Source organism: Hypanus sabinus, chromosome 16, assembly GCF_030144855.1.
Source record: "Hypanus sabinus isolate sHypSab1 chromosome 16, sHypSab1.hap1, whole genome shotgun sequence".
In the NCBI taxonomy this organism is placed as follows: domain Eukaryota; kingdom Metazoa; phylum Chordata; class Chondrichthyes; order Myliobatiformes; family Dasyatidae; genus Hypanus; species Hypanus sabinus.
The window spans coordinates 77,973,622-78,117,800 of record NC_082721.1 but is presented as its reverse complement, the minus strand read 5'-3'; positions in this window follow the sequence as shown (position 1 = coordinate 78,117,800).

Here is a 144,179-nt window from a genome sequence, read left to right as displayed (position 1 = left end):
GTCACCAGTAGAAATTCTCTGATGACTCAGCAATAGTTGGGTGTATAAAGGGAGAACGGGAGGATGAACACAGGGCTCTGGTGGAGGACTTTGTAAAGTGGTGCATGCTTGAGTATCTGCAGCTCAGCATCAGTAAGACAAAGGAGATGTTAATGGACTTGAGAAAGACTAAGCCTGCACTGTTCCCTGTTACTATTGATGGTGAGGACATGGATGTGGTAAGGATCTGCAAGTGCCTGAGGGTGCATCTGGATAACAGACTCAAGTGGAGCACCAACGAAGAGGCTGTGGTAGAACAAAGGACCCTATGGAAAATATTGGCAATTCTGAACAATGTTTCTCACCCTCTGCATACCAACTTGGCTGAACAGAGGAGCACTTTCAGTAATAGACTAAGACAACTATACTGCTCCAAAGAGCACTATATGTGGTAAGTCTTACCCTCTGCCATTAGTCTCTATAATGAGTCAACCTGTAACCAGGGAAGTGATGACCCCCTCCTGTTAGACATGTTGAGGTAACTTATTTTTATTCTTTCTTTCTTCTCTTCTAATATTTGTATATTTGTATATCAGTGCACTTGTAATGCTACTGTGACACTATAATTTCCTTTGGGATCAATAAAATGTTTATCTATCTATCATAATTTCTTTCTTTTTATATTTGCAATGTTTGTTGTGTTTTGCACACTGGTTGAATCTCCAAGTTGGTGCGGTCTTTCATTGATTCTATCATGATTATTAGTTTATTCTGTATCTATTGAGTATTCCCCAATCTCAGAGCTATATGTACAAACACATACATACATACTTTGATAGTAAATTTACTTCGAACTTTGAACTTCAACTCTACAACTTGCCTCCCACTCCTACCAGGTCTTAAGCGCCTTGCTGCTTGGCTCATGGCCAAAACTGGTCACTCAAACCACTTTAAAAACTACCTGGTCAACTATCTGATTGCTACACATAATTTGCTTTCCTGCCTGATGACAATTCAAACTGCATTTTATTGATTAGAAAGTGCTTTGCGATATCAGATACAAAGGGAAAATTGTGTTAAGAGATGGTAGACCTCCTCTACTCTAACAGTCAGTTTTCCCTTTGATTATAACCTCTGTCTCATGACTGAGACCAAAACTCTCAGCATTCGGTGCTCTACTGTGTCAACTTTCAAAGGCATCCCATGAATTGTGAGAGCTGTTCCTACTGAGGCCTGAAAGCCTCACCTTCTACTGACTCCCTCCCAAATAACGGAGTGAAAAAAAGGTACCAGGCTGGATTCGTGACAGCACCAGATGCATATGGTGAGCTGTTCCACTTAATGTGGGACAGAAAATGTTGGAAAGGCTCTGAATCTGGTGGAAAGGGAAACAGAGGAGCTAGTGAATGGGGCAATTCATAGAACATAGAAGTTTACAGCACATTACAGACCATGTACCTGCTCTAGAAACTGCCTAGAATTTCCCTTGTGCATAGCCCTCCATTTTTCTAAGCCCCATGTACTTATCTAAGAGGCTCTTAAAAAACCCTCTTGTTTCTGCTTCCATTGCTGCCACCAGCTGTGCATTCCACGCACCCACCACTCTCTGTGTGAAAAACTTACCCCTGACATCCCGTCGGTTCCTATTTCCAAGTACCTTAAAACTACGCCCCCTCATGTTAGCCACTTCAGCCCTGGGAAAAAGCCTCTGACTATCCACACAACCAATGCCTCTCATCATCTTATACACCTCTATCAGGTTACCTCTCATCCTCCTTCACTCCAAGGAGAAAACGTCAAGAACACTCAACCTATTCTCATCACTTACACCTTCCAATCCAGGCAACATCCTTGTAAATCTCCTCTGCACTCTCTCTTTAGTATCCGCATCCTTCCTGCAGTGAGGCGACCAGAACTGAATTTTGATGTGCAAGATCTAACATTCTTCATCTGAACTCAAAAGTAGATTATCTATCAACAGTAAAATATTAGTTTACTTTTCAGGATCTCAAAATTAGTTTCCAATATTGGAGAGTTGATATCCAAAAGAAACGGATTTAAATTAATTAACAACGGAGCTAGAAAGTAAGAGAGGAGAAGTTTTAAGTTGTGAGAGGTTCTGATCCAGAAACCATTGGTTGTAAAGGTTGGTGGAAATGTACTTGATAGCAATCTTAAAAAGGTAAGTGGGCAAATGTTAGAAGAGGAAAGACTTTCAGGTTAAAGGGAAAGGAAGGTGGAGGGAACTTTGCATTAGCCAGCCTGAGCTGAATGCCTTTTGTGTGCTGTAACTTTCTATGAATCTGAGGTAGCTGACTGGGAGATAAACCCCAGTACAGTTCACCATGAGGAAGCAAAGTGGCTGAGTAGCAGGGATAGCAATCCGGAGACCTGGTCATGTGACCTAGAATGCTAAATCAAAGCCCACAAAAGCAGATAAGTGATTCAAGTACAGTTATTGGAATAAGGCTTCAAAAAGCAAACACAATTAATAATGGTGTACAGAAAGTGAACATGAAACAACTTGAATTAAGCTTCATTTTGTATAAATTAATCTTTCTTTGTTTATTCTTGCAATAGAAGGTCACTCAACACGTCAGACCCTGACGTGTCTCAGAATGATCCCACCAGAAATATTCTTGCTACTTTCCCTCTCAACAAATCCTTTTCAAACGTCCATCAGCTCCTGCCATGCATCTGTACTTAAGGGGAATTTACAGTGGCCAATCCACCTGTCAGTAAGTCTTTGGGATGTAGGAGGAAAGCAGGAGGCTCAGAGCGACAGGGAGAACATGCAAATATCAGACATACATTAAGCAAGCTTAGGATCGAACCTGGGTCTCTGGGGCTGTAAGGTAGCAACTGTCTGCTGTACTGCTATGCCAGTCTTTCATTACTAACCAAATCTATACCACACACAAGTCTTTTCACATATCCTCGCAAAGCAGAATGAGGCTATTCAACTCATCAGCTCTGTGATGCCTTTCCGAACAATCCTAGCAGAACCATTGCTACAAGGGCCTGGTCAGGAAAGACAATAAATGCAGTTCCTACTGATGATGCAGAGAGCCCGGGAATAAATAATAAACTATTTCCATGGCAACAGCAGCGATGTCTACCTTTCCACAATCCTACATCAGCGACAATTAATGAAATGATTAAACCTCATATGGTACTGACAACATTCAAGGGCTGAACATGATGGAAATTTCTTTCATAGAGGACATAATTCCTTTAATCAGAGTTATAAACCATACTCAGTACCATGGGGAAAATCCCATCATCTCCAGTGCCTTACTCCAGGGCTCAATTTAATTTAGTAGGTAAAACCATGCAGGTACACTGTGAAGGAACCAGCTTATCACCAGGATGGCTCTGAGCAGATCTAATCACACAATTACTGATCATCCAAAACAGGCCCAAGCATAAAAAATTACCCACCAGGATTAGTCGCACGGGATTAGTCATGGGATTCAGTCAATAGGTCCAGTTGAATTACAGGCGGTGAAAGAGCAAATTCCGGCTCAGTCAAAGACCTTAGGGCTTGTTTATATTACCCAGGAGAATACATTTGGTCTCCCTACCACACTGTTGGTTAGTGGACATTCTGAAATGGAAAGCTCTCCCTTTTGGATGCAGAAGGATGGTTGTAACTACCCTTTTAGATATACAGACAGACATACTTTATTGATCCAGAGGGAAATTGGGTTTTGTTACAGTCGCACCAACCAAGAGTAGTGAAGAAATATAACAATATAAAACCATAAATAATAGTAAGTTAATCGTGCCAAGTGGAAATAAGTCCAGGACCAGCCTATTGGCTCAGGGTGTCTGACACTCCGAGGGAGGAGTTGTGAAGTTTGATGGCCACAGGTAAGAATGACTTCCTATGACGCTCAGTGTTGCATCTCAGTGGAATGAGTCTCTGGCTGAATGTACTCCTGTGCCTAACCAGTACATTATGGAGTGGATGGGAGACATTGTCCAAGATGGCATGCAACTTGGACAGCATCCTCTTTTCAGACACCACTGTCAGAGAGTCCAGTTCCACCCCAACAACATCACTGGCCTTACGAATGAGTTTGTTGATTCTGTTGGTGTCCGCCACCCTCAGCCTGCTGCCCCAGCACACAACAGCAAACATGATAGCACTGGTCACCACAGCCTCATAGAACATCCTCAGCGTCGTCCGGCAGATGTTAACAGATGTAACTGAGCCCTTAGCACAGTGAGACGAGTCAACTTGCTGTTCTGGTCTACATATATCCAGCAGACCATCCTCTTCAGATCTAACACGCACACGCACACACACACACTTTCATATTTTAAACTCCGCTTTAAATTTACCCAATGACATGGTCTGCACAGCCATCTGTGAATGAATTTCACAGATTCACTACCCTTTGGCTAAAGAAATTCCTCACCATCTCTGTTCTAAATGGATGTTCCTCTATTCTAAGGCTGTGCCCTCTGGTCTTAGACTCACCTACAATATGTAATGCTCTCCCCACATCCACTCTATCCAGGCCTTTCAATAATTGATAGGTTTCAATAAGATCCCCCCTCATTCATCTAAATTTCAGTGAGTACAGGCCCGGAGCCTTCAAATGCTCCTCACATGTTAACCCTTTCTTTCCCAGAATCATTCAATGAAACTCCATTGGCTCTTCTCCAATGCTAGAACATCTGTATTTACAACATGAGGCCCAAAATTCCTCACAATGCTCAAAGTGCATTCTTGTTCCTATATTCTAGTCTTCCCAAAATGAATGCTAATATTGCATCTGCTTTCCTTATGAACATCTCATGCTGCAAGTTAACCTTCAGGGTATTCTGTACAAGGGCTCCCAATTCCCTTTGCTCTTATGATTCTGAATTTTCTTCCTGTTTAGAAAATAGTCTATACCTTTATTCCCACTACAATGTGTATGACCACACACTTCCCAACACTGTAATCCAGTGAGGTGAACAACAGTAAAACAACAGAGTATTCAGTCTCAGAGAGATAATTCCTTGGTAGGTATGAGATAATCACTTCTTTGTCCATTCTCCCAATCTGTCTAGGCCCTTCTGCAGACCCCCTGCTCCCTCAACACTACCTGCCCGTCCACCTATCTTCGTATTGTTCACAAACTTTGGCATAAAGCCATCAATTCCTTCATCCAAATCATTGCCATATAACGTGAAAAGAAGCGGTCCCAACATTGACCCCTATGGCACACCGCCAGTCGCCAGCAGCCAATCAGAAAAGGCTCTGAAAAAAACCAGAAAAACAACATCTTTTAACTCTCCTTTATCTATCCTGCCTATTGTTTCCTCAAATAATTCCAACAGATTTGTTAGACAAGATTTCTCCTTCCTTGCAACCTGCATCTACAAATCTCTGGTGTATCCGCACTTAGAGTATTGTGTTCAATTCTGGTCACCTCATTATAGGAAGGATGTGGAAGCTATGGAAAGGGTGCAGAGGGGATTTACCAGGATGTTGCATGGATTGGAGAACAAGTCATATGAAGCAAGGTTAGCAGAGCTCCACTTGCTTGTGTGATTGCAGTCCTAACGACACTCAAGTACCCCAGCATTTATGGAGGCGAGTCAGCAGCACCCCATAATTAGAGGTGGGCTCTGATAGACTTTTGGACATTTGAGACTGAATGGAAATGAGGGTGAAGGGAGGGCCGCATTGCTGAGTAAGGTATCTGCCATGAGTTTATTAAATGGGAAGGATGGAAAGGGTTTCCCTTGGCTTTATTTTTTGTATGTTGCTATGACCCATTAAGGATGGGGCTGTAAATGTTGGCCTTGTTAACAACTCTTCCATCTCATCATTGTTAAATAATTAGTTATAATTTGGTTTAACTGCTAAGCAATGGTTTTGAGATAAGAAGGGGCATTCTCTGCATGAGAAGGTTTTATTGGAAATCCTAATATCAAACATAGTAGTGGCATGGATAGTGAAGTTGTTGTCTCACACTACAGAGAACCATGGTGAATCCTGATCTCCGGTGCTGTCCGTGTGAAGTTTGCACGTTCTCTCAGTTTCCTCCCATATCCCCAGAACCCCAGTGTGCAATGAGATTGGTAGGTTAACCTGCTGTTGTAAATTGACCCTAGTGTGCCTGGGAGTGGTAGAATCCAGTGGAGATTTCTCAGAATCTGGGGACAATACAATGGGTTTAATGTAGGATTAGTGTAAGTGTAGTTGGAGTCAGTGGAGACTCAATGGGGAAAAAGCACTTCTTACCCCTCACCTGCACTGCAATGTTTACTCCTGTTGCGAAGAGCGGGTGAACCCAAACGCAGGACACTGGCACAGAGACAGAGTTAGGATGCAGATGAGGGCAGGAGCTTGGCTGGAGCTGAATGGCAAACTAGGGAATGAACAGAAAGGCAGGCAGCAGGCAAAACTTATCTTGACACGGAGAGACAGAGTGACACAGGCAAACCTCAGTACTGAAGAAGAACGTAGACCACACAGTCCTAAGTGGCTGGGAATGTGAACTACCACACTGGTTGAAACAATGATCTGGTGACGGGTGGATGCAGAGCTGGGGGTTTTGTGCTGCAGGTTTAGATGAGAATCAGGTCCTGCAATCAAGGAGCCCAGAAGAATACGGGGAAAAGGGAATTAGGAGAATGTGAGGAATTAATGGTCGGGACCGTGACAACTCCACTCTCATCAGCACCAGGGCTCAGACTGTCTCCCTCTGCGGCTGTTCCGGGCTCCGGGTCTATGTCTCACTTTTGTTCTGAATGTTGTTACTCGCTTTCATTGTTTCCATGATTTTTTTCTCTCTCTCTGCACATTGGGTGCTGATCTTTTTAATTAGGTTCTTTCGGGTTTCTTATTTTGTGGCTGCCTATAAGCAGATGAATCTCAAGGTTGTATAATTTATACGTACTTTGATAATAAGTGTACTTTGAACTTTCCATGCTGTCTGTCTCCATGACTTCATAAATTATAATATAAGTCTGTTATGTGATATGGAAAAGAGCAAACGGACAATGTTTTGGGCTGAGACCCCGACTGTTTACTTTTTCCCATAGATGCTGCCTGCCTTTCTGAGTTCTTCCAGCATTTTGTGTGTGCTGCTTTGGCTTTCTGGCATTTAAGTTTTTCTTGCATTTGTGTCATATAATGTGATATTTTTAAAAATTTATTTATTGACATACAGCACGAAATAAGCCCTTCCATCGCTTCAAGTTGCATCCCTTGATTTAACGCTAGCCTAATGACAGGACAATTTAAATGATCAATTAACCTACCAACCAGTACATCTTTGGTCTGTGGGAGGAAACCAGAGCATTGGAGGAAATCCGCATGGTCAAGGGGAGAACGTAGAAACTCCTTACAGGCAGTGGCGGGAATTGAACCAGGGTTGCTGGTTCTGCAAAGCATTGTGCCAAACATTGCACTATCATGCCGCACTAATACGAGGCATGTATCCCTTTAAGGACTGTAGCATGTGGCCAACTGTTCTCCATGGATTGACACAAATGCTTCAGTTTAGAACTAAGATAAGCTGTGCAGGGACAGAGTGTTAGATTCAATCATCCTTGAATTCAACCTTGGTTTCAGAAGAAGTCAATTCCGTGGAAAGAACTACCACTAGATGCACTCACCTCAAGATCTTGATGTAGAAACACAGCATGTTGTGTCCTGCTAAAGCAAACTATTGACCCTGGGGCAGCACAGCTCACACCATTGACACCTACTTTCCCATGTATCAGCCTACACAAGAGGCTGACTGTGAAGACTCCCTAAATGCAGATTTTAAACATCATATCTTGTAACAGATGAGGCCATTTGGCCCATTAAATCCATTCTAATTTCCAAGTGAGACCACCTTAGTCCATTCCACTGTCACCTCACTTCCCTTTTCCCTTGTAACCCTCACACGTACCCAGAACTACCCTGTGCTTATTTTACCATTGATCTAGTAAGGTGGGCAGAGAGATGGAAGCTGGAGTTTAATTCTGGAAAGTGGATTGTTGTTGAGGTCTTAGTAAGATTAGGATACCTACAGCCCCTATGAAGCACTGAGTAATGGTGGACCATGGCGTACATGTCCAACGATCTCAGAAAGCATCAGCTTCATTTTATGAAGAATGCATACTAGATATTTGCTGGGGACATAAAATATAAGGTTAGCAAGGCTATGAACAAACCTACAGAAAACCACAGCTGGACTACCGTGTGCAGCTCTGAAAGATAGGCAGGTAGGCCTCTGTTAGTCTCGATAGACCATGGATTTGCACCTCGGAAAATTTCCAGGGCAAGGTTTTTTTTTTTATGCAAGACCGGCAGTTGCCCAAGCTGCAAGTCTCCCCTCTCCACGTCACCAATGTTGTCCAGGGGAAGGACATTAGGACCCATACAGCTTGGCACCGGTGTCGTCGCAAAGCAATTTGTGGTTAAGTGCCTTGCTCAAGGACACACTCGCAAGCCTCAGCCAGCGCTCGAGCTAGTGACCTTCAGATAACTAGACGAATGCCTTAACCACTTGGCCACGCGCCAACACAAGCTCTGAAAGCTACACTATATGAAGGATGTGACCGGACTGGACAAGATGCACAGGAACTTGTGCAGGACGGAGTGTTGAAGGAGGAGAGACTCGATAGGTTGGGCCTGTTCTCCTTGGAGTAGGGGAGGCTGACACAGGATCTGATTGAGATGCACAAAATGTTGACGATCCTGGAAGAGGGAGATACAGAAACAAGAATTCCCCTTTGCAGAGTAGTCAGCAACTAGACGCCATGGGCTTAGGGAAACGGGTAAAAAAAAAGAATCTGAGGATTTTATTTTCACCCGGAGGATGATGGGGTGGCACGGTGGCCCAATGGTTAGCACAACATTTTACAGTGCCAGCAACCTGGATTCAATTCCCACCACGGCCTGTAAGGATTTTGTACGTTCTCCCTGTGACTGTGAGAGTCTCCTCCAGGTGCTCCAGTTCCCCCCCACAGTCCAAAGGCGTACCAGTTGGGTGGTTAATTAGTCATAGTAAATTGTCTCCTGATTAGACTAGGGTTAAATCAGGGGGATTGTTGAGTGGCATGGGGCCAGAAGGGCCTGTTCCGTGTCGTATCTCAATAAATAAACAGAATCTGGAGCACACTGCCTGAGACAGTGACGGAGACAGACACTCACAACATATAAAAAATATCCAGACAGGTCTTTGAACCACAGGATGTGGAAAGGTGTGGACCAAGTGTTGGTAAAACAGGATTAGTGTAGAGGGGTAGTTAGTGGTTAGCATGGAGATGATAGGCCAAATGGCCTGTTTCAGTGCAGTACGACTCTAAGACCTACTGGTAAAGGTAGCATGGTGTGAATATCAATGACTGAGTATCTGATTAATGTATCAGTGAGTGAGCGTGTAGGTCAGCAAATGTGTCAGCGATTGCAGAAGTGAGAATGTACTGTCTATGTGTGATTATGTCAATAGATGACTATATCAGCGGTATTCCTGGTAGCGAGGATATCTGTGATTGAGCGTGGCAGTGTATGTAAGTGTGTCAGTGAGACTGGCCACACACCGTAACCGACGAGGAATGCTACAATCAGTTTGCCCTGGGGATGGCACTAACAGTGTCTCTTTTAGCTGCTTCCCTTGGGTTCGGTAGGGACATCAATCATATCCATGCCAGACACTTCACACTCATTCGAGATATGAAGCCTATAAGTACAAAAATACAGTGACTGCTCAGAACGTATTTAAAAACACTGATTGCTGTAAATGGAAGGAGCTCTGCCTGTCCGTGACATAATTTCTTGTCGTGAGCTGATGATAACTCACGTCTGACGCGTTCTCTCAGCAACGCTGAGGGAAAAGAAACAAGGAACTGCCAGCCTCCTGGAATCCCAGCCAGGGAGCAGCTGCTGAGTCCATCTTTGGCTGGGATTTCACTGGGGCACTCCTGTACCCCAGGCAGGCAGTCAAGCCTCAGCCAAGTTCATTTGGAGGACTGGTCTCCCCAGCCTGAAGACCGCGAAGACCTGAGTGAAACATAGACAGAAGAAACCAAGGCAGCCATTCAGCCCTTTGAAGGTATTCAATTAGACGATCGATATTTTAAAAAATATCAGCGTATGGGCCTCACATCGCTCGATTCATCTTAATACACAAAACCTGAAGTTCTGGACAGTGGGTATGGCGGACGTGATGTTGAGGGGCATTCCAGCTAAACCAACCTTACAATGTCATGAGTCCGTGACCACTCCCCAGCCAAACCCAAAAGCCAAATCTGATATTTCTTGATGCCTCTGCGAAGAGATGATTAAGCAACACTCAACAAATGTTGGAGGAACTCAGCAAGCCAGGATGCATGTATGGAAAAGAGTAAACAGTCGACGTCCCCGGCCGAGACCCTTTATCGGGACTGAGAGGGAAAGGGAGAGTTGCCTGAATTAAATGGTAGGGGAAGGAGAAAGAGGCTAGCCAGGAGGTGATAGGTGAAGCCAGATGAGTGGGACAGGCCAAGGGCTGGAGAGGAAAGAATCTGATCAGAGGGGAGAGGAAACAATAGGTGAAAGGGAAGGAGGAGGAGGGGAACCAGGGGAAATAATAAATGGTGAGAATATGTAAAAGATCAGAGTGCAGAATAGAGGAAGAGGGAGGGGGTGAAAGTTTGTTCACGGAAGGAGAATTTGATATTCATGCCGTCAGGTTGGAGGCTATCCAGATGGAATACAAGGTGTTGCTCCTCCACCCTGAGGGTGGCCTCATCTTGGCACAAGAGGAGGCCATGGATCAACATATCAGAACAGAAACAGGCCACCAGGAAGACCCACTTGTGGTAGATGGTGAGGAGGTGCTCGATGAAGGGATTACCAGCTTTGACAGAGTTGAACAAGCCACAAGTAACTGTTGGGGTGAAGTATGGTCTCTGGATCATGCCTTCAAATCAACCCATGCCCTTCTTGAAGATGGAGGTGGCATGGTAGCGAAGCGGTTAGCGCGATGCTACTACAGCGCAGGGTGTTGGAATTTGGATCTCATTTCTGGCGTCCTCTGTGAGCAAGGTTGCACGTTCCTCTCTCTCTGTGCATGGGTTTCCTCCCAGTGCTCCGGTTTCCTCCCACTGTTCGAAGATGTACCAGTTAGTAAGTTAATGGGTCATTGTAAATTGACTCATGATTAGGCTAGAGTTAAATCGGTGGGGTTCTGGTGACACTGCCTGAAAAGCCATAAGGGGCTGTTCAGTTCTGTATCTCTAAATAAAACTAAACGGGGAGCTTGTGGAGGCTGCAGATGTATAAGAAGTGGAAAGAGAAAGTAATCCAGACATGAGAGGTCAGGGTTTAAACTCCCTGGTGACAGCCATAAGAAAGATAGGAAGCGTAAGGAATTGGGTACAGAAGTCAGCCATCTCGTCTGTCGAGCCATTCATGCTGATCTGGCCATGGACTCAGCTCCAGGCATCCCATAACCCTCAATTCCCCTGCAATGCAAAAATCTATCTAACTGTCTTTTAAATATGTTTAATAAGGTAGCCTCTACTGCTTCACTGGAAGAAGCAGTTTCTCCTCATCTCCATCCCTAAATCTATTCCCTTGAACCTTGAGGATCTATCCCCTAGTTCTAGTCTCACTTCCTAGTGAAATCAACTTTCCTGCCTCAATCTTACCTTTCCCTTTCATAATTTTATAAATTTCTATGATACCTCATCTCATGCTTCTGAGTTCCAATGATTATAGTCACTAATGACTCGATCTCTCCTCATAGGCTAACCACTCGTCTCCAGAACCAATCTGGTGAACCTCCTCTGCACTGCCTCCAAAGCTACTATATCTTTCTTCAAGTAAGGAGATTAGAACTGCATGCAGTACTCCAGGTGTGGCCTCACTAGTGACCACAGCCCCCCCCCCCCCACCACATAAAGTTGTAGCATAATCTCCCTGCTCTTAAATTCAAACTCTTTAATAATGAAGATTAACTTGCCTACTTGATAACTTTTTGCACCTGCAAACCAAACTTTTATGATTCATGCACAAACACTCCCAAGTCACTTGGCACAACAGTATGCTGCAATCTTTCACCATTTAAGTAATAATCTGTTTTTCTATTTTTCTCTCCAAAGTGGATGAGCTTGCATATACTAATGTTGTACTCCATCTGCTAGACCCTTGCCCAGACATTTAATCTATCTATATTTCTCTATAGAACCTCCTCATACTCTGTACAATTTATTTTTCCACTCAATTTAGTGTCACCAGCAAACTGAGATACACTATACTTGATCCCCACTTCCAAATCGTTAATGTATATGGTGAACATTTGCAGGCTCAGCACTGATGCTCTGCGGTACTCTGCTCAGCACTAACTGCCAACCAAAGAAACGCCTAATTTTCATAACACTTTGCCTTCTATCGATTAGCCAGTCATTGACAATACTGTCACGGTGCGCGCTGGCAATGACTGAACCTAGGTGCAGAGGAATACAGACTCACATGTACAGACAGTGTTGCAATGAGCGGCTGGAGCGGAACCAAGTGCAGGACACAGGCACGGAAATCCGGTTAGGATTCTTATGCAGATTTGAACGTTGCACAGCAAACAGGAGGGATCTTGACACGGAGTCTGAACATGGAGAGGGACTTGGACTCGAACTTTGGACTTGGAACCGGGACTCAGAACTTGGACACAGAGCCAGGGAGGCTAAAGACAGGTATAGGAGGAAGCTTGAGTGGAAACTCCAGCAGAACAACATGAGAGAGGTCTGGAGTGGGATGAGGACCATCACTGGGTTCTGGCAAACTAGCAACAGAGGAGCTGAAGGCAGTGTGGACAGGGCCAATGAACTTAACCTGTTCTTCAACAGATTTGACACTGTGACCCCTGCCCATCCCCCACGTGATTCATCTGTTGTTGTCCCCCAACCAACACATACCCCACTCTCCCCTCCTACCCCTCCTCACAGCCCCCCACCCTGCCCTCATGACTACACCCCTCCCCCACCTGAAACCACCACGGTGGGATTCACAGCTGAACAGGTGAGATGACAGCTGAAACGTCTCCACCCAAGCAAGGTTGCAGGCCCGGATGGTGTCAGTCCCAGGGTGCTCAAAGACTGTGCCTCCCAGCTATGTGGAGTACTTCACCATGTCTTCAATCTGAGCCTGAGTCTCCAGAGGGTTCCTGTGCTGTGGAAGACATCCTGCCTCATCCCTGTACCGAAGACGCCGTGCCCCAGTGGCTCCAATGACTACAGACCAGTGGCATTGACCTCCCACATCATGAAGATCCTGCAGAGACTTGTTCTAGAGCAGCTCCGGCCTATGGTTAGGCCACACTTAGACCCCCTCCAGTTTGCCTACCAGTCCCGACTAGGAGTTGAGGATGCCATCGTCTACCTGCTGAACCATGTCTATGCCCACCTGGACAAGCCGGCGAGCACTGTGAGGGTCATGTTTTTTGACTTCTCCATTGTGTTCAACACAATCCGCCCTGCTCTGCTGGGTGAGAAGCTGACAGTGATGCAGGTGGATGCTTCCCTGGTGTCATGGATTATTGATTACCTGACTGGCAGACCACAGTACGTGCGCTTGCAACACTGTGTGTCAGACAGAGTGGTCAGCAGCACTGGGCTCCACAGGGGACTGTCCTGTCTCCCTTCCTCTTCACCATCTACACCTCGGACTTCAACTACTGCACAGAGTCTTGCCATCTTCAGAAGTTTTCTGATGACTCTGCCATAGTTGGATGCATCAGCAAGGGAGATGAGGCGGAGTACAGGGCTACGGTGGGAAACTTTGTCACATGGTGTGAGCAGAATCATCTGCAGCTTAATGTGAAAAAGACTAAGGAGCTGGTGGTGGACTTGAGGAGGGCTACGACCCCTATTTCCATCCACGGGGTCAGTGTGGACATGGTGGAGGATTACAAATACCTGGGGGTACGAATTGACAATAAACTGGACTGGTCAAAGAACACTGGGGCTGTCTACAAGAAGGGTCAGAGCTGTCTCTACTTCCTGAGGAGACTGAGGTCCTTTATCATCTGCCGGACGATGCTGAGGATGTTCTACAAGTCTGTGGTGGCCAGTGCTATCATGTTTGCTGTTGTGTGCTGGAGCAGCAGGCTAAGGGTAGCAGACACCAACAGAATCAACAAACTCATTCGTAAGGCCAGTGATGTTGTGGGGGTGGAACTGGACTCTCTGACGGTGGTGTCTGAAAAGAGGATGCTGTCCAAGTTGCATGCCATCTTGGACAATGTCTCCCATCCACTCCATAATGTACTGGTTTGGCACAGGAGTACATTCAGCCAGAGACTCATTCCACCGAGATGTAACACTGAGCGTCACAGGAAGTCATTCCTGCCTGTGGCCATCAAACTTTACAACTCCTCCCTTGGAGTGTCAGACACCCTGAGCCAATAGGCTGGTCCTGGACTTATTTCCGCTTGGAATAATTTACTTATTATTATTTAATTATTTATGGTTTTATATTGCTATATTTCTACACTATTCTTGGTTGGTGCGACTGTAATGAAACCCAGTTTCCCTCAGGATCAATAGAGTGTGTCTGTCTGTCTGTCTGACTTGGAACTTGGACACGGAGCCGGGACTTGGACATAATGACAAAACCCAACAAGGACAGACAATTCGTATCTTGACTCGGAGGAGTGGCAAACGGCCTGCTATCCTCAGCTGCCCTCAAAAACAACAGAATTCGTACCTTGACCCACAGTAGCGGCAAACAGCCAGCAAAACTCAGCAGGACACAAAAACGACAGAATTCCCATGGCAACTTAGAGTCCACTCTTCTTGGCGGCCCAGAACATGCTTTGGCGCTCTGGCTGAGGAGACGATCCATCACTGAGTGGATGTAAGCTGGAGTGGTTATGCTGCCGGTTCAGGTGAGAATCAAGTGCTCTAATTACAGAGCCTCATAGAACACGGGGAAAAGGGAATTAACTGAAATAAGGAATCGACAGACCGGACCATGAAAGACATCAAACAAAGTTTATACGTAGGAATTCTAACAGAACTGAGTGATAATGCAAGATAAATCATTCTGAAAACAAGGATCCCAGCATTAAGCGCTAATCATGAGTCTGCTTTAAATAAACACGGAATACAGAAAACTCATGCCAATCAAAATAACATTATCAATTAGACAGTAAACACAGAGCTTAATAAGTCTAGTAAAGGCCACAATTAATAAATACAGGTGCCCTAGAAACCTCAGAGCCAACACACCGCACAGGCCCACATGGCTCATGACAAATACATCACTCTCAACTTCATGCATCCTTATTTTATGCATATGTCTTCATTCCCCAAGTCAGAAGTCACTCTTCTGGCTTGGAGTTGACTTTGCTGAGAGAGAGTTCACATTCCCTGGGTCAGGGTTCATACTCTACTAGGTCACAGGTCACAAGTCACACTTCTCGGGTCTCAGTACACACTCCCCCACACCAAGGTTTACTCTTGTTGGGTCGCACAACACCTTCTGCTCTCCTGAGTCATAAGACAGTCGAGGGTGGTTCAGAAATCATGGTGTGACTGTAACCAACAGAGGATTTGCTCCATGTGCGACCTCAGGCAGTAAATACACAGTCCTGTCACACAGCTGCCTACTCTCAGTATATCCAGGTGTCAACATGACCAGTCTGCACTCTTCCCTTGAGCGAGGAGATCTAACCTAGGGCAAGGTCCGTATGGCTAGTACACCAAGATAGGGGGCAGCTGGCTGAAAAGATGCAGAAGGTTGGACTTTGCACCTGAAGACAATATAGCCATTACCCCACGCTATGAATCTGACAGACATCCTATGCATAGCAAGGTCTTGCTAACAGCAATATTTTCACAGCCGGATTGTCTGTTTCTATTGGCCAGGACACCGACACATCTCTTTTGCTTCCACCTGCTTGTCGCACTCCCAGTCATAATGTAGCTAAACGGAGACAGATAGAGGGATCATCACTGACATCTGTCGCGTTTCCAGGACATACAGCTCCACAGAGACAAGCCTTCCTCTGACTGAGGGCACGGCCAGAGGCTCAGAAAGCTGATCTCTTTCTTAGTGACAGGAGATGCAGTATAAGAGAAAGGGAAATGAATTGAGGTGAAGACCTCACCCCCTCCTAACCCCCCCCCCCACTAGTTTCCTTCAACCTCCTCTTAATCTGACCATCTTTCTGTTTATCTAATGCCCCATCCTTTCACAGTCCTTTGTTGAATGTAACCTTCACCACTCAGCACTCTGCAATTCCCCATTTAAATCTTTTCCTTTTTTCTGTTCTCTGGGTTGCTGCGTCAATTCTGCATCTCATGTACATTGGTTGTCCACCCTGACCATTCTTTCATCAGTGCCATCCTTTTTCTGAAAGCTCAACAGCTGGAGATCGTCCCACGTTTGTTCTTCTGCATAGGCACAAAACTCACCCGCTTTGCCTTGAGGATTCCAACAAGGAAACCTCTGGAACAAAGGACAGAACATCCCTGGAAAAGTTTTCAGGTCAAGGCACTGCAGCAGGACAGAGACAGAACAGGAAAGATCACTAGTGGGGATTGTCATAATGGAAGGTACTTCAAGAAAGTTGGCAAGACCAGGATTTAACGATGTTGGCCCCACAGACAGATCCTAGCTCACTCAATCTTTCCTCATAAGACTTGTTCTCGAATCCAGGTGATATCCTGGTAAATCTCCTCTGCAGCTTCTTGAAAGCTTCCACGTTCTTCCCGTAATGAGATGACCAGAACTGGACAATACTCCGAGTGTGGTTTAACCAGAGTTTTATAGACCTGTACCATTACTTCATGGTTCTTGAACTCAATGAAGGGGAATAAAGTAGGATTAATACAAAGGCTACAAAAAAAAAAAGACCTTTATAAGACCATGAGACTATAAGATATAGGAGCAGAAGTAGGCCATTCAGTCCATCGAGTCTGCTCCACCATTCAATCATGGGCTGATCCAATTCTTCCAGTTATCTTCACTCCCCTACTTTCACCCCATACCCTTTGATTCCTTGGCTAGACAAGAACCTATCTACCTCTGCCTTAAATGCACCCAATGGCTTGGCCTCCACAACCGCTCATGGTAACAAATTACACAGATTTACCACCCTCTGACTAAAGTAATTTCTCTGCATCTCAATTCTAAATGGACGTCCTTCAATTCTGAAATCATGCCCTCTTGTCCTAGACTCCCCTACCATGGGAAATAACTTTACCATATCTAATCTGTTCAGGCCTTTTAACATTCGGAATGTTTCTATGAGATCCCCCTCATTCTCCTGAACTCCAGGGAATACAGCCCAAGAGCTGCCAGATGTTCCTCATACAGTAACCCTTTCATTCCTGGAATCATTCTCATGAATTTTCTCTGAACCCTCTCCAATGTCAGTATATCCTTCCTATAATAAGGAGCCCAAAACTGCACACAATACTCCAAACATGGTGTCTACTGCATCTCCTTTGTCTATCTTGCTTGTAATTTCCTCAAAGAATTGCAGTCGGTTTGTCAGGCAGGACTTTTCTTTCAGGAAACCATGCTGGCTTTGACCTATCTTGTCATGTGCCCCCAGGTACTCTGTAATCTCATCCCTAACAATCGATTCCAACAGCTTCCCAACCACTGATGTCAGGCTAACAGGTCTATAGTTTCCTTTCTGCTGCCTCCCACCGTTTTTAAATAGCAGAGCAATAGAAAATAGAACATAGAATAGTACAGCACATTACAGGCTCTTCGGCCCAAAATGTTGTGCTGACCCTCGAACGCTGCCTCCCATATAACCCACCCCCCACCTTAAATTCCTCCATATACCTGTCTAGTAGTCTCTTAAACTTCACTAGTGTATCTGCCTCCACCACTGACTCAGGCAGTGCATTCCATGCAGCAACTACTCTCTGAGTGAAAAACCTTCCTTTAATATCCCCCTTGAACTTCCCTCCCCTTACCTTAAAGCCATGTCCTCTTGTACTGAGCAGCGGTGTCCCGGGGATGAGGCACTGGCTGTCCACTCTGTCTATTCCTCTTAATATCTTGTACACCTCTATCATGTCTCCTCTCATCCTCCTCTCCAAAGAGAAAAGCCCTAGCTCCCTTAATCTCTGATCATAATGCATACTCTCTAAACCAGGCAGCATCCTGGTAAATCTCCTCTGTACCCTTTCCATTGCTTCCATATCCTTCCTATACTGAGGCGACCAGAACTGGACACAGTACTCCAAGTGTGGCCTAACTAGAGTTTTATAGAACTGCATCATTACATCGTGTCTCTTAAACTCTATCCCTCGACTTCTGAAAGCTAACACCCCATAAGCTTTCTTAACTACCCTATCTACCTGTGAGGCAACTTTCAGGGATCTGTGGAATTGTACCCCAAGATCCCTCTGCTCCTCCACACTACCAAGTATCCTGCCATTTACTTTGTACTCTGCCTATGAGTAACATTTGCAATTTTCCAGTCATCTGGTACAATGCCAGAATCTGTCAAAAGATCACCGGTAATGCCTCTACAATCTCTCCAGCTACTTCCTTCAGAACCTGAGGGTGCATTCCATCAGGTCCAGGAGGTTTATCCACCCTCAGCCCATTTATGTAGCCAAGAAAAGCACATGCAGTGGTTGGTACCACTCCCTACATTTGTCTTCCATGTGGCCCAGAGAAGATGGCATTTACTGTGTGCTGGGTGGGTGGAATTGAACCTGTGGTCATAAGAGATAGTCCCAGCTATCAGGACGATGAATCCTTGTGACACTGTCAGCCTGGGGTCCTGTGATCACAGAGAGGCAAAAAAAACAAGAGCAGAAAGTGGCAGGAATTCCTCAGAGAGCGGCTGTGCAGCGAAGAACAAGGTAAATGTTTCAGGGTGAAGAAGGTCAGAAGTGGGAAACATTAGAAATGAGGGTGATTAAAGTTGTAGTGAAGAGGGAAATGTGGGAACAGAGGGCAAGTCTGTGATAGGGTGAAGGCTGAGTGGCTGAGAGAGGGCAGGCCTGTAACAGACCTGTAACTGGTCGTCCTGGGGAAGGAAGAACTAGAAAGGTATGAGCCAGAGTGTGGTGAATCTGTGGAGACCAAGTCACTGGCGTAGTTAAAGTAGAGGCTGATTAGTAAGGGTGTCAAAGGTTATGGGGAGAAGGCAGGAGGGATAATAAATCAGCAATGGTCGATTAGCAGAGCAGGCTCAGTGGGCTTAATTCTGCCCTTGTGTCTTATGGTCGAATGAAGGAGAGTAGAGGAAAGAAAGAAAGATAGATTAAGCCCCTGGAACGGGGGCTTGAACGTGACCTTTGAACCAAGGGAAAAAGGGTTTTACCCACAAAAGCAGCAATGCCACCCAGACAAACCCCTGCCAGCCATTATCCAGTCAGTGCCTTACCATCTGTTCCCAGTGATCTTTGACCTATAAGTAGGCAGCAGACGGCCCTCGACTGTTAAATTGAGATACGTTCCTCCTTTATACAGAAACATGTCAGAATCAGAATCAGGTTTATTATCTCTGATATGCGCTATGAAATCCGTTAAATGGGCAGCAGTACAATGCAAGAGATAAAATTGCTATAAGTTGCAAAGCAGTGTGAAAGAGGAAAAGCCAGGCGGTGTTCATGGGTTCATGGACTATTTGGAAATCTGATGGTGGAGGGGAGCAGCTGAAAGGTGAACCCTCAGAGAGTGGAGCTGAGTGCATCCTCCATATGCTGTATATTCACCACAGTGCTGGTCACGTGACAGATACGTGTTGCATTGTGGGTTGTTAGCATGTTTCTCAGAGCTGAAATCAAATCCAACTGGTTGCTCTCTCGCTCTGTTCATCCTCCCTGGAACAGAATCTGAACGGGTGCTACATAAATACTGTCACTCCTCGATAACTCGGCAGTCCCCAGCTGCTGAGCCAACTTGCTTCTGGGTCAGGCTGCTCTCTCCACCAAGGTCAGTCGCAGCACCCCAAAATGAGCAGGATACAGCCACCCCAAGGCCAGGCCTCGATCGTTCGTCCAGTGACCATCCTGTGTTGATAAGGTCGGGCTTACTGATTACCAGAGGAACAGGGGACCCGAAGATACCTCATGCCTGGAGCATCTTGATGGAGATAAAGGAAGACTTCATCCCCATTAAAGGAGCTTTTCATTAGTTTAGGACATAAAAAGCCAATGGCCCAGGTAAACTCAAGGCTAGCCATGTGAAGCACTCAGAATGCTGGAGGTACTCAGCAAGTCAGGCAGCATCTGTGGTTGGGGAAGGAGATTGGGATCCAGGGTGAAGGTGAAGGGCAGGTCATAAGGGCAAGTGAGGGGAATAAGAGGGGGTAAAGAAGCCTCAGGAATAAGAGAAGACAAGAGGCAGGGTGTGGAAGTGGCTACTCAAAGACAGAGGTATTGATGCTACTGATTCGCATTGAAGAACACCAAGACGGAATACAATGTGTTCCTCACGCAGTCCTGTGCAATAGTTACCACATGCATGAACAAGTGAGGGGAAAGAAACTAATCTGCGTGTACCTCAGCAATGCACCCAGGGGTGGTTCCGAGGTCCTATCTGCTGGGAGTCAGTGGCGTGTCTCCTAAGATAGCAGAATCTGGGTTCAAATCCCACTCCGGGAACTAAAAACAACATTTACACAGACGTCCCAGAGCTGCGCTGTGGGAGTTTAGAACTGCTTGAAGTGTTGGCTTTGGTCTAAGAGGTTAAATTAGAGGCTCCATCTGCCATCTCGAGCTGATGTAGAAGATCCTCAGAGAAGAGAAATTCTCCCTGTGTCTTGGCCAGTATCCACCCTTCAAGCAACACCAGTCTGCTGCCTGTGGGAGGTGGCTCTATGCAAACCTGCTGGTGCTCAGATACTCCCTGCCAATCAGGGTCAACCGGACTGAACTTTAGAGATTCAGGTGAAAGAATTCAGAAGGGAAAAGGGAACCATTTCACCTGGGTAGGTGAGTCTCTGCTTTGGGATTGATCCAAAGGTTAAACCAAACCTTTCAGGAGTTGATACTAGGTTAATCGTTACTTTAAAATCTGAGACCAGTGGGGAACATTTTATTTTCTGAATTGGTCCTTAACACTGAGCATCACTGTTACTCCCATTACACATTAGCACATAAACCGAACGCACACTGCACCTTCAACCTTCCTGAACCACAAGCACAGAACAGGCCATAAGACCATAAAACATACAGTCCTGTGCTGAAGCCCTGGGTACATATCTAAAGCCAGGAGGACAAAGACTACTGCACAGTACTGTATTTGCTAATATGGAGCGGAGAGCAATTTTGTAAACCCGGCAGGAGCAAAGGATATTGGGAATGGTGAGAGTGGGGTGCTGTGGGAGGGTTGAGGGACAGGTGGCGGAGGAGGAATGCCAGGGACGAGGGGTGGCGCAGGTGTAGATCCACCCAGCCCTGAGACACCAGGCAAGGTCATCTGATTCCAAACAATCGGTTCATTGCTCATTACTGAATGCCTCTCTGGTGCTTCCTGCTCCCTCCCTTCTCCCTCTCCTTTTCCCAACCATGATTCCCTCCTCCCTGACCTTTACCCACTCTCAGTCCACAATGGAGGCTCATATCAGAATCACGTTTCTCATCACTCACATGTCATGAAGCTTGTTTTTATTTGCAGTAGCAGTACAGTGCAGTACATAAAGTGACCTCAGTACTCTGCAGACGTCTTAGCTCTCTAGTTATGTATACAATATGCCGGAGATTTGTGCACAGTACAATAGGAGTAGAGTTCCATCAAGTCTTCTCCATCTTTTGATCATGGCTAATTTACTATCCCTCTCAACCCCTTTCTCCAGCCTTCTCCCTGTAACCTGTGTTGCCCTTATTAATCAAGAACCTATCAACTCCACTTTTAATTTATCCAATACCTTGACCTCTCTACTATAAGAATTACCCTCTCCACACCCACTCAATCAGGGCCTTTCTACTGTATATTCAATAGGTTTCAATGAGATTCCGCCCCCTCCCCCCCATTCTTTAAAACTCCAGCAAGTACAAGGCAGAGCCGTCAAATGCTCCTTATAAGATACCTTTTTATTCCTGGGATTATTCTCATAAATCCCTTCGGGGCATTCTCTAATATCAGCACGTCCTTTCTTAGATATGGGGTCCAAAACTGCTCCCAATACTCCAAATGTAGTCTAACCAATGCCTTATAAAAACCTTTGCTTTTATATTCTAGTCCTCTGGAAATGGATGCTAACACTGCATTTGCCTTCCTTTCACCAACTTAACCTGTAAATTAATATTTTGGAAATTCTACGCTATGACTCCTGTCCCTTTGCACTTCCAATTTCTGTATTCTTTCTCCATTCATAAAATGGGTTATGACCTTATTCCTTTTAGCAACGTGTATGACTTCTGTACACAATATTCGATCTGCCATCTCTTTGCCCATTCTTCTGATCTATCAAAGTCCTTCTGTAGATTCCTTACTTCCTTAACAATGTGTGGCCCACTACATATCTTGGCTGACAAAGCCATCAACTCTGTCATCTAGATTATTGATATGTAATGTGAAAAATAGCAGACCAAATACCAAACCCTGCAGAACACCACTAGTTACCACATCCAACCAGAAAAGAACCCCTCTATTCCCACTCTTTGCCCCCTGCCAGTCAGTCAATCTTTTACCCTTGATGGTATATTTACTGTAATACCATGGGTTCTTATTTTGTTTAGCAGTCGCATGAGTGGCACCTTGTCAAAGCCATGAAGATCCAAGTATACTACATCCACTAACTTTCCTTTGTTATTTCCTCAAAGAATGCCAACGGATTTGTCAGGCCCTTAAGGAAACTATGTTGATTTCAGCCTATTTTATCGTGTGCTTCCAAGTACCCCAAAACCTCACTCTTAATAATGGGCTCCAACATTTTAACCATCACTGGAGTGAGGCTAATTTGCTGTCTTGTTGCACCTCTCCCTTCTCTTCTTAAAGACAGCAACATTACAAGAGCATAAAACAGAGAGAAAGAAAGGGAAACACTGCTCGGAGGCCCATCATAGACATCATTCCTGAATCTCAAATGAGCCAAGGGTCCCTGCCCTGTTTGGCATATTACTCAACATTTGCCAAACCTTAACTTCTACAAGACATTGGTGAGGCAACACTGGGGGTGTTGTGTACAGTTCTGGTCACACTGGCTTTAGAGGAGATGCCATTAAGTCGTAAAGTGTACTAAGAAACTTTACAAGACTGTTTCCCAGGGGTCAAGGGTCCGAGTTATAGGGGGAGGTTAGGCAGGTGAGGATTTTATCCATTTGTGAGTCGGGGACTGAGGAGTAACTTCACAAGTTGATAAATTGTGAAGGGCGTAGACAGAGCGAAGGCACCGAGCGTTGTTTTCAGGGGAAGGGAATCAGAGCCAGAATCTGGTTTAATATCACTGCCATATATCATAAAATTTGTTGTCTTTGTGGCAGCAGTACATTACAGTGCATAATTATGGAGAAAACCTGAATTACATTAAATAAATATATAGTATAATAGCTCAATTAAGTAAGTAGTGCAAAAATAGAAATAAAAAAGTAGTTAGGTAGTGCTCAATGTCCATTCAGGAATTGGATGACAGAGGGGAAGAAGCTGTTCCTGAATCATGGAGTGTGTGCCTTCAGACTTCTGTACCTCCTTCCTGATGGTAGCAATGAGAAGAGAGCGTGGCCTGGGTAATGGGGGTCCTTAATGATGAATGCCACCTTTTTGAGGCATTGTTCCTGGATACTAGGAGGCTAGAGCCCATGATGGAGCTGACTAAGTTTGCAACTCTCTGCAGCTTACTTTGATCCTGTGCAATAATCACCCCTCCACCTCCCCCCCGCTCCCCCCCCCGTACCAGACGGCGATGCAGCCAACTAGAATGCTCTCCATGGTACATCTGTAGGAACTTGTGAGTGTCTTTGGGGACATACCAAATCTCTTGGAACTCCCAATGAATGTAGCTCCTGTCCTACCTTCTTTGGAGCCACGACAAAATGGAAGCTGAGGAGCCCGTGAGGCAGCTTCTCCGCACAGAGGGTGGTCCGTATATAGCATAAGCTGTCAGAGGCAGTGGGAGAGATGGGTACAATATTAAAATGTAGAAGATACTTGGTCAAAGGTAGCAAAGGCTCAGAGGGATTTGGGCCAAACACGGGTAAATGGGATTAGCTTCAACGGGCATCTCGGTCAGCATGGACAAGTTAGTCTGAAGAACCATGCAGTATGACTCTGTGGGTCTGTGACACACTCGATCTCCAATCGTCATCTGAACCAACAATCACGGTACATCAACACTGCAGGATCTCTTAAAGCAGCAGCAGCTAAGCAGCTACAGGGCAGCACTTCCTTTGGTGGGTAACAGGCACTCACCACAGTTAAACAAAGATGGTAAGATCAAGCGAAAAAAGATGGGCAAACATTAAATCACTGATCAGTCAGAATGTCATAAAATCATGGAACAGCAGAGAACCTTTAAGGATTAAGTCATAGCTTGATAGTCAGTAAGACAAAAGAACTGATTGTGGACTTCAGGAAGGGTAAGGGTAAGGAATTCATGCCAATCCTCACAGAAGGATCAGAAGTGGAGAGAGTGAGCAGTTTCAAGTTCCTGGGTGTCAAGATTTCTGAGGATCTAACTTGGTCCCGACATATCGATGCAGTTAAGGCAAGACAGCGGCTATACTTCATTAGGAGTTTGAAGAGATTTGGCATGTCAACAAATGCACTCAAAAACTTCTATAGATGTACCGTGGAGAGCATTCTCACAGGCTGCATCACTGTCTGGTATGGAGGGGGCCGGGCTACTGCACCCTGCGAGACCTGACGCAGATCGGGGGACCGCTTTGTCGAGCACCTACGCTCCGTCCGCCACAACAGACAGGATCTCCTGGTTGCCACCCACTTCAACTCTGCTTCACATTCACATTCAGATATGTCCATACACAGCCTCCCCTACCGCCATGATGAGGCCAAACTCAGGTTGGAGGAGCAACACCTCATATACCGTCTGGGTAGTCTCCAGCCCCTTGGTATGAATATCGAATTCTCCAACTTCCAGTAATTCCCTCCCTCTCCCTTCCCCCATCCCACTTTCACTCTGCCTCCTCTTCCAGCTGCCTATCACCTCTCTCATGATTCTGCCGTCTTCTACTACCCATAGTGCTTTCCCCTTACATTCCTTCTTCACCTTTCTTGCCTATCTCCTCCGTGCTTCCCCTCTCCCATCCCTTGATCTTTCCTGTGATTGGTTTTCCACCCTCCCCCCACCTTTTTTATTGGCCCCCTGTCCCCTCTTTCTTCAGTCCTGCCGAAGGGTCTCAGCCCGAAACATTGACTGCTCATTTCAACGGATGCTGCCCGACCTGCTGAGTTCATCCAGCTTGTTTGCACAGGACTGAAAGAAGCTGCAGAAGGTTGTAAATCTAGTCATCTCCATCTTGGGTACTAGCCTACTAAGTACCTAGGACATCTTCAAGGAGTGGTGTCTCAGAAAGGCAGTGTCCATTATTAAGGACCTCCAGTACCCGGTGCATGCCCTTTTCTCACTGTTACCATCAGGTAGGAGGTACAGAAGCCTAAAGGTAGACACTCAGTGATTCAGGAACAGCTTCTTCCCCTCTGCCATCCAATTCCTAAATGGACATTGAACCCATGAACACTACCTCACTTTTTAAATATATTATTATTTTTGTTTTTGCACAATTTGTAATCTATTCAATATATGAGGTACCTATTTGTTTTCTTCGATATTATGAATTGCATTGAACTTCTGCTGCTAAGTTAACAAATTTCACGACACACGTCGGTGATAATAAACCTGATTCTGATAAGAACTGGGGTGAAAGGTCATCGGGTAGGTTTGAGAAAACCGTTGTGATATTATTGAATAGTGGAGCAGGTCTGAGGGCCTTTGTGATCTCATGTTATTCCTAATTCACTCATTTATATACATGTATGTTTATATGCACAAATGTTTACAAGGACACATTACTTCAAGAGCCTCTCACTGACTGTGAACTATTTTGGGTTCAGCTAAGGTTGTGTTATATACTGTAGGCGTTATATAAATGCAACATCTTTCCGTGTTTATATAGAGCATTTAACTTCATAGAGCTTGGAGCCGATTTTTGGCAATGTGTTTTGAACTCATTATTAATAAAGGCACAAGGCTTTGTTTATGTACTGAAGTAAAAATCCATTCTTGCTCCCAACAGGCTTCCAAAGAAGACTTGGAGAGAAGCAGGGCTATAACCCCAGGCAGAGACAGCACCTCCCCGACTGAGGGCAAGGCAGGAGGGCAAGGATTTTGCATAGGAAGGTTTAACCTTGGCTTTGATGGTTGTCTTATTTGAAACTTTACAATGGTGTGTCTTGTCAGCACTTTCTGTCATGACTTCACTTTTTTTGCTCCTTCTTAAAAGGGGAATATTTATGATTATCCTCATTGATGTCCCTTCTCAGATTAGAAGGGGAGCACTGACAGAACTCTCCTCATATTTTGCCAGGATAGTCTACAACTGAAAGTCTGAGCACTGAATTCTCCGAATAAGACCATAAGATTCTGGAGCAGAATTAGGCCATTTGGCCCATCAAGTCTGCTCTGCCATTTCATCATGGCTGATCCATCTCCCTTTCAGCCCCAATCCCCTGCCTTCTCCCCATATCGCTTCATACCCTGGCTAATCAAAATTAGTCAACATATGCCTTTAATATACCCAACGACTTGGCCCTCACAGCCACTTGTGGCAACTAATTCCACAGATTCAACGCTATGTAACCTGTTCCCCACCATTCGTTTTCATTCTTCTCTTGACCTACCCAGTATTCCTGCTCACCCCAAGCTCCTATCCCCCTGTTTATTTCCCCTTTTCCACCCTCTCACTAAGCCCGTCACCCACACATTCCTCCCATTGTTCCTATCTGCCCTCTTCACCTCCCTCAATTGTTTCCATTCTCCACCATCCTCTCCTTCTAGTCCTTTGGAAGCTCCACCTGTCACTAATCACCCAACGTCAAGACCTGGGAGTCAACAACCGGGTCCTCAACTTCCTGACCAACAGAGCACAATCAGTAAGAATAGGCAGCAACACCTCCACCACTATTATTCTCAATATTAGTGCTCTATTCTTCTCACTGACCCACTGAGGATTGCATGGCATGGTTCTGCTCCAACTCTTTCTACAAGTTTGCAGATAACATCAGCAAGGTGGACCATATCTTCAAAACTGATGTACCTGAGAACAGGAAGGAGTCAGAGAGCTTTGTAACATGGTGCCATGACAACAACCTTTCCCTCAATGTCAACAAAAGAGATGGTCGTTGACTTCAGGAAGGGGATGGTGCACATTCTTCTCTCTATATCAGAGGTGCTGAGGTTGAAATGGTTAGCAGCTTCAAGTTCCAAGAAGCGAACTTCACCAATAGCCTGCCCTGTTCCAGCCACATAGACACCTTTGCCAAGAAAGCTCACCAATACCTCTACATCTAGAAAAGATTAAAGAAACTCGACACGTGCTTATTGATTCTTACCAACTTTTAATCAATGCACCATAGAAAGTATCCTTTCTGGATGGATCATGCTTAGTATGGGGATTACTCTGCCCATAACAGCAAAAAACTGTGTATGGTTGTGGATGCAGCTATCAAAGACCATGTTGGCGTGTGTCCTAGTGGACAAGGCATTGGACTAGTGATCTGAAGGACACTGGTTCGAGCCTCAGCTGAGGCAGTGTGTTGTGTCCTTGAGCAAGGCACTTAACAACACATTGCTCTGCGACGACACCGGTGCCAAGCTGCTTGGGTCCTAGTGCCCTTCCCTTGAACAACATCGGTAGCGTGGAGAGGGGAAGGCTTGCAGCTTGGGAAACTGCCAGTCTCCCATACAACCCTGCCCTGCACCTGGAAATCTTCCAAGGTGCAAATCCATGGTTTCATGAGACTAACGGACGCCTACTATCAAAGACCCTACCATCTCTTTTCTTTTGGGCGGAAGACACAAAGGCCTGAAAGTGCTTACTACCAGGCTCAAGGGCAGCTTCTATTATGACTATTGAATGGTTCCCTTGTACAATAAGGCATCAGAATCTTCCCCATTATGTTTTTGCACCTTATTGTCTATCTGCACTGCACTTTACTCTGTGTTCTGTTTTAATTTTATCTCGTTCCCCCACCACACAATGAGGAATGATTTGATCAAGACTTTTCACTATACCTTGGTACATATGACAATAATACACCAACTCCAATTCCAGCTGCCAGCTTCTGCCACTACTTTCACTCCCTCCCCCGCATCTTCTTATCACCCTCCATCCCTTCCCTCCACCTATCTTTACTGGCCATCTTCCCACTATCTTTTAGTCCATATTTAGCATCTCAGCCTGAAATATAAACTGTTGATTTCCCTCCATAGATGCTGCCTGACCTGCTGAGTTCATCCAGTGATGGTTGCTCCAGAAGGGGAATAAGTTTGCCTGAGGGATGTCCTCAAATTCTTGACTGAAGAAGTTTGCAGGCATTCTTTCCTCTGCTCCTTGTTCCACTAACAATGGGGAGCCTAATGGCCAAGCATGATGGGACTCTACACTTCAGGAGGGCACCAAAATTCATATGGCATGCCTCTAAAGTAGCACTAGGGTGGGGTGGGCATTGCGTGAAGATTTGGAGAGTCATAAACTCAGTGAATCATAGAGTACTACAGCAAGGAAATAGGCCTTTTGGCCCATCTAACCCAAGACAACCTCATCTTCTGCCTACCCTGTTTACCCGCAAATCCCTCCAAACCCCTCCCATTCAGGTACCTATCCAACCTCCTCTTAAATGTTACATTTAAACCTCCATCCACCACTTCCTCTGACAGCTTGTTCCACACTCACACTACATTCTGAGTGAAGATGTTTCCCCTGAGATTCCCTTAAATACTTCACCTTTCACCCTAAACCGCTAGTCCTATTCTCACCCGACCTGAGGAGAAAAAGCTCGCATGCATTCACCCCACCTATATCACTGATATTTTTTTATACACAAGATCTCTCATTCTCCTGTGCTTCAGTGAAGTAAGTCCTAACCTATTCAACCTTCTTCTATAACTCAGATGCTCAAGTCCTGGCAACCAGAAAAAATAACTTTTTAAGAAAGGCAGAAGGAAGGAGAGTGAGAGAAAAAGGTGAGGAAATTTAGGAAGGCAATTCCACAGCTTAAATCCCAGGTAACTGGAGGTGCATCCACCATTGGTGAGGCAAGGGACAGCCAAGTGCAGGCTGTTGAGATCTTGGAAAGCTGTAAGGCGAGAGTTGAATGCAGCTCTGTCGAATCCCAGGCATAGAACATAGAGCAGTACAGCACAATAACAGGCCCCTTTGCTGATACTGTTGTGCTAAACTAATTAAGCTAATGGCATCTAATTAAACTAATCCCTTCTGCCTGCACATGGTCCATATCCCTCCATTCTCTCCACTCTCGTGAGATGGAAGAATTGGAACAAGGGCGAAGGGAATTTTATCGAACCAACGTATATCCGCAAGTCTGCGCTCGGTAAAGGAGTTCGACTTGGAGTAAGCCGGCTTATGTGAAGAGTTTTCCTTTTGCTTGTCTGAAAATGAAAGCTGAATGAGCGACCAAGTGATCTAATCTTAAAACATGAGGTTGATTTAATTATACATTGTCCCTAACCCATCTTAAAAGGTCTTTATCAAGCTGAACTGATCAAATTGGAGAATTTGTCTGAAGTCCTCCGTTTGGTTAATCAAGCATAAGGTAATGAAAATAGAGAGGGCGTGTGATGTCAGAATTACATTTTCAATGTTGGGAAGCAACTGCTGCCAGAAAGCCTTTGAACATCAGAACATAAGATTGAGAAGTAAGAGTAGGCCATTCGGCCCCTCATACCTGTTCTAATACTCACTAAGCTCATAGCAGATTTTTTATCTCAATGCCGCTTAGACCATACAACATATGAGCAGTATTAGGCTATTCAGCCCATCAAGACTGCTCCTATAACCTTTGAAGCCCTTACTATTCTATCAACCTCCACTTTAAATATACCCAATGATTTGACCTCCACAGCCCTCTTTCCTCTGTGTGTGTGTGTGTGTGTGTGTGTGTGTGTGTGTGTGTATGCCCTTAACTCCTGGTGGAGTCATTGGGGCACCGATCTTTTTGGTGATTGCTCATCGTAGGGCATGTCTTGGGCATCTGAAACCTGGCGGAGCCCACCTCTCCCCAGGTTTTTTTTTTACGAGGTCGAGTTGCTCGCTCGACACTCAACCCTGGCACGGATGGAGAGCGTGCAAGGGAGCCGGCAGGGTTCGAACTCGGGTCCTTTCGAGACCTCTTGCCCTGAAGTCCAGCGCTGATGGCACTATGCCACCAGCCGGTGTGCACTAATCTAATATTCCTTACTATCTAAAAGCCTTTCTATTTCTATCCTGAATGTGCTCTGTAACTGTGCATCTATTGTCCTCTGAAATCCAAAGCTCTTCTACCACTAGCTCAAAAAAAATCTCTTCTCCATCCTGAACATCCTCTGTGAACCCCTTGAGTTCTAGACACCCCAGAGCATCCTCGCCAGTCACCTGTCGAACCCCAGAAATGTGTTGTATTTTTGTACATATAGTACTTTCTGACAGAAACGTATAACCATGTACATTACAGCAATGTTGTCTCTAATTCTATTTTACTGCTCTGCGGACCAACTATTGCCCTCAGCAGGAATTTTTTAAAACAGTCGGAAAACTCCACGGCACATTATATAAAAGAACGTTCCAGATGTGTGGCAATAAATGCCATGTGCACAGGAGCATTTTGGTTACTGAGCTACCATGCACCCATATAGTTTAAAGGGAACAGTGCGCTACAGCCTCACTTCATCGATATCCAGAAAATTCTATTTTCTTTAAATGCCCTGGTAATACACAGCAGGTCAAGCAGCAACTCTAGAGTGAAAAGCAGAAAGAAATGCTTTACTTCAGGTGAACGATCATTAACCTTGAAATGTCAGCTCCATTTGTGAAGTACCTGTGAAATCTTTTTGGACATCACAAGTCCATGGAAGTCACGATGCCCTGTCTTTCTTCCTGTGGGAATAAGCAAGGCCGCCCTTCTCTCGGGGAAAAGTTCCCCGAAAAGCAAGCAGCACTGCATCACTTATTCATCCTGTTGGCAAGAAAATGAGGGTTGGCTTGGATACAAAGAGAATTCTGTGTGTCACGGTTTTACTGCCCTCGAGCGACTGATTTACATGCTTTGTCCTGTACATAGTCCTCACGAAACAGAGCTTCATTTTCAAACCAAGAGTCTTACAGTATGTTCAACATGCAGACAGTACCCACTTTACTAGGTACTCCCATACACCAGCCTGCTATTGCAAATATCTCATCAGCCAACCTTCCAGCGCCACTCAGTGCATAAAACTATGCAAACATGGTCAATTGGTTCATTTGTTATTCAGACCAAACTTCAGAGTGAGAAAAGAAAGTAACTTTGAGCATGAATGAATAGAATGATTGTTGGTGCCAGACAGGGTGGTTTGAGTATCTCAGCAACTGCTGACCTCCTGGGATTTTCACGCCCAATATTCTCTAGAGTTTGCAGGGAATGGCACGGAAATGAAACATCCAGGGAGTGGACGTTCTGTGGGTGAAAAATGCCTTGTTCATGAGAGAGATCAGAGAAGAATGGCCAGGCTGCTTCAAACTGTCAGGAAGGTGATAGTAACTCAAATAACAGCGGTGTACAGAAGAACATCTTTGAGTGCACAACACATTGAACCTTGAAGTGCTTGGGCTGCAACAGCAGAAGACCATAAACATACAGTTTATTAGGTAGAGAAGGCACCTAATAGGGTGGCTACTGAGTGTAAGTTCCTCTATTCGCTTGAATGGATACTTATCAAAGTTAGTGCTGTTTAAGTGTGGTTGGCACAGGCACGATGGGCTGAAGGGCCAGTTCCTGCACTGTCTGCTCCAGGTTTCACGCTCCACAGCCATCTACATCAACACTCTGGGACACAGGCCATCTCATCCCAGGCATTTATCAGCTTTTGTTCCAGTCAGTTTATCCAATGCCACTGTTCTTATTAAGGTTATCAAACATGTCCAAAATGACCAGTGTGTGAAAATGCAGCAACACTTTGGGACGGTAAATTTTTGAGCCATTCTAAAATATAAAGTGGTGAGCTGGGAGGAATTGATTGGAGGAAATGAGTAAGGAAGCTTTGGTGCATTTTGATTGTGCATTGGTAGGTCTGCATCTGGAATGTTCTGCCTGGTTTTGGTCTCCAGACCTCAGAAAGGACACACAGCTCTTAGCTGGATTGGCTCCTGGGAAGAGCAGGATTTATACATTGAGGGGATGAGTAGAATTTTTGCAAATTTGAAGAATAAAATGTGAACTCAAACACGTGAAAATCTGCAGATGCTGGAAATCCAAAGCAAAACACACAAAATGCCAGAGGAACTCAGCGGGTCAGGCAGCATCTATGGAAAAGGGTAAACATTCAATGTTTCAGGCTGAGGCCCTTCTTCAGGACTCATGATTGAGACAGAACAGATTGGAGGGGCAGGTGCAACAACCAAAATGTTGGAAGAAATCTACAGTTAGGCAGCACCTGTGGAAGAAATGGACAATCAAGATTTTAAGTCTAAGACCCTTCATCTGGACTGACATGTTGACTGTCCATTTCCTTCCATAAATGATATGGAGTTTCTCCAGCAGTTTGTCTGTCAGAACTCATTTAATAATCCAAACTGCAGAGAACATTGAACTTCAAAAAAAAACTCCAGATGCTGGAAATCTAAAATAAACCAGAAAACACTGGAACTATTCAGTAGGTCATGCTACATCTGCAGAAAGGCAGAGTTAATGTCTCCAGTTGAAGACCTTTCAACAGAACAATGAAGATCTGATTGAGTACTTTGACCTGAAATGTTAACTCTGTTTCCCTTCTTATTGTTGCGGCCCAATCTGCAGGTGTTTCCAGCATTTTCTATTTTTTATACTCAGCATTTCTGACAGGCTCAAAGATGAGAGGATGTTTTATTCAGAGGAGACTGTTGAGGACTGAGATGAGGAAAAGAATCTAGTCTCAAAGGCAATTCAGAGGTCTAAAATGGGTGGGGAAAATGTTCTTGATCTTATTGACATGACAACCAGTGTGAGGCCTAGTTGAGTTATTTTACTTAATTTACTGACATTCACATGCAATAGGCCTTTTGGGCCCTTTGAGCCATGCCACCCAGCAGTGCCCCGATTTAACCCTAGCCTTATCACAGAACAATTTATAATGACCAATTAACCGAACCCCTGGTACATCTTTTGGTCTGTGGGAGGAAATCAGAGCAAGTGGAAGTAACACACAAGGTCAAGGGGAGAATGTACAAACTCCTCACAGTAGGTGGCGCACTTGGTGGCACAGTAACACGTTATGCTGACCAGTACGCTACCGTAGCGCCTCATAGTGCAATCATGAGGCCCCGATGACCTCTTTCTTCTCTCGTTAAGGCTTACCCTCTGAATACAGTCTCAAATATCTCTCGGAAAAGCTGCATGCCTCAGATGTCAAGTGACTATTTCTGCATAGCCTGCATTATCAACGCCCAGCATCAGGAAAATAAACACTGTGCTGAAATATGAGACAAACCAGAAAACGCTGGAAACACTCAGCAGGTTAGGCAGCACCTACAGAGTGCATTTCTTATTTGACTGAGCAAACGCGTATCTTTACGGCATGAGTTCAAAGCTGGTTTGTAAATGTAATTGAACAGGAACCTCAACTGACTGCATTGTGGGGGTAACACAGTGGTGGATCTGGGAAAGGCCCTGTCTCACAGCTCTGGAGGTCTGAGTTTGATGTGATCTCTGGTGTCGTTCATGGAGAATTTGTATTGTCTCTCCCTGTTGGAAATGGAATTGGAATATTATTGCCAAATTACCAAGGTATAACAAAAAGCTTTGTTTTGCCTGCCATCCACGCAGATAATTCAAAACAATGCAACAGAATGCAGAATGTACACTCAGTAGCCACTTTATTCGGTACCTTCTTTACTAATAAAGTAGCCACTGACTGTGTATTTGTGATCTCCTGCTGCTAAAGCCCATCCACTTCAAGGTTCAATGTGTTGTGCTTTCAGGAACACTCTTCACAACACCACAGTTGTAACACGTGGTTATCTGAGTTACTGTCACTTTCCTGTCAGCTTGAACCAGTCTGGCCATTCTCCTCTGACCCCTCTCATTAACAGTGCGTCTTCCCCTCAGAACTGCCGCTCACTAAATGTTTTACTTTTCTGGTTTTTTTGCACCATTCCCTGTAAATTCTAGTGACTGCTGTGCATGGAAATCCCAGGAGATCAGCATACTCTGAGATACTCAAACCACCCAATCTGGCACCAACAATCATTCCACAGTCAAAGTCACTAAGATCGCATTTCTTCCCCATTCTGATCTTTGGTCTGAACAACGACTGAATCTCTTAACCACATCAGTATGTTTTATGTATTGACTTGCAGACACGTGATTGGCTGATTAGATGTTTGTATTAACGAGCAGATGTATAGGTGTACCTAACGAACTGGTCACTGAGTTACAGAGAAAGTACAGTGATGGTGGACAATAAGATGTAAGGACAGGACGGGGCAGGACAGACAGTGAGATCCATTCAAGAGAATTATAATAGCATTTTAGAAGCTGTACATTATTTCAAACTTCTGTATCTTCTGCCCAATGAAGGGGGGGGGGGAGAAGGAAAAATGACCAGGGTGGGAGTCATTTTTGATTATATTGCCTCCTTTCTAAAGGCAGTGAGAAGTGTAGACATACAGTCATCCAAGGAGGGCAGGCTGTTATACCACGAAGTATTGAGCTGCGGTAACTTCTCTCTGCAGTTTTGTTTTTGGTCTAGTGTAGAGCAGCTGCAATAGCAAGCTGTTCGAGCTGCAACATCAAGACAGGATGCTTTCTATCACAGCATCTTTTATCAAAGTTAGTGCTGTTTAAGCGTGGTTGGCACAGGCACGATGGGCTGAAGGGCCAGTTCGTGCACTGTCTGCTCCACGTTTCACGCTCCACAGCCATCTACGTCAACACACTGGGACACAGGCCATCTAATCCCAGGCATTTATCAGCTTTAGTTCCAGTCAGTTTATCCAATGCCACTATTCTTACTATGGTAAGAGCTGGTGATGGTCAACAGGGACAAGTCAAATATCCTTCTGAGGAAGGAGAGACACTGCTAAGATTTTTTAGCCGTGTGGATTTTCTCTTTGTTCTGGTTTTGTCCCTCATCCTAAATATGCGTGGGCTGACGTATTAATTAAGGTGCAGGCGAGTGGTAGAACCTGCGGAGGAGCAGATAGGAAAGTGGCGAGGGTCAAACGGGATTGGCATAAATGGGTGGCTGAAGATCAAGGTGAACGCCATGTGTTCAAGGGCTCCTTTCAAAGCTTGTATGATTCTATGAGTTTTGATAAATGCCCAGATGTTCTAGCTGTCTGCTTGTGTTGTGTAAGATAGGACAAGGTTTGTTTATTTATTTGTTTATTAGATTCGGCACGGAGTAGGTCTTTCCAGTCATTTAAGCCATGCCACAGAGGAACCCCACCCCTAATTTTTAATGCTAGCCTAATCATGGGACAATTTTACAATGACCAACTGGTATGCTTTTGGACTGTGGGAGGAAACCGGAGCACCCAGAGGGAACCCACGTGGTCACAAGGAGAACATGCAAACTCCTTATAGGCAGTAGCAGGAATTGAACCCAGGTCACCTGTACTGTAAACCACTACGCTACTGAGCTGTTGACGTTCAAGCTCACTGAGGTTGCACTCTGCAGATAACTTATTACTGAGATAAAACACTGAAACCAAAGAGCTTATTATTGACCAGAGGAGGAGGAAATTGGAGATCCATGAGCCAGAGTTCATCATGGGATCAAAGTGGAAAGGGTCAATGACTTTAAATTGGTTGGTGTTATCATAACACTTGGCACATGGCCTAGTGGATAAGGTATCTGTCTAGTGATCTGAAGGTCACTGGTTCGAGCCTCAGCTGAGGCAACGTGTTTGTGTCCTTGAGCAAGGCACTTAACAACACATTGCTCTGCGACATCACCAGTGCCAAGCTGCTTGGGTCCTAGTGCCCTTCCCTTGGACAATATCGGTGGCGTGGAGAGGGGAGACTTGCAGCATGGGCAACTGCCGGTCTCCCATGCAACCCTGCACCCTGGAAACCTTCCAAGGCGCAAATCCATGGTCTCATAACGGATGCCTATCATAACCACAAGAGATTCGGCAAATGCCAGAAATCCAGATAACACACACAGACACAAAATGCTGGACAGACAGAGAGGAACAGTTAATATTATCTGCTGATACCCTTTATTAGGACTGGCAAGGAAGAGGGAAGGTGACAGAATAAAAATGTGGGGGGAGAGGAAGGAGGGCAGGCCAGTGGGTAATAGGTGAAGCCAAGACAGTGCAGGGTGGGGTGATAATATGTGGAAAAGGAAAAGGGCTGGAGAAGAAGGAATCTGCTAAGAGAGGAGAATGGACCAAGGGAGAAAGGGAAGGAGGAGAGGCACAATTTCATCTGCACTTAAATCAACTCCTAATATTACTACCCTTGTCACCCTCTCCCCATCAACCACCACTCCACTGTTCCTGTGGAGATCCACAGGACATCCTGCTAGAGTTTGCACTGTCTGTGGGTATGGGTTCAGGCTGAGATCGGTGCCTTCCATTCAGTGTTGTAATGAGACCTCAGGATAATACAGGGGCATGGACATTAAAGAGCCTTTCACTCTGGTTCATTCATCACCAGCATCCGACCCACTGTGACTGTTTGAGGAGTTGTCAGAAACAGCAGCGACAGATTGCTCAGCTCTTCATGCCTGCTCGAACACCTGCCAGGATTATAGCACATCCTTTGCTTCAAATCCTAAGCCTTGACTCCCATAGTATCTCTCCCTTAATATACCACGAATATCTTCACTGTTTATGTGTCCAAGGTCCCCTTGCATAGAGAACTCCAACAGTTCCCCAGCCTCCGGCAGCATAAGTTTCTCCTCATCTCAGCCCCAAGCTATTGATGCCTCATTCAGGGACCCATGGTTATGGACATCCCAGCAAAGGCTGAAGCCATCCTCACCTCGGCCCTTTCAAGCTCTGTGGTAGTTCTGCTGATCACCTCTCACACTTTTAAACTCATGAGTGTGTAAACCCAGTATGCTTAACCTCTTTTTACAGGACAAACAGCAGCCCCACCCCCACATCAGGAAACTTTCTGGTAAACCTTTGCATGCACCCCCTCTTCAGCAGCTATTTCCTGTTTTGTGTCGGGAGAGAGATCATGCATATTCAGCTGCTATCTTAGCTACCTATTCTGGGTAAGTCACCTCCACTCTTGCACCCAAGCCCTCTTACAATAAAGGCTGACATATCATTTGTCTTTCCAATGTTTGTCTCACCTACATGTTTTAGTATTTTGTGTACCAGGACACACAGGTTCCTCTGAACACCAACAGCTTTGGGTCACTCGCTATTTGAAAAATGCTCCACCCTTACCTCTATTTGTCAGCCTTCTCATTTCCCCCCATTCTGTGGCACTTGGCATACCCTTGCCCACCAATACCGCACTGGCATTCTGTATCCTTCTCACAATCCACACCAAGATCCCGCTTTGTATCACTATAAAACTTGGATATATTACACTTGGTTCCCTCGTTCAAATCGTTGATATTGACTGTGATCCAGCAACCATCTCCACGGCAGCCACTAGTCAAAACCTCCTGGTTACTCCCACCTGGTTTTCTCTCCTTATTTATGTCACTATATCATCTCCACTCAGTGCATCATAATTCTCTTTAATAACCTCTTGTGGAGCCCCTTATTAAAGGCTTTCTGACGTCCACATCTACTGCTTCCTTTTTATTTATTTGCCAGGTTATAACCTCAAAAAACTCTACCAGACGTGTCAAACATGATTTCTTTCCCTTTCTCCCTTCATGTTGACAATGCTCACTTCTATAATTATTTTCAAATGCACTGTAACAAGGGTTCCCAACCTGGGGTCCACGGACCCCTCAGTTAATGGTAAGGGTCCATGGCATATAAAAGGAAGGAAACCCTGTTCCGTAATTATTCCCTCAATAATGCATTCAAATAATTTCCCACTGGTGGTGTAATGATAACTCACTAAATGGCTGTAATTTCACATTTTCTCACCCTCTTTGCTTAAGTGACATCGTTGTATGTACTTACTATTTTCTAGTCTGTGATTACCATTCACAATCTGCAGAATTTTGGAAGACAGCCGTCAAAGCCTCTTCAATTAAAACTCTGGTTCGGGCGCATTTGGTGTATTGTTTTCAGTTCTGCTCTTCACACTTTAGAAGGGACATGAAGAATTTGAAAAGTGTGCAGAAGAGTTCCTCAGGATATTCTGATATACAGGAGATTTGAGGTCAGATGAAGGGTGCTGGCCAAAAACATTGACTATGCCATTTCCGCCATAGATGTTCCCTGTGCTGTTGAGCTCTTCCAGAATTCTGTGTGTGCCAGCGAGATACTGTTGGGGTTGAAGTGTACGTGCTATAAGGAACGGTTAGTTCTGGATTAGAGTATATGAGATATTAGGAGATTATTGTTGGATTGGAATATTTGAGCTATAATGAGGTGGTAGAACATAGAACATTGAAATTTACAGCACATTACAGGCCCTTCGGCCCACAATGTTATGCTGGCCATGTGACTGCCTCAAATTTCCCTAGTGCAAGGCCCTCTATTTTTCTAAGCTCCATGTGCCTATCTAAGAGGCTCTTAAAAGATCCTATTGTACCTGCTTCCACCACCACCATTGGCAGAGCATTCCACACACCCACCACTCTTTGAGTAAAAAACTTAACCCCAATATCTCCTGGGTACCTGTTTCCAAGCACCTTAAAACTATGCCCCCTCGTGTTAGCCATGAAGCTCCATGGTACATGGAGCTTAGAAAAATAGCGGGCTATGGGTAACCCTAGGTAATTTCTAAGGTAAGGACATGTTTGGCAGAGCATTGTTGACCACAGGACCTGTATTGTGCTGTGGGATTTCTACGTTTCTATTTCAGCCCTGGGAAAAAGCCTCTAGCTATCCACTTGATCAAGGCCCCTCATCATCTTATACACCTCTATCAGGTCACCTCTCTGATGCACCATCAATAACTCTCGGAGACGTGAGGCGAGATATAGGCTTTATTGGCTGGAAGAAGGAACAAGCAGCAATTGACCACCACACTGCATCCTGGAGACTGAGGCCAGGGCGGTGTCTCCAATCACCTTTATACAGGGGTCAGTGGGAGGAGCCACAGGAGCAGTCAGCAGGGGGGGGCGTGTCCAGACAGGTATATGTAGTTCACCACACTCTCATTCTCTGTTGCTCCAAGGAGAAAAGGCCAAGTACACTCGACCTGTTCTCATAAGGTATACCCTCCAATCCAGGCATCGTCCCTTTAAATCTCTTCTGCAAACTCTCTGTTGAACAACTTGGACTATTTTCTCTGGAGCATTGGAGATTGAGGGCAAGCTGAGTGAAATTAAAAACATTATCACAGGCATAAATGGGATGGATAGTCTGAGACACTTTCCCAGGCTGGAAATGCCAGATGTTAGAAGTTCTAACTGCAAAGTGAGAAGGTGAAAGTTAAGAAGATTGACAATGAAAGTTTTTACACAGAGAGAAGTAAGTGCCCGAAAATGTGCTGCCAGGGGAGGGAGGTGACGGAAGCAGAGAGAAAACAACATTTAAGAGGCATTGAGACAGACACATGAACAGGAAGGGAATGTAGGGATTTGGTCAAGGACAGGCAGATGGGATTATTTAACTCAGCATCATGATTGACGTGGACATGATGGGCTGAAAATTCTGTTTTTGTACTGTACTGTTCTACGTTTCTATCTTTACAGTTATCTCTGTCAAAGCCTCAGGACACAGTTCAATAAATCTTGGGGATTTATCAGCTCTCAGTCTTGTTAATTAGATCAATAACAATACTTTAACTAAGGTCATTCTCCCTCTGCTCCCTGTTCAGTCTTGACATGCTCACTTTCATAGATTCACTTTGGCTATCCACTGTCTTTATCCATGATCACAGCACAGGCCAAAACCTCTGTGGTAAATTTCAGCAAGTAGCGGGTGTGTGGTTGTCCAATTCCTGCAGGAAAAGTCTCTCCCAGCGATCAACAGCACAGCGTTGTCCAATCAGTGGAAGGAATGGGAGGCTCAATAATGAAGTGGCTGAGACAGCTGATTAACTCAGCATGAAACACAACGAAATCCACCCTCAATGGAGAGACTGTCGCATGCAGTTTTCTCAGAGCTGACCCCTTTTTCATGTGGCATGGTGATGGATGAGGTCCCCACCTACTTGGCCAGCAGGAGAATGAATGTTGTTTCCTAGCGGAGCTACTGAGAAGAACCACTCACTGACGTTCAGCGTGGTCTTCAAAGGTTAAGGGGAGAAGGCCAGGAAAATGGGGTTCAGCTGGAAAATAAACCAGCCATGATTGAATGGCAGAGCAGAATCAATGACTGAGTGACCTAATTCTGCTCCTCTGTCTTATGGCTGATCAACACAAGCCTCTACTTCTCTCGGTGTCATTTCCCCACAACTCTCAGTCATTCAATACCTGCCTTCAGTGTGAGTATTTCTCATTGTCTGTTCTCTCTCTAGGACAGAGTCCTAGAGAATCCAGAGATTCACCCACCTCTGGGAAGCAATTTCCTTTTTGAAATTATTGGCCCTTTATTTTATAAGCTCTCGCTTGAGACTCAACATCTACCCTGATGAGCCCCCTTGAGATCTTATATTGTACATTTCTGTAAGGTCACCCCGCACCCCTTTAAACTCCAAAGAATACAGACTCAAAAGACAGGCACATTTGATAAGATAACCTTCTCATACCAGGGAGGAGCCTGGTGAATTTCCTCTGGACTGCTTTCAATGCTGCTATCTCTCTTTTGAGGACCACAATCCAGGGCAGTATTCCAGACGTTGTCTCCCCTCTTGGGGAATGGAGACCACAATCCAGGGCAGTATTCAAGATGTTGTCTCGCTTCTTGGGGAATAGGGACCTCAATCCAGGGTAGTATTCCAGATGTTGACTCACCTTTTGGGATATGGGTCCCACAGTCCTGGGTGGTATTCCAGATGATATTATACCTTTGGGGTATGGGGACCACAATCTAGGACAGTATTCTATAATGTGGTCCCACCTTCTCCCTACAATAGCTCATGTTCTAGATCAGTTTTCTGAAGCAATGAAGGAACAGGTTATTTTAGATCTAGAACAACACACACAAAATGCTGGAGGAACTCATCGGGTCAGGCAGCATCTATGGAAAGGACTAAACAGTCGACGTTTTGGAAGACCCTTCTTCAGGACTCAGGCCCGAAATATTGACTGCTTATTCTTTTCCATTGATGCCGTCTGACCTGCTGAGTCCCTCCGGCATTTTGTGTGCATTGCTTTGGATTTCCAGCAATGACTTTAGATCTAGTATTGTGCAATAAGAATTGATTAATTAACAATCTTGTGGTTTATGGGACAATGCAACACAGGTATAAAGAAACTGCAGAGGGAAAAAAATACTTTGTTTGTCTATTCTGGACACAGAAAGTTACCAGGCACTTGCATTTCAGATCATGATTGATTGACAGTTGATAATCAGTGGTTCCCTGTCTTTTCTAGGTATGTAACTATAGCAATCTTGCTGTGCGACTATGGTTTACATGTCATTCTGATGGTGGTGGTTCTCATTAATAAATTGGATACTGGGCAATGTTCTTAACAGGATTATGACCACCTGCACGGTTACCATAGTTTCCATCCCAATGGTGGTCCTGATACCATGCTTGGTGAGAGAGGAAGAAGGCAACACAAGCATAGTAATTGGGGGCTTTGCTACTCAGGACTGGACCTAATGAAAGTGTACCGCATCCAGGAGCCCACTCCAAATGGACATCCCATCTAGGTGTTAAACTAGTAGCTGAATAATAAACGAATGGCAACTGGATGAACCACAAGCACTCACCTCAGTGCCGAATCTCTTGGACCTTTATATCGCTTCATGTATGTCCATCCACGAGGATGGAAGAGAAGGTGGGGCAACGGGAACAGTTTGAGAAAACTGGTGTCAAGTCAACATTGCAAGCTGATTGACTTCACAATCGGCTTGCTCCGTGAACTTCCAGTGACGATACGTGTGTGTGTGTGTGTGTGTGTGTGTGTGTGTGTGTGTGTGTGTGTGTGTGTGTGTGTGTGTGTGTGTGTGTGTGTGTGTGTATGTGTGTGTGTGTGTGTGTGTGTGTGTGTGTGTGTGTGTGTGGGTGTGTGTGTGTGTGTGTGTGTGTGTGCGTGTGCATGTGTGTGTGTGTGTGTATGTGCACATGTGTGTGCGTGCATGTGTGTGGGTGTGTGTGTGTGCGCGCACGCACAGACATCTTTTCCACTGACCAAGCTGTGGTCTACCTTGCAGAATTTGTCAGCGATTTCTCACCGTATTTGTTTGGGAACAGGGGTGGTTTCAGCACCAGCCTAAAAGTGAGTGCTACTGAGCCCAGTGTCTAGTCCTGTGTGATTTATACCTTGACATGAATCCACATCACTGGTTTTACATTGACTCCTTTTGCCAGAAGGTAGAACTCTTTAACCACCCAGACAGGAAGGCATTACCAGACCAGGCAGTGGGATTAGATACAGTCATGAATATTAAGAATCACTTGGACAGACAATTGAATAGAAGGCATTTATTTATTGAGATACAGTGCAGAATAGGCCTTCCTGTCTTTCAAGCTTCACCGACCAACAACTCCGGACTTAACCCTAGCCTAATCAGGGGAAAATTAACAATGGCTAATGAACTTACCAACCAGTAAATCTTTGGACCGTGGGAGGAAGCTGGAGCACCTGGAAGAAATCCATTCGGTCACAGGGAGAACGTATAGGCAGTGGTGGGATTTGAACTCTAGTCTCTTGAACTGTAAAGCATTGTGCTAAGCACTACGCTACTGTGCCTCCTAATGCCACGTAAGGTCCTAATGTGGGCAGCTGTCAAGGGACAGAAAGGTCAGTGTGGACACGATATGTACAGTATGACTACATAACTCTTTTAAACAGCCTTGATATTAACCCTTTACAATAGTAATACATAGCTCTAATATTAACCTTTATTATTAGTGTTAGACAGGACCAACATTAATCCTTTGGACTACCATGATCAACAGCCCTATCCTTAGCACTTAGCACTACCATTTTCCACAGACCTAATATTAATCTTTATCTTGCAATGATGTACAGTGCTGGTGTTAACACTTTATCGTACAATGACATATGTGACACTTACATTAACCTTTTATCCTGCTGTGACCAACTACTTGGCTATTAATCCTTTATACTTGAGTAATCAAGAGTTTTACGTACACCCTTTATAGTATAGAAATACAGGGTCCAGATGTTAACGCAGTATACCACCATGACAGTAATAATCAATCCTTTGTGATACAGAAGCATTTTGCTTTGATATTAACCTCTTTGTACCAAACATTCAATAGTCCTGACATTAATCCTTTATGCTCCATTGACCAACAACCCTAACATTAGCTAGTTGTCCTACAATGATAGACAAACAATAAATCACAGTCTTGGCATTAGACCTCCATTCTATTGATACTAACAGCCTTAGTGTTAACCCTTTAGAAAGATAGAAGCTGTTACATTTTGTAACTTCAAGACATTAAACTAATTCAAAGGAATCACGGTGTCTGAAAATTCGGTTGTCAATCCGAGCTTACTCTAAGCAAGGCTTGCACACATTACGTGGTAGTGTGATGCCATATGCAAACAGCATATTTATACATATAACCCATAATTAATTATTAAAACGAACAAGAATGTTTAATCAACAACATATTTTCAAGATTACTGAAATATTATTGAAATATAAAGTACACAACAGAAGCCTCAACAGTAACAATTTTGGTCAACACTTATAATGCAGTGAGTCCTGAATCCAGCTCGTTAGACAATGAAATCCAAAGCCCTTATGTTAACTCTTTGTGCTATTGTGTACAACAGTCCTGTTAAATGCTTATTGTTCAGTGATGCAGGGGGCTGCAATTCCCCCTTTACACTAAGATGAAGTGTACCCTTGCCACTAACCCTTTGCGTTAATGTATAACCCAGCCATTAACAGTTGTGATGAAGTGGTGTCCAATCCTATTGTTAACACTATACCCAACTGATGGAGATGTCTGCCATTGACTTTTTTTTATAATCAATGCATCTACACCCCTAGCATTAATCTTCTGTGGGATCGTGGTGTAAAGAAGAGATGTTAACACTTTAAGCCCCAGAGATACACGTCTCTGATATTAATGCTTTAAACCATGTTGATTTATAGTCGTAACTTAATCAGTTCAGTGCATAACAAAGGCGCTGGCATTAATCTTCTACAGAACTCTGATTGTTCACTCATTTGCCCTTAACAATCAGTAAATCTGAAGTTAACCCATAATGCTTTCGATGGTTAAGCTTCTACCATTAAAAAGCTTTACATCACATTGATTCACAATTCTGATGTTAACCCTTTAGTGATCCAATGGTGCCATTATTAACTGTTACAACTCATTGTTATGCAATCATCAGCTATTCCCTGTTTCGATCTTCAGCCATGACATATCTACATAACATTGACTCATTATTCTGCTTTAATCCCTCCTTCCTATTCAGCTGTCATTTACTATCTTCAGAGTCGACATACAGCCCTGTTTCTAATTGCTTAAAGCAGAGATTTATTTATTGGGATACAGCATGGAACAGTACAAACTCTTTACAGGACCAGGGCGGGAATTGAACCCATGTCGCTGGTACTGTAAAGCTCTATGCAAATAACTAGTCTACCGTGCCACAGTTTTGTCAATCTTGACATGAAATGTTTATTCAACAGTGCTACACAGTATTACGTGTAGACTTGTATATTGCTGGAGACATGAACACTTTATGTTGCAGAAATACATAAGCACATCATTAACTTTATATACTACCATGACACACATCTCCACACATCTCCAGTATTAGCTCTCACTACCTTACTAATGTACAGCCTAATCAATCTGAAGCATTGTAATTAACCTCTCTGACATCTGACATTAGCACTTTATTCCACACTGATCTATAGTGCTACCGTTAACTCTTTATATTACAGTGATAAACAACTCTATAACAACCATTATACAACAGTGACTGACAAACACCGCCATTAACTCTTTATGATGCAGTGTTTTGCAGCTCTGACATTACCTCTTTATCTTGTTGTGGTCCACAGTCCTGTCATTCACCCTTTAGAATACAATAATCAACAAAGCCATAATTACCCTGATGCTACAACGGTGGACCGCTATGTCATTAACCCTTTAAACAACAGAAATTTACAATCCTCATAAAAAGAGTGATGAAGTGACTCATGACAGTGTAATTACTGTCACCTTGGGCAAGGCTTAATCAACAGTTTGTCGATTGGACTCTAGTTCACGTTATGAAGTGTTTCTGCTTTCTGATTGTGCTTTTTTTGTTTCTATTTTGGGAGATTTTGAAGACAGTGAACACTGAACTGAACTGAATGCACCTGGACTCTTTTGATTTTGTGTTTTACATTCTGTGCTTTCCACTTGCCTTTTTTTTTGCCGTTTGTGTGATTTATTGGAATGGGGTTTTTATTGGAGCCTGATGTTTTTCCTTGACTGGGTTCCATGGCTTTTTCTTTGTTTCGTGGCTGACTGCGAGGAAGACAAATCTCAGGGTTGTGTTCTGCATGGATACCTTGATAATAAATGCACTTTGAATCTTTGAACTCGTCTCACAGTTCTCAAGATCCTGATTCAGTCCACAAGTGCACACACGCGCACGCACAAGCACTAGCACACGCGCACACACACAAACACACACACACACGCACACGCACGCACACACTCACACACACACACACACACACACACACACAATCACACGCACACACTCACACACACACACACACACACACAGACACACACACACACACACACACACTCACACACACACACACACTCACACACACACACACACACACACACACACACACACACACACTCACACACACACACACACACACACACACACTCACACACACACACACACACACACACACACTCACACACACACACACACACACACACACACACACACACACACACACTCACACACACACACACACACACACACACACACACTCACACACACACACTCACACACCCCTTTTGAATGGAGCTTTGATCCTCTGATGGTCATTCACATTACAATACCGGTTACTGCCCAAACAGCCACTCTCCTCAACTAACATAGGAACATTTAACATCTCCTCCTGCACATAACACTACAAACAATATGGAGAGAATGTAATTTCTCGTTATTTTGGTCTTTCCACTGAAACAGCTGTTTGTACATTTTCCGTTTCACCTTGGAAAGGATTTGTTTCAAATAACCTTGGAGCGGACATGATGTGATCCAGAATTTTGTTTAATCAGAATATCATTGAAATGGTCAAACACAGTACAGTGCAACCTTGAAATCCATAAAGTCATTGTGACTTTGGAATAAAACACTCAGCGCAAGTTTGTAGTGGAAATAATTATCACGACTTCCAAATAGATCCTCTCCATATCTGCAGAAAATAGATATTTTTGGCCTAAATTTTACATGAAAATACCAAGTACTATATTGAAATGTATAACCTTGGATATAAATCTGGGATAGGCATAATCGATTTGGTATGGACAAACAAGAAAAAATCTGCAGATGCTGGAAATGCAAGAGACACACACAAAATGATGAAGGAACTCAGCAGGCCTGGGGACTGATCTAGGGAGTCGAGGTATGCAGATATGAGTTCAGTGGGGCAAGAACAAGCTGAAACAATGAGTCTACCCGGACAAGCAGGTTTGTGGATCTTGGGTAGGAGGTAGAAACGGGAAGTGCGGGGTGCAGGAACCATGAGGTGGATGGGGGATCCCCAGAGTCAATAAGGTTGGTGATGGTGTGGGAGACAATGGCCTGGTGTTCCTTAGTGGGGTCCTGTTCAAGGGATTTGAAGGACCTGCTGAGTTCTGCCGGCATTTTGTGTGTGTCGCTTGGTATGGACACAGTTGGTACAATCTTGCAAGGGTCTGTGGCTGTTAAGATTAACATATCCTTTACATGGGATGAACACAGTCTGACATTGCAAAGGAAAACTCAGTACAAATATTCAGCCCTGGCAAAGATAAAGTTAATATTACTTTGGGATAGGTATAGTCATTTTGACATGCTCAGTGAAAACTCGGAAATGGGATTTTGGTATAACTTTGAACAGAGATACTCAATACTTTACTCTGTAAAAGCTTTAAATAAACATATAGCCTTACATTGGACAAACTGGACACAATGGAGCCTTGGAATGAACATCCTTAAGATAATCTTGTACTGGAAATAATCAGTATTAGCTTGGTTTGGATATCCATGGTATCTTCTTGAACCTTGGGTGGACACTATAACCCAGTGGATATTCTCATTATAATATTGCATTGGGACCTTTCAGAAAAACAAGGGAATGGAGACACAAAACGGTGCAAATGCTGGAATCCAGAGTCAAAAGACAAAATGCTGGAGGGCCTCAGCACATCGGGAGGCATCAGTGGAGGGAAATGAACAATCAACACTTCTGGTCAACAATCTTAACAATAGACAATAGGTGCAGAAGTAGACCATTCAGCCCTTCAAGCCTGCACTGCCATTCTGAGATCATGGCTGATCATCTACTATCAATACCTGGTTCCTGCCTTGTCCCCATATCCCTTGATTCCCCTATCCATAAGATACCTATCTAGCTCCTTCTTGAAAGCATCCAGAGAATTGGCCTCCACTGCCTTCCGAGGCAGTGCATTCCACACCCCTACAACTCTCTGGGAGAAGAAGTTTTTCCTTAACTCTGTCCTAAATGACCTACCCCTTATTCTCAAACCAAGCCCTCTGGTACTGGACTCTCCCAGCATCTGGAAAATTTTTACTGCCTCTATCTTGTCCAATCCCTTAATAATCTTATAAGTTACAATCAGATCCCCTCTCAATCTCCTTAATTCCAGCGTGTACAAGCCCAGTCTCTCTAACCTCTCTGGTCTAATGGCTTCGACTTCAATTGGTGACTGTTCATTTCCCACTACAAATGCTGCCTGGTCCTTTGAGTTGCTTCAGTATTTTGATTTTTGCAAGGCAATGGATCTGTTTGGTGAAACCTGAGGATCTGCACACTCAGTACAACCTGGAAATGACATCTTCAGGACAATGTTGATAGAAATTACTGTGTCATTGGAATGATGATCCTCAATGAATCCTTTGGGTAAACAAATTTTATTGGACATTGTCACTGCGACCTTCATTTGGGTATTCGCAGTGTATCTTTGAAATGGATTTAGTCAGTATCACTTTAAATACAATCCAAATAACCTTGTAGCAGGCAAACCTGGTATGAACTTAGAGTGGGCTTACTCAGCAAGCGGATGCATAAAATTAGTACAAAACATGCACGATATCTTCTCCTTCTTCCCCTCTGGACGTCTTCGGGGGTTAAGGATGACTTCCAGTCCAGTTCTGTCAGCTCTGAAGTGACTAATTCAAAAGTCAGGAGGTTATGTTGCAACCTTAGTTAGGCCACACCTGGAGTACTGCAAACAGTTCTGGTCACTCCACTATAGGAAGGATGCTGAGGCTTTGGAGAGGGAGCAGAAGAGGTTTACCAGGATGCTGCCTGGTTTAGAGGACATGTGCTGTCATGAGAAACTGAATAAACTTGAGTTGTTTTCTCTGGAGCACCGGAGGGCAAGGGGAGATCTGATAGAGCTCTACAAGTTTATGAGAGTCGTAGATAGAAAGGACAGAGAGTATCTGTTTCCCAGTGTACAAATATCTAATATCTGAGGGCATGCATTGAAGGTGAGGGGAGTAGGTTCAATGGGGATGTGAGGGGTTAAGTTTTTTTACTCAGAGAGTGGTGGATGTCTGGAATGTACTGTCTGGCATGATGGTAGAGTCAAGTATGTTAGAGGCATCTAAGAGACATTTGAATAGGCACATGGATAGAAGGAAGATGGAGGGATATGGATATGGTGTGGATAGGAGGGATTAATATTTGGGTGTTTTAGCTTTGCTTTTTAGCTGGTTTGGCACAATATTGTGGGCTGAATGGCCTGTTACTGGGCTGTACTCTTCTATGTGCTATGTTCTAATTAGGCTACCGTGGGACCCAGTGACTTTTCTAGATATACCAGTGGTCACTAATGGAATGGGTGGTTTGGGATGCCTAGGCTTCTTCTATTGCTTACAGAGGCCTCTGCATAGCCCCAGTGCATAGACTCAAGATTCCTGATAACATTTTAAATGCTCCTCCTCTACTTTGAGCAGTCACTGTCAAAGTTTCCCACACTTTCGATGCAGATATTACATCTTTTCCAAGGAAGCTCGTATCTCTTCCTCTGTCCATCTGGTCATCTCTTCCCAAAAGAGATCAGAGTAGAGAGTCTCAGTCTGGGGTCTGGCATCAGGCATGCGGTCAAAGTGACTAGCGGAGCCAAGTATGGGCCTCGATACTGGGGATCTTTACCTGGAAGAGCTCATTCGTGTTGGCCCACTTACCTTCAGAATGGATTTGGAAAATTTTGTGCAGAGAAATTTCAAAGTATCTTTCCAGTGTTTGGTAGTGCTGGTTGCAAGTGGCTCATGACTCAGAAGCACTCAGGAGGGTGGCACGCATTGTGCTCAGTCAGCCATGACTTTGATTGAGGTCTTGATCTTCCTCGACTTTGTTCTTCAAGTGGTGATGGTGAATTTTATCTCTGATAGCCACCTTCATCCAGAAACAGATCCAGAACTTGAAGAGCTCTAGTTATCCAGAGTCCTGCTCTCATCCGTTTTTATTAGTGAGCGATTTTGCACACCAGGCTGGCGGTTTGGATCTTCATGAACAAACCAACGATGACTCGGAGCTCGACCACCACTTACGTAAGCTTGATGAATAAGTTGGGCGATCTTGGCTCTGGGATGGAGATTCAATAGTTTCCTAGAAAAATTGTTGGAGTGTTCAGAGGAGTAATGTGCAATAGTTTGGAAAATTGACCTCATTGGTATCAGCAAAGTGTCCAAATATCAGAATTTCGTTGAGCACTTTAATCAGCAAAACAGAGAAGGCTAAAGACCAAGTGTTGGAAAATGGGATTAGTGTAGATGGGTAGTTGACAGGTAGCATTGTGGGCTGAAAGGTCTGTTTCCGTATGACTCTAGACTTGAAGATGATACCAGATATAGCTAGGAAGCCAGTAAGCATTGGTGAAGAATGAAAGAGTATTGATGGTTTAGCTGACAGGTCATCGAACGAAAGCATTAACTCTGCTCCTCTCTCCACAGACCTGCTAGAATCTCCAGCATTCCTTTGCTTTTATTCTGAACAGTTTATTGTCATATACAGGAGGGTGCAAAGAAATGCCTTGCTCACATGATGTTCCTGCTAATCATCAATTATAACAATGAATACAGCGACAAACGCAAAACAACGCAACAGTGCAAAGCACAGCATGCAACCTGAGGTTGTGCTAACCGAACAGCTGACGTCGCAATAATGGAAGGGTAGAACTGAGGGTTCGAGAGTGTGGCAGCACCACCAGGGAGGGGGTGTGAAAGAGGTGTGTGTTTCAGAAGTCCGATAGCAGTGGGGAGGAATCTGTTCTCAAGTCTGATCGCCTGGGATTTCAAGCTCCTGTGACATCCTAGAAGGTAGCTTTTTAGTATCTGCAGTCTTTTTGCTTTCCTGACAGAAATGCACATCTTTCTTTATGTTTGAGAGATAACAAGTTGGCATCATTTAGACTTAATCTGCCTTTTTGAAAATAAACCTGTGAGATGGCATCAAAGTGAAATCTTTTGGCAGACAAAAATAGCTGCTTCATTGAACTGTAAATCCCAACCCTTCCCCGAACCTTCAGCACTCCAAATATTAGCAAGAGCACTCTCCTGGTGCCAGCTGAGCCTTTTATCCTGAGGTGGCAGGAAGCAGGGATATCGCCACGTCAGCCTCACACTCGATTGGCCATTCAAACTTGTCTGTTAGATTTACTGTGCCAGTCTGTGACAATGACAGGAATTAAGAGATGCGCGGAGCAAACTTATTAAAACATACTATTTCTGGAACATTATCTGTGACTGCTATGAGGCCTTGGTGAAACAGGAAATAAGTCCCAGTCCCTACACTTGAATAAATTATTCAAATGAGGCATATTTGGAATGACAATAATTTTGCACTGCAGTGAGTCCCCTATCTGCGGTGCACAGATACATCACCCGGTTATGCTGCAAGGGGGCTTGTAACAGTCTGAGAAACCAATGCTCCGAGCTCTGCGATGAGGCTGAGAAGCAGAGGAGGCCATTTTGCTCCTCTTCCCCATTCCACCATTCATTCAGATCCTCAGCATCAATTATCTCATATTCCCTGATCTCCCTGGCACCTAGAACTTCATCGAGCACTGTCTTGAATATGCTGTGCCTCCACAGGGCAGAGAATTCCTGAAAACTCACTGCCCTCCAGACAGACCTCGCCTGCCCCTGCACCTCCTCCCTTCTGTTCAGGGCCCCAGACAGTCTCTCCAGGTGAGGCGACACCTCACCTGCGAGGCTGTTGGGGTCATCTACCGTATATGGTGCTCCTAGTGTGGCCTCCTGTGTATCGGTGAGGCCCAACGCAGATTGGGAGGCCGCTTTGCTGATGCTCCATCCACCAAGAAAAGCAGCATTTCCCAGTGGCCACCCATTTTAATTCTACTCTCCATTCCTATTCTGTCATGTCAGTGCCTAGCCTCCTCCTCTGCCGCAGAGCTCACACTCAGGTTGCAGGAGCAACACCTTATACTCCATCTCGGTCACCTCCAACCCGAAGGTATGAGCATTGATTCCTTGAACTTCCGGTAATTTGCCCATCCCTTCTCCTTCAGCATCCCCCATTTCTATTTCCCTTTCTCACCTCATCTCCTTACCTGCCCATCATCTCCCTCTAGTGCCCCTCCCCATTCTCTTTCTTTCTTGGCCTTCTGTCCTTTCCTATCAGATTCCCCCTTCTCCAGCCCTTTATCTCTTTCACCAATCGACTTCCCAACTCTTTACTTCACCTCTCACCTGCTACCTTTTACCTCTTTCTCTCCTCCCCTCACCTTCTTACTCTGACTTCTCATCTCTTTTTTTCTAGTCCTGATGAAGGGTCTCAGCTGGAAATGTTAACTGTTTATTCTTTTCCATTGATGCTGCCTGGCTTGCTGAGTTAATCCAGAATTGTGATTTCCAGCATCTGAAGATCTTCTCGTGTTGGAGATCTCTCATCTCTTCTCGGTCCTGAGTGGCCGATGTATCATTGCATAGCTTAATCAAAGCCTTGGTCTAGTCAGGGAAAGCTTCAATTCTCTGTCCAGCTTCTTTAGCCTGAAATGAACAGAGGTGCGTATCACATATCGCCTGCCAAACTGCAAGGTATTGAGGAGGAAACTTGCATTGTCATAGACAGCACCAGCAAACTCCACATGGACAGTGCCAGAAGTCAGGCTGAACCCATGCTGCTGGATCTATGAGGGATTAACTTTCATTGCATCGTGCATAAAAAACCTTGCACTCTTTGGGTAAATTCCAAGGCTTCTTAACTTAATGACAAAGAAAGCCATAAGCTCTTCATATCAGGTATAATGGGGGCAAGGTGAGAGAAGAAGGTGGAACAGGAGAGAGGAGGCTTCACTGTCTTTGAGAAGCAAGATTACCTGGCAGTAATAGACAGTGGAAGAGTAATATTATGTTCAGGAGACGGAATCAAACTTTTCAGAAAGACTGAGCTAGTTACCTGCCATATCTCGTCAACCCGCAGCTCAGAATCAGAATCAGGTTTAATATCATCGGCATATGTAGCGAAACTTGTTGTCTTTGTGGCAGTAGTACAATGTAATATATATGGAGGGGAGATAGTGTTGAGGAAACAGGTAGGATGCAGAAGGATTTCGACAGACTAGGAGAATGGGCAAGAAATTGGCAAATGAAATACAATGTTTTCTAAATGAGGAGGAATTCCAAAAATCTGAGACTTGGGGGTCCTTGTGCAGAACATCCTGAAGGTTAACTTGCAGGTTGAGTCGGTGGTGAGGAAGGCAAATGCCATGTTAGCATTCATTTCAAGAGGTCTAGAGTACAAGAGCAGGGATGTGATGCTGAGGCTTTATAAGGCCCTGGTGAGGCCTCACCTTCAGTATTGTGAACAGTTTTGGGTCCCTCATCTTGGAAAAGATGTGCTGGCATTGGAGATGTTCCAGAGGAGGTTCACAAGGATTATTCCAGGAATGAAAAGGTTATCATACGAGGAACATTTGATAGCTCTGGGTCTGTACTCACTGGAATTCAGAAGGATGAAGGGGGATCTCATTGAAATATTTTGAATGTCGAAAGACCTAGACAGAGTAGATGTGGAAAGAATGTTTCCCACGGTGGGAGAGTCTAGGACAAGAGGGCACAGCCTCAGGATAGAGGGGTGCACTTTCAAAACAGAGATGCAGAGAAATTTCTTTAGCCAAAGGGTAGTGAATTTGTGGAATTTGTTGCCACATGCAGCTGTGGAGGTCAGGTTGTTGGGTGTATTTAAGGCAGAGATTATTAGGTTCTTGATTAGATATGGCATCAAAGGTTATGGGGGGAAGGCTGGAAACTGGGGTGGAGAAGAAGGAAAAAAAGTATCAGCCACGATTGAATGGCAGAGCAGAATGGATGAGCCAGATGGCCTAATTCTGCTCTGAGGTCTTCTCGTCTTATAATAGAGGAAAAAAATGTAAATTACAGTAATTACATATATACATATATTTAACAGTTAAATTAGTGCAAAAATAAAAATAAAAAAATAGTGAGGTAATGTTCATGAACTTAATGTCCATTCAGAAATCAGATGACAGAAGGGAAGAAGCTGTTCCTGAATCATCGGGTATGTGCCTTCAGGCTTCTGCACCTCCTTCCTGGTGGGAGCAATGAGAAGAGGGCATGTCCTGGGTGATGAGGGTCCTTAATGATAGACACTGCCTTTTTGAGGCATCGCTCCTTGAACATGTCCTGGATACTATGGAGGTTAGTGTCCATGATGGAGCTGACTGAGTTTACAACTCTCTGCAGCTTATTTTGATTCTGTGCAATAGACCCCCCACCCCGCCCCACCAGATGGTGATACTTTTGGGTGAATAGCCTGATTTGTGCGGAGCTAATGGGTGATGGACTCCCCAAGTACCTGCTAGAGACAAGATGTTAGAAGTCAGTCCTCATTCCCTTTGAATGCACGATGTTGCATCAACCCAGCTACTGATTACAACAGAACCAGAGCATGCCACCCAAACGTCAGAAATCAAGACTGCCACAGATGCTGGGTATCCGAAATAAAATCGAAATCAGCTGGAAACACTCAGTGGGTCAGGCAGCATCTCCCAGAGTCACACAGTAAGGAAACAGGCCCTCCATCACGACCGGTCCATGGCAATCAAGATGTCTATCTAAACTAGTCTCTTGTTTGTGTTTGACCCATATCCCTCTATACCCCCCCCCCACCTACTGAATGTACTCATCCAAATATCTTTTAAATGTCATTATTGTCATTGTATTGTTAGGTGACCCAGACAATGGTCAGAGTCTCTACAGTTCCTAACAAAATGTCTTTGACCATCATCGTTGATTGTCTCGCTTTCCACAGAGGCTGTCCGACCTGCTGAGTACTTTTTCTCCAGCATTTTCTGTGTTTATTTGGAGAATATGAGGTTGGGTTTTAGCCATCAAGGAGGAAGAACTGCCTGGTGTGAATGCTGAGAGGAAGAAATGGGGAGTCGGCTTGTTGAGGCAAAGCAGACAAGGGAGAACGTGAAGGGAATGGGAGATAGATGGAGCAGCCCTGTGCAGGGTAATCAGCTCAGATACCACGAGCCTTGATGGTTTAGGCCTCTGATTTATTTTAGCCGTAGCTGATGAGGGAGGCTTCTGTAGAATCGATCAGACCAAACAGCACTTTGCAGAATCCGAAGGGCTCAGGTGCTTTCAGCAACATTTGTCTCGATCCTTCGGGGATTTTCGGTTCGTCCCTCTGGAACAGGCTCACAGGAACAGCAGCTCTTGTCTGACAGACAGTCTATAACAAGAAATACTCTTCCGTTTCCATTTCTACTGCCTGCCCTGTGCAGAGGTAATATCATGTCAGAGGCCTAGAGGTCAGTGCATCCACGTCTGAAGTCGCCTGGAGTTCAAAAGCATTTCAAACTTTGAGGGAGATGACAGCCGGTGTAGGCTCTTAATGTATTGGACGAGGATGAGCACATGTTGGATGATAATCAATTACAAGGCACGTGAGACAACAAGCTTGCAGTCAGCACCTTAGCAACACTGCAGAGAGAAAGCATTCCCTCCCTACACCAATCAGACTGTCTTTATCAGCACACTCTGAACTTTGACGCATCCATCATGGGCTTGCTTCACGCAGTAGGACATCCCAAGGCATTTTTTACAGGAGCATAATCAGCCAAAAATTAAAACCAAACCAAAAATGGAGGTAATCATCTGAGTAAAGTTTGGTCCAAGTGGGATTTCAAGATGAATTTTTATTTTTTATTTTAGAAGGCACCTAGCTGCAGCTTCTGTTGATGTTCTGGCTCAAACTTGGCTGGTTTTTAGGTTCGAAGGAATGGTTTTCGGAGACAGAGAGGGGCGTTGGGGATCAGGTTTGGGTTAAGAACAGGGACAGGAATGTAGGGGAGGTAGAGGTGAGGCCAGCATCAAGGGCTCTGCTCTGCACTTTGAGTTCAAAGGCCTGTGACATGGACTTGAGATGAAGGACATCTAAAGACGGATGTGGGCTAGAGAGGCAAGAGGGCCAGTGACCCCTAGGTATGCGACTCGGTGAGTCCAGAGTTTGCCTAGAGTTCGAGGCCCTGTCAGTTCTGAGTCCAGAGCTTGAGGCTTGGAGTTCAGGTTTCCATCATTGGCAAGCCCGATTGCTGCAGCTTTAGTCTACGAGGCTCTGAGTCCACTGAGGAAGTGGAAGGCCTGGCGTGTGAGAATCCAGAAGCCCACTAAAGGCTGAAGGCCTGGAGGTGGGCTGCTCTGGAGCTGGAGGATGATCTGTGCATGTGAGTGGGTGGATGTGTGGATGAGAGGGAGGAAGAAGGCTTGTTTTGCTGCAGCTGTTCTGTTGTTGGTGCTGCACACTTCTGTTGACCTGCTAAGCATTGTGGGCATGCTATATTGGTGCCAGAGCGTGTGGCGACACTCGTGGGCCGACCCTAGAATATCCTTACGTTGTGTTGTCTGCCAAAGCAAATAAAGCAATGTACTGTGTGTTTCGATGTCCATAGGATAAATGAATAAACCTGAATCTGATTTAAAGGAGTGAAAAGTAAGAAAAGGAAGAAATATTTGGGGGTGGAGGGGATTTGGGAGCACGGGTAGATGGAGCCATGATCTTGGAGTAAAACAGTCACTTGCTGGGGGTGGAGGTAAGGATACAGAACTCTGTAGAAGTGTTTGAACACCACACTGAGAATGAATGAATTCAAGGTATTAACTGAGCTGTGGAGATGGGTAAACTAAACTTCATATGCTTTAGACTTTCAGGAGAGTAGAGTTTTGGCAGGGGTTTATTAGGCTGAGGGGCAGACCGACTGGGATTGTGTTGGAAGATGAAAGCTAAATAGACTGCAGCTGTCACAGATCTTAAATAAATATGGGAAATGCTGCAAGCACTTGACAGATCAGGCAGCATCTGTGGAAAGAAAAACCCAGTGAAAGTTTCATGTCGTAGGTCCTCGGTCAGATTTTTGAGCTGAATCGTTAACTGTTATTCTCTCCACAGACACTGCCTGACCTGTTGTATGTTTCCAATATTTACTGTTTCAAATTTCTGATTTCCAATGTCCTCTCTATTAGTTTTTTGTGCATTTGAATGTCATTATGCTGAACAAGATGCGCGTTGGAATATAACCCATGTGTTGCCCAAGGACAGGGTCCTTCCAGTCCAGCGGAAAACAAGGTTGGTCTGTTGCTGGAGTAACCTGTACCGTCAGAGGTGGCCTTTCTTTAGTTGCTCAGAACAAAATAATTCCTGTGGATGAGCCTCGATTAAATTGAGTTACTTTCTTCTAGTTATACTCACCACTTAACTTCCTTTTCTCTCGTTGGTGCTTACCACTTAACTTCCGTTTATCTAGTTGGCACACACAACTTAACTCCCTTTTATCTAGTTAATGCTCACCAGTTAACTTCCTTTGCCTCTTTCCAGTTATGTTGGAACATTCTGTATGTTCTTCTTTTACAAGATAGATGGATGCCTGTTGCTAGGCCTTACTGTTCTGTCCAGCTCTGGAGCCTAACTCCCAGTGCACCAGAGAGGCAAGTGCAATTAAGGGTTTCGACTCCAGGGCTAGATAGCATAGAAACGGACTCTTCGTCCCATCTGGGTCATTTATATTAATCCGATAATAACTCCATCCTTTACTCTCCCCATATTCCCATCAATCTCCTCCAGGCTCCACCATGCAAGGGGCAATTTACAGTGGCCAATTAATCTACCAACCCACACATCTTTGGGCCATGGGAGGGAACTAGAGCACCCAAGGGAAGGCTACGGGGAGAATGTGGAAACTCTACAAAGATAGCACTGGAAGTCAGGATCGAACGCAAGCCTCTGGAACTATGACAGGGACTTTGCAGTGTCCATGGCCTCGTGTCCTTCATTCTGAGTGAGTGTATCATGGAAATCAATCTCACCTAATGGCATTGGTGGCATGGTAGCGTAGCGGTTAGCACAATGCCTTACAGTACAGGGTATCCGGGTTCAATTCCCACCAATGCCTGGAAGGAGTTTGCATGTTCTCCCTGTGACTGTGTGGGTTTCCTCCAAGTGCCCCAGTTTCCTCCCATAGTCAAAAGATGTACCGGTCAGTAGGTTAATTTGACCAGTAATTAGACTAAATCAGGGGATTGCTGGGAGTAAGGGTCAAAGGACCAAAGGCACCTACTCTGCACTGTATCACAATAATAAAATATAAATAAATGATTTGAACATGCGACACTATTGTGGCCCCAAATCTACTGCAACCTATCCACTCTAATAAATAGCCAACCCACTGTGAGATCTGACTGTAGCTACGTTAATCTTTTACCCATTTCCCGTATCCCTTTCTCATCACATCTTTCTGTCGCATGTCGGACTGGAAGAGCAGTGGACGTGAATGGAAAAGTTGGGGGAATATGAATGGAAGACAGGGGAGTTGGCTGAAGTTTCAACCAATAATCAGCACCTTTAACCATGCAACCCTCCAGCAGAGGCACAGGAGGTTCAGCCAAGACTGCAGTCCCCGAAGGTTCTGCTATTGGATGAATTTTCAATAAATTTCTCTGTCTTTCTTTCTTTCTTTGTTTCTTTCTTTCTTTCATTCTTTCATACTTTCCCAAACTCTTAAATTCACATTCAAACTTGAGCTGTTTTCTCTGGAGCATCGGGGGCTGAGAGAACACCTGGTAGAAGTTTATAGAATTATGACCAGCAGAGGTAGAGCTGACAGAAACTTTTTCCTAGGGTAGGAATGTCAAATACTGGAGGACATGTATTTAATGTGAGACGGGGTAAGTTTAAAAGAGATGTGTGGGGCAAGTTTTTTTTATATAGAGGATTGTGGGTGCCTGGAAGGTGCTGGCGGGTGGGGCGAATGGTTGAAGTAGGTATGATAGTCTCATTTAAAGACGCATGAATAGGTAAGGAACAGAGGGATATGTTATATACATAAGAAAGTCTGAATATGTTGGAATTCCAAAACAACACACACAAAATACTGGAGGAGCTCAGCAGGTCAGACAGTAACTATGGAAATGAATAAACAGTCGACGTTTCAGGATGAGACCCTTCTTGAAGACTGATTCATTTCTACAGATGTTGTCTGACCTGCTGAGTTCCTACAGCATTTTGTATGTGATGATATGTATTATATACAGACAGAGGGGAATTAGTTTAATTCAGCGCCCTGCTTGGTGCTAACACTGTGATCCAAATGGCCTGTTGCTGTACTCACCTCTGTTCTCCACTTGCTGCCATTCTGCCGAGATGCTGGAATGCTGCTAACGGACATGGTCAAAAAGAGCAGAGGAGCAGAGAGGTTTGAAGATAAGAGCAAGAGGAAGGCTATTCATTATTTTCAATGTGATTATGGCTGAAACTTCAGCTCAATATTACATTCCCATTCCCTTACCAGTCCCTTCGATCGAGTGACTTCCTTAATTACACTGAATGACTCTGCCTCCACGACCCTCTATTGTGGAGAAATTTCTCTTCATCTCAGTCCCATCAGCTGCGAGAGTGACCCACCCCCCCTCCCCCACCAAGCTGGGAAGAACGTCTTCCCCACTACCAGCCTCTCTCACCTTGTCAGCGTCTTGAACCTCAATGCCATCCCCCCCTCTCGCTTCGTTAAACTCCACTGAATACAGAGTCAGCCCGAGAGAAATAAAGGCAGAAAGGAACTGAGCTTGCAACCAGAGAGAAGCAGCAAGACAAACAAAAAGGCAAAGAACAGCTGTGTTAGATAACAGAGAAACAAAGCACTGATTTAATCATGTAATTAATTTTTTTATGTGTTTATCTTCACGGAAAGCTTATTTTTGACTTTTCTTTCAGTTCAAAGAGGACAAATTGAATTTTGTAAACCTTACTGGGAAACTGAGTTAATTATTTCACCTGTATTTGAACCTCTCTGTTTGAAGAGATACATACGATACCAAATTTTAATTATTTCCAGCTGGGTTCAATATGGATGAAATGTATAATCAGCAAATTACAATAATTAACAGTACAAAAGCATGCAACTGAGATGGTAAAACTTGTAAATGTGGGAAATATTTGACGAGTCAGGCAAACATCAGTGGAGGCAATGACCCTATATCAGAACTAGGTTAGGTTTGAGATGTTACAGGCTGTTGTAGGTGAAAAACTGAAACCCATAGAATGAAAGGGTATTTCCCTGAATATGAAATCGGCTTTGGAGCATTTGCCTTTGATAAATGTCGCAGAGCTGGCGGAAGATGCATTGACTTTCTACAAAGGTCATTCTTAGTTTGATACAGTTTTCTAACTTGGATTTGGGAGTACAGGGCACCATTTCAAAGTTAGCATATGTTATAAAACTTGAAAGGTTATGAGTAAGGAGGATAGTCATGAACGGGAGGACTGGTCTGGTCAAAGGGACAGACTTATGACAAGTGAAACTTAAAGCAATGGAAAACGAACTGATGCATTTGATGGGAATGCTGAGAAAGACATTGCAATATCAAGAATACTGACCCCGAGGAGATGCAGGAACATAGAAACCTGGCAAGAAAGCAAACAGGATCTTAGACTTTATAAATTGTAACAAGGAGCCCTAAGACAAATGACTATATTGAGCCTCAATTTAAAAAAAATGGTTCTCTGCAGTCCTAGAGCATTGCATTCAACCCTGCCAGAAAAAAATGCCACTAGAGAGGGTGCGGATAAAAATCAGCAGAATGGTCCCAGGGAAAAGTGGCATGTTCTGTGGGTGGACTGGAAAAGCTGGAACTCTGCTCTTTTAAGCAGAGAAAGTTGTGAGATGTGGGAAACAGTCTTTGAGAACTTCAGCTGTCTTGGAGTAAGGAGAAACTAGCTGCCATTGGCAAAGTGTCAAAAGCAGAAGAAAGAGCTTAATGTGATTGGCCCAGTGAAAAAAAGAACTATTCACATGGTCAGGAGCTCAGAGAGTGGTGGAAGCTGCCACCTCAGTTTCTTTGCAAAAGGAATTGGATAGACCCGGTAAGGAGAGATATTGCTTGGGTGTGTGTTCTTGGAGAGAGCAGGACAGACTCAGTAGGGCGAATGGCTTTCTTTCATGCTGAAGCTATAACTCAACAAATTTGTGATTCGAGGTCTTAGCACACGGGAAAGGAAACAGGTGACACGTAGCAAGAAGCCCGTGGTGAAGATTCTCAGTGGTCAGGGCTGGTTAGTCTGAAGGAGCCAGATTATCCAGCTCTGACTACTGAGCATCTTCACCAGAGGGTCTTCAACTTGCACAGAGTCTGACTGTTATTGACTGGTGGTACACTCACTCCACTCCACAATTCTCATGTCCTCACCAAAATCAGAACACATCCAAGTCTCAACATTGCAGAGCCATCCACCTGTCCAACACTGATGGATCAGGACCTCTTATTCTAGTGCTGCAAATCACATCCCTTTAGGTTGTGAGAGCGAACTGTAAGGCCTCTCTTTGCTTGCGAATGCTGCCTCCCCATTTCAGATACAATGACTGTCTATAACTGGAATTATCGCCATATCCTCTGAGATAAGCGAAAAACTTAACTTGCGTAGTATTCATACGGACAAAGTCATTCCATGATTCCTCTGCTACCACGATGAGGCCACACTCATTGGAGGAGCAACACTTATATTCCTTCTGGGTCACCTCCAACCTGAGGGCATGAACATTGATATCTCTAACTTCCGGTAGTTACTCCTCTATTTCCTGTTCTTGTTTCCCTCTCATGTCTTCGCACCTTACCTGCCCATCACCTCCCTCTGGTGCTCCTCCTCCTTCCCTTTCTTCAATGGCCTTCTGTCCTCTCCTATCAGATTACCCCTTCTCCAGCCCTTTATCTCATCCACCGATCAACTTCCCAGCTCTTTACTTCATCCACTCCTCCTCTCCCAGTTTCATCAATCACTTGCCACTTCATAATTCTTCCTCCCCTTCCCCAACCTTCCTATTCTGTCTCCTTCTCCCTTCCTTTCCAGTCCTGATGAAGAGTCTCACCCTGAAACATTGACTGTTCATTTTCATCCATACAAGCTGTCTGACCTGCTGAGCTCTTCCACACATTGCTCTAGATTTCCAGCATCTGAGTTCCTCGTGCCTGTCGTTGCACAGCACACTTTGGTAGAATAAGATAAAACTATTGCAGATGTGGAATAAAGTGGAACAACTATGGAGAAAGTGCAGAGCAGTCAACGATAATAAACCAGCCATGATGAAATGGTGGGGCAGACTCATTGTGCTAGATGGACTAATTCTGCTCCTTTGTCTTATAGACAATAAATAGACAGTAGGTGCAGGAGTAGGCCATTCAGCCCTTCAAGCCAGCACTGCCATTCACTGTGATCATGGCTGATCATCCACAATCAGTACCCTGTTCCTGCCATCTCCCCATATCCCTTGACTCCGCTATCTTTAAGAGCTCTATCTAACTCTTTCTTGAAAGCATCCAGAGAACTGGCCTCCACTGCCTTCTGAGGCAGAGCTACAATTCTTTGCATGAAAAAGTTTTTCCTCAACTCCGTTCTAAATGGCCTACCTCTCATTCTTAAGCTGTGGCCTCTGGTTCTGGACTCCCCCAACATCGGGAACATGTTTTCTGCTTCTAGCATGTCCAATCCCTTAATAATCTTATATGTTTCAATCAGATCCCCTCTCATCCTTCTAAATTCCAGTGTATACAAGCCCAGTCGCTCCAATCGTTCAACACATGACAGTCCCGCCATCCCGGGAATTAACCTCATGAACCTCCATTGCACGCCCTCATGATCTCCTTATGGTCCTTATGGTCTCTCATCCATCTTAAATTTTGCCAAAGTGTCCTGTCCATTAAGTACTACTTTTTCTACATAGTCATTGACCAAAAAAACACCACCCTTGCTGATGCCCCTACTGCTGATGGTGCATGCATCTTGCTATGACTCCCAATCTCAGAAAGCTTCGCAAATGACATAAAGTCCTGCTCCATATTCGGGTGACATCAGAACTTGAAATGACCTGACTTAAGTGTCATCAAAGAGACTGAGCTGAATTGGAGATTTTGCAACCGGCTGACTTGTTCATAGTAATGTAAAGACAGACTGATAATCCTATATATATGCCCTCCAGCTCTAACCCTTTTGATCACCATCAAACTGATCTGCGTTTTTATCCCAAGGAGAAACCTTGACAAGATGATAGCCTCCTACCACTACCAGTGTTTCAATTCCTTGTCAAGACCAGAATCAGATTTATTATCACTGACATATGAAGTGGATTTTTTTTTGTTTTGTAGAAGCAGTACAATGCAAAGATTTTTAAAAACCTATAAATTACAAAAATAAATAAATAAGGCAACAAAAAAAAAAGAGGAGAATAAAGAGGTAGCGTACACGGGCTTGTGGACTGTTCAGAAATCTGATAGTGGATGGAGACGTTGTTCCCAAATTATTGTCTGTGGATCTTCTGCCTCCAGCGCCTCTGCCCCCACTCAAGGATATTAACGAAAACCGGAATGTTCCAGCTGGTGATGGATGCCACCCTTTTGAGGCACTGCATCTTGAAGACCTCCTCAGTGGTGGGTATTTTAGCACATTATGGAAAACATGAAGACACGAAGACAACATGGCGTGTTGCTTCCCAGGCGCCAGGGTACGGGACGTCTCGGATCAAGTACAGAGTATTCTGAAGGGGGAGGGCAAACAGCTAGAATGCTTGGTACACTTTGGTACCAGTGACACAGGTGGAAAAAGGGAGGAGGTCCTGAGGAGAGAATTCAGGGAGTTAGGTAGGAAGCTGAAAAGCAGGACCTTGGCTGTAGTAATCTCAGGATCGCTGCCTGTGCCATGTACTAGCAAGTGCGAGAGTAGCATGGCCAGGCATATCAAGGTGTGGCTGAGAGACTGGTGTAGAACTTAGAACACAGAAAACCCACAGCATAAATCAGGCCCTTCAGCCCACAAAGTTGTGCCGAACATGTCCTTACCTGAGAAATTACCTGGGTTACCCATGGCCCTCTATTTTTCTGAGCTTATATACCTGTCCAGGAATCTCTTAAAAGACCCTATCATATCCACCTCCACCATCGTTGCCAGCAGCCCATTCAACGCACTCACCACTCTCTGTGTAAAGAACGTACCCCTGATATCTCCCCTGCACCTACTTCCAAGCACCTTAAAACTGTCTCCTCCCATGCTAGCCATTTCTGCCCTGGGAAAAAGTCTCTGATTATCCAGATGGTCAATGCTTCTCATCATCTTGTACACCTCTATCAGGTCACCTCTCATCCTCTGTCGCTCCAAGGAAAAATGGCTGAGTTTACTCAACCTACTCTCATAAGGCATGCTCCCCAATCCAGGCAACATCCTCGTAAATCTCCTCTGCACCCTTTCTATGGCTTCCACATTCTTCCTGTAGTGAGGCGACCAAAACTGAGCACAGTACTCCAAGTGGGGTCTGACCAGGGTCCTATATAGCTGTAACATTACCTCTCGGTTCCTAAACTCAATCCCATGATTGATGTAGGCCAATACACTGTATGCTTTCTTAGTCACAGGGTCAACCTGCGCAGCAGCCGTGAGTGCCCTATGGACTCAGATCCCAATGTCCCTCTGATCCTCCACACTTCCAAGAGTCTTACAATTAATGCTATATTCTACCATCACACTTGATCTACCAAAATGAACCACCTCACACTTATTTGGGTTGAACTCCATCTGCCTCTTCTCAGCCCATTTTTGCATCCTATCAAAGTCACACTGTAACCTCTGACAGCCCTCCACACTATCCCCAACACCTCCAACCTTTGTGTCATCAGCAAATATACAAAACCGTCCCTTCACTTCTTCATCCAGGTCTTTTATAAAGATCACAGAGAGTAAGGGTCTCAGAACAGATCCCTGAGGCACTCCACTGGTAACTGACCTCCATGCAGAATATGACCTGTGTACAACAACTCTTTGCCTTCTGTGGGCAAGCCAGTTCTGGATCCACAAACCAATTTCCCCTTGGATCCCATGCCTCCTTACTTTCTCAATAAGCTTTGCATGGGGTACCTTGTCAAATTCCTTGCTGAAATCCATATACACTACATCTAATGTTCTACCTTCGTCAATGTGTTTAGTCACATCCTCAAAAAATTCTATCAGGCTCATAAGGCATGACCTGCCTTTCACAAAGCCATGCTGACTATTCCTAATAAAATTATGCCTCTCCAAATGTTCATAAATCCTGCCTTTCAGGGTCTTTTCCATCATCTTACCAACCATTGAAGTAAGACTCACTGGTCTATAATTTCCTGGGCTATCTTGACTCCCTTTCTTGAATAATGGAACAACATCCAATTCTCCGGAATCTCTCCCCTCCCCATTGATGATGCAAAGATCATCGCCAGAGGCTCAGCAATCTCCTCCCTTGCCTCCCACAGTAGCCTGGGGCACATTTCATCCAGTCCTGGTGACTTATCCAACTGGATGCTTTCCAAAAGCTCCTGCACATCCTCTCTCTTAATATCTACATGCACAAGGTTTTTAGTCCGCTGCAAACTATCCCTACAATCGCCAAGATCCTTTTCTGAAGTGTATGCTGAAGCAAAGTACTCATCAAGTACCTCTGCTATCTGCTCCAGTTCCATACACACTTCTCCACTGTCACACTTGATTGGTCCTATATTCTCACGTCTTATCCTCTTGCTCTTCACATACTTGTAGAATGCCTTGGGGCTTTCCTTAATCCTGTCCACCAAGGCCTTCTCATGGCCCCTTCTGGCTCTCCTAATTTCTTTCTTGAGCTCCTTCCTGATAGCCTTAGAATCTTCTCTCTATCATCACCTAGCTTTCTAAACCTTTCGTAAGCTCTTCTTTTCTTCTTGACTAGATTTACAACAGCCTTTGTACACCACAGTTCCTGTACCCTACCATCCTTTCCCTGTTTCATTGGAACGTACCTATGCAGAACTCCATGCAAATATCCCCTGAACATTTTCCACATTTCTTCTGTACATTTCCCTGAGAACATCTGTTTCCAATTTATGCTTCCAAGTTCCTGCCTGACAGTTTCATATTTCCCTTCACTCCAACTAAGTGTTTTCCTAACTTGCCTGTTCCTATCTCTCTCCAATGCTATGGTAAAGGAGATAGAGTTGTGATCACTATCTCCAAAATGCTCTCTCACTGAGAGATCTGACACCTGACCAGATAAATTTCCAAATACCAGATCAAGCACAGCCTCTCCTCTTGTAAGCTTATCTACATATTGTGTCAAGAAACCTTCTTGAACACACCTAACAAACTCCACCCCATCTAAGTCCCTCGCTTTAGGGACCTGCCAATCGATATTTGGGAAATTAAAATCTCCCACCACGACAACTTCGTTTTTATGACACCTTTCCAGAATCTGTCTCCCTATCTGCTCCTCGATGTCCCTGTTACTATTGGGTGGTCTATAAAAACACCCCGTAGAGTTATTGGCCCCTTCCTGTTCCTAGCTTCCACCCACAGAGACACCATAGACAATCCCTCCATGTCTTCCTTCTTTTCTACTGCCATGACACTATCTCTGATCAACAGTGCCACTCCCCCACCTATTTTGCCTCCCTCCCTGTCCTTTCTGAAATATCTAAAGCCTGGCACTCTGAGTAGCTATTCCCGCCCCTGAGCCATCCAAGTCTGTAATGACCACAACATCATAGCTTCAAGTACTGATCCACACTTTATGTTCATCTGCTTTGTTCATAATACTCCTTGCATTAAAATAGACACATCTCAAACCATCAGTCTGAGCGCGTCCCTTCTCAATCACCTACCTATCCTCCCTCTCGCACTGTCTCCAAGCTTAGGGGGCAGGGCTTCAGATTCCTGGATCACTGGGGCCTCTTCTGGGGGAGGTATGACCTGTACAAAAAGGTTATGCCTGAACCCAAAGTGGTCCAATATCCATGTGGGCACACTTAATAGAGCTGTTATGGAGGGTTTAAGCTAATTTGGCAGAGGGATGAGAACCGGACTGCGAGTGTTGAGGAAGGGGAAAGCAGAAATAAATCAAAGATAGCGTGCATGAGGTTATAGAAAGAACAGGCAAGAGATGAGGCTAAATCACAGCCAGTAGCATGAGTTACAGGGCAATGGAGACATGTTGCAGTTAAAACAGGAAGCAACAAATTCTGGACAAGTGTGATATTTGAATGAACACAGCATAAGGGATAAAATGGACGATCTTGAAATTCAGCTACAGATTGGCAAATATGAAGTTGTGGCCACCTCTGAAACTTGGCTAAAGGATGGTGCCATTGGGAGCTGAATGTCCAAGAATGTACGGTTTATTGGAAAGATAGGTTAGTAGGCAGAGGAAGTGACGTAGCTCTGTGTATAAGAAATAATATTAAATCATTAGAAAGAGATGACATAGGAATGGAAGGTGTAGAGTCTCTATGGGTTGAGTTAAGAAATGGCAAGGTAAAAGGACTATTATGGCAGTTGTATACAGGTCTCTAAACAGCAGCCGGGATGTGGATTACAAATCACAGCAGGAGATAGAAAAGGTGTGTCAGAAAGGCAATGTCATGATAATCGTTGGGGATTTTAACATGAAAGTGGATTGGGAAAACCAGGTCAGTACTGGACATCAAGAGAGAGAATTTGTAGAATGCCTAAGCGAGACAGTAAACAGAGAGTGAGACTACTAGGGGATTGGTTGTGCTGAATTGAGTGCCGTGCAATGATCCGGAGGTGATAAGAGAGCTTAACGTTAGGGAACCCTTAGGGAACAGTGATCACAATATGATCGAATTCACATTGAAATTTGAGAGGGGAAAAATAAGATCCAATGTGTTGGTATTTCAGTGGAATAAAGAAAATAACAATGACATGAGAGGGGAACTGGCTGAAGTTGACTGGAAAGGGACATTTGCAGGAAGGACAGCAGAGCAACAACGGCTGGAGTTTCTGCGAGAAACAAGGGAAATGCAAGACAGATATTTTCCAAATAAAAAGAAATTTTCAAAGGAAAGAAGGACACTACCATGGCTGATAAGTGAAGTCAGAGCCAAAGTAAAAGCAAAAGAGAGGGCATACGAGGAAGCTAGAGCTTGCGGGAAAACAGACGATTTTGGAGCTTTTAAAAACTTGCAGAAGGAAACTAAGAAGGTCATTAGGAAAGAAAACATGAATGATGAAAGGAAGCTGGCGACTAACATCAAAGAAGATACTAAGAGCTTTTTTAAGTATATAAAAGGTAAAAGAGAGTTGAGGATAGATATAAGACCAATACAAAATGATGTTGGAGATATTATAATGAGAGATGCAGAGATGGCAGAGGAACTGAATGCGTATTTTGCATCAGTCTTCACAGTGGAAGACGTCTGCAATATACTGGACATTCAAGAGTGTCAGGGAAGTGAAGTTTGTGCAGTGAAAATTACGAGTGAGAAGGTGTTCAGGAAGATTAGTGGTCTGAGGGTGGATAAATCTCCTGGACCTGATGGAATGTACCATCGGGTTCTGAAGGAAATAGCTGGAGAGATTGCGGAGGCATTAAAAATGTTCTTTCATGAATCGATAGATTCTGACATTGTACCAGATGACGGGAAAATTGCAAATGTTACTCTGCTATTTAAGAAGGGTGGGAGGCAGCAGAAAGGAAACTATAGACATGTTAGCCTGACATCAGTTGTTGGAATCGATTGTTAGGGATGAGATTACAGAGTATCTGGAGGCACATGACAAGATAGGCCAACGCCAGCATGGTTTCCTGAAAGGAAAATCCTGCCTGACAAACCGACTGCAATTCTTTGAGAAAATTACAAGCAGGGTAGACAAAGGAGATGCAGTAGACATGGTGTACTTGGATTTTCAGAAGGCCTTTGACAAGATGCCACACATGAGGCTGCTTATCAAGATAAGAGCCCATGGAATTACAGGCAAGTTATTATCATGGGTGAAGCATTGGCTAGTCGGCAGAAAACAGAGAGTGGGAATAAAGGGATCCTATTCTGGCTGGCTGCTGGTTACCAGTGGAGTTCCACTGGGGTCGGTGTTTGGACCGCTGCTTTTTACGATGTACATCAATGGTTTGGACTACAGTATTAATGGATTTGTGGCTAAATTTGACGATGATACAAAGATAGGTAGAGGAGCGGATAGTGTTGAGGAAACAGAGCCTGCAGAGAGACTTAGATAGTTTAGGGGAATGGGCAAAGAAGTGGCAAATGAAATACAACATTGGAAAGTGTATGGTCATGCACTTTAATGGAAGAAATAAATGGGCAGACTATTATTTAGGCAGGCAGAGAATTCAGAGAATGCAGAGATTTCAAGCTTCAGAAATGCAAAGGTACTTGGGAGTCCTTGTGCAAGATACCCTAAAGGTTAATCTGCAGGTTGAGTCAGTTGTCAAAAAGGCAAATGCAATGTTGGCATTCATTTCCAGAGGTATAGAATATAAGAGCAGGGATATAATGTTGAGGCTCTGTAAGGCACTCGTGAGACCACACTTGGAATATTATGTGCAGTTTTGGGCACCTTATTTTAGAAAGGATATACTGACGTTGGAGAGGGTTCAGAGAAGATTCACGAGAATGATTCCAGGAATGAAAGGGTTACTGTATGAGGAACGTCTGGCAGCTCTTGGGCTGTATTCCCTGGAGTTCAGGAGAATGAGGGGGCATCTCAGAGAAACATTCTGAATGTTAAAAGGCCTGAACAGATTAGATATGGCAAAGTTATTTCCCATAGTAGGGGATTCTAGGACAAGAGGGCACGACTTCAGGATTGAAGGACATCCTTTTAGATCTGAGATGCGTAGAAATTACTTTAGTCAGAGAGTGGTACATCTGTGGAATTTGTTTCCACGAGCAGCTGTGGAGGCCAAGTCATTGGGTGTATTTAAGGCAGAGATAGTTAGGTTCTTGACTAGCCAGGGTATCAAAGGGTATAGGAAGAAGGCAGGGGAGTGGGGATGACTGGAAGAATTGGATCAGCCCATGTTTGAATGGCAGAACAGACTTGATAGGCTGAATGGCCTACTTCTGCTCCTAATCTTAAGGTCTTAAAGCTATTGAGCCCATTAAGTCCATACTGACGAGAGCAATCTGCAGCCCTGCCCTTCCCCTGCAGCCCTGCATTTTTTTTCTCTTTCATGCTTTGATCCAATTCCCTTTCAAACTCATGATAAAGTTTCCCTCTGCCACTCCCTCTGCCAATGAAGGTCCACATTCTGCCCAGCTGATGCAGAGAGGATTTTTTTTTCATTTGACAGGGCATATAAATAGGCCATTCAGCTCATCTAAACACATAATTATAGAGGTATTTATAATATACAAACAGAAAATGGACAAAATACTCAACAGGTCAGGCTGCATCTTTTGGAAGAGAAACAGATAATGCATCAGTTCATTGAAGTATCTAATACTTAAAAACTGGTCCACCTATAAGAATAGCCTCTATTTTCCCTCTGCAGAACCTTACCAGTTTTGAACAACAGCTCTCAATGCAGAACACTGCTAGCTTTTCGAGACTGACACTATGGCCTTATTCCCTCATTATGGCATTTGCATCAAATCTATATCTGCTCCTTCATAACTAGTACGTTGCCCAGAGGTAAGCACAGTACTCCGGCTGTGGATAAATCAGTGTTTAATAATGTGTCATTGTATCTCTTCTATCCTTTTATCATGAGAATCTGGGTAACAGCAAATAATTGTCAACTCTCCATTGAAAAGGGTTCTCTCTGTGGTGGGCAAAGGTCGACTGAATGTATTAAGAGGCTCAGAACTTAAGCCACAAATTTACCTCACTCACTGACTGAACTGAGATAAACAAATGACTAGGAAGAAGAAGCAATGACATGGTTGTTGAAGGAAGTTTGTTGTACTTGAATTTAATGACACGAGTGAAAGTTACCAACAAACTGAGTATCTGTAATGCAGAGAGAGCATTGGCTATTCAGCTGAACAATTTCGGCGTTGGAGGGTTGTACTGTGAGGAGAAATAAAGCAGACGGCTTCTACACTTGTGAGCTTAGAAAGAGCAAGAGGTGATCTTATTAAACCAAGCAATATTCTGCCTGGGCCCCAGGGCCAGTTCCAGAACAAGGGGTTGGCCATTTAGGATTGAATTGAAAAATCTTCATTCAGTCTGGAGTGAAGCATTGAGTACATTCAAGATGGAGACTGACGGATAGATCAGTTATTAAGGGAATCGGGGATACAGGATTAGTGGTGCCAAGGTAAAACATCAGCTCTTGTCTTGATAAATGATGGAGCAGTCACAAAGAGATGGATGGCCTGCTCCTGGTTCTGTTTCCCATGTTCTTGTGTTGTTACTGCTGCCTGCTGGCATCATAACAACTCAGTTTCTCCCTTATCTGTTGGAAGTCATAGAGTCACAGAAAACACACAGCACAGAAATAGGCCCATCTAGTCCATACCAAACCATTTGACCTGCCTACTCCCATCAAACTGCACTGGGACCTTAGCCCTCCATACACCTATTACCCATGTATCTATTCAAACTTCTCTTAAATATTGAAGTCCAGCTGGCATGCACCACCTGAGTTGGCAGTTCATTCCACACTTTAAAATGATCTTCAGAATGAGGACATTTCCCCTCATGCTCCCCTTAAACTTAACACCTTTCATCCTTATCCCATGACCTCTGGTTGTAGACCCACCCAACCTCAGTGGAAAAAGCCTGCTTGCATTTATCCTATCTATACCCCTCATAATTTTGTATAACTCTATCAAATCTCCCCTCAGTCTCCCATGTTCCAAGGAATAAAGTCCTAAACTATTCAGTATTTCCTTATTAGCGATACCTTTGTTATTTTTGATATCTGCTACCTATAAACTCATCCTAAACACTTCCACCCATATTGAGACTCAATTTGTTGCATTGTCCTTTTGTTTGCTGTTTTTAAAGTCCTGCCTTTGTCTCCAATTCACTCAGCAGTCTCACTTCCCCCATCCTAGAGTCCAGTCCAGGGAATAAGTCTCTGGAATATCAGAAATCTACTGACCCTGGCCTCTTGAGCATCCTGAAATGAATTGCTCTAGCTTTAGTCAAGGTTCTAAGCTCTGGAACTACTACCTTGAACCTCTGTTTCACTGCCCTGTCCTCCTTAAAGAAGCCCATTAATGGACCAAGCCTTTAGTCAGCAGTCCCAGTATTTCAATTTGTAGAATCACATCAATGTTTCATCATATCACCTCTTGGAAATCCCCTCCAGGTCACTCTCCTGGAAACATATCACCATTCCTTCATTGTCCCAGGGTCAAACTCATGGAATTCCCTCCCTAACAGCATTGTGGGTGCACCTACACCTCAAGGACTGCAGCGGTTCAAGAAGACAGCTCATCACCACCTTCTCAAGGGCGACTAGGGATGGGCAAAAAATGCTGGCTTAGTTGGTGATGCCCACATTCCGTAAATGATAAAATAGAAAAAAATATCAAAGTTATAGCAGGAATAGAATGGTTGTCATACTCAGTTGTAATTTATAATTTAATTGGAGAGGAGCATCATGCTCCACTTCACCAATCCAACAACCTGTGTTCAATTCTGACCTCTGGTGCTGTCTGTGTGGAGTTTGCAAGTTCTCCCTTTTGCTAAGTGGCTTCTGGTGTCCTCCCACATCCCAAAGTCACGTGGCTGGGTGATAACAATTGGCCACTGTAACTTACCCCTTGGTGTAGATGTGTGGCAAAAGTACATGAGGAAAAATGGGAGGTGGAGGCTACAGGGGAATAACGAGGGTGCAATGTGATGGATGGCATTGCTCCCTTGGGGGCCCTCATAGTACAGATAAGCTGCGACTTCTCATGGGTGTTTCTGAACGAACCATTGAAACATGGAGGGAGGATATTCAGCCAATCGTCTATCCCAGTTTTCAGACTATTTCTGTTGGTTTCATTCCTCCTGTCACATATTCCAAACACACACACACACTTACAGTGGCCAACTCAGCCACCAACCCGCACGCCTTTGAGATGTGGGAGGAAACCAGAGCACCCAGGGGTGGGGGGGGGAAGCCACACAGTCACAGGGAGAAAGTGCACCTTCCACACAGATAGCATCAGTGGTCAGGATAGAACCCGTGTCAACGGAGATGCCACTACCTGCTGAGCCCCCAAGAGCCATGGGTCTCTGTCTCACTTCAGTAACGTAGTAAGAAACAAAGTAATGAAAGTAAGGAAACAAAGAGTAGGGATTAATGTTTTTTCAGAATGGCAGGCAATGACTAGTGAGGTACCGCAAGGCTCAGTGCTGGGACTGCAGCTATTTACAATGTACATTAATGACTTAGATGAAAGGATTAAAAGTAACATTTGCAAATTTGCAGATGACACAAAGCTGGGCGGCAGTGTGAAATATGAGGAGGATGTTAAGAGAATGCAGGGTGACTTGGACAGGTTGGGTGAGTGGGCAGATGCATGGCAGATGCAGTTTAATGTGGATAAATGTGAGGTTATCCACTTTGGTGGCAAGAACAGGAAGGCAGATTACTATTTGAATGGTGTCAAGTTAGAAAAAGGCGAAGTACAACAAAATCTAGGTGTTCTTGTACATCAGTCACTGAAAGTAAGCATGCAGGTACAGCAGGCAGTGAAGAAAGCTAATGACATGTTGGCCTTCATAACAAGTGGAGTTGAGTATAGGAGTAAAGAGGTCCTTCTGCAGTTGTACAGGGCCCTGGTGAGACCACACCTGGAGTATTGTGTTCACTTTTGGTCTCCAAGTTTGAGGAAGGACATTCTTGCTATTGAGGGAGTATGGCATAAGTTCACAAGGTTAATTCCCGGGATGGCAGGACTGTCATATGTTGAAAGATTGGAGTGACTGGGCTTGTATACACTGGAATTTAGAAGGATGAGAGGGGATCTGATTGAAACATATAAGCTTATTAAGGGATTGGACACGCTGGAGGCAGGAAACATGTTCCCAATGTTGGGGGAGTCCAGAACCAGATGCCACAGTTTAAGCATAAGGGGTAGGCCATTTAGAACTGAGTTGAAGAAAAACTTTTTCACCCAGAGAGTTGTGAATCTGTGGAATACTCTGCCTCAGAAGGCAGGGCAGGCCAATTCTCTGGATGCTTTCAAGAAAGAGTTAGATAGAGCTCTTAAAGTTAGCGGAGTCAAGGGATATGGGGAGAAGGCAGGAACAGGGTACTGATTGTGGGTTATCTGCTATGATAACAGTGAATGGTGGTGCTGGCTCAAAGGGCTGAATGGCCTACACCTGCCCCTATTGTCTATTGTCTGTTGAAACAGTGGGAACAATAGGGGCTATAGACACGGGAATCTGGGGCAACTAACTAAATGCTGGAGGAACTCAGCAGGTCAGGCAGTACCTATGGAGAGATATAAACGGGTGATGTTTTGGGTCGAGACAATTGATTTCAGGGGTTCCCAACAGTTTATGTGCCATGGCTCCCTGCCATTAACTGAACCATCTCTGGACCAGGGATGGGGACCCTTGCTTTATCTGAACTCCAGTGACACTTCACTGTAGCATAGTGGTTAGCACAATGCTTTACAGTATCAGTGACCTGGGTTCAATTCCCGCTGCTGCCTGTATGTTCTCCCCGTGACCATGTGTGTTTCCTCCGGATGCTCCAGTTTCCTCCCACAGTCCGAAGATGTACAGGCTGGTAGTTTAACTTGTCATTGTAAGTATTTTATGATTAAATCTGGGGATTGGTGGCTCGAAGTTCCGGAAGGGCCGACTCCGTGCTATATCTCAATAGTAAATAAATAATGAAATGTCACCCGCTCCATTTCTCTCCACAGATACTATCTGACTTACTTATTTCTTTAAGTAAGAATGTGATCCGAGTGCTTCACATTTACAACCCCAAATTCTCCTCAGTTAAGATTAACTAACGCAGGTTTGAGAAGGAGCTGTCGATGTACAGTTGTTGACGATGGGAAATGCAGACTCTATTGCTTGGCAGTCTGAAGCAGAAAGCCTCAGTCCCCGGTACTAACATTACTCACAACAGGAACAGGGTTGTGGGGGGGGGGGGGGGGGGGGTGAAGATATTAAAGGTAGCACGGGGATCAGTTGATCAAATCATAGGACAGAGAGCTCAGGGCTGCGGTGCTTACTAAGCAATAATGTGTCATCTCACGTCAATTCTCTCGGGTGAGAATGCAGATGCCTTTAAAATGAGCCTGGAAAAAGCCGAGACCCTTTTCACAGCCAAACAAATTGAACTGTGTGTTCGCAACAACAGCAGTCACCATAGCTTTGAGCAAACATAATACTTAATGTCTCACAAGCCTTGAACATGACAAGGGGAAGCCATAATTAACAGACAGAGCAATTAGAGAGAGCGCCGCTGATGCGACGCGTGATAACCAACCCGTTCCAGCTGCGTCAGGTGCGAACGACAAGCGGCCGCACAACACCGCCAGGGGTTTTAACGAGGGTGGGGAGGGGTGGTATCAGCAGGGATGGAGCATCGCAAGCCTAATCAGGAAGGTTGCATCTATCACTGCGGACTTTCACCATCCGGAACATGCCCTCTTCTCATTACTACCATCGGGAAGGAGGTACAGGAGCCTGAAGACACACACACACACACACAGAGTCTTTCAAAACGGCTTCCTTCCCTGCGTCATCAGATTTCTGAATGGTCCATGAATATTGCCTGGTTACTTCTTTTGTTTTGCTCTATTTACTGATCTTGCAATTCATAGAATTTTTTTTTTCACTTTTTCACTACACCGCTACCACAAAACAACAAATCTAATGTCATGTAAGGCAGTAATAATAAGCCCGAGAAACACACACACACAAAGTGCTGGAGGAACTCAGCAGGCCGTGGAAAAGGGTAAGCAGTCGGCATTTCAGGCCGAGACGCTTCATCAGGACTGGAAAGGGAGGGGAGAGATCAGAGTTAGAAGGTGTGGGGCAGGGGAGGAGGAAGTACAAGGTGGTCGGCCATAGGTGAAACCTGGGGAGGGGGAGTGGGTGAAGTAAAGAGTTGGGAAGTCGACTGGTGAAAGAGATAAAGGGCTGGAGAAGGGGGAATCTGATAGGAGAGGACAGAAGACCATGGAAGAAAGGAAAGGGGGAGGAAAACGGGTGATGGGCAGGTGGGGAGATAAGATGAGGGAGGGAATGGTGAAGGAGAGGAGGGAGACATTAGGTTATCTCCCCCTCTCCTTCACCATTCCACATTCCTGTTTCCCTCTCTCAAGTGGATGCTGCCTGACTTGTTGACTTCCTCCTGCATCACATGTGTGTTGCCCTGGATTTCCAGCATCCACAGACTCTTCCCGTGTTTGTGATAATAATTCTGATTGTGATCCCAACCTCAGTATAGCAACAATGTGACCACTCCGATCCCTCTGCACCACAAGAAGCTTTCTTAAGCACAAAGTACACTGCAGATGCCGTGGTCAAATCAACATGTACAAACAAGCTGGATGAACTCAGCAGGTCAGGCAGCATCCGTGGAAACGAGCAGTCAACATTTCGGGCCGAGACCGACAAAGACCTTCAGTCCTGACGAAGAGCCTCGGCCCGAAATGTTGACTGCTTATTTCAACGGATGCTGCCCGACCTGCTGAATTCATCCAGCTTGTTGGTAAGAAGCTTTCTTACCTGGTTCTAATTATGTTCTTTCTTGTACAAAAAGTTTCTAATTTATGTCTGACTGATATACTTTTTCTGAATGCTGTTTATCTGATGCTGCTGCAACTGAGATTGCATGCAGGTATGGTGCATATGACAATAAACAGCCCAGTCCCTCAGAGAAAAAGCCCTCCCACCACGGAGTATAACTCCATTCATTGCCACAGGAGGCCAGGTCATTGGGTGTATTTAAGGTGGAAATTGATAGGTCTTGACTAGTCAGGGTGTGAAACGTTATGAGGAAGAGGCAGGAAATGGAGCTGTAGAAAAACGGATTGGCCATGATGAAGTGGCAGAGCAGATATGATGGGCCAAATGGCACCATCCTCTGCTGAGCGTATTAAGACGGCCCCACCAACGGCCATCGGCAACGCGATCACGAGGGCTGAGGGCCTGTTCTTCCCAGCAGAGACCTGGACCTCACCGCAGCAGCAGCAACGAAGAAGGTCTTCCTGGAGATTTTCCCAATGTTCCCCTATGCTCCCACGTCTGTTTTCAATCGATTATGATTGCGCACGGCACCCCACTTCACAAATAACAGATAATCAGCTCCAGAGTGGCTGCTGCAAGCTGCGTCGCGCTGCCATCTTGGAAATATAGCTGCAACATTACCTCTCGGCTCCTAAATTCAATTCCACGATCGATGAAGGCCAATACACCATATGCCTTCTTAACCACAGAGTCAACCTGCGCAGCTGCTTTGAGCGTCCTATGGACTTGGACCCCAAGATCCCTCTGATCCTCCACACTGCCAAGAGCCTTACCATTAATACTATATTCTGCTAAGATGACCACCTTGTGTCTTGTTGCTATGCTCACTCTTGCCATGGTGTAAGAATTAATGATTTGAAGGTTAAGCTGTCACATTTGCCACGCCCTCACCTTTTAGTTTGGCTGTCCTTCACCCAGTTTGACTCCTTGTACACCTGTTTCTGTTTCAGTTAATCAGTTCAGTTCATTCAGCTCATTATGTTTGCTATTTTTGTTTAATCATGCACTGGGCTAGATAACTAGAGCAACCAAGTTGTTATTTGACAGCTGGTCTACTAATATTGTGGCACTCTGGGAAGGTGCGGCCGACAGACCACCCCAGCATTCCTAATGACCAGCGCTATTTATTGTTTTTGTGTTAAAATGCTTTTGTGGGATTATGGTGGGATGCTCAAGTCCATTTATTCTTACATTTTAGCTCCTGTTATACAGTTATTCACACATGTGTTTGCGGGTCATCCTGACTGGGATAATAAGTCACAGTACAGTACAGGGGAGTTGAGTATAGGAGCAGAGAGGTCCTTCTGCAGTTGTACAGGGCCCTGGTGAGACCACACCTGGAGTATTGTGTGCAGTTTTGGTCTCCAAATTTGAGGAAGAACATTCTTGCTATTGAGGGAGTGCAGCGTAGGTTCACGAGGTTGATTCCTGGGATGACGGGACTGTCGTATGTTGAAAGATTGGAGCGACTGGGCTTGTATACACTGGAATCTAGAAGGATAAGAGGGGATCTGATTGAAACATATAAGCTTATTAAGGGATTGGACATGCTAGAGGCAGGAAACATGTTCCCGATATTGGGAGAGTCCAGAACCAGAAGCCACAGTTTAAGAATAAGAGGTAGGCCATTTAGATCAGAGTTGAGGAAAAACTTTTTCACCCAGAGAGTTGTGGATCTATTGAATGCTCTGCCTCAGAAGGCAGTAGAGGCCAATTCTCTGGATGGTTTCAAGAAAGAGTTAGATAGAGCTCTTAAAGATAGTGGGGTCAACGGATATGGGGAGAAGACAGGAACGGGGTACTGATTGTGGATGATCAGCCATGATCACATTGAACAGCGGTGCTGGCTCAAAGGGCTGAATGGCCTACTCCTGCACCTATTGTCTGTTGTCTATAATCTCCTCCCCCGTCTGTATGTGAATGAGTGGGTTCTCTCCCTGGGTCATAGCGCCAGGTCTGCTTTTGTGCTTGTCACAATGACAACAGTTGTTGAGTTAAATAAGCTTTCTCATCTGTCATCATGGACCAAATTATGTTACTTTCTTTAACAAAATGCCAACATTTCTCTGTGACATTTAATTTTTCTGGAAAAGTCAGAATAATTGACTGGACGGATAGCCTAGCAGAAAAGACAGTGGAACGGCAATAGCAGGTATTCTTGGGAATAATGCACAAGGTGCAAAATCAGTTCATCCCCCAGAGAAGGAAGGATTCAAAGGGGGGAAAGGGGCCACAATGGTTGACAATGCATAGCATTAAAAAAAAGGAAATATGACAGAGCTAAGGTGAGTGGGAGGACAGATGATTGGGAAGTTTTTGAGGAACAACAGAACTGAACTAAAAAGGCAATACGGGGAGAAAAAATGAGGTACGAACGCAAGCTAGCCAGGAATATAAAGGAAGATAGCAAAAGCTTTTTTAGGTATGTGAAGAGAAAGAAGATATTTAAGAACAATGTTGGGCCCTTGAAGAATGAATTGGGTGAAATTGTGATGGAAGGGGATCTGATTGAAACATATAAGATTATTAAGGGATTGGACAAGATAGAGGCAGGAAATATGTTCCAGATGCTGGGAGATGCCAGTACCAGAGGGCATGGTTTGAGAATAAGGGGTAGGTCATTTAGGACAGAGTTAAGGAAAAACTTCTTCTCCCAGAGAGTTGTGGGGGTCTGGAATGCACTGCCTCAGAAGGTAGTGGAGGCCAATTCTCTGGATGCTTTCAAGAAGGAGCTAGATAGGTATCTTATGGATAGGGGAATCAAGGGATATGGGGACAAGGCAGGAACCAGGTATTGATAGTAGATGATCAGCCATGATCTCAAAATGGCAGTGCAGGCTAGAGGGGCCGAATGGTCTACTTCTGCACCTATTGTCTATTGTCTAATAAACACCTAAACAAACTTATATAAAAAAATCTAGGGTGCTCTGTACTATAAATAAATACTAAGAAAATGAGATGTAGAGTGCTCGAAAGTGACTGTGAAATCAGTTCAGAGTTGAGGTGAGTGAAGCTATCCACATTGGTTCAGGAACCTGATGGCAATAACTGTTCCTGAACCGAGAATAAGATATGACCTGATAAATGTGGGAAGGGAGCATTTTCTTGCAGGTAGGTCCACTTCTGCATGGTGAGAAGAATTCGAAGGAGAAATAACAAGAGTTCAGGGCCAACATGTTCTTGTAAGGGCAAAAATCAGGGGTAACAAGCTAAGGAAACTCTGGATGTTGACGATGATTTGAGAGAAGGAAATATAAGGTAAATATAAGAGAAACGAGGCCTGTCAGGAGAACAAGGAGATCAAAAGTGGGGTGAGGAGATACTTGGAAGAGGAAATTAGACAAGTGAAAAGGGGTCGCGAAATATGACTGTCAGACAGGATTAAGTGTAATCTGAAGGCCTTCTATTGGTACATTCAGGGCAAAAGAATAACCAGGGGAAGACTGGAGCCCATTAGGACAACAATCTGTCTATGGAGCCAGAAGGTATGAACAGTTTCCTCAAAAATACATATAAATCATGCTATAAATACTACAGCATTTATAAAATAATGCAATAAATATCCTATAATGTTCATTAAGGAAATTAACTTCACAGCTGGAGAATTTATTGAAGGGAGAAGTTGAAAATCCACTGCAAATCTCAATAAAGAGGAGTATTCAATGCCTTAGCCTTAAATGTGGATAAATCCCCAGGGCCAGGTGAGATTTATCCCTGGCTTCTGTGGAGGCAAGAGGACAGCCAATCTATCCACCCTTTTTAAGGACTGCAGGGAAAACCCTGGCAACAATAGGCCTGTGAGCCTGTCATCAGTGGTAGGTTCATTACTAGAGGAAATGCTGAGGAAGAAGATTATACAATACAAATACTTCATTGTCACCGAACAATTGATACTAGAGCATACAATCATCACAGTGATATTTATTTCTGCGCTTCGTGCTCCCTGAAGTACAAAAGAAAATGGTGGGCAGAGGGATTCTAAAGCCCCTCTGCTTCAATCTGACCAGCAGCCCAGCTCTTTTCCCACGTTTCCTCGGTAATTTGTGCATCTTTCCAGGTTTCCATCGATGCAGTGTGTGGTTGGCAGCTCTTTGAGGTTGGTGGACGCGTCCCGCGGGGATCGATTGGCAGGTCGCGTCGTCGGGCGCTCCAGGTCGGGCCGAGTGACGGGGGAGGCTCCTCTGCCACTTCCAACTGCCGGGGGCCCGGGCTGTCGATCGGGTCGGGCCCCGAAGCCGACACTTAATCCCGGAGGGCCGGGCTGCCGGCTGAAACAAGTCCGTGAACGGTGATCATTTGGAATAACAAGATCTAATCAGAGACACCAATGTGACTTTGTCAAAGCCAGATCCTGCCTGACCAACCTGACTGCATTTTTCAAGAGGTAACTGATGAGGGTAGAACATTAGGTGAAGTTTAGACGGACTTCAGTAAGGCCTTTGGCAAGCTCCCTCAATGGTCCAAAAGGTTCAACCCCATGAGATCCTCCACAGTTTGGCAAACTGGATACAAAACTGGAGATGCAAAAGACTGCAGGTGTTGGGATCTGGAGCAAACAATCAGACTCAGAATTAGCTTTAATATCACCAGTATTTGTCGTCAAGCTTGCTCTCTTTGCAGCAGCAGTATAATGTAATACATAACAATATATTAAAATAAACTGTGAATAACAGTAAGAATTATATGTGTATAAAATATATTAACTATTTTATATATATACAGAAAGCAAAAAAAAAATGTAGTTGAGGTAGTGTTTAAGGGTTCAATATCCATTCAGAAATCAGATGACAGGAGGGAAAAAGCTTTTCTTAAATTATTGAGTGTGTGCCTTCAGGCTTCTGTACCTGCTTCCTGGTGGTAGCAATGAGAAGAGGGCATGTCCTGGGTGATAGTGGTCCTTTATGATGGATGATGCCTTTTTGAGGCATTGCTCCTGGATACTATGGAGGCTGGTACCTATGACGCAGCTGACTAAGTTTACAACTCTCTGCAGCTCACTTCGATTCTGCACAGCAGCCCCAACACATTCCCGTACCAGAAGAGGATGCAGCCACTTCTGCTCTCCCGGCTACAACTGTAGAAATTTGAAAGCGCCCTTGGTGATGTACCAACTCTTTGCAAACTCCTAATGAACCATCGCCAACATTATGCCTCCTTTGTAGTTGCATCAATATGTTGGGCCCAGGTCAGATCCTCAGAGATATTGACACCCAGGAACTAGGAATTCTTCACGCTTTCCACTTCTGACCCCTCTACGAGGACTGGTGTGTTGGAGGAACCCAGAAGTTAAGTATTACCTGTCAGGGAAAAAATTAGTAAATTTTTCAGGTAGAAACCTGGCATCAGGTGTTTATCAGGAATTAGTGTAGGGTCCTTTGCTGCTTGTAATACACCCGAATAATATCAGAATCAGAATCAGGTTTATTATCACCAGCATCTGTCGTGAAATTTGTTAACTTAGCAGCAGCAGTTCAATATAATACATTTACACATAATATAGAAGAAAAAATAAAATAATAATAATAATAAATAAGTAAATCAATTACAGTATGCATATATTGAATAGATTAAAATCATGCAAAAATAGAAATAATATATAGTAAAAAAGTGAAGTATATATATATATTAAAAAAGTGAACGTGGATGTAGGAGGCATGATCAGCAAGTCACTCAAAGATCAGTGGCGTCATCAGTATTTTGTATGTAGGTAAGGTAGTCTTCTATCCTGTTAGTGAAATGGACTGATAAATGGGGTGGCACAATAGGGTAGTGGTTAGCACAACGCTTTACAATACAAGCAATTGGGTTCAATTCCCACCACTGCCTTTAAAGAGTCTGTACATAAACACAAGGTACACTGCAGATGCTGGGGTCAAAGCAACATATACAACAAGCTGGAGGAACTCAGTAGGTCGGGCAGCATCCGTGGGAACGAACAGTCAACCTTTCAGGCCGAGACCCTTCGTCAGGACTGGTGAAGGCTCTTGGCCCGAAACGTTGACTGTTCGTTTCCACGGATGCTGCCAGACCTGCTGAGTTCCTCCAGCTTGTTGTACGAGTCTGTACATTCTCCCCATGACCAAGTGGGTTTCCCCCAGGTGTTCCAGTTGACTCCCACAATCCAAAGACGTACCAGTTGGTCATTGTAATTTGTCCTATGATTAGGCTAGGATTAAATCGGGGGATTGCTGGACAGCATGGCTCGAAGGGCCAGAAGGGCCTATTGCGCCTTGTATTTTAGGAGTAGTCACAAGGCTTGGACAAATACCATGCTGGCTGGTTTTTGGGAAGCATTGATGAACAGAGGGAGTTTTGAGTACAAGTCCAGAAATCCTTGAAGGTAACATCATAAGTAGAAAACGTAGTTAGGGAGGCACATGAGATACCAGCACTCATTAGTCATGGTACTGAATACAAAACCATGGAAGTTGTAAGACTCTATGACCAAAAGACATACCATAGAAGTGTAATTAGGCCATGCAGCCCATCAATTCTTCCCTTTTATTCAATCATGGTTGATTCTGATTTTCAACCTGAGTCTCCTGCTCTCTCCCCATAATTCTTAACCCCCCTCCCCCTTATTAATGAAGAACCCATCAATCTCTGCCTCAAATACAGACGATGACTTGGTCTCCACGGCCTCCTGTGGCAATGTACCGCACAGATTCACTGAAGAAATCCCTCCTTATCTCAGTTCTAAAGGGATGCCTCTTTATTCGGAGGCTGCGCCACAGATCCTTGGCCCTCCTACTAATGGAAACAGCTTCTTTAACGCCAGTCAGTACAGGCATTTCGGTATTTGGTAGGTTTCAATGAATTTACTTCTCAACTTTTTGAGTGCTCCAACAAGTAAAAGTTTGGTTAGGCCTCTACCAGAGTATTATGTGCATTTATGGGTGCCTCTCTATAGGATGATGGTTGCACTACTAGAGAGGGTGTTAAGGAGATTCGCAGGGTAACTCCAGGAATAGAATATCTTGATTATAAGGGCAGACAGGAGAAGGTGGGCCGGTTCCCACTGAAGCAGAGAAGGTGAAGAGGGTACTTGATTGAGGTGTATAAAATTAGGATTGACTACAGGAAACTTTTTTTCCATATCAGAGATAAATACAACTTGAGGGCATACATTAGGAAGAGAGGGAAAGAACCAGAGTGGATATGAGGGAGTCCTTTGTCACCCAGAGAGTGGTGAATACCTTTGATACTCTGCCTGAGAGAATGGTTGAGCGAGGTTGCTGACAGCTTTTAAGAAATGTCCAGCTGAACGCTTGAATTGTTCATATAGAGAAAGCCATGGACCAAGTGCTGGAAGTTGGGATTAGTGCAGATGAGTGCCCACTGGTCAGCAGGGATGTGATGGGCCAAGTGGCCTGTTTCATTGCTGTATCTCTCCATGACTCCAACTACTCCTTGTTTATTTCTGTACAAATTTTCCCCTTCATGGACGTTTCTATAGTCATTTCATTCACTATTCCTTCATGCAGTGCAGTCCAGATAATAATACAATGCATAAAGCACTCCTCGGGTTATTTTGCCAATTACCTTAAATCTTTCTCTTTGCTTACAGCCCCTTTCACTGGGTTCTGCTTATTTTGTCAGCAATTTTGAAAGCTCCCATTAACCCTCCCTTTAATCTTCTCTGCTGGAAGGCAAACAACTCCAGGCCTTGTCATTGTTCCTTCCCAAAGTGGAAGGTCCAATTTTCTGTGGTTTTTGGGGTAACAATAATTCTGGAATTTACATAATAGGAGCACTAACACAGCTCTGTTAATTGTACTGAACAGTGGCCCTCTATTATTCAGTCTGACAGCTAAACAGTACTTCATCCACACCATAGTCTCACATGACCATCACAACAATCAAAACTGTCTTGACCCCTGTGCCACGATGTTACACTGTGAGATTGTCATCACCGTATCTGTCAAGACTTTCCACAATGCCTCAAAGTAAAAGGAAAGTGAAATATTAAACCCATTTAAATTTATTTCTGTGAAGGGCACTTTTCACCGTATCAAATGTTGAAAGGAAAGAAAAATATAAAGAAAGATTGCAGTGCACTTCATTCCACTCCACTACATTCTTGTTAAATGAATAATTCTGTTAAGTGAGCAGGAATTGATAATCCAAGCCATTTCATGGCTTCACCTGCTGGGCTCATTCCTGTTAAAGTCAATCTGTTTCGGCCACAGATGACTGCAGAGGGAGAAAGGGATCCTGTCTTACAAGTCATGGGATGTTACCTGCTCTGTCACATGGCCAGCTCACCTCGAGCCTCACCAAAAGTTCTTGCGGCCCCAACTTTCAAGAATCTTGTTGATACTGTCTCCCAAAAAAGCCCTTCAAGCTGATTTTTTTGACAGCATTATAAGCAACACAGATCTGGGGGAAGAACTAGGTACATGATGGGACTCACACCACAATGAACAATGCCAGTCTATTCAGACAACGGGCTAATTAAAACGCCAATTTAAACATACACTACTGCAACATTTCTCTATAATAACGGGTTTTTTTTTTCAGAAAAATGTAGCGAGTGGAGGATTGTTCATATAACCTCTTTGTAAAAATTCACAGCACTTCAAGCTTCATCCAGACCGTATATTTTCTTACAGCTGCCATCAGCAAATGTGCAGAAAAATGACGTCCCACAGCACCAGTTTCCAGAACAATATCGGAATCAGAATCAGGTTTAATATCATTGGCACATGTTGTGAAATTCATTGTCTCTGTGGCAGCAGTACAATACAATGCATAATAATAGAACAAAACGTGAATCACAATCAAGTATTATATTTATGTTTTATTACATGTATATATTTAATTAAATAGGACTATAAGATCATTCTGAGGCTGTGTCCTCTGGGCTTAGACTCCCCCACTATAGGTAACCTCCTCCCTACATTCACTTGATCAAGACCTTTCAACATTCGATAGGTTTCCATGAGGTCACCCCTCATTCTTCTGAATTCCAGTGAGTAGAGGCCCAGAGCCATCAAACGCTCCTCATATGACAGGTTTTTCAATCCCAGAATCATTTTTGTGAACCTCGTTTGAATCCTCTCCAGTGTCAGCACGTCCTTTCTTAGCTAAGGGGCCCAAAACTGCAAAACAAGTAGTGCAAAAATAGAAATAAAAAAATTAGCGAGGTAGTGTTTCTGGCTTCAATGCACTTTCAGAAATCTGATGGCAGAGGGGAAGAAGCTGTTCCTGAAACATTGAGTGTGTGGCTTTAGGCTTCTATACCCCCTTCCTGATGGTAGCAATGAGAAAAAGGCGTAACCTGCGTGATGGGGGTCCTTAATGATGGATGCTGCCTTTTTGAGGCATCAGCTTTTAAAAGTGTCCTTGATTCTGGGAAAGCTAGTGCCCATGATGGAGCTAATCTATTACCAATTAACTCTATTTATACCTGTCTATACATACACCTATAACCTAAAACAATCTATTATAACTTCAGCTGTTCCAATTGGTTCCATAGTCAAAACAAAGTATTGTCGCTGTTCCATTGAAAGACCTTCAAACTGACCGGGTAAATGCCCAGTCTGTTTACAACAGCCTGGTTTTGGAAAGACCTACTGACAAAACAATTCCATAAGCAGTGCCAAGGGATCATGAGGAACAAACAAAATGCTGGAGGAACTCAGCAGGTCAGACAGAACTGGTGGAGGGAAATAAAGATTTTGGGCAGAGACCCGTCATTGGAACTGGAAAGGAAAGGGGCAGAAGGCAGAATGAAAAGGTGGGGGAGAGGGGAAGGATGAAGGGACAGATGATCAGACTCCTCAATACCCGAAGCCTGGACTGACACCTTGCCCTACTGTCCTGTTTATTATTTATTGTAAATGCCTGCACTTTTTTTGTGCACTTTATGCAGTCCTGTGTAGGTCTGTAGTCTAGTGTAGCTTTCTCTGTGCTGTATTTTTATTACGTAGTTCAGTCTAGTTCTTGTACTGCGCCATGTAACACCATAGTCCTGAAAAATGTTGTCTCATTTTTACTATGTACTGTACCAGCAGTTATGGTCGAAATGACAATAAAAGTGACTTGACCTGAGATGGAGTAAAGGGAGCAACATCACCACCTACCACAGTCAAGATGGCAGCAGCATATGACGATTCCTCGGGCGTCATCTTCCATATAGCCAATCTCTCCGATTGTTTTGACTTCTCCATTTTCTTCTTGTCTTGACTGTGTTTCTGAAACCGTTGGAGCCTGTGACGTGCAGTTTGGAATTCGATCAGGTGATCTAGTGCTCTGCTGTCCCCGGAGAGCAGGAGCTGCCGCGTGGAGAGGACCAGGCCATGGTCACTCAGAAGGACTGAGTTGCAGCAGCCACTCTCCTCAATTCTGGTGGGAGGATGTTTCTGAAATTCTAAGATCTATGCGATTATTAAACTGTAGTTTTATATTGGTTTCCTTCTGCTTTCTGTGACTTTTTCCTTGCTGTCAACTGGTGAGTTGGGAGTTCTGGGTGGGCAATATGTTAGTTTTTGTGCGAGGGAGGGGTTGGGGATTTGGTCTCTGGTATTCTTGTTGGTTTTGCCGTGTGAGAGAGGGGATTTGGGGATTGATGCTACTGTTGCTGGTTTTGTTTGCAAAGGGATGGGGTTGAGGATTTGGGGTCTTTGATGTTCTGGCTGCCATTTTTTTGTGTGGGCGACCTGTTAGTGTTTTGTGTGATGAAACGGGTGGGAGGTTTGGGGTTAGGGAATTTAGTTTCTTTTTCCTTTTCATGCGGACGGGGGTGGGTGTGTTGATGTTTTTTTATAACAATTCCTGTGTTTTTTCCTGCATTTCATGGCTATCTGGAGAAGATGCATATCAGAGTTGTATTGTGCATGCATACTTTGACAATAAAATGAACCTTTTGTAGTGATGTGCTACACACAGCACTGAAATAACGACACGCAGTCGGTAAGTCATTTCGAGACTAGTTTATTCAAACTTCGCGGCACTGGCTTTTAATCCCTAGCGCCCGCCCTCTCCGGGCGGAAATGACGTCAGGGTGCGGTACCAAAGTCTCCCCCCGCACACTGGCTATTTGTGAGCCGGTTCGCCTGCACAGAAAGTGGGTCGCCATATAAACCCCCCCAGAACCGGCGATACACCCCCCCCCCCCAATATCCTCAGTCTGGGTTGGACTCTGTTTGGGAGGTCTGCCTCTGTGCCGCGGTGCCTGAACCTCGACCGGCTGCACCAAGTCCACCTGGGTTGGTTTGAGTTGGTCCACTGTGAAAACCTCCTCTTTCCCCCCAATGTCCAGAACGTACATGGACCCGGTGTTGTTGATCACCTTGAACGGCCTCTCGTTCAGCCGCTGTAGCGGTGCCCAATGTCCGCCCCTTTGTACAAACACCAATTTACAGTTCTGCAGGTCTTTGGATACATGGGTCGGGGTCCGTTCGTGCTGTGAAGTCGGTACGGGGGCCAGGTTGCCGAGCCTTTCGCGTAGTCTGTCCAGGACTGTTGCGGGTTCCTCCTCTTCCCCCCCCCCCCCCTTGGTATGAACTCTCCTGGGACGGCCAGGGGCGCGCCGTACACCAACTTGGTCAACGAGGCATGCAGATCCTCTTTGGGCGCTGTGCGAATTCCAAGCAGGACCATGGGAAGCTCGTCCACCCAGTTAGGTCCTCTCAGGCGGGCCATGAGAGCCGACTTCAAGTGACGTTGGAAGCGTTCCACTAGTCCGTTCGACTGTGGGTGGTAGGCAGTAGTGTGGTGTAGCTGCGTCCCCAACAGGCTGGCCACAGCCAACCACAGGCTGGAGGTGAACTGGGCGCCTCTGTTGGAGGTAATGTGAGCCGGTACCCCGAAGCGTGCTACCCAGGTTGCAATCAGTGCTTGGGCGTAGGAATCGGCAGATGTGTTGGTGAGCGGGACCGCCTCTGGCCACTTCGTGAACCGGTCTACCATAGTTAAGAGGTACCGTGATCCTTGGGACACTGGTAGGGGGCCCATGATATCCACATGAATGTGGTTAAACCTCCGGTGGGTGGATTCGAACTGCTGCAGCAGGGCTTTAGTGTGCCGCTGCACCTTGGCTGTTTGGCACTGCGCGCACGTTCTGGCCCATTCACTGACCTGCTTGCGAAGTCCTTGCCACACGAACTTGCTGGAGACCGGCCGGACGGTTGTCCTGATAGATGGGTGTACCAAACTGTGTATGGCGTTGAAAACTCACCGCCTCCAGGCTGCCTGGACGATGGGGCGAGGTTGGCTGGTAGCCACGTCGCACAGGAGGGTCCTCTCACCTGGGCCTACAAGAAAGTCCTGCAGCTGCAAACCCAAGACTGCGGTCCTATAGCTGGGCATCTCGTTGTCTGCCTACTGCGCCTCTGCCAGTGCTGCACAGTCCACTCCCAGGGACAGGGCCTGGACAGCTGGTCTGGAGAGTGCGTCCGCTACGACGTTGCCCTTTCCCGAGACATGCTGGATGTCCATCATGTACTCGGAGATGTAGGACAGATGTCGCTGCTGGCGAGCCGACCAGGGATCGGACACCTTCGTGAACATGAAGGTCAACGGTTTGTGGTCCGTGAACGCTGTGAAGTACGCTTCTAAGAAGTACCTGAAATGCCGGATTGCCAGATACAGTGCCAACAGCTCCCGGTTGAAGGCACTGTGCTTGAGTTCGGGTGGTCGTAGGTGCTTGCTGAAGAACACCAAGGGTTGCCAACGCCCCTCAATGAGCTGCTCCAGCACCCCACCAACTGCTGTGTCAGATGCATCCACCATGAGGGTGGTCGGAACATCCGTTCTGGGGTGCACCAGCATCACGGCACCTGCCAAGGCTTCCTTGTCTTTGACAAAGGCCGCGGCCTCCTCATCCCAAGTAATGTCCTTGCCTTTACCTGACATCAGGGTGTACAAAGGGCACATGATGTGGGCTGCTGAGGGGAGGAAACGGTGGTAGAAGTTCACCATACCAACGAACTCCTGTAGGCCTTTGACCGTGTTGGGCTGGGCAAAGTGGCGGATTGCGTCTACCTTGGTGGGCAGATGTGTTGCCCCGTCTTTGGTAATCCTGTGGCCCAGGAAGTCGATGGTATCGAGACTGAACTGGCATTTGGCCGGGTTGATCGTGAGGCCGAAATCACTCAGGTGGGAGTAGAGCTGGCGGAGGTGGGACAGATGCTCCTGGCGACTACTGCTGGCTATGAGGATGTCGTCCAAATAGATGAACGCAAAGTCCAGGCCGCATCCCACCGCATCCATTAGCCGCTGGAACATCTGTGCGCATTCTTCAGGCCGAACAGCATTCGGAGGAACTTCAACGGGGTGATGAGTGCTGTTTTGCGAATGTCTTCAGGGTGCACCGGGATTTGATGGTATCCCCGGACGAGGTCTTCTTTGGAAAATATTCTTGCCCCGTGCAGGTTTGCTGCAAAGTCCTATAAGTGCAGCACAGGGTAGCGGTCTGGAGTTGTAGCCTCGTTCAGTCTGCGGTAGTCGCCGCATGGTTTCCAACCCCCGGCTGCTTTGGTCACCTTGTGCAGGGGGGAGGCCCATGGGCTGTCGGACCTCCGTATGATCCCCAATTCCTCCATCCTCTTGAACTCCTCCTTCGCCAGGCGGAGCTTTTCCGGGGGGAGCCTTCGTACTCGGGCGTGGAGGAGTGGTCCCTGGGTCAGAATGTGGTGCTGTACCCCATGTCTGGGCATGGCTGCCGTGAACTGCGGTGTCAGAATCGATGGAAAGTCCGCCAGGATTCTGGTGAATTCGTGGTCCGACAGCGTGATGGAGTCCAGGTGTGGGGCCAGCAACTTGGCTTCACCCAGGGAGAACGTCTGGAAAGTCTCGACCTGTACCAGTCTTTTCCCTTGCAAGTCGACCAGCAGGCTGTGAGCTCGCAAGAAGTCCGCCCCCAGGAGTGGTTGGGCCATGCAGCCAGTGTGAAGTCCCACGTGAATCGGCTGGCGCCGAACTGCAGTTGCACTGTGCAGGTACCGTAGGTCCGTATCATGCTGCTGTTTGCGGCCCTCAGGGTGGGTCCTGGCTTCCTGTTGCGGGTGTCATACCCCATCGGGGGCAAGACGTTGATTTCCACTCCGAGGTCGACTGTATGAATTCCGCAGCCTGGGCGGCCATCTCCTGGTCAAGGGCACTCACCACGTGGTAGCAACGCGTAGAATCAGAAGATATCTGCCAAATCTGGAACTGGGCTTCTGCTTGGCTAAACCACAGGCATGGTCGCAGCATCCAGAAAGCCGGCAGTCTTAGCGAAATTGTGTGAACAGATGAAGAGTCGGTCATCTTTGGTCCAAATTCCATTTGGACCATCGGGGTCACCAATGTAGTGATGTGTTACACACAGCGCTGAAATAACGACACGCAGTCGGTAAGTCGTTTCGAGACTAGTTTATTCAAACTTCGCGGCGCTGGCATTTAATCCCTAGCACCCGCCCTCTCCGGGCGGAAATGATGTCAGGGTGCGTTACCAAAGTCTCCCCCTGCGTGCTGGCTATTTGTGAGCCGGTTCACCTGCGCAGAAAGTGGGTCACCACACTTTGAACATTTTCCCATAGCAGGGACATCGAACATTAACTCTGTCTTTCTCTCTTCACAGATGCTGCTGACTGACCTGATGAGTAGTTCCGGAAGTTTCTGATTTTATTTCAGATCTCAGATCTGCAATATTTTAATTATTTGATGTTTATGTCCTTAATTAGTCAAGGATCCTATAGCAGTACCAGTAAAATATTAAATTGATTTAGCTTTCCACAGTGTTACAATGTGCACATGACCACACCGGCTCTCGGAGTTTACACGCTCCGACTGTCTGGAATATGGATATCTGGCACTACCCCTTTAATGATTCAGGCCCGTCCTATTGGCACCAGAATTTTAACTATTTAAAGAGCACGTGACCTGAGGCTTGGTGCTCAATTGTCAGCTCTACTTCAGATTTGCATCTAGCAACTAAAACTCTATCCTCGCTTCAGTCTCGTATCACGTCTTGATTGCAGTTCCGGGTACTTCAGCACTTTACCATCCGCAGTAAGGTCTCGTGTCACACGCAGATGCTACTTGATCTGCGGAGCATCTCCATCCTTTTCTGTTTTTGTTGCAGATAACCAACATCTGCCGTTTTCATTCTGATTTTCATTATCTTAAACTCTAGGTGACCAGAGCAGGGGTTCCCCCTAGTTAATGGTAGTGGTCCATGGTACAAAAGCAGTTGGGAACCCCTGGACCAGAGTAATGGTAAATTTGGAGGCTACTCTGTGCATAGAATTAGGAAATACTAAACCAAACACTGGCCCTTCAATGTGTTGAATATTTAATATATTGGTGCCTGGCTTAAAGTAAAATTCAAAGTTACACATGTGCTTTTGGACTCCTTTTGCATTAGTTTAATGCTTTGAAGTTACAAAACATAACACAAAGGCGTACTGATAGGAGCTTCAAACTCTATGCCAATTGAACATTATTTGTTATCACTGCTTTACTTGACAACAGGGCACAAGGATGAACATTGTAGAGCATTGAGAAGTCAGTGAAGCATAAATGGAATCAAGCTGGTGCTCTTTTCCACTTAGTACAGCAAACCCCTTAACAACATCAAAATTGAGTGCGCACAATGTCTGAAAGGACTGGGAACTGTTACAAATATTTTGCACTCAGACTACGGTTTCAATTCCTTTCAGTGTATGAGAGGGAACAGCACTGATTTTCAACGAGAAAGTGGGAGCAGGATGAGTGTGAGGTGGAGTGGAAGTGGGAAAATGAGTCAAGACTGGAAGGGGTGGATGGAGAGCCAACCTGGGAGAGGTTGCAGGGTGGGTACTTGCTAGGGGGAAGGCTGTCGCGGAGATAGGAGGTGGGGTAGGCCTACTAGTTCAAAGTGGGATAACCAGTTTGGTGCACGGCAAGCCCCTACATGAAACAAAGTGCCCCGAATCCTCGGCTTTGCCTGTTGCTTGGTGGTCGGGGCCGGGGTCGAAGCGCTCAGCAGAGATGGTGCTCGGTACTCGGTGTCGGAGGGCTGGTCGGAGGCTCGAAGTTTTTGGACGGACTCAGAGTTGGCTGTGGTCGGGGCTCCCAGAGGCGGCATCGGCAAATTTTGCCACGCTGGAGGTTCATGGCAGGAAGTGTTTTTCTTCCTTCTACTGACTGCGTGAAATGATGGGCTATCGGGGACTTTGAGACTTTTTTTTACCATGCCCATGGTCTGCTCTTATCAAATTATGGTATTGATTTGCACTGTTGTAACTGTATGTTATAATTATGTGGTTTTTGTCAGTTAGTCTTGGTCTGTCTGGTGTTTCTGTGATATCACACTGGAGGAACATTGTATCATTTCTTAATGCATGCATTACTAAATGGCAGTAAACAGGGACTGAGTGCCCTCATAATCTAATCTAATCTAAAAAACATTAAGCCGGGGGGGGGGGGGGGGCGGTGGAGACACTGGTGATGGTTGATATATCCTGCCAGTGAATTTGGAAGATATTACAGAGATGGTGCTCGGTGTCGGAGGGCTGGTCGGAGGCTCGAAGTTTTTAGGATGGACTCGGAGTTGGCTGTGGTCGGATGCTTCCAGAGGCTGCATCGGGAAGTTTTGCCACGTTGGAGGTTCGTGGCAGGAAGAGTTTTTCTTCCTTCTACCATCTGCGTGAGATGATGGGCTATCAGGGTCTTTGAGACTTTTTTTTTACTGTGCCCATGGTCTACTCTTTATCAAATTACGGCATTGCTTTGCACTGTTGTAACTTTATGTGGTTTTTGTAAGTTAGTCTTGGTCTGTCTGGGGTTTCTGTGATATCATACTGGAGGAACATTGTATCATTTCTTAATGCATGCATTACTAAATGACAATAAACGAGGACTGAGTGTCCTCATAATCTAATCTAATCTAAGATGCACAAATAACCTGACACTGCAATGGTAGGTTGAGGAATGAAATGATCGGGCAAAATATCTTCTTTGAAATGAGACAATGGAATGATTAGACCCACTGTGAAATTAGGCCTGTCACCTAACCAGGATTTGGATACTTCCAACGGAGAATGCTGAATCTCTGGGGAGTCTGGATCAATGGAGGCAATTGAAGAAGAGGGTAGATAAATTCTTGAAAAATTGTGGAATTAAAAGTTAGGTGGAACTGGCACAGAAGAAGAGTTGAGGCCAGTATAGATCAGTCATGATTATATTGAATAGCGGAGCAGACTTGAGGGCTACTCCTGCTCCTACTGTTTGTGCTCCATTTCTCTCTGCTATTCTGGCTCCAACTTAAATTCTGAACCCAAATTGCAGTCCCACCTACGCCACACCTTCATGCCGAGACATGGGTCTTTTTTATATATAAACCAATTATTTTTAAGTTTTATTAACCTATTTACAATACAGGTTTCCCCCACAATCCAAAGGTAGAGCATTCCTATGAAAACATTTGTAAACCGAAATGTTGAAAAGCGAAGAAGCAATTACCATTAATTTATATGGGAAAATTTTGAACGTTCCCAGACCCAAAAAATAACCTACCAAATCATACCTAATAACACATAAAAAACTAAAACAACACTTAGTAAAAGCAGGAATGGTATGATAAATATACATCCTGTATAAAGTAGAAATATTGTAGGTACGGTGTAGTTTCATTTATCAATATCAGGAAGACAGCCAGCCAAAATCGATTTGGAGAAAAAAAATGGGCACGTACACGCATGTGCATGTACACACCTATGCACATACACGCATACGTACGCGCATGCGTATGCAACAACTGCCCGCAAAAGGCTTCACGGTCATTGTAGTCTTTCTCGGGGTAAACACACGTATAAAGTGGGCGTCTTTTTTTCGTAAAAGCGAAACTCCTCTTTGGTTAGCGAAAACAGGTACTAATGTAGGTCTTTTGTAACAGCAAGTTGTTGTAAAGCAAACATTTGAAAAACGGGGGACACCTGTATTTACATTGTTCTCAGTTCAATATTTACAAAATGTAGATCTAATTAAAACATTGCCATTATTGTCAAGGATGTACTCCAGCCCCTGTGACACCCGCCAATCATGGAAGGCCTGGTGAGACAATGGACAGCACGCTTTACCTCACTTGGGAACCCCAAGGACAGAAACTGATGTTTCGGAACTACAACAACATTAAACTACGTAACTCAAAGGAAGTCATGGGTATGTGGATCTAAGTTTGAATTCGCTTTAAGCAGGTTGCCACATATTCTGTGGTAGTGTGATGATGTATGCAATTCATGTAATTATATATACAACCCCAAATAATTTAAATAAACTTTTTAAAAGCTATTTATTAATGCTTTTTGGGAGGGTGATTTTAGATGCATATCATATTTATACTGAGTTAAATACTGTATGTAATTAGTTTTGCTACAATAAGTGTATGGGACACTGGAAAAATGTTGTATTTCCCCTTGGGGATGAATAAAGTATCTATCTATCTATCTATCTGTCTAAACAAGAATGCTTAATCAAACAATATATTTATAAGATAACTCAAATATTAAATAAACAACACTCCTCCCTGCTTATCTATAAACTCCAACTCAAAGAGAACGCACAGTATAACATGTAATACAACCTCTCTACACAGACATCCTCAGCATAGTAAATCTGAAATTGTCCCATTCTGGCCCAGAGATTTAATCACTGTGGAGGATTTCTTACTCTTGAGGGATACTGACTTTCCTGACAACAAGGGTGGGGGATGGTGTAGGAGACTCCGCTTGCCAAGTGAGAAACAATCTCTGGTTCTGTGGCCTCCTCCATGATGGTTGTAGGAGTTGACTCTGAGAACGCAGGAAGAGGTCTGATAGTGTTAGCCACCTTTCTTCCTTTTCCTTTTCCTTCTAGTTTGTGCATCTTGATATTGGGAAGGTCGATTTAGTTCAATGGGGTATTCTCTTATTAATCCTTATATTGCTGCCTTTACGATCTGATCTTTCCTCTTGATTTCCTCATCCACAACATCATCCGACGAATCTTCTGTTGTCGTATCTCCATTGACTCCTTTCGTTTTGGCCTTCCCTTCATCCAGCTGGGCTTTGGTGTTTGCATTTGCTTTTGCAATCAGATTTTTTTCTTGCAGTTGAAGTTCATTCAATAGAACTTCATGCATGCAGAGCAGATTCTAGTTCTTTATACTCACAAAAGTTGAATGCTTGCAACTATCTTGAAGCTCCTTGAAATTTCTTCTGCATATGACCGAACTGCATTTTGCCAGTAACTGCCTGATTAACATATCAGAAGCCTTCTCAGAGATGTTGCCTACAAAAACTGCTGTAGTCGGACCACTGCTTTCATTACTTTCATGATTCTTCTGAGTAGCATTGTCCTTCCTTGGTCCAACATGCTTTCCAATCAGAGGCACAGAGATTGGTGCCATCACTTGTTTGCCCTTTATCGGGGAACGGTTCATGGTGTACAGCACGGAGATAGTGGTGGCATCATCTAGTACATTTTGTAATTCAGTTTCAGTTGGCTTCATTGCAGGGATTGTGCCATGAAAATTGTGCATAGATCTCCATGCACAATTGCCTCCAGCACTCACACCCCACAATGCTGGTCCTCCTATTTCTTTAATCTCATACATGTGCAACGTGGCTTGTTGGTTGTTATATTTCACATTTCCAGTGACATTCCCATAGGAATTTTTTTTCTCTCCAGTATAAGTTCTTAGTTGAATATCTGCAGGCTTCAGTTTAGAATCTTTGAAATGCTGTTCAACTCATTTTCTGAAGTGACTGAAACAGCTGAACCCATGTCTAATAAAATTTTAATTAAGTTGCTGTTCACTTCTGGTGCAAGCCATAAGACCTTAAGACCATAAGATATAGAAGCAGAAGTAGGCCATTCAGCCCATTGAGTTGGTTCTGCCATTCAATCATGAGCTGATCCAGTCATCCCCACTCCCCTGCCTTCTCCTCATACCCTTTGATGCCCTGGCTAATCAAGAACCTATCTACCTCCGCCTTAAATGCACCCAATGACTTGGCCTCCACAGCCGCTCATGGCAACAAAATCCACAGATTTACCACCCTCTGACTAAAGTAATTTCTCCACATCTCAATTCTAAATGGACACCTTTCAATCCTGAAGTTGTGCCCTCTTGTCGTAGACTCCCCTACCATGGAAAATAACTTTGCCATATCTAATCTGTTCAGGCCTTTTAACACTTGGAATGTTTCTATGAGAAACCCCCTCATTCTCCTGAACTCCAGGGAATACAGCCCAAGAGCTGCCAGATGTTCCTCATATGGTAACCCTTTCATTCCTGGAATCATTCTTGTGAGACTTCTCTGAACCCCCTCCAAAGTAACGAAATCCTTTCTAAAATAAGGAGCCCAAAACTGCACACAACACTCCAAGTGCAGTCTTACGGGTGCCTTATAGCGCCTCAACATCATATCCCTGCTCTTATATTCTATACCTCTAGAAATGAACGCAACATTGCATTCGCCTTCTTCACAACCAACTCAACTTGGAGGTTAACCTTCAGGGTATTCTGCACAAGGACTCCCAAGTCCCTTTGCATCTCTGCATTTTGAATTCTCTCCCCATCTAAATAATAGTCTGTATGTTTATTTCTTCCACGAAAGCGCATGACCATACACTTTCCAACATTGTATTTCATTTGCCACTTCTTTGCCCTTTCCCCTAAGCTATCTAAGTCTCTCTGCAGGCTCTCTGTTTCTACAGCACTACCCGCTCCTCCACCTATCTTTGTATCATCGTCAAATTTAGCCTCAAATTCATTAATCCCATAGTCAAAATATGTGACGTACATCATAAAAGGCAGCAGTCCCAGCACTGACCCCCCGTGGAACTCCACTGGTAACCAGCAGCCAGCCAGAATACAATCCCTTTATTCCCAAGCCATATTGCTTGTCTATTGTTAATTTTCACACTGTAAATCTCAAGGCTACATAGTCCAGTATCTCTCTCACCAGTATCGGATTTTTCATCAACAGCATGCGTATAACTCCAACTTGACTTTTTAGCTTTTTCTCTTCCCTGTGCAGTCCATTTATTTCTGTTCGCCCAGCATGCTTTTTATATGTGTCCTACTTTGTAGCATTTTTGCAAGTTTAAACCTGGATTTATTTGGTGAATATGTGCGTCTGCCACAGAAGTAATGCAATTTCTTCAGCCAGTCTGGCTTCTGTTTAGATTTAGCAATTTTGTTCATACTAACTTTCATTGCTGACAGCATCTCAATTGTATATCTGTCTGTAGTTTCTACTAGAACAACAATTACAACTGCTCTTTTAAATGTAAGTTGTGCTTCTGTTCGGAGCTGCTTTCGAATGGTTTCTTGTAAGATTCCACAAACTAAACAATCTCAGTGCATCATTAAGCTCATGACCAAACTGACAACGCTCAAACAATCGCTTCAATTCAGCCACATACACGGGACAGGACGCCCCTTCCTTTAGATTCTGCTTATGAAATCTAAATTGTTCTGTAATCAATAATGCCTTTGGCTCTGTTCCTGTATTACTTTTACAATAGCAGCAACACTCATTTCTGCTGGTTTGATTGGAAGAGCAGGCCTCTAAACCCAGCACACTAACCAACATTGGTACTTGTTCCTCATTGGCTATTTCATGTACTTTAAAATATTGTCGAATTAACTCAGTATATATCTTCCAGTTATCTTTGGTGTTATCAAACATTTCAATTTTTCCAACACAGCCAGCCATTTCTGCTTTTTTATGATTATTATCACCCTGCACTTATTCTTTATCAACCCATTAATTCCTCCTTTTCCTGCCCTTTTTTTATAAACTCGGAAGTCCGCACATGCGGAGTGTGTATCTTACTCACCGTCCCTCGCTGCGTTTTTTTTAGTCCAGACAACTTGCTGTGCTTCAACACGTTGATAGCTATCTCAGGTTTGTTTTAAAAATAGCTCATCACCAGTATTTTGATTTGTAACTTTAAAGCATTAAGTAAATTCCAAAGAAGATGCAGGAGAACAGGAATGCGGGTCTATCTTAGTGTTTACTTTAAGCGAGTTATGCATGCCTCACGTGGTATTGTGTAGAAGTATACAATTCACACAATTATACATATAACACATAATTAAATATTTAAACGAAGAGGAATGCTTAATCAACCATTATATTTACAAGATTATTCAAATATTACTTAAATATTAAATACACAACAGATGTATCCTTGGAAGAAGGGCAAGCAAGATAGATCAGACAGCCTCACAAACACGAGAAAAACTGCAGATGCCGGAACTCCAAAGCAACACGCACAAAGGGAACTCATCAGGCCAGCCAACATCTATAGAAAAGAGTAAATAGTCCACGTTTTGGGCTGAGACCCTTCATCAGGTCTCCTGAGTATACATGATACATGAGTCTTGATGAAAGGTCTCGGCCCAAAAAGTCAGCTGTTTACTCTTTTCCATAGATCAGATAGCCTGTAGCCAAGACTTACTGCATGAGTGCAACCTTGGCCAAGTTTAGGATTAGAGCGAAAAAAAGGTCCCCCAAAACAAATCATCCCACATTACCCTTCCATATTGAGTGCAGAGACAACAGAAGACTGGGACTGAAGTAAACTTGATTCAGAATCAGAATCTTTTAAAAATTTCCTTTCTTCCTTTAAACTTATACCCTTCGTTTTTAGACTCCTCCACCAAGGTGAGACTTGGGCATTGCAAGGTTGGCTATGGTGAGTAAGTGCAGATGGCACACACCACAGCCACAGAGATGGAAGTTCTGTCAATACCAGCTCATTGAGTCCAGTATTGAGCTCAGCCAGCAGGCAAATCCATTCCATTCTTTCAATTTCCAGCTTAACCAACATCTATTCCAAATCCACCTACTTCTGGACCACACCAGTGGGAAGCCTGCAACATAAACATCAGGAATCAGTATGGAGCAGATTCACTGGGTTAACTGGGGACTTATATGGACTATGCTTTGAGAAAAATTTGACTAGGTTAGACCTTTCTTCAATGACATTTAAAACACCTCATTGAAAACTATTACATTTTGAGAGGAAATAAGAGGATTGCTGTTTCTTCCCCAGGTTGAAAGTCCAAGGGGGGTATTATCTCGTGTTCAGGAGCTGCATATTTAGGATGAAAATGAGGAGACGTTTCTTCACCCAAGGATCATGAATCATTCAAACTCACTGCACCAGAGGGCTGTACTTATTTAAGGCTGAATGATTGATTCTTGAACTAATGGATACAAAGATTAGTAAGAGAGTGAAGAGGCTAAAGATTAGCCAATACTTTTGAAGTACAGTTACATTCTCGCACTGCAACCTCACACAGACATTGATGTGATAACAGCCAGATGGTCCAGCAATATTGATTGAGTGAGAAGATTCTAACCATAACATTGGCAGAACATTTCAGTACCTCATTCTCAAGGTCTTGCCTATGACAATGCAGCACTCTCTTGGTACTGGAAATACTGATTCAGCCGCAGCCATGCAGAAAATTGGATTTTATCTCCCAGTTGCCAGTGTTAGGAAGGACAGGTTTCTGAGAAGCATCAGTGAACAGTACCAGGAATGAAGGTGGGGACTGCGCAGAAAGAGGCACTGTACTCCCCAGATAAGCTGTTGGAACTGGATCAGCAAGAAGGTACTGGACTGCACCATGCACCCATACACACATACAGATGGATGCACACCATCTGTGAATGCAAAACAACACACACTTTGTCTTCTCTGGGTGTGGCGAGGCACACAGCCCTCTCGGCATGTGAAGGCACTCACACAACCCTCTCTGGTTAAGGAAGGCAACACTCATGTTCAAGTTGAAATACCGCATTCGCTTTTCTGTCCCTCTCCTATATCTGGGTACCAGCCAGAACACCCAGCCTGTGTGACCTTCCTGTCCTGTGTTAAAATAGAGATTGTTGGGTCAGAGAGCTAGATCACTCCCTCACCATCTCAGTGCAAGGGAAATGTTCATCCTTTCTGTTCATTGTCGGGAGATGCCAGTTGGATCAATGCTGTCTGCTCTGTGTGCCTCTGACAGTGATGTATGAACTCATTTCTTTTCTGACACCAAAATACTCCGTGAATCAGTGACTCAATTAATTGAATATTCAAATACATTACATCATCAGAACTACTGATTAGTTTCCTGGCAGTTGATGGGTTATCAGTACATGTGCAGTATTACCCGACCTCTATGTCACAATACATATGAGATCACAGGATAATTATGGAGGAAGAAAAGCTCGTGGGTGATCTCAATTCCTGGTGGTTAACATGAAATAAATCCAGTGACTGGTGTAAATGCTCAGCAGATCGGACAGCGTACGTGGAGAGAGAAGGAAAGCTTTTGTCCCTACATGTGGAAGGCTGTTCTGGCCCTGCTACATAAACAAGGAAGGAAGTTTTCATCAGAGCACCACAGCAGTGCAATTGGTAGAGGTGTTGGCTCACAGTTCCAGAGTCACCAGTTCAATCTTGATACCTGCTGTTGTCTGAGTGGAGTTTTCAACTTCTCCCTGAGTTTTCACCGGCTGCTCCAGACTCCTTCCTGCATCCCAGAGATGAGCATGGTCATGAATTGGCCATTCTTAATGGTCCCAAGTGTAAAAGTATCAAAGAAAGAATAAGTTGTAAGAGAGAACAAATTGCAGAGTAATGGGAAATAAGGAGAGAGGGAATGGGGCAGATATGACGGTGCCACGGGGGTCTGGCATGGGCTGCATGGACTCTCTTTCTAAGACAGAATAAGTAGAATTAAAGGTGGAAGATATTCACCATCTAGGAACAGTTTGAGAGCTAATGGAAGAATAAGTAACTTCAGACAATGGTGCCATGATACCCTCTTGTAAGCCAAACAAAGACCCTATTTAAACTGCAGTCATCCACTTCCGATTCACTCTCCAACCACTGCCGGGTGTTCACCACACGCTAAAGTTCAAAGTTCAAAGTAAATTTATTACCAAAGTAGATATCTGTCACCATATACTATCTTGAGATTCATTTTCTTGCGGGCATTCACTGTAACTATGAAAAGCTACAGCAGAATCGACGAAAAAGCAGTCACAACAAGATGGAAAAACAACCAATGAGCAAAATATAACAATCTGTGCAAATTAAAAAAGACAAACTAATAATAATAAATTATCAAATAATCATCAAAAGTACATAATAAAAATAGCAAATTCAAAATGATAAATGCAGAAAGTGCCAAGAAAAAAAAAACAGAAGCAATCCACACATTACAGGATCCTGTAGCAGTTTAACACAATCTGATTACTTACACAGGCACAATTAAGTGGCAATCATCATTTGTCAAAATCTTGCTTTAAAATACAAACTCCTAAATTAAATCATACCCGGCTATAAATGCAAGCCTGGGTCAGGGCACCACAATTTATATTATGACTGATCAGTTACTACAGTTTGGACAATCCATAATAACCAACTGGATATAATAATACAGGATGAACTAGCAAGAACAACTTATTTAATAGTTAGAGCCATTTCAAACACTCACAGTGTACAGAAATCAATAGGTGAAAAACACCAGAAATATGCTGAATTAAAAGAGGAAATTGAAAGACATTGGAAAATGAACAGGGTATACATTGTCCCAATAGTAATATCTGCGACTGGTATCATTGCAAAGTCATTATACAATAGTATTAAACTATTAGGGCTACACTGAAACGTTTATATAAATCTTCAAAAAGCTACAAAGCTAAATTTTCTGGGAGTTCATAACAATTGAGAAATGAGTGTGCTTGACTATGCCTGCCACTCAGGTTTTACCAGCTTGATCTGAGAAAAAATTATTATTATTATTATTAATAAATACTGAGAACCTGAGATGAAGAGTCCTTGAAAATCAGTCCAAAAGTTATGAGGACAGTTCAGTGTTGTGATGAGTGAGACTGAGTGAAGTTGCTCCCCAGCTCCACCAACGATCTCGCCCTCTCTGCTGCTGAGTGGACCACTCTCAGTAGAGAATCTCTGTACACTGCGGACACGCCTTGGTATGTGGCCTAAAGATCACAAGCAACCTACCATTTTTCAGTTCTTCAAACCACTACACAATCTCCAAGCAAACATCTCTCCAATCCTTTTCTGAAGTTTTGTCAGGCAGACACCTCCCAATCTCCATCTTGCTACCAAGATTCACCAGCCACTCCCTTCCAACTTGTCACCTGCAGCTTGTTTAAACCCAGTTCTAATCCACATTGAACCAGCCCGCCTCAACAAGTTGCTCCTGGTCTTCAGTTACCTTGCTACTTGTCATGTTTAGTATATGTTCTCTCCTGTTTTGTGACCCCTCATTCTTTATTACTTTTGCAGTCAATTACTAATTCTTTCGTTTATCACTGAATCATCGCTGCTGTTCGAGTTTTTGATCAAACCTCCTCTACATTTCCTGACAGGATGGGAAACCAGCAATTGATTGAATAGGGTTTGCTTGCCTAAAGGAAGTCATCGATCAACATGAGTACACAGTCCAGAAGCAGCAGGAAACTATTAATCATCTGCTCGCCAGTCTCACACAATTCTGTCTCAATACAGCAACCCTGCACTAGTCAACCTCCTCCCTCAGAGCTCTGGATTCCGGTGCCCCAGCGCTATGACGGATGCCCAACCCAATGCCATAACTTCCTGGCCCAGTGCGTCTCACATTTTGAGCTCCAGCTATCTCTGTATGTTATGGACCAAGCTAAGATTACCTTCCGCACCTCTCTCTTGATCAGGCAAGTTCTGACCTGAGCTGTTACATAACGATGAGACCACCATTTAGAACACAGAAGAGGATTTCACCACTGAGATGTACCAGGATTCCAATTATCCAGGAAGTGGAAGGGAGGCAGCTGATCAGAAACTTTGCCTGCATCAAGGCTCATGTTCAGTGCTGGATTAGGGCATTTGGGAACGTTGCGGTGGAGTGCAGCTGGAATATAGAAGCACTGTTGGTCCATTACTATCAAGGCTTCTCAGAGTGGTTGAGAGAAGAGCTGTCTACCCAGGATATGCCCATTGATCTTGAAAGGCTCATCACTCTGGCTTTATAGAATGACCTCACCCCCCAGATCATCAGCAAGTTGGATAAGTCGCCGGGACCGGATGAGATGTACCCCAGGCTACTGTGGGAGGTGAAGGAGGAGATTGCTGAGCCTCTGGAAATTATCTTTGCATCATCAATGGGGACGGGAGAGGTTCCGCAGGATTGGCGGATTGTGGGTGTTGTTCCTTTATTCAAGATAGGGAGCAGAGATTGTCCAGGAGATTATAGACTAGTGATTCTTACCTCAGTGGTTGGTAAGCTGATGGAGAAGATCTTGAGGGGCAAGATTTATGAACATTTGGAGAGGTATAATATGATTAGGAGTAGTCAGCATGACTGTCAAGGGCAGATTGTGTCTTACCAGCCTGATTGAATTTTTTGAGGATGTGACTACACACATTGATGAAGGAAGAGCAGTAGATGTAGTGTATATGGATTTCATCAAGGCACTTAATAAGGTACCCCATGTAAGGCTTATTGAGAAAGTAAGGAGGCATGGGATCCAAAGGGACATTACTTTGTGGATCCAGAACTGGCTTGTGCACAGAAGGCAAAGAGTGTTTGTAGACGGGTCATATTCTGCATGGAGGTCAGTCACCAGTGGTTTACCTCAGGGATCTGTTCTGGGACCCTTACTCTTTGTGATTTTTATAAATGACCTGGATGCTGAAGTAGCGAGATGGGTTAGTAAGCTTGCAGATGACACAAAGGTTAGCGGTGTTGTGGATGGTGTGGAGGGCTGTCAGAGGTTACAGTGGGACATAGATAGAATGCAAAACTGGGCTGAGAAGTGGCAGATGGAGTTCAACCCAGGTAAGTGTGAAGTGGTTCATTTTGGTGGGTCAAATATGATGGCAGAATATAGTACTAATGGTAAGACTCTTGGCAGTGTGGAGGATCAGTGGGTTGTTGGGGCCTGAGTCCACAGGGCACTCAAGGCTGTTGCACAGGTTGACTCTGTGGTTAAGAAAGCATGTGGTGCATTGGCCTTCATTAATCATGGGATTGAGCTTAGGAGCTGACAGGTAATATTGCAGCTATATAGGACCCTGGTCAGACCCCACTTGGAGTACTGTGCTCAGTTCTGGTTGCCTCACTACAGGAAAGATGTGGAAACCATAGAAAGGGTGCAGAGGAGATTTACAAGGATGTTGCCTGGATTGGAGAGCATGCCTTATGAGAATAGGTTGAATGAACTCGGCCTTTTCTCCTTGGAGCAATGGAGGATGAGAGGTAACCTGATAGAGGTGTATAAGATGATGAGAGGCATTGATCATGTGGATAGTCAGAGGCTTTTTCCCAGGGCTGAAATGGCTGCCACAAAAGGACACAGGTTTAAGGTGCTGGGGAGTTGGTACAGAGGAGATGTCAGGGGTAAGTCTTTTACTTAGAGAGTGGTGAGTGCATGGAATGGGCTGCCGGCAATAGTGGTGGAGGTGGATACGATAGGGTCTTTTAAGAGACTATTAGATAGGTACATGGAGCTTAGTAAAATAGAGGGCTATAGGTAAGCCTAGTAATTTCTAAGGTAGGGACTATCGGCACAACTTTGTGGGCCAAAGGACCTGTATTGTGCTGTAGGTTTTCTATGTTTTTTTATGTTAACCCCAGTCCCTTTCCCAGAAGCATTTCCAGCTATAGTACCCTCATTAGCAATGCCTCCAGAACCCATAAATTTAGGGAGAGTTCCCTTAAGTTTCCAAAAGTGTGAGAGCAAATGACGAAATGACTTGTGCACATACCGCGGAGCCGCCGATCACACACGCACCAAATGCTCACTGCGTCTGGAAAACCTGCTGTAGATGAGGGGGAGGTCCCCCTGGCCTCCCACTGCAACACCACAGCCCAACTCATACTCTCTGTCCTTCTCCACACCCCGATTGTCCTACACACACAAACAGCTCAGTTGGATTCCGGTGCAGCAGGCAGCTTTCAGGACTAGACCTTCTGTGTGCAGCTCTGACTCCCTATTAAACATATCTCTCACACCTTCCACATCCTCTCATCTTGTGTTACCCCTGGCTCACCACTCATGACCCTCACTTCACCTGGTTATCTGGTTCACTGCTGACCCACCAGCTAGTCCATCTGCCTGCAACCTTAGCTGACTTCACCCCATAAATCGGTGGTGACACAGGAAACCCTCGACCTCAATAAACTCCCATAGGAATACCATGGTGTTCAGTAAACAGCATTTGAATGCTGTTCATAGACTTCAGTTCAGCATTCAGCACAATCGTTCCTCAGCACCTGACTGGAAAGCTGAAACTGCTGGGCCTTAACATCTCCCTCTGCAACTAGAGGACAAAAGGACACAGGTTTAAGGTGTCCTACTAGACTTCCTGACTGGGAGACCTCAGTCAGTCTGTAAAGGGAGCAGCATCTCCAACACCATCACACTGAGCATGGGGGCCCCTCAGGGCTGTGTGCTCAGTCCAATGGAACTGCTACCCTCTGCCCTTGATGAATAGTGCATTTGGAACACTCTGCGGGACCCCGATCTTCATCAGACTGGATCTACAGAGTGCATACAACCTGATCCATATCTGTCAGGGGGTTGAATGGAAAATGGCATTTATAACACCCATTGTTCTATATAAATGTTTGGTGATGTGTTTTGGATTTTCCAACAGTCCAGCCATTTCCAAGTTTTCATTAATGAAATCTTCTGAGATACCTACACTAGTATGCGTTCTTCTATCTTGAGAGCATCCTTATCTTCTCCAAGGACCCCTAAGATCATGTCTGTCACATCCATTCAGTCCTTCAGCGTCTCCTCAAAAACCAACTGTAGCGCAAATGAGGGAAATGCCAGTCCCACACCCCAGTCATTTCCTTCCTAGTTTATGTCCTTTCACCCCAAGGCATAACCATGGGCTCAGAGAAGGTGCCTCCCTTCATTGAATGCTGCTGAGCCCACTCCCTGTAACACCTACAGTACTTCTTGGGCTTCTTCAGCTTCTACCACTGTTTGATCAGAAAGTACAGCCAAATCACCTACCTCACGGATAATCTGGTCTGCTGCCATGGACCACACTTTCAAGGAGCTCAAGAGGCACTTCACCACCATTCTCCTTCTCCACCACCCAAAGCCCTCGGGACCTTTTACGGTAGAGATGGGCTCTTCTGACATGGGCCTCCTCTCACGAAAAGGACCAGGTGGGAAGGCACACTCCGGTGCCTTCTCCTCATGCAGCTTCACCTCTGCACAGTGCTGTCACAGAGTTGGAGACGGGGAGCTACTCACTATTAAATCAGCCTTGGAAGAATGGAGACATTGGCTGATGGGAAACACCGAGCCCGTCCTGATCCGGACTGACCATCAGAACCTCAAATCCACACAACACACCCACCAACTCAACCCATGTCAAGCTCGTTGGGCCCTCTTCTATGAGCAATTCTACTTCACCATCTCCTACTGACCTGGTTCCAAGAACACTAAGGCCGACGTCTTGTCATGACAGTTTGACTCAGCTGAAATGGATATCGTCCTTCAGCCCATCATTCCATCCTATCAAATCCTCGCCTCTGATAGTGTGGGATATTGACAACCAGATCCACCTGACCTCACGGCACCAGCCTGCTCCAGCCGACACGCTTGACAATTGAATTCACATTCCAGTGGCTGTGCACTCTCGGGCATGCCACTCTTCACCCCTCTTCGGCCATCCAGGTGATGCCGGACTCTGGATTTTCTGTAATACCAGTTCTGGTGACCTGCCATGATTGCAGATGTACATCAGATAGTGCCAGGGCGATCATAGATCATGATAGTGGTGGAATGTTTCTCCAAGCTGGCTCATTTCCTTGCTCTTCCCAAATTTCCATCAGCTACTGAGATGGTGGACCTGGTTCTCCAACACATAGTTCGCATCCATGGTGTCCCTCAGGTCAGACCTGGTCCTACAATTTGTCTTCTGCTTCCAGCGAAGCTCCTGCTCCCTCCTCCGCACCTCAGTGAGTCTGTCCTCTGGCTATCATCTGCGGAGCAATGGTCTGTCAGAGAGAGCCAGTCAACAAATGGAGAAGTTTCTGTGGTGCTTTCCACATGGAAGAATTATCCGCTCTTTAGCAAGCTGTCTCACAAGTTACATGCCTCCTCTCTCATGGGTATGTCACACTTTGAAATGATTCATGACTACCAACCCCCATTGTTGCCCACAGAGGAACCAACGGTGGAGGTCCTGTTAACAAGAGTCCTGGTTTGCCATTGCTGGGCTGCATGGAAGAGGGCACAGAGAACCTTCCTAGCTGCCGATCGTTGGCAGTACCCATTCAGACTACTCTGGCCTGGGAAATACATCTGGCTGTCCATCCGTGATCTGCCCCTGCACATGGATTCCTTCAAGCTCCTACACTGATTCATTGGCTTCTTCACATTAATCCAGTCACTTACTGTCTCCAGCAACCACCAGCCCTGATGATCACACCTCCCTTCCAGGCTGTTGCCCTTCCAGCCCACCTCAGCCTGCACCTGAAGCTGATCCAGACCACACAGTTCACTGGTTGATGGATTCACTTAATCATGGACAGGGGTGCGCAGTACCTGGTTGGCTGGGAAGAGTTTAGCTTGGAGGACAGATAGTCCAGTTTCACCTTGGATCCATTTCTCATTAAGAAGTTCCACCAGACCCAGGCACATCATTCTGGGTTGTCAGGTGCCAGCTGTAGGTGAGCATGCAGGCTCCTCCCAGCGAATAGGGATACAGCAAAGATTCCGGGGCACCCTAAGTGGCGGCAGATCTCTTAATGGATTCTGTTAAACATCCTCGTTTCAGTCTGATTCTGTCACTTGTTTCCAACGCGTCACCTTCAGCTTTTCTAAACCCAGCTCTCATCCACAGTCCTTGTTCAACCAATTGAACCAGCCAGCCTCAGCCGCTTGCTCCCAGCTTTCAGTTGCCTTGTCGTCTCTGGTGTTTAGTATCTGGACCCTCTTTTTTCGTGGCCCCTCGAAGCTTTTTTTTATTTTTGAAGTCTGTTATTAAAGTTATCAATCATTGCTGAATCATCTCTGCTGCTCTGCTTTTGGGTCAAGCCTCCTCAACACTTCCTGATAAATTTAACTTCAAGTTCACCGGCAAGTTCAAGTTCATTGCAGTGGGCATACACACCCAGGGTGATAAATACAATGACAATTAGCTTCTAGAAGCAGCAGCATAGTGTACTACAAAGGTGACAAATATAAATTACATTAACATTAATTATATGTAATTTACACAACAGAATAAACGTATTGACAGTTGCACAAGTTGAAGGAAGTCTAAATACTGTGCTATGTCCAACCCTATCTGCCTATTTGAGTGTTACTCTTTAAACAAAAGATTCTGGTTCTCAGCTCACTCTGCGTGAGCAAGCAAACCTTGAATCCACTCGCCAATGTACCCTGACTCCCATGAACCAATCTTTTGTACTGTCTCTGATGTCACTCCTTGAAAGTTATTAATATCCAACCATCCTGAAAATGGAACCATTGTTACTCCGAGAATAAAGAACCATTGATGTTAGAGAGGTGGATCCAGTCTTTCTGGTGGGGATTGTGAACCTGCTTTATCAAGGCCTGTTGCAAAACTATATTGCAAATAGAATCATTCATAGTATTTACTGTCTGACATTGGGAAAGAAGATCGGTAAAGGAAAATTAAGAAATTGATATGGAAAGGGTAAATTGAAATTAGAGCATTTTATTAAGGAGTGTAAACACAAAGTGTAAAATCTCCTTGAGATGTGAAAGAAAGAAAATATCAGGTAAAGTGGGTCTCTAACACACAGAGGCAGGAGGAAGTAGTTTGGGAGTGGGGGAGGAAAGTAACAGAGAAATTAAACAAATATTGTCTGTATGGAAACTAGAGAATCTGTGAAGAACATCAGATCCACAATAAAAATGAAGAGTTGTAAATGGCGCAAGTAAGGTACCAAAGATGTATGGTTAGTGGTAATAAGTTGTGGGCATGTGATGCCGATGCCAGAAACATGGCCACGTGCGGGCTGCCCTCAGCATAATCCTTGCATATTAGATTTGATGCAAATGATGAATTCTATTGGTATGGCCTAAAGTATATGTGACAAACAATGCTAAAATGTCATCTTTAATCTAAAATGAACTGGAATGATGTATGAAATTGAAAGGCGATAAATCCATAGGTCTGGTGATCTGCATCTGAAGGCTTTGAAGATAATGTCAATGAAGGTTATAGATGTACTGCCCATAACCTTTCAAAATTCCATTGATTTTGGAGGCACAAGATATTGCAGATGCTGGAGTCCAGAGCAACTAACAAACTGTCCTAAAGCAGGGCTTTGACTCAAAACATTAACGTTTTCTTACCAACCACCCCACCAACACCCCCCTCCCCCAGCAGGTGCTGCTCAACCCACTGTTCCTCCACCAGATCGTTTGTTATTCCATTTTTTCTAAATGATTCCACAGAAGTAATGAAGATATGGGATTCATTCAAAAAAAAAGGTCAATAGAAAACAGAATCAAGTTTATTATCACTGACAAACACTCAGTGGCCACTTTATTAGAGTAAAGTGGACGCCAAGTGAATGCTCAAGGTCTTCTGCAGCTGTGGCCCATCCACTTCAGGTTTGGACATGTACATTCAGAGATGCCCTTCGGCACATCGCTGTTATAACACTTGTTTATTTGAGTTATTGTCACCTTCCTGTCAGCTTGAACCAGTCTGGCACTGTTTGCTGACCTCACTCACAAAGCATTTTCCACCCTCAGAACTGCTGCTCAGTGGATGTTTTTTTTTGGTTTATCACACTATTCTCTGTAAAATCTAAAGATATTTATGTGTGAAAATCCCAGGAGATCAGCAGTTTCTATGATACTGAATCCATCCAGCACCAACAATTGTTCCACGGTCACAGTCACTTGCATCACATTTCTTTCCTGTCTTGAGGTTTGGTCTGAATAACAACTGAATCTCTTGACCATGTCTGCACGCTTTTATGCATTGAGCTGCTGCCACATGCTTGGCTAACTAGATATTTGCACTAACTAGCATTTATACAATTGTACCTTATAGAATATCCACTAAGTGTATGTGGTGGTGTACGTTGTGAAGTCTGTTGTTTCATGGCAGTAGAACAGTGCAAGCCAAAAAAATACTAGAAGTTACATAAGAGAGATAGACGGATAATGAACAAACAAATAAATAACTAGTGCGAAAGAGGAACAGGCAGCTTCAGACCACAAGACCATAAGACATAGGAGCAGAATTAGTCTAGTTGGCCCATCAAGTCTGCTCCACCGTTCCATCATCGATTTATTTTCCCCCTCAACCCCATTCTCCTGCCTTTTCTCAGTAATTTTTGACAACCCATTTAAACAAGAACCTATCAACCTCCACCTTCACTATACCCAATTACTTGATCTGCACAGCCATCTGTGGCAATAATTCCTCAGATTCACCACCCTCTGGCTGAAGAATTTTTTCCGTATCTCTTTTTTAAATGGATCTTTCTCTATTCTGAAGCTGTGCCCTTGGGCCCCAGATGCCCCCACTGTAGGAAACATCCTCTCCACATCCACTCTGTCCAAACCATCAAATATTCAACAGGTTTCAATGAGATACCCCTCATTTCCTAAACTCCACCAAGTCCAGGCCCAGATGCATTAAACATTCCTCCCACATTAACTCTTCCTTCCTGGGATCATTCTGGTGAATCTGCTCTGGATTCTCTCCAAAGCTAACATAGCCTTTCTTAAATAAAGGACCCAAAACTGCTCATAATACTCCAAGTATGTTCTCACATTTGTCAATCTGAACAATGCTATATAAGGCCTCAGTGTTGCATCCTTTTTTAGCCCTCTTGAAACGAATGCTAACATTGCAGTTGCCTTCCTTAACACCGACTCAACCTGGAAGTTGGACCATGTGAAGGTAGATAGAATTAGTTAAACTTGGCATCACAGTTGACATGGATTTGACTGGTAATTGGTTTAATGGTCACATCTACTCTACCAAGGTACATTGAAAATATTTGTTTTGTATGCTGTCCATGCAAGGATTTCCAAATATGGTCATTGAGTTAATATGAAAGAAAAAGCAAACGGAATGCATAATATAGTGTTATAGTCACAGTTAAAGTGCAGTGAAAGCAGACAATAATGTGTGAGGGCTATGACGAAGTAGAGCAAGAGATCAAGATTTCATCTTTATTGTACATGGTATATGGAAGGATGTGTTCCTGCTCTGTGTTGTACGGTACTGAGGTAATAGGATCAATCATCACTTTATTGAATGCAGGAACCATTTCTTATGGTCTTTACAAAGTCATTTGATCCTTTTATAACATTTCTCCCTAAACTATTGTAGCAAATAATTGAACACCCACGGTTCTTGGTCTGCTGCCACAAAAGGAACTCACTTTGTCATTATAATCCTATCATAGATCGCACTAGATAACAGGCTGCATTTCTCACCACACTGTATAACCTCAAACATCAGCCAAAGTAGGAGACTATACATGGCATAATGTAAGGAATTAGGTAAGTCACTGTGCTAGATGCTTTTTAGCACACAAGCAATGTCTTTTAAAAGAGAAGTATACCCCCAGAGTCTGCGAGAGCGGGGATGCAAGGAGACTCTCTGACTGACCTCCTGGTAACGAACTTTGGTATGGACACAGTGATGAATCCAGAAAGTGGCAATGCTCTTGGGAAACCAGCAGCTGGACATGTTCTTGAGACCTATAGGTGTGGCTGGACTAAGGTAACATCAACTCGTGATCTTAAAATTCATCAAGGTTGGAAGAAATGCTTGAAAATCTCCAACCCAGGGCCCCACATTGTTAAGATCCCTCATTCTTGAGACCCCGCATTGCTGATTCTGTTGAGAGAAAGGTCAAATCAGTCAGATGAAACTCAGTGTCAGGAAGAAACCCACAGAGTAGAGTATCAGCACCCTACGGGATTTGGAAGAAGTTTCAGGCACAAGCAGTAGTCCAAGACACAGCTAGGCACATTGTAAAGTGGAGAACATGCAAGAACGTAAGCCGTTGGTGAAATGGCCAAGGTCTAACTGTAAGGAGTGGGAAACCATCAATGCAGATGTCAGCCTGCTCTTAAGTAGCATCAAGGGATCAGCAGAAAAGAAGTTGGAGAAGATGGTTGACCTGATGTATGGCTGCAGAAAGGAGAAATTTGGAGTGAAGGAACAACTCAGCAGGAAAGATATGCCTCCTCCCCTCAAATCCCATCATCTCCAGGAAATCCAACGACTTGTTAAAGAAAGAAGAGGCCTGAGGAAGTAGTGGAAAAAAGCAACAGCAGAAGAAAGGGAGGGCATCAAGCCCCTTCAGGAGGACCTAAAACAGAGGCTCTCGAAGCTGCGCAGAGCAGGGAATTTAAGGAAACAACAGAAAAATAAAGAAAAAGCCAGAACAGACTTCTACAAAGATCCCTTTAAATATGTGAAAGGCATTTTCACAAAAGAGAAAAGTGGATCCTTGTAAGTATCAAAAGAAGAGGTTGGAAGTCATCACAGAACCATTCACACTGATGAGCTAAAAGATGAACTGATACTTGTCCCTGCTGACATTCCACCAATCTCACTCCTGCAACGTCAATTTAACATTAACCCTCCCAAGCTGAGTGAAGTGAAAGAGGCAGTGAAGAAGGCAAGATTGGCATCAGTGCCAGGCCCTAATGGTGTTCTGTATTGTATCTACAAAAATGCCCCGGATGTTCTGAAATTTCTCTGGAGAAACATGGTAGTTACACGGGAAAAGCAAGTGATCCCCAAAGCCTGGCGAAGAGCCAGGGGGTGTTCTGATGCCAAAAGAAAAGAACTCGTCCACCATCGAACAGTTTCACCAAATAAACCTTCTGAACATACAAGACAAGATCCTTTTCAGTGGCATAAAGACTTACGAAGTATCTGAAACAAAACCATTTCATTGATACGTCAATCCAAAAGGCTGGCAATAGCAGGCTTGTCGGGATGCATTGAACATACCAGCGTCATATGGCATCAAATCCAGACAGCTAAGAAAGGAAAGGATCTGCTTGTCTCGTTCCTCGACCTGGCCAACGTCTATGGATCAGTTCCTCATTCCCTACTGTGGACTGCTTTTGAATTCTTTCAGGTGCCTGCAACAATAACAAATCTGGTAAAACACTACTTCCAGGATCTGCAAGTTTGTCTCACAACATCAGACTTCACCACAGTTTGGTAACCACTGGAAGTAGGCATCATGGCGGGGTGCACCATCTCCCCATTGGCCTACACTATGGCAATGGAGCTCATTATCAGAGCCTCAAAATGGGTTGTGGGAGGAAAACGGCTACAGTTTGGTCAACAGTTACCACCAATATGAGCCTATATGGACGATATAACAATACTGACGACAACTGTCCCCTGCACCAAGAGACTTCTGCAAAAGCTTCATCAAAACATCACATGGGCGAGGATGAAGATCAAGCCCAGCAAGTGCAGAAGCATCTCCAATGTCAAAGGTCAAATCACAGATTTCATATTGACAGAACACTGGTCCCAACTGTGTCAGAAATGCCAGTGAAGAGCTTGGGCCAATGGTATGATGCTAAGTTCAAGGACACCGAGCAGTTTAAACAACTCAAAAAGCATACCATCATTTACATAGCTCACATGAACAAGACCTGGCTGCCAGGAAAACTCAAGCTGTGGTGCTTCTAGTTCGGCATACTCCCAAGACTCATGTGGCTTTTAACAGTGTATGAAATCCCCATCAACAAGGTGGAAAAGCTCAAAAGAGTGATCAGCACACATGTGGAACAGTGGCTTGGACTTCCACGATGCTCAAGTCCTGTTGGACTGTACAGGAACGGCAAATTGGAATTACCAATTTGCAAGTCTTGCGGAAGAATTCAAATACACCAAAGCAAGGCTGGTCATGACCCTCACTGAATCTGAAGATACTGTTATTCGAACAGCGGTCCCCCGTGTGGAAACGGGGTTGAAGTGGATCCCATCTGAAGCTGTTCTGAGTGCTAATTCTGCTCTTCACTTCAGGGATGAAGTTGGCAGTTCCAACATGGGAGAGCTGGGCTCGGGCTCATCCCAAAGGCTCCTCAATGGCACAAGAAAACATCAGTGCAGAAGAGACAACTCCTGGTAGTGGTGGTGAGAAGACAGGAGGAGGTAGAACGACACGCCAGAGACGTCTCAATGGCCAAGCAGGGCCAATGGACTAATTGGGAGAGCCTGGAAAAGAGGAAACTCAGCTGGCGTTACATCTGGGAGATGGAGGGATCTTGGCTATGTTTTGTCATCAGAGCCACTTATGACCTCCTACCCACACCCCAGAACCTGAACCAATGGTGGGGAGAAGACCCTGCTTGCTCTCTTTGTCAAGCCCCTGGATCACTAAGGCACATTTTAACAGGTTGCAGCACAGGCCTCAGCAAGAGGCGGTATACTTGGCGGCATAACCAAGTTTTCAGACAACTGGCATCAATCTCGGAACAGAAGCAAATCACCACAAATGTCAGCAAGAGATGTTCACATCACACGATTTGTACCAGCAGGCCGACCTCCAGAGAACCATTTAACATCAAAAGAGGTAAGAATTCTGAAGGTTGCTCAGGACTGGAAAATGGACATGGACTTGGAGAAAAGGCTTGTGTTGCCCCCAGACATTGCGGCTACAATACTCTGGCCAGACATGGTCCTGTGGTCCACAACAGCCAAGCTGGCATATGTTGTGGAATTGACAGTACCATGGGAAGATGCTGTTGAAGAAGCTTATCAGAGAGAAAAATTCTAAATACTCCGAAATGGCAACTGAAGCTGCCCAGAATGGCTGGAAGACCAAGATTTTCCCTGTAGAAGTGGGATGCAGGGGATTTGTGGCTACATCTACAACCAGTCTTTTGAGGAAGATGGGGGTGAGGGGTTATTCACTCCAACAAGCAATCAAGTCCTTGTCAAATGCAGCAGAAGAAAACAGTAATTGGATTTTGAAAGGAAAGACAACAAATGGGCTGTACGATGAAGACAGGATGGTATGGAACTGAGGGGGGTGTATCTGGGACACCAGGTAGCACCATTGAGCCCTCTGGAGATGTCGTGGGCTTATCAACAAAACATCAAAGAAGAAGAGTGCCCACTTGATGAGCCCAATGAGGTACCTACCCTCCTTGTCACCACTCCAAGCCAACTGCCAACATTGAGAGTACCGACTTATTAATGGGATTGAAACATCAAGTCCTATTAGCTCTACTAATGGTCACATCTACTCTACCAGAGTACATTGAAAAGATTTGTTTTGTATGCTGTCCATGCAAGGCTTTCCAAATATGGTCATTGAGTTAATATGAAAGAAGAAGCAAATAGAATGCAAAAGACAGTGTTATCGTCACAGTTAAAGTGCAGTGAAAGTAGACAATAAGGTGTGAGGGTTATGACGAAGTAGAGCAAGAGATCAAGAATTCATCTTTATTGTACATGGTATATGGAAGGACTTGTTCCTGCTCTGTGTTGTACGGTACTGAGGTAATAGGATCAATCATCACTTTATTGAATGCTGGAACCATTTCTTATGGTCTTTACAAAGTCATTTGATCCTTTTATAACATTTCTCCCTAAACTATTGTAGCAAATAATTGAACACCCACGGTTCTTGGTCTGCTGCCACAAAAGGAACTCACTTTGTCATTATAATCCCATCATAGATCACACTAGATAACAGGCTGCATTTCTCACCACACTGTATAACCTCAAACATCAGCCAAAGTAGGAGACTATACATGGAATCATGTAAGGAATTAGGTAAATCACTGTGTTAGATGCTTTTTAGCACAAAAGCAATGTCTTTTAAAAGGTACCAGGCAAAGTGATCTACATCACAGGCACGTCCCTCCCCAACACCAGTAGTATCTACAGGAGGTGTTCCTCAAGAAAGCAGCAACCTTCATCAAAGATCCTCACCATCTGGGCCATGCCCTGTTCTTGTAGCTACCATCAGCAGGAGGTACTGAAGCTTCAAATTCCACACCACCAGGTTCAGAAATAGCTCCTTCCCTTTAACCATTCAGTTCTTGAATTAACCAGTAAAGCCCTAATCATTAATTCGGTATAGCAACACCATAACTGCTTCAATCACTCTGCATGACTGTGGACTTCTTTTTGTTCCACTTGAGTTCTTTCTTGTAAAAAAGATGTATTTAATTTATGTTTAATTCATGTTTTTTTTTTTCCTTGTGAAAGCTGCTGATCTGATTCTATATATCTATATAGCTGCTCTGGGTAAGTTTTTCATTGCACTTGTGCACATGACAATAAACCCAACCTTGGTTTTGATGTATGTAAAGCTCAAGTAGGGTCCTGTAGGTGACAATGCAATGTAGTATTCAAGACATCATGTAAGATGTTATCCTTTGCATTACAGAAGGTACCTGACAGAACACTATACTAGTTGGAATACAAGCTACTGTATGAAATGCATTGTACAGTATTGATTATTGGTTGATCATTTTTATGTGTACCAAGATACAGCGAAAAGCTTTTGTGTGCCATTGAAACAGATTACTCCAGACATAATGTGTGAATCTAAAGAGCTGTGTAATATGATTTGCAGCACACTAAAGAATATACTCTGTAAGGCATTTGAAATGTGCTAGCTAAAGTACAATGCTAAGCAAAGCATCTATTGAGACTATAATATGGACTAAATCTAGGGCTCTTTGCAATACGCAATGAAGATGCAATGTGAGGCGCTATTTGAGACTGCATGAAGAACTATCCAAGGTGCTGAACACTATGAGACTGCATAAAGAACTATCCAAGGTGCTGAACACTATTTGAGACTGCATAATGAACTATCCAAGGTGCTGAATAGTACTTAGTAAGATGGTATATAAAAACATTATGCTAGGCACGATGGGAGTTTCTAAAATTGTTCCAGGAAAATACACTATACAAGACACTGTTTCGAGCATAGCATAAGGCACCGTGAAAAATGCGACTTGAGTTGTTAACAGGCGTTCAAGAACCTTAGCAGAGCTCTGAACAAGGAATGCAAGTATAACTGAAAAAGCTGATCAAGGAGTTAAGTAAGATCCTGTGTACAACTAAACAAGGAACAACGCAAGACACTGTATAACATGCTGTGTGTAAGACAATGCAGGACACCAGATATGATGCAAAGTATCCTGTGAGGTTCTGTGCGAGCCACTGCAAAGGCAGTGTACAATTTAGTGTGTGTGTTTCCTTTCAATGGATAATTTTTCATCTTTATTTTTGGTATTCTTCTCTTGTTGGCCAACTCTGTAAACCTCATTTGATGATTCTATATTGGTGGATTTTTCTACGTTGACAGATAATCTGATAGCCCGCATGAGTTCAGTTATCTCATTAACATTCCAGCAAACTTGTACTACACTTAACATCCCAAGCTTGGGATCAGTTCCTTCTCTTTTAACCCAATACTATGGACCTTGGTCTCCCATCTCGAGGACTGTCTGTCACATAACATTTACAGTAATTATACCATTGCGTACGTATTTTCCACATATGGTTGAACTCAGCTGTACTTCAGCAGTGTTGACTAAAACACCAATTACTGTAATTATTAGGGAACAGAGCTGACTACAATTAACCACAGCAGTATTTTCCTCATTAAAATTATGGTTCTTTGCCATTTGCAGTAGATACAACAGAAACAGGTTTAATTGCTGTACCAGAGGGACATTAGGGAATGTTCTGTTTTTTTTTATTTTATGGAGACATGGATATCCCCTGCCATTCTGGACACAGAGATACAGCTTGCTGGCTTTACAATTCATCACCAAGACAGGGCTGCTGAGACTTTCAAAGGCAGAGGTAGTGAAGTATGCGTTATGATTAACTCCTTGTGGTGTACAACCATGGTACTTCTGTCCCATTTCTGCTCACCTGACCTGGAACATCTTGCAATCAAGTGTCATCCATTGTACCTGCCACGGGAGTTTCAGCCATCAGCTTGGTAACAATGTACATTCCACCTCAGCAGCATGTCAAACAGGTTCTAGATGAATTGATTGACATAATCAACAGGCATAAAACAGTGCACCCTGATGACTTCCCCATTATTCTGGGAGATTAAAAAAGTCTCTAAATAATTATTACCAACATATCACTTGTGAAACCAGAGGAACCAACACACTGTACCACAGTTATACTGCCATCAAGAGCACTTACAGAGCTTCTCCACACCCACACTTGGAATGTCTGATCACCTGGCTGTACTCCCTGAGTATAGAGACTGAAGACCATAGCACCAGTGAAAGCATGGACAAGAGAGATGCAGGGTCACTTACCCTGCTTTGAGCTAGTGGACTGGATAGTATTCAGGGATTCTTCTTTGAGTCTGAATGAATAGACCACAATTGGTACTGACTTCATTAAAAACTGTGTGGATGAGTGTGTGCTTATGGGAACTTACTGGACATACCCAAATACAAAGCTATGGATGAACCAGGATATTCATTATCTGCTGGGGCCTAGATCTGTGGCATTCAAGTCTGGTGATCCACGGCTAAACAATAAAGGCCAGGTGCAACTTATCTCAAGTGCAAAGGAACAATTCTGATCAAGATTAGAAGTGGAATCGGATGCAGGTCAATTAACTCTGGCAGGGTTTGCAAGTCGTTATTTCCTATAAAGTGAAACCTAACATCATGAGTGGTAGTGATGCTTCACTCCCAGATGAGTTTAACGATTTTTATGCACACTTTGAAAGGGAGAATAAAAGTACAGCTATGATAATCCCTGTAACACCAAGTGATCTCACAGGACGACATTAGTATGTCTTTCAGGAGGGTGAACCATTGCAAGGTGAATGGCCTTGATGGTGTACCTGGTAGGTCTCCGGAAATCTGTGTCAACTAGCTGGCGGGTGTGTTCAAAGACATTTTCAAACTCTCATTGCTACAGTTAGAAGTTCCCAACTGTTTCAAAAGGGCAACAATCATACCAGTGCTCAAGAAGAGCAGGGTGCACTGTCTTACCAAATATTGTCCAGTGGCACTCACCTCTATGGCAATAAAGTGCTTTGAGAGGTTAGATATGGGTAGGATTATCTCCTATCTCACCAAGGACCTGGATCCACAACAATTTGCCCATTGCCAAAATAGTGGACATGATTCCATTGGTTCTTCATGCAGTTTTGGATCACCTTGACAATACAAATACTTATACCAGGCTGTTGTTTATTTGCCTGTAGCTCAGTGTTTAACACAATCAGTCCTGGAGGTCTGATCAAAAAGTTCCAAAACCTGGGCCTCTATACCTCCCTCTGCAATTGGATCCTCGAGTTCCTCACTGGAAGACCTCAGTCTGAGCAAAACATCTCCTGCCCGCTGATAATCGACGCTTGTGCACCTCAAAGATTGTGTGCTTAGCACGCTGCTCTACTCTATCTGCACCCATGACTGTGTGGATAGGGACAGCTCAAATGCCTTCCATAAATTGCTGATGACACAATATTCTTGGCAGAATTTCAGATAGTGATAAGAAGGCATACAGGAGTGAGATATATCAGCTATTTGATGCGTCATGACAACAACCTTGTAGTCAGTGTCAGTAAGTCTAAAGAACTGATTGTGTACTACAGAAAGGGTAAGATGAGGGGATATGCACACCACTCTTCATAGAAGGTTCAGAAGTGGAAAGAGTGGGCAATTTCAAGTTCCTGGCTGTCAACATTTCTGAATGTCTATCCTGGATCCCTACATATCAATGCAGTTACAAATGTAACACTCACCTAACAGGCTGGTGTATGTCTAGGGAAAAATGAGATCCAGCCACACACCACCCCAACCTCCCATACACACTGTGGGAATCAAGCTTATGCCTTGCGCACACACACAGTATCAAATTCACACCAGATACCGTTATGAAATACACTTTAAAGATTTTACTAAAACTAAAAGAGTACTAGGCAATACTATATATATACACACATATAAAAGAAAAGAAAAAGCAAAAGGCGCCAACTTATCAAAGTTCAGTCAGTTTAGTGCACATCGTTGGAGCTCAACCATCGAACCGTTTGACCCCTCGTCACTTTCCTCCGACCTCCACGTCCTCACACCTGGGACCACCCCCGGTGGTCAACCGAGCAGGGCAGTGCACGGCCACCTTCCTCAGCATCTCCTTCTCACCTCCCCTCTAAAGACCGTGAAACCCCCCAAGCTCCTAGCCCCACAAGACAAAATAACATTCCCCATTGGTTAACAAATGAATACAATCCCCATATCAGCAAGTTCAAAGCTAAACAACTGCGAGAAAAAAAACACTTATCAGACATAAAAGCATTCCTACTCTAGCAAACTAAAGAAGCCATTTTGATTACATACACAGTACATTGTACACAAAGAAGGCACAACAACAGTTATATCTCATTAGGAGTTTGAGGAGATTTGGTTTGTCACCAAAGGCACTCACAAATTTCTACAGATGTACTGTGGAGAGTATTCTAACTGGCTGCATCACTGTCAGGTAAAGCTGCAGAAATAAACTCTTCCAGCCAAGTACAGATATCAATTTTAACCAACATTTTGATGAGAAATTCTACCAACTTCATCATGGACGATGATTAGGCATGTCTAGTGCAGTGGTATTTATACCTTATCATCCGTCCCACCTGATTGGTTAGTCCTGATCCAATCAAAGTCTGCTGTCCCACCTTGTTTACAATCAAATTCTAGTTCTTACTTAGAGTGAAAAGGTTGTGAATTCAGTCAGCTCCATCATGGACCCTAGCCTCCCGAGCATCCAGGACATCTTTAAAGAGCAATGTGTCAAAAAGGTGGCATCCATCATTAAGAACCCCCGTCACCGAGGACATTCCCTCTTTGCATTACTACCAACAGGGTGGAGGTACAGGAGCCTGAAGGCACACACTCAATGATTCAGGAACAGCTTCTTCCCCTCTGCCATCCGATTTATGAATGGACATTGAACCCATGAACATGATCTCACTACAGTTTTTCTGTTTTTTGCACTACTTATTTAACTTAACTTTTAAAAATATTTATACACATACTTCTTACCATAATTTAATTTTTCTTATCATGTGTTGCAATGTACTACTGCCACATAATAAATTCAATGACTTAGGGTAGTGATATTAAACCTGATTCTGATCCTAATCCTGATTCTTGCATTACGCATGCACTGCCTTTAAACATTTCTGAGCTTCCTAATGCATTGACGAGTATTAATGCTGCTGACATGTTTTACCGCAGCAAAGGAAGGAAATGAAGAAAAGATTTTGAAAAGGTGCTTACGTCTTAAGCACATATACAGAATATAGTTAGGGTGCCTAAGACTTTTGCAAGGTATGGTATTTCTCAACGTGGAGCAGGGAGTCTCCCACGTTGTAAATCTGGTGGGAGTGTAGGATGTTGGGAATGGTGACAGTGGAGCACCACGGGAACATGTGAAAAAATAGGTGGCAGAGAAGGAATACCAGGGGTGGGGAGTGGCGTGGATGTAGATGCATCCAGCCCTGAAAAACCAGGCAAGGCCATTTGACTCCAAACTATTGGTTTATTGATCATTACAGAATGTCTCTCTGGTGCTTCCTGCACCCCTCTCCTCTCCCTTCCCCTTTGCCCAACCAGAATTCCCCTCTCTGTGCCCCTTTCCTACTCTTGGTCCTCGATAGTGACCCAGATCAAAATCAGATTTATCATCACTCACGTATGTTATGAAATTTGTTTTCTTTTGCAGCAGCATTACAGTTCAATACATAAAATTACTACAGTACTGTGTAAAAATCTTAGGCACCCTAGAAATGCGTGTGCAGCTTATATCAATGTGTTCAGCAGCTCCTCTGCTGCTCTGCCTGTCAAATGACCACTATTTGTACTGATATCTGCATACTAACATCTGAACCTCAAAACTTCAACTTGCCACCCTCATAAATAACACCATGCAAAGAGTTTTGCAAACTACCATGTAGGTGATACTGTATGTTGGCGCTATCTAAGATACTTACGGGCTGCGAGGTAAGATGCTATGAAAAGCCTCATGCAAAATATCATTTTGCAATCAAAACCTGCCTAAAACCCACCCCTCCAACAGTGTTTTGACCAGCTTATTGACTGATGTGAAGACATTCCTTTCTCTGTGACGGGCACAGGTAGGAAGAAAAGCTGGAAGTTCAGTTAGTGTAAGATATGGCTCAGCTGGTATCATATAAGGATCAGAAGATCATGTACTGAGATCATAGCACAAGATTTAAGCCCTGCCCAGTACTAGAGGGATACACAGAGGCTTCATCAACCATCTCCGATGCAAGCAAAAGATCTCACTTTACTATTCAAAGGAGGAGGAAATGGGCTTTTCTAAAAACACATGGCCAAACTTTATCCAGAGTCTTCAAGTGACAGAGCACACAAACTAAACCATTCCACCCACTGAAATGACACCAGCAGTCAAGTACACATTTACGCTGATTGTGTGTGTTCATCTCTCAACAAGCATCACAAAATGAATTAATTGGCACATTATCAGAGTGCTCCAGGTTGGGAAACCCTAAATTTGTGAAAGGCATTGACAGAAATCCCTGCTCAGGCTCTCTGGGACAATTATCTATAATAATCCCCACAGCCATGTAGTAACCCACACTTACCTATGACCTGCCCCTGATCACAGCAAGTATTTTTATGTTTTCTTACAACATAGAATGAGGCCATTTGGCCCAGTCTGTCTATGCTTCCATCAGGCCCACTCCCTCCTTATTTCTCCATTTCCAACTCTCACTCCCACAATCATCAAGCCCATCCTTGATTCAGCTGCCTCTCACCTACACAAGGGGGTAAATTACAGCATCCAGTTAATCTGCCAAGTATCTCATCCTTGAGGTGATTAAAAATCAGGACAGTTACAAGGAGAGCATGCAAACTCCACACAGACAGTACTGGAGGTTGAGAATGAAGCTGGGTTGCAGGAGCTGTCCTACTACCTGCACCCCTGTACCACGTCCAATTCCAAAGGGCCATTTGTGATCTCCATGTTGCTTGGGAGATCATCAATGCTTGTTTCAGCTGGTCCATCAAAATTAAACAAGTAATAGAATACAGCAATTATAATTACCTCAATTTATAACTAACCCAGGCTGAGCCTTGACCTTCAGCATAATTCATTTGAAATTTGCATGTCCTTCCTGTGCACTGTGGGTTTCCACCAGCTGCTCCGGTTTCCTTCCACATCCCAATGCCTTGCAGGTTGGTGGGCTCAACCAGCCGCTCTAAGTTGCACCTACTGTGTATTAGAGTGGTAGCACCTTGATCAAGCTGATGGGAATGTGGGGAAATAAACTGGGATGAGTTTAAATCTGCTTACTCTGATGCGACCACACTTCAATCAAAATTCAAAATAAATTTTCTATCAAAGTGCGTATACGTCAACATATACCACCTTGAGATTCGTTTTCTTGCAGGCATTCAGAATAGAACAAAGAAACACAATAGAATCAATGAAAAGCTACACACAAACACTGGCAAGCAACCAATGTGCAAAAGACAAACCATACAAAAATATTAAATAAAAAATAAACAAATAAATAAATAGATAAACAGATAGATAATAAGTAATTAATTGCAGATTCCTTGAAAGTCCACAGGTTGTGGAATCAGTCAGTGCTGAGCTGAGTGGATTTATCCACACTAGTCCAGGATCTTGATAGTTGCGGGATGACAGCCATTCCTGCACCTTTCTCTTGATGGCTGCTTCAAGAAGAGAGCATTGTCTGGTTGGTGGTGGTCCTTGACGATGGATGCGACTTTCTTATGACAGTTCTCCCTGTAGATGTGCTCAGTGTTGGGGGGATTTTCTGTGATGGACTGGGCTGTATCCACCACTTTCTGTAGGCTCTTCCATCCTTGGGTGTTGCTTTTTCACTACCAAGTTATGATGTAATCAGTTCGGAAACTCTCCACTCTGCATCTCTAAAAGTTTGTCAAAGTTTTAGCTGGCATGCCAAATTTGCATGAACTTCCAAGAAAGTAGAGGCGCTGTTATGCCTTCTTTATGGTATTATTTACATGCTGGTTCCATGAGAGATCCTCTAATATGATGACACAAAGGAATTTAAAGTTACTGTCCTTCTCCAAACTCCAACACTAATGGGGACTGGCACTTAGAATACTGAGTACAACTTTTGTGTCCACAATATAGGAAGACGGGGAAGCTTTAGAGAAGGTGCAGAAGGAATTTACCAGGACACTGCCTGGATTAGAAAACATTTTTAACAAAGATTGGGACAATTAAACATTTTCTCTTTGGTGAGGAGGAGAATGAGAGATGACATGATAGCAGCAATCCTTTTTAAGGTGAGTGGACAGAGGTATTTTTTTTAACCCAGGGAGTGGTGGTTGACTAGAGCACACTGCCAGAGGTGCTGGTAGAATCTGATACAATAGAGGCATTTAAGAAACTCTTATATATGCACAAGGATGTAAGAAAAAATGAGATTATTGAGCTATGTAGGAGAAAAGGGCTAAATTTGTCATGGAGTAGATCTACTTGGTCAGCACAACAGGTGAAAAAGTCTGTACTGTCATCGTGGCTATCCCTCGAGGTCCAGGATGATGGTCTTCATTCCATTTCCACACAGCGAAGACGCCTGTGTGTGTATTTGTTTAACGTGTACTTGACGTTGCACTCCAAGAATCACACGATACTTCACAAATCAACCCACTGATTCCAATGGCATGGAAAGCACGATGACTGGAGCTGATGGATTTGTCGCAGCCTTCATCCACCTTCACGGCCGTTGAGTTCAAAGTAACTTTATCTGCCTGTTCCACCGTTGAGGTCTTGATTGGATCGTTCTTTGGCAGGGACCTCACCCTCGACCTTACCGCCATGGGTGACCCTACCAGGAGCATCGCTCCAGACGGCATTGCTCTCAGGACCACGCAAGCTTCTCCACCACAACAAGGTGTCAATCCACGGAGAAGTCTGTACTGTGCTGTTCTGTGTTTAAATAGGTGCTAGCTATTGTCTCAGGATCCTGTGTGCATGCTGTATGATGCTATGACTCTGAAGTTTATAAAAGACCCAAAGTTACAAAACAGAAGCGTGCTAGGAATAAAAGCCGATAGAATGGGCTGAACTTTCCTGGTCTGGTCTCCGAACCCGTTTCAGATGTGGAGGGCCAAGCTAGCTAACCACAAACCCAAAGTCCACCTAAGGGGTATTCAGCAGGGAGAGGTTATTCCAGGCAATGAAAGGCCTTTTCATTTTTTTTAAAAAAAAATTCTGATAGTTGGAACTATTTAGGAACTATTTACTCAACACAGTTTGTGATTGGGCTATAGTTCACATTTTGATGTGTTTTCTAGTTTATGGTTGCCCCTGTTTCTGTTGCTATTTTGGGTGATTTAGAATCAGGGCAACTGGCAGATAACAAACACTGAGCTGAACTAAATATGGACTCCTTGATTTTGTGTTTTATGTTCTGTGGTCTTGCTCATTCTTTCTTGTAACTGTTTGTGCAACTTGTTTTATTTTTGCCTGGTTTTGGGGGGGGGGGGAGAGAAGAGGGAGGGTAGTGGATTAATGTCTATTTGCTGTTTGTGCAATTTGGGGGGAGGTTTCTTTGATCTGGTTCCATATTTTTCTTTGCTTTGTGGTTGTCTGTGAAGAAGAATCTCAGGGTCATATACTGCATACATACTTTGATAAAAGATGCACTTTCAATCCTTTGAAGTTAGCTTAAAATGTTCAGAAAATATATGTAAACTATTATTTAAGACAGTAAATAAAATCAAGGGAAATGGTATAGTGCACTAAAGTGGCACTGGGGTAAAACATGATACACAACAATCATCCTGACTGTACATTAACAACTCAGAATTGGTAAAAAAAAACAGAAACATAAATAGCATCCATCAGCACAAGGGGCCAGAAATCTGAAATTAAAATGTGAAATGCTGGCGACAGTTCAGGAGAGCACAAACCCATCCTCACTGAAGGATCAGTGGTGGAAAGAATGAGCATCTTAAAGTTCCTGTGCCCAGCACATCAGGAGATCTACCCTGGGCCCAACGTAGAGACGCAATCACAAAAACTCTACTTCATTCAGATTTTGAGAAAATCTGGTATATCATCGGAGACACTTGGAAATTTCAACAGGCGTATATTGGAGGGCGTTTTGACTGGTTGTACCACAGCCTAGTATGGACCCGCTAATGCGCAGCATTGCCAGAGGCTGCAGAGGGCTGAAGACTCAGCCAGCTCCATCGCGGGCACAAGCTACTCTGCCATCGAGGATGTTTCAAAAGGCAGTTACTCAAGACGATGGCATCCGTCATTAATGACCCTCATCATCCAGGACATTCATGTTTACTAGCACCAGAGACTAGGTTCAATAATCTGAAGACCCGTATTCAACATTTAAAGAAAAGCCTCTTCCCCTTCATTAGATTTCAGATTGATTCATGAAACCATGAAAACTACCTCATTTGTTATTTACACTATTTAGTTATTTAGGCAACATAGTAATTTTTATGTCTTGTACTGTATGGTTGCCACAAATCATCAAATATGACATGTCAGTGGTCATAAAGCAGATTTTTTCTGATTTTCATGTACAACAGGAGTATAGCTTAAGTTCATCCATCTCCATCACCTCCACTTCAATCATAAGCCATTGCACACAGGTTCCTTCTACCTGAACAATGGCTCCTCCCTACCATACAGAATTTCATTTGTCTCCCACCCCTTCCCCTCCCGGGCAGAGCTTCACCTTCCTTGCCATCAGTGTCTGCAATTATGGAACATCATTCATAATTCTCCCACTCCAACGAAGTTCCATCACCAGATGCCAGCTCCCTGCTTTCAGTCATCTTAAAGTGATTGCCCCCTTCATAAGCAAATGGTCCTCACATTTATCCCAGAAACCACTCTCCATCTCATGACACTTTCCCATGAAGCTTCCATTCCCACCCAAACAGTCTTTCCAGGTGAAGGAGCAATTAATTTCCACTTCTTCCTATCCAGTATTCAGTCTTCAAAATGTGGCCTCCCCTGACTGGAGAAACTAAGCACAGATCATGTGATCACTCTGCAGAGCTTAGTCCATAGGAGTGACCACGAGCTTCCTGTTTAATCCTCCCCCTACTCCCACTCTGACACATCCAGTCATTGACCGTTATGCACAGTTACAACAAGTTTAAGGACGGCACCTGGCTTCCATCTGGGCCTGTTTCAGTCTTCCAGATTCAATGGCAAATTCAGAAGAACATTTTTCGACCTCTGTGCAAGACCTCATGGTTCAAGCTAAGGCGCCGGAGATGGAGGAGTTAATCTCTACCTTCTGTAGAACATTTGAGTGCTTCCCAGCCTTTCCTGTTTTATTTCAGATTTTTGTCATCTGTAGCTCCTTCTTTCTTTCTGTCTGTATTAGAATCGGATTTTTCCACCTGTCACCATTTTACCTCAGTTTCTTGTATTCATATAGCCAAGGTGGCACCCTCATTAGTTAGAAAACAGACCTAATATGTACATATTAGGTCTCACCCGATCAGGGATATCTTCAAGTTTAATTATCATTCATCTATACATGAACACCCATGAATACAGACAAACAAAACAGCACTCCTCCAAGGCCGAGGGGCAAAACACAGCACTAACAGTCATACACACAGGGCATGTATAAGTAAGCAGGACTGTGTGCTTAACCCCCTACTCTACTCACTTTTTTTTTTAAACTTATAGTTCTGTGGCTAAGTACAGCTCCAACAAGGTAATAAGTTTGCTGATGACACCACTGTGCTGGCCATCATCAGCACGTACGAGGAAGACTAAAAATTGGTGCCCCAACAACAACCTCTCACTCAACGTCAGCAAAAGCAAACAGCTGGCTATCGACCTTAGGAAGCTGGAGGTCCAGGAGCCAGTATTCATTAGGGGATCAGAGGTAGAGCGGGTCAGTAGCTTCCTTGGCCTTAACATATCAAAGGATCTCATAAGAGCCATCAAAAAGGAAACACAACAGCACCTCTACTTCCTTTGAGGTTTGCATAGATTCAGCATGACACCAAAACTTTGACAAACTTCTATAGGTGCACAGTAGAGAAGGTCCTAACTGGTTGCATCATGGCCTGGTATGGATGCTGCAAGGACATAATGGTGGAACAAACCCAAGTACCAAACACAGGTGCAGAGGCCAAGTCAGGAGGCATTGCTGTCATAGCAAGCATGGGAAGGGTTCCAAGGGAGTCATTGCCCAGAGTCTTGGTTCTAATAGATAATTCAGGAATGAGGTTAGACTTAGAACTGATAATCCTAAATCCCATGGAATGAGGTTACTCATACACAAGTCAAACAACAAACTGGCACCTTCTAGTTGTGGTCACAGGATTCTTATACCGCCTTGGTTGATGGGATGCAGGTGTTTGTAGTTGTTGAAGCCGGGGAATGATTGGGAGCCAAACGAGGTGGTTAAGGCCCAATCCCTGGGGAAGACAGCCAGGTGCCAGAAGGGACCATGACAATGGAAACACCAATGCCCAGGAATGGAAAGGAGTACAGAAAATGGTGGATACAGCCCCGACAAAGTTCTCCCCACCATTGAGTATATTTACAAGGAGCGCTGCCACAAGAAAGTAACATCCATCAATAAGGACCCCTACCATCCAGGCCATGCTCTCTTCTTGCCACAATCATCAGACAGGAGGCACAGAAGCCTTATGTCCCACATCACCAGGTTCAGGAACAGTAATTACTCTTCAACCATCAGGCTCCTGAACCAGTGTGGAAAACCACATTCACCACTACTCTGAACTGATTCTACAGCCTATAGACTCACATTCAAGGACTCCTTACAACTCAAGTTCTCGGTATTGCTTTTATCTGCAGAATTTGGCTTCTTTTGCACAGTAGATGTTTACCAGTCTTTGTTGGTTCATGTATCATTTTCGTATTGTATTTCTTTTTTCCTGTAAGTGCCTGCAAGAAAATGAATCTCAAGGTAGCATTTAATAACAGGTAACTGCTTTGACTATAAATTTGCTTTGAATTTTGAACTTTGAATGTTGAAAAAATTGAAGGGACCAAGTCTACATATTTGTAAATCTCAGTAGAAGAAACCTGAATAATTTTATTGGATCCCATGGCAGTTTAGAGTTATTGGCAAATAATTATTTTTGAAATATACTCTAAAACAGGGTTGATCTAGGTTACAGGATAAAGAAGGCAATTCCACCCAACAGACGTTGACTCAATGCAACATCAGTCCATCTTGTCCCACCACAACAGCACAGTAAATGTTTTCCTTCCACATATTTACAGCATGACCAATTAAAAACCACACCTGGACCTACCTCTTCTACTCTACCCACGGCACATAACACGTTCCAAGTTCTAACCACTGGCTACATGGAAAATCCTTTCCCTCCTCAGTTTACAAGAGCAGCCAATTTGTAGACAGCAACAATCACCAACAAATGGAGAAAAGTTGACCAGTGATGAGAAGGTTCTGTTCTTTATAGTTCGTCCACCCAATAAGCACAATCTCATTTTAAGACAGAATATCCCAAAATTTCATTCTGGAAGAGGTAGCAAAGGAGATTGATTAAGGCAGGGTAGTCACTGGTGCCTATATGGATTTTCGGAAAGTATTTGATAAGGTCACACATAGTTGGCTAATCCAGAAGATTAAAGGACATGGAATCAAAGGCAAGCTGGCTAATCGGATTCAAAACTGGCTTGGTGGAAGGAGGATGAGGTAGTAGTGGAAGATCAAATTCCTGATTGCGTACCCTAGGAATTGATACTGAAAACTGTGTTTTGTACAATTAAGGGGTATGATTTGTGAGTCTGCAGATGAGCCAGGAATTTGTGGTGTTTTGAGTCATGGGGAATGTCGCCCAGGGCCACAGCTAGATCCAGATCAGTTGCAAGGTTGGGTGGGACATTAGCAGAATGAACTGTGAGGAGGGACATATTGGGAAGTCTGATATGGGTAGGGCATGCAAAGTAAAAGGTAAGCCATGAAGCAACGTTGATGAACGGGAAGACAGATGGGTTTAAATCCATAGCTTCCTCAACTGCTTGAGTGGTGTCACAGCAACCACCTTACACTCAATGTCAGTAAGACCAAAGAACTGATTGTGGACTTCAGAAAGAGTAAGATGGGGGACATACACCAGTCACCACAAAGGGATCAGAAGTGGAGAGTGTGAGCAATTTCAAATTCCTGGGTGTCATTATCTCTGATGTTCTATTCCAGGCCCATAATAGGTATGCAGCTACAAAAAAGGCTATGTATCATTAGATTTGGTGCGTCACCAAAGATGCTCGCAAATTTCCACAGATGTACCGTGGAGAACATTCTAACTGGCTGCATCACTGTCTGATATGGGGTGGGGGGTTGACTGCATAGGATTGAGATAAACTGCAGACAGTTGTAAATTTAGTCAGCTCCATCATGGGTGCTAACCTTGATGTATGAAGGACATCATCTAGGAGATGTTGGCCAGAAAAAATGACAGTCTACAAGTCAGTGAGTTCAAATGAATCAAGGACAGTGGAAGCAGACAGACTAATAGTGGGAACAGAGACTGCCATTTTATGAAGACACTCTATTCTCCATTTTGTGAGCTTGACATGCTGGGCTTGATCAATGTTTTAAAGAAGACACAATGATTCTTCAGGTAATCTGCTGGACTGGAGATCATTTCCAAATAAGAAGTTATTTGTGAAGTATTCTTTGGTTGGATATAACATGCAGGTGTGTGAATGTTGGGGTTGGTGCTTGCCTGAAGTGATTCGAGCTCGTTGCCGATTGAGAACAAAGAGCCATAAATTATCGACTGTCACTTGATGGGAAGAGGGCAATAACTGGATGCTGGCTTGACGCAGAGACAATAACAAGGTGTTAAAGAACAGACGCATGACCAGTACCCAATGACATTGGAATGCAATATTTGAATTGATAAGGAATGGATATAAAAGTGAATGCTTCATGTGTGTTGGTAGTGGTAACTTTGAAGAATAACCATTGCAGACACAAGTGTGAGCGACCCTGCGTGAAACACGTGGCGAGTGAATCGGGACTACGAGGAATGCCTGGCCAGCGTAAACTCCTTTGCTCGGGTAATACCTTTGCTATTCTTTGTCTATTCAGGAGAGTCAGGGATACTGTGTGTGTGTGTGTGTGTGTGTGTGTGTGTGTGTGTGTGTGTGTGTGTGTATGTGTGTGTGTGTGTGTGTGTGTGTGTGTGTGTGTGTGTGTGTGTGTGTGTGTGTGTGTGTGTGTGTGTGTGTGTGTGTGTGTGTGAATTCACCTACTGTTATTTTAAACAATGAAGGTACTTGTCGGTAAATACAGATCTCTCTGTACCTCACTAATCATCATTATAAGAGGTAATTCTTACAATGGAGCGAAACCTCAAAAAGACCCCCATCATCCAGGTCACGCCTTGATCTTACCAACAGGAAGGAGGCACAGAAGCTTGAAGTCAGGAACAGCTTCTTCCACTCTGCCATCTGATTTCGGAATGGGCATTGAACCCATGAATGCTTCCTCTCTACTTTTTATTTTTATTTTTGCACTACTTATTTAATTTACCTATTTTATATATGTTATATAATTTCATAATTCATGTTTTTTCTATTATTATGTATTGCATTGGACTGCAGCCGCAAAGACAACAAATTTCACGGCGTGTGCCAGAGATATTAAATCTGATTCTGATTCTGATCCTGAAATGGTAATGTGGGTAGACAGGTGGTGAAGAAGACATAGGTCATGCTTTCCTTCATACCTGGGGGCATAGACCATAAGAATTCAGACATAATTTTACAAATTTGCAAAACATTATTTAGGCCACACTTGGGATAACATGAGCAGTCTGGGTTGCCACACTACAGGAAGGATGTGATTGCAATGGAGGGGATGCAGAGGAGGTTGCCTGGGCAATGGTGAATGCCTGGTTGGAGGGCTTTAGTTATGGGGAGAGATTGGATGGACTGGGCTTGTATTTCCTAGGGTGAAGGAGTTTGGAGGTTGACTTGATAGAAGTGTGTATAGGATGAGATGCAGAGATGAGGAAGGTAGTCAAAATCCCGCTCCCCCATCAAACAGCTAGCTAAAACAAAAGGGCTATATGTATCGAAGTGTAAGGGGTTTCTTCTTTTATGTTACTGCTAAGGCTCATAAAATGGCTTTTTTGTTATGTTAAAAATAAAAATGCTTCTTTGTTATGGCAACTGCTGAGAAAGTGCTTTTCTCTCGCAGCTTGTTTGGGTTATAATTACTGATAACGAGAATTGTATTTGTTTGTTGACCAATTGGGATAGATGTTGTTCTTTCTTGTGGGTCTGTAAGCTATTGTTTTTGCGGGCTTTGGGGAGAAGGTGCGATGGGGATAGAGAGAGGAGACGTGATGCTGTAAGCTGGGCGATGGAATGGACCCTGAGCGGGGGTCCCAGGCCCAGGGTCTTCGGCGAGAAGAGGAGACGAGGACAGATTAGTGTGGAGCATCTGGTCGACCACCGTTGTTGGTCCCTGGCGGCGGGTTGAGGAGGTCGGAGGGGATCGAATGATGGCAAGAAGACTTTGTTAACTGAGCTCCAACGGTCGTGCACGAAGTGGTTGAACTTTGATAAGTTTGGTGCCCTTTACTTTTCCTTTAATATTGTATCTCTATTAAGTACATAGTTCCAATAAGATCTATAAAATGTAATCTGTTATTGGGCGTGGTGGGGACATCACACAGCATCTACACAAGCTGATTACCCAGTTTGGCGGGGCCAAAGGCTGCTCCCCCTAGACGAAAGCAAGCCGAGCGAGCCTGAAGCTTACCGGGGGGCTACAGTAGTCTAAAAGTGGAACTGAGGGATAAGATGATTGTGCAGAGAACGGTTGATATCTGAACTACTGCCAGAGAAGGTAGTAGAATCAAATACAGTCAAATCATTTAAGGCGAGTCCTGATGAAAGGTTTCAGCCCACAACGTTGACAGTTTATTCCCCTCCGTAGTTGCTGCCTGACCTGCAGAGCTCCTCCAGCACATTGTGTGCATTTATATAGCAGTTATAAATTCAGGTGGACACATAAATAGATATGGCATAGAGGGATAGAGGGCCCTACTGTGGGCAAAAAAAAAGGTCAGCTTGGATACGGTGGAAGGTTTCTGCACTATACAACACTACAACTCTAATAGTGAAACCCTGCCTACTTCCGCACTTGAGTGTCATCTGAGATTATGTGCTAAAGTCTCCAGATTGGAACCTGCATCCACATTCTTCTAACTCAGGAATAAGAGAACTAGAAACTGAGCCAAATTAGCACTTACTAGTCTGTAATGAATGGAATTGAATTATCACAGAGAGATTTAAGGCTATTTTTCTCTGTGCTTAGGACTGAAGAGCATTCTGCCTCAAAACAATTATTATTGTATAATAGCTATCTCTTATACCCGATGGAATGGGAACCACCAGACGTCTGGCATTGAGTCATGACCCAGGGCAAGGAGAGGTCAAGGAAATGTAGCTGTTGGTTGGAGAGGTGGGATGTCAGGATATGACTCTCCAATCTGAGAAGGCATTTTGAACCCAACAGGTTGATGTGGTGGAGAATTGGTGTGGGATTCAGATGAACTCCATGTCTTGGCTGTACCCTGAAGCTTAAAGTTGTTACAATACTGTGATTATATTTTTGGGTCTTGTGGGAAAGACAAGGTGGCCACTCAACCCATCATGTCTGTTCTGTTATTCAACCAAGTTGGTCATATCTAAGTTCCATATCCTCCCCATTCCGTATTAGAACATGTATTTTAGGTAAATTCTGTTGGCTATAAATCTGAACTGGTACATTAGCACAGTAGACAGCACCCTTGTCTCATAACTCCAGCAACGCGGGCTCAATCCTGATCTCAAATATCATTAATGTGGAGTTTGCACGTTCTCCCTGTGACCACATGGACTCTCCTCCCAGATGATCTGGCTCCCTCTCAAATCACAAAGACAGATCGGCTATGTTAATGGGCACTCTTTCTAAGTGATATGAACATGCAGTCCATCAAAGGGTAATGATGCAAAGACTTCTGCTGATAAATTTGATTTAAAAGATAAACATCACCACACACAGTGACACACAGGTATTTGGGAAAAGAGTAAAACCCCACACAAGCAGTTTGTGTTCAAGAGAACACTGCTGTCAGACGCTAATTACAATTTATGTCCCCAATTAAACATTTTTTTGTATTTTGTATTTTCTAAAGAAACCATTTATGTTAACAAATATTTCATAACACCCTTAAATCCCAGGCCTGTTTCCTGTCTGGATCTCTCACAGAGAACAACTTCCAACCCTCAATGGCTTTCTGAAGTCCTTTGAGTAACAAATCCTTTAATTCAGTCTTGTCACCATTCTTTAATGTTTGATTTCTGCCAGTAAGTACAAAATTCATAAACCTGCAGGATTTTTGTTACTATATATTAACTTCCATGTAGTTTCAGAAAACTCTCATCAACTATGATCTAAAGAAGATAGCGAGCTTAAGGACCCAAGGGACTGATCTGTCAATTTATAGTTTCCTTCTATCACTGTGGGAAGACTATCCACTTAAGGCTAAGAAATTTAAATTTAGTAATATTTGTCATTATTAATTTTTCCACTCAGTAATTGCACTACAGGGTATAGTATCACAATGGTTAAGTTACTTTGCCAGTATCATGGTTTAACATTGCAGAGATATGGGTCCAGAAGTCGCCACTGCTGCTCGGAGGTTAAATGCAGCAAGTTAATTAAATCTGGAGCTCACCAGATCTTTCCATTGTGGGGCACAGTGCGAAGCTGACAAGTTGTTCTCAGTGAGATCCTGAGCATTGCATGGACTGTGGCCCAGCAAGACTAACTGTAGAACCCTGGCCGTACATCACGGGCACATCCCTCACCATCAGTAGTTTCACCAGGAGGCACTGTCTCGAAGAAGCAACATCCTTCGTCAAATATCCCTGCCACCATCAGGAAGGAGGTGCAGAAGCCTGAGGTTCCACACCACCAAGTTCAAAAACAGTTGCTTCCCTACAACCATTCAGTTCTTGAACCAACTGGCACAATCCTAACCACTATGAACTCATTGCACTGAATTTGATTTGTTTTTCTGTTTTAATTGTGTTCTTTCTTGTAAAAATGTGTTTTATTTGTGTTTAATTGATGTTTCTCTGGAGTATGTAGTTTGTATAATGCTATGTGCCTGGGATGCCGCTGGAACTAAGTTTCTCATTGCACCTGTACCTACATAGGACCAAAAGAAACACAAAGTACACTGCAGATGCTGTGGTCAAATCAAGATGTCCAAAAAAGCTGGATGAGCTTAGCAGGTTGGGCAGCATCCGTTGAAAGAAGAAGTCAATGTTTCGGGTTGAGTCCCTTCGTCACTTCCCTTCCCTTTCTCGATCTCTCAGTCTCCATCTCTAGAGATAGACTGTCCACTGACATCTTCTATAAACCCACTGACTCCCATAACTACCTTGAGTATACCTCTTCCCACTCTGCCAAATGTAAAAATGCAATTCCCTATTCCCAGTTCCTCCGTCTCTGCTGCATCTGCTCCAAGGATGAGGCTTTCCATTCCAGGACATCCCAAATGTCCTCTTTCTTTAAGAATCATGGTTTCCCTTCTGCCATCATCAATGATGCCCTCACCCGCATCTCCTCCATTTCTTGCTCTTCAGCCCTCACCCCATCCTCCCGTCACCACAACAGGGACCATGTCCCCCTTGTCTTCACCTATCACCCCACCACCCTCTGGATCCAGCATATTATCCTCCACAACTTCCACCACCTTCAACAGGACCCCACCACTAAGGACATCTTTCCCTCTCTACCCCTCTCTGCTTTTCACAGGGATTGTTCCCTCCGTGACTGGCTGGTCCACACGTCCCTCCCCACAGATCTCCCACCTGGCACTTATCCCTGCAAGCGTAAGTGCTACACCTGTCCCTACACCTCCTCTCTTACCACCATTCAGGGCCCCAAACAGTCCTTCCTGGTGAGGCAACATTTCACTTGTGACTCTGTTGGGGTAATCTGTTGCATCCAGTGCTCCCGGTGTGGCCTCCTCTACATTGGCGAGACCCGACGCAGATTGGGGAACCACTTCATCAAGCACCTACACTCCATCCGCCACAACAGACTTGATCTCCCGGCAGCCACTCACTTCAACTCTCCTTCACATTCCCATTCAGATATGTCTATACATGGCCTCCTCTACTGCCATGATGAGGCCAAACTTCAGATGGAGGAACAACACCTCATATACCGTCTGGGTAACCTCCAGCCCCTTGGTATGAACATCGAATTCTCCAACTTCTGGTAATTCCCTCCCTCTCCCTTCCCCCATTCCACATTCACTCTGTCTCCTCTTCCAGCTCCCTATCGTGACTCTGCCTTCTTCTACTGCCCATAGTGCTTTTCCCTTAGATTCCTTCTTCACCTCTCCTACCTATCCCCTCCCTGCTTCCCCTCCCCCACCCCCTGATCTTTCCTCTGATTGGTTTTCCACCCTCCCCACCATCTTTATAGGGCTCCTGCCCCCTCCTTCTTCAGTCTTGACAAAGGGTCTCGACCTGAAACATTGACTGCTTCTTTTATCGGATGCTGCCCGACCTGTTGAGTTCATTCAGCTTTTTTGTACGTCTTGATAGGACCATAAGATATAGGAGCAGAATTAGGCCTTTTGGCCCATCAAATCTGCTCAGCCATTTCATCATGGCTGATCCATTTTCCCTCTCAGCCCCAATCTCCTGCTTTCTCACTGTATCTCTTCATGCCCTGGCTAATCAAGAGTATAATCAACCTCTGCCTTAAATATACCCAATGGCTTGGCCTCCGGAGTCGCCCACTTCTCTTTTGTGTGCATGGAGAAGGTGCACAGCTGGGTGGGCTGATTTACCAAAGTGTCATTGAATCATCATTTCCAGGGTCTTCAACCAGGCCTACTTCAAGAATGTGTTACCAAAATACGACCAGCATGTCTCCTGTCCAAATAGGACCCTAGCACCCTTGAGGCATTGCTATACAATCATCAGCGAAGCCTACCGAGCCACCCCTCACCCACACTTTGGTCCAATTTGGTCCAGTTGGTCCAATTCTACTGTGATATCTTATGGCTTCTTGGTCTTGTGGAAGTAAGAGGATTCAGTATAAGAAGCTGTGCAATGCTGGTTGGTGGGCTTCTGTGCAACACACACAGAATGCTGGAAGAACACAGCAAGTCAGACAGCATCTATGGAGGGGAATAAACAGTCGACATATTGGGTGAGATCTTTCATCAGGACTGAAAGCAGCTTCTACGTGAGTGTTGGTAGACTGGGCCACATTCAAAGACTCAGCAGCTTGTCCAGTTGAGGATGTCACAACAGTCATGGACTTTATCAGTAAGCGTGTTGAGGAATGTAAAGCAAAGAGGTCAAGCCAGGTGCTTCCAACTCCAAAGCCGTGGTTGAATTAGGAGATCCACACCCTACTGAAGTCCAGGGTAGCAATGTTCAAATCAGATGACCCTGACCTTCACAAAATATCTAAATACATCCTCTGTAAACCTATCAGAGGTGCCAAGAGACAATACCTGGCCAAAATTGAGCCATCTGAGACAATTGCGGCAGGGCTTATGAATGCCAGCACAACTTTTCAAATGAACTTAACACACTGTATGCTCGCTTTGAACAGAATGGGAATGAAATATCACCACCCAGCCCAGTGCAGCTGAACCCACAGTAACTACTACAGACAAAAGATCAGGCTTCTGGAGAGTGAACCTGCAGAGAGCATCTGGCCTGACTGTCGTCTCTGGCCATGTCCTTGACTCGAGCATAAAACATCTGATGGAGGTACAGTATTTACAGACAATCTTTAAACTCCCTGCTTCAATCTGAGGTTCCCACCTTCTTTTACAAGACCTCTTATTATCTAAGAACACAAGCTGACGTGTACAGCCATTGGGCAGAAGATCCAAAAGCAGGAAGGCACATACCATCAGGCTTAAGGACAGCATCTTTCCTACTGTTAAAAGACTATTGAATAGTTCCCTGCTGTAACTCGATAGACTCTTAGCCTCATTATGACATACTTTATTGCATACCTCCACTGCATGCTCTCTGTAACTCTTACATTTACTCTGTTTTTGTTTTCCCTTGTGTTACCTCAATGCACCGTGTATTAATTTGATCTGTAGGAACAGTATGCAAGGCAGGTTTCTCACTATGCCTTGGTATGTGTAACGATAATAAACCAATTTACCAAATTATACAGTACTAATATAGGTCTTTTGGCCCAACTGCTTGATGTCAACCATTGCTCTATCTGATTTAATCCTATTTGCCTGCATTTTACCCATAAGCTTTTCTATCCATGAACCTATCTTGGAAGCATTATAATTGTACCTGCCACCTGAGCTTTCCCTGCTCAGCATCTGAGAGGACTAACCCTGATCATGCCAAACACACTCGAGGTTTGTGACTGTGTGTTGACACTTGCTCTCATCCCAGAAGCCATTTATTTCCCACCACCTCCATGAAGGGACTTTGGAGGAGGTGACAAAAATATTAAAATCCAATCATAGTGAGATCCAATATTACTATGTGGGCTTGGTCACCCACTAATAACCCAATGAGTGTAAGGGGCCAGCAAACTAAGCATGCTTTTGAAGTCCTACTATCCCTGAAGATGATAGATTAGGTGAGAACTGTAGTGGTTAACCAGAGGTACTGGTTCAGATCTCATTATGGCATTCGGTAAATTTAAATTTAAACTTAGGTAGATAAATCTGGTCTTCAGTTGGACCTTCATGGAATAAACAAGTCCGGTGAGTCACCTAGCACAAAATAATGAATCATTGCAAAATCTCATAGGGTTCACCAATTTCCCTCAGGAAAGGACTTCCCCACCATTACATGGATTGACATTGATGTGTAGTTGACCCTTGACTGAGGCTAATTAGGAATGGAGAACTGCCATTTCCAGTGATCTTCATATCCTAACGATGTGTGACACCCAGTTCATAAAATGGGAACATTGATTACCGTCAGTCTGGACCTAAAACTCCCAACTCACTGACAGGACCTTATTGAATGTGTATTTTGCCAAGCATTTATTTTTCTTTTAAAGTACCTTTGTACTTTGTAAAACACGGAGAATACTTTTCTATAGGAATCAATGCAGGTGAAATCATAATGGTTATCTTTTTGCAATTCTCCTTACAGACGGCAATATTTTAAATTAAACCATGATTATTTTTATAACGTTTAGGAATTTTTCAAGAGTTTGTCTAATTTAAAATATTCTAGTACAGGCAAGATGTAATAAGCAGAATCTTTGCAAATGCCCCCCAAATTTTAATTCACCAAACAGTTAAGGAATTTCAAACTTGTGATTTTTAACACCTAAGTTATGATTTGCATCCACAATCACTGCCTGGAACACAATTTATAATATTACCTAGTATTTCATGTTGTTGGTTCCACAATTTAATTCAAATCAATATTTTATTAAAAGAAACATAAAAAAGAACAGCTAAAGCAAAAAAGCACATGTTTTCAATAAAAACCATAGATTATTTTCTTTATTTCTTCAGGCATTTCATATGACTGCAAAATACTGAATATACTGAAAAGAAAGTATTTCACATTAAGGAAAAGCAATAGAAAGAAAATGAGAAATATATTTTCATTTAGGGGGTGGTGGAGACTTTGAACTCATTGTCTGAAGCATAATGGAAAGCAGAAGCCTTCTTCATATTTAACGTGTGCTTTTTATTGGCGAGTTACCCACTTACCCAATCCTTTAAGGATTGGACCAGCAGAGGTAATGTGGACTGAAAACCCTCTCTCCTCTAGGTCAAACCTTTCCTTTGATACTCTGAGCCGCTCAAACTAAAATACAATCACAGATTTCAGGTAAGTGAATTAAAGAATGTATTAGTGAACACTCAAATTAAATTCTAAATGGGATCACACATTTTAAATTAAACTGGCTATTTCTGGCTGTAATCCAATTAAAACGAAGTACCTTGACGAGCTCAGCTGATGTCAAGCTGGACACCACACTGTAAATGTAACTTATAATTCATCACAACTGCGCCTTTATCTATGAAAAAATGCTCTAGATATATATACTTCCACACACACACAATGTAGAAACATCAATCATTTTAAAGGGCACAGAATCCCGATATTAATATGCTCATAGATTGTGGATTTGAATGTTCAATGAAATTGTGTATTTCTAAAATTATACATTCAGTGTACCTGCTGTACCAAATAAAGTGGCCACTGGGAGTATGTTTACCATCTTCTGATACTCCAGCTTATGCACTACAAGGCTTTAAGTGTTCTGTGTTCAGAAATGTTCCTCTGCATATCTCTGCTGCAATACCTGGTCATTTGATTTACTGTCAGCTCGAACCAGTCTTGTAATTCTCCTTTGACCTCTCTCTCATTAACAAGCCATTTCTCCCACAGAACTGCAGCTCACTGGATGTTTTCTTCAGTTTTTCACACCATTCTCTGTAATTTCTAAAGACTGTTGTGGGTGAAAATCCTATGATACCAGCAGTTTCTGAGATACTCAAACCACCATGTCTGGCAACAACAATTATTCCACAGTCAGAGTTACTTAGATCACATTCCAGTCTCTTTCTGATGTTTGGTCTCAACAGCGACTGACCGTGCCTGCATCTTTTATATGCACTGAGTTGCTGTCGTGTGGTTGGCTGATCAGATATTTGCATTAACGTGCAGGTAGACAGGTACACCAAATAAAATGGCCACTGAATGTATACACAGAGGAAAGAAAACGTTAACTAATTTAACTCACTATTGGTAAAAGGCAAGCTGTCATTAAAGTTCCTGCATTATCCAAAAAGTCAAAATCAAAGCTATGAAGGGTTAACCGTTGTGGAATAGAAGCAAAACCACACTCAGCCACTCATTCGGTAAGACTAGGACTAACCCTTTACCTTAGATTAACTCTCCTGCACTAACCAAATAGCCTTGATTCCCTTAATGTCTAAAGATCTATGGTTCTCTGTCTTGAATACACTCAGTGGCTCAGCCCCCACTGATCTCTCATATTGAAGCTTCCAAAGATTTGCTACGTTCTGAATGAAGAAATTCCCTCTCATCTCAGCAGTGACTGGTCAACATCTTATTTTGAATTGGTGACCCCTGTCTCTAGACTTCCTAACCAAGGGAAACATCAGCTCAGCATTTTCCCTTTCAAATCCCATACAATTTTATATGCCTGGAAGAGATCTGTCATGCCCCCTTCGATCCTCACCAATGTCTATCAATGCACCACAGAGAGCATCAGAGCTTTTTATGGCACATGCTCTGCCTATGACCACAAGAAACTGAAGGGAGCGCATCACAGAAACCAGAGGCACCAGCCCCCTCCATGGACTTGGTCTACGTTTGTCAGTGCTTCAGTGAAGCAGAGAACTAAAGACCCCACCCAGTCTGGAAATTTTCTCTTCTCTCCACTGCCATTGTGTAAAAGGGACAAAGGCTGGAAAGCATTTACCGCCAGAATCATGGACAGTTCCTACCCTGTTGCTATAACATTATTGAATGGTACACTATATGATAAGATGGATCCTGACTTCACAATCTCCCTCGTTGTGACCTTGTACCTTATTGTCTACCTGCACCACATATTGTAAATGTGGCATTTGTTCTGCTCTGTGTTACACTTTAACCTTGTTCAACCACAATGCATTGTTGCATTGAGTGATCTGCAGGGGTGGCATGCAAAACAACGATTAGCATCTGCACCCCATCTCCAACAAGGTGGGATTTCCCAGTGGCCACCCACTTCCCATTCCAAACATTCCAATCCAGCGCAGCCTCCTCTACGGACATTCTCAGTATAGAGGAGCAACGCCTCTCAATCTGTCTGGGTAGCTTCCAACCTGATGGCATGAACATTTATTTCTCCAACTTCCCGTTACCTCTACGCCCTCCCTCCTTCTATCTTGTTCCATTCCCCATTTTGGCTCCCCTCTTACCCTTTCTCTTCTCCTCACCTGCCAATCACCTCATCACCTCCCTCTGAAGTCACTCCACCTTTCCTTTCTCTCATAGTTCACTCTCCTCTCCTATCAGATTCTTCAGCCCTCTGCCTTTTCCACCCATCACCGCCCTGCTTCTCACTTTGTACCCACCCACCCGCCTTGCCCGTCATCTGGTTACACCTATCACCTACCAGTCTGTATTCATTCTATTGTCTGTACCAGTCTGTACTCATTGTAACTTCATAGCATTAAGGTAATTCAGTGAAGACCCTGGGAATCCAACAACACTGGTGTAGCTTAGTCCTTAAGCAAAGTGTGCATGTATCACACCATTATGTGATGATGTATGCAATGAACATATTTTTACATATAATCCACAATTAATTATTTAAACAAACAAAAATATTTAAGTCAAATATACATACAAGATTACTCAAATATTGATACATAACACTCATCCTTGCTTAGCTATAAACAACTAAATATAGGATGTATTTTAACCATATACACAATATACAATATAATACAGTGACTATATATAGATATCCACAGCATAGTAAATTTTAAATTCAGGCCTAAAGATTTAATTGCTGTGGAGGATTTCTTATCTTGTGGCATAATGACTTTGCTGATGGGGGAATCACTCGGCTTGGCAGGTGAGACTTATGGCTGTGAAACAATCTCCGTTTCTGGCGTCTCCTCTATGGTGGTGGTAGGAGTTGACTCTGAGACTGCAGGAAGTGGTTCTGACATCTCTGGACACCTTTCTTTTCCTTTCCTCTCTCTGGATCTACTTCAATCTCTTTCTCTTTCTTTCTCACATTCCTTCTCTCTTTCACACCATTCACTTTCTCATTCACATTCTTTCTCTCCATCCCTCCCCTCCTTTTTCTTCTTCCAGTTTGTGCATTTTGATCTTGAGAAGGTCCATTTGGTTCACTGGAATATTCTCTTTTTAATCCTTCCTTTGCTCCCTTAACAATCCGCTCTCTCGTCTTGGTTTCTGCATCCACAGCATCATGTGACGAATCCTCTGTTTTTGTATCTCCATTGACTCCTTTCATTTTGGTCTTCCATTCATCCAACTGGGCTTTGGTGTTTGCATCTACTTTTACAAAGCAGTGTTTTGTCTCCCACAAAGTTCATGCAACAACTTTCATGCATGCAAAGGAAATTCCAGTTCTTTATACTCACAAAAGCCAAATTCTTGCACCTTTCCTGAAGTTCCTTGAACTCTCCACCAGCTTAAAGCTAAGCTACATTTTTTAAGTCACTACCTGAAAGCTTCTGATATGTTAGGCAGAAAATACTGAAAATGAAAATATTTAAAGCATGTTTTATCTTGGTATTTTTGAGCAAAATAGAAAAGTATGCTTTTTGCTTTGGAAGCGTTACTTTGCATTGTGTTCAATTTCTGCTTTGCAATGGCAAATAACTGCATATTTAAGTGGCACTGTCATACAAATGCCAGAAGCTTGCTCAGATATGTTGCTTACAATAACCTTTGTTGTCAAACCACTGCTTTTTGTAACTTTCAAGCTTCTTCTGAATAGAATGGTTCTTCCTTGGTCCAATATGCTTTCCAACCAGAGGCACAGATATTGGCGACAATACCTTTTGTCCTCAGTTGAACAACGGTTCATGGTTTCGCGATGAAGGAAGTTGTGGCATCATCCACTACATTTCTTTATTTGTTTTCAGTTG